The 121,896-nt window shown below is 47.0% G+C and overlaps 1 protein-coding gene across 1 annotated transcript; it reads right to left on the bottom strand.

Annotated features, from left to right (window-relative positions):
- Positions 1-35,717: 35,717 nt before the first annotated feature.
- RHCG (Rh family C glycoprotein) lies at positions 35,718-114,493 on the bottom strand. The gene is made up of 11 exons (XM_060260219.1): positions 114,259-114,493; positions 97,983-98,169; positions 96,874-97,024; positions 81,541-81,688; positions 80,232-80,398; positions 59,102-59,239; positions 57,845-57,981; positions 55,639-55,763; positions 48,744-48,817; positions 37,878-37,978; positions 35,718-35,805 (listed from the first exon to the last, which is right to left on the bottom strand). The coding sequence occupies exons 1-10, from the start codon at positions 114,464-114,466 to the stop codon at positions 37,907-37,909; spliced, it is 1,407 nt and encodes a 468-aa protein (XP_060116202.1). The 5' UTR covers positions 114,467-114,493; the 3' UTR covers positions 35,718-35,805; positions 37,878-37,906.
- Positions 114,494-121,896: the final 7,403 nt, after the last annotated feature.

The following is a 121,896-nucleotide window of genomic DNA, read 5'->3' on the forward strand; positions in this document are numbered from 1 at the left end:
AACTGTGAGAAATGTCTTGCTGCATCAATTGTACTAGGACCAGAAAAAAACACTTGTTGAAGAGCATGAATGGTTTTTTATGCCATCATTGAAAATATACGGTCCAGTACAAATAGTTGTCCATGGGAGGGATGATTCCTATTGAAAGAACTGTTAAATGTGTTGTGAAGATTTTTTTTTGAAAGTTTACTATTAAAACTTTATTAATAAAAGTGACCGTGGAGATGTTTGTTGCTAGCATGTAGCCTTGCAGCTTGTATTTTTGCACCACCTGGAGGATAGCAACTCTACTCTTGCCATTTGCACACACCCTGGCAAATTTACATGGCACTCCTGGGCATCATGTCAGGCACCCCTGAACTAAACAACAAAAAACATTGCCTATAACTTTGGAATCAGTCAGAATTTTTTCTCCAGGACAATTTGCCAAGGGATCATGGAAGTTTTTGCCATCTTCTGGGCATGGATCAAGGGTCACTGGCAATGTTTCCTCTAAACTGCAGAGTCTTGTGAGCAAAAATTCTACTTTGTGAGCTACTGGTATTAAAGTTGTAAGCTACTGTCATTAGAATTGTTAGCTACTGCATAGATTAGTGTGCTCTGGGGTCATCCTTCCTGAGCAAAGACAAAAATGTGTGAGCTGGAGGCTAAAAATCTGTGCACTAGCTCACACTAACTCAGCTTAGAAGGAACACTGGTCACTGGGGATGTATGTGTGTGTGTGGGAAGTATTATTTGTGAAGTGAAGGGGATTGGCCTAGATGACCCTGGAGGTCCTTTCCAACTCTATGAGTCTATGACTCTGTACAAAAGTAAATGAAACTATACTGTACTCATTTACACAGACATCTTGGACAATTAGCAGTACAATCCTATGCAGAGTTACTCCACTGTAAATCCATTTAAACTAATGGGGTGTCTGTAGTCACTCTGCATACGATTGCAAGGAAGTCTTCTAGGAAAGCTTCCTCTCTTTGCAAACATTGAGGGAAAACACGTACCCAAGATACATGGTCATTTTCAGATACTTTGTGAATAGATTAGTATAGCTGCTTCCTGATGGAAATGATTTCCCTTTAATAACTGCACAGCAGGCAGAAATCCACCAGGGAAGTTTTTTGTTTTGTTTTTTTCCACTTGAGTAGAGATACTGCTCCTGAAGAATTGTTCTGAATTAGGAAAAAGACGGGGCAACTACATAGGACATTGGTGATTCATGACTGGAACTGATTTCCCACTAGCCTTATGGGGCTGCAACTCGTTCCACCTCTTTCATGCAGCAAACAAGATCCTCTAAAAACAGTTTCTGTTTGCTATGCAAAAAAGGTGAAGCTAGTTGCAGCCCCAGGGCAGATAGTGTGAAATCCTACAGAAGCCCCGCTGAGAAGAGGAGCGTGAGAATGGCATAAGGCTTGTGGGAAATTGGTCTGAGTCTTCTGTCTCTATTATGGCTGTCAGCTCCTGGTTGGGAAATACCTGAAGATTTTGGGGGTGGAGCCTGAGGAGGGGAGGGGCTACAGCGGCATATAATGCCATAAAGCCCACCTTCCAAAGTGGCCATTTTCTCCAGTTAACCTGATTAGTCACCTGGAGATCAGTTGTAAGTGGGACATCTCCAGTCACCACCTGGAGGTTGGCAATGCACTATAAGTAGCAGCTAGATGCTTTCCCTGTTGGGGCAAATAGCATCTTGAGGAACAGAGGGAAGGGGAATTGTACAAGGCAATTGTACTTCACAGAGGGTAGTTCTCCCTGCAGAACCTTTCTTGGTACATCTTGTGGTTAGCTAAGCTTAGGTGGAGGGGAGGAGTTATTTTACAATAAAGGTGCTTTTGCAATCACCAAGATAGGGGAAAGGACAAACCTATCAAATAAATCAAAAACAAATTAGGACATAAGGTTGTAATAATCTGCATGTGCACTAGACATTCATAGGACAGTGGAATAAGGAAATTTGCCAATCAGTTTGTACCAAAGAGATTATGTATACATGGAGACCTATCAATGGTCAATGTAAAAGTAATATCCTTATATGGGATATAAAGGGGAAATATGGAAACATATAAATGGATTGTTGAAACCTCCCCGTGTAGGACTGTGTGCTATTTTTGCTTGCCTCCCACTTTCTTTGCCAATAAAGCTTATCTTTTCTTTATTAACACCAACCTGTGTGAGTCATTGGACATGCCACAAAAGGACCCCCTTTACAGCATAACAAACATGCGGACAGTCAAAACATCAGGCAGTCCCTTATTAGTGTATACAGCAGGGCTTCCCAGCACTATGGCACTTGACATCTTTCTTGATGCCCACCAAGTGTTTTTAGAAAGCGGGTGGGGCTTTTGCTCAGTAAGACTTCTGACTGGCCACTGGAGATTTGATTGTCTTTCAGATTTTTAAAACTTTTTTTGGCAGCAGCTGCCACCACTGTATAACAGAGGATAAGCTGGGGCAGCCAATTTGTGGCTACATCCATCACAGTGTTAGAATTTCAAAGATGTCTGCAGGCTGGAAAAGGTTGAAAATCCATGGTTTAGAGTGTTGGGAAAGGACCTGGGAGACCCAAGTTCAAATCACTGCTCTACCATGGAAGCTCACTGGAGCAACTATACACTCTCAGCCTAACCTAACTCCCTATCAATGTTGTTGTGAGAATAAAATGGAGGATGAAAAAAACACTGCTTGTACAACAAAGGGGAAAGACATATATAAATATATTAAAAAATCATCATGATGCTTGTATTTAGAACAGAATAATCTGTGTTAAATTCGGAGCTATTATGCCTGGTGATTTTTTTAAAAAAAGTACTGCCTTTAGCAAGTAACATTTCCATGCAGAAAGGACGCTAGAGCCCCAAACGCTAATGGGACATTGGATGGTTTCACTCAGATGCATTTTCTGTCTGCTTTGCAGAATCTTGTGTACAAACTAGTCTGTTGTTGTTCCCTTGCTTTTTCCTTTATGTCAAAAGAAAGCTGTCTTATTCCAACATTTCACTCAGTCTACAAACAGAAGACATCCAAACTAGCAATTCTATGTGCCCCCCATCTATCAAGCATTGTATACCCCTTCTATATTACAGAAGTCAGACCTTAGAATTGTTATTTTTCTGTTAGAGAATTCAGATTGTAGAAATGTTACTAACCCAAAGTTAAAATGTGAGCACATCAAAGTAGCAGCCCCCACCTTTCTTCTTTCGCTTTTACTAACAGATGCAGGAATGTCCTCTTTGAAGATAAGACCTCCTGGGACTTGTTCCCAGGCCTGGCAAGGCTTGAACCCAGGATGTGCTAGCCGCAATATAGATAAGGAACCCAGAGTGTGAATTTCACATGTGAATGTAGAATTGTTTATAGAACCTTTGATGTGCCATTTTAAAGCTTGTATTTTAGTGTTACAAAGTATCAGTCCCAATCTTCAGCTCGAATGAGCCACATGGATTATCAATAAACCTAACTTTGTTTCAAAATCCAAGGACTGGTTATTTTGAAATCTCATGCTTGACACCATCCCCCACACTCATGCTAGCATTAATCTCAGCATCAAACTCAGCTGCATGTATCTCCTCTGATGTGTATGAGGTTATCTTGAGGGGACTGCATTTAGCTTTTTGTAGGTGGTAGAAAATAGACTCCATAGAGGGGGGTGGGGCTCCCAACCACAGAGAAAGCATACAAGGAACTCTGGAATCAAATAGTGTATAATGATTTCCTTTCATTTCTTCTGCTATGGGTAGCTTGTCTGCTCCTCTGTGGGAGTTCCCATCTAGTGGTGGAATGGGATCCTCTTGTTTTCTCTAGCCATTCTGTTCCTTTCAACTCTATTGCAACTTGACCAAAAGTGGGCGAAATTTTGTTTTTAAAAAGCCTTAATGTAATCAGAATGGCTTGATTCCTATGTGGCTGGTCGAGGCCGTGTGAGGGATGGGGTGGGAGACACTTTGCTTTTCATGCCAGTGCTAGCAAACAACACAGATGCCCTTTCCTACTTGGCTCTTCATGGGCCAAGCACCAGACAACAGGCCAAGTTGAGACTGAAGCAATGTCAAATCAGTATGCAGAAGTAGTAGCTGCTTGCCAATGGACTTGCATAAAACACTCTAGGAGGTAAATAGACATACACAAGCAGACACTGTGTGCTGTGAGGGGATGCCTCTTTGTTCTAGGATCTCTATTGTCACAGCTCCCGTAGAACACTGACGGAAAGGGCCCTCTGTGTTGATTTCTTACACTTTTGACTGCTGGATAAAAGGAGAGGGAAACATAAAGAAATAGGGGAGAACTTTTTTATTGAAAAAAAGTCCAGACAAAGTTTCAGCCATCTGTTAAACATCAGTTATGGCTGAATAGAGATGTCTATTTGAAGTTTAGTTATGGGTGCCTTTCTCCCAGAGTTTTTTTCCTTGGGTTTCCTTCAAGCCTTTGGCAACCTAATTGGGAGATAGTAACTCTATAAACAAACTTGGGCATTAATGGAGGCTGGCAAAGATGCAAATGAATGAGTGGAGGGACTCTGGAATAGGCTACAACCTTGGGATTCTGAGGGCAGAGAATAGGAATGAGAAAATGTAAGAGTGGTAAGAAGAGAATAAAGGGGGAAGAATGATGCTTGGAGTTACAGATGTTAGTATCCTATATAATGCTTATTTCAATGCTCATTCTCTGAGAATCTTGGTTCCCTCTGAAAATATGAAAGTCATGATGCTTGGTTTGAAGAGGTCAGGTCCAGATGGACTGTGGAGGTATTGGAATCCAAAATGAGGATAGGCGGCTCGAAAGTAATAGGCTCCAACTCAGGATCCCTGCGAGAGGCAGCATCCGACAGAACCATAGGCTGAAGGTCTGGAGGCACCGCCGTACTGGCAGCAGCGGTCGGCGTCAAACAGATGCTCAGAGTCGCTGTAGCTAACCCCACCTCTGTCAGTGGTTGAACGGTCTTAGTTGGGGGGGGCAGATGCAAAGAAGTAGAATCTAAAGACTTCTTTGGCTTCTTCTGGTGCGGAGGGACGGTGGCTCAGTGGTAGAGCATCTGCTTGGGAAACAGAAGGTCCCAGGTTCAATCCCTGGCATCTCCAAAAAAGGGTCCAGGCAAATAGGTGTGAAAAGCCTCAGCATGAGACCCTGGAGAGCCGCTGCCAGTCTGAGAAGACAATACTGACTTTGATGGACCAAGGGTCTGATTCAGTATAAGGCAGCTTCATATGTTCATATGGATGTGGACTTAGCTGATGAACGACATTTTTTAGCAGTGTGTCCACCCAACTTCTTCGAGATATGCTTTGAGGTGGATGAAGTCGAGTTGGTTCACGAAGCCAAAGTGGATGATAAAATCCCCTTTTGGTTGCTGAGAGAAAGATGGAGCTGACTGAATGCCCTGCACTTGCACCATAGCAGGTGTGAGGGTGAATTCAAGGAGATATGTTAAGCAGGCAGCATGATTTTTCTGCATCTGATACCCAAAGCTAGCACAATGAGGACAAGTGTCTGTATGATGATGTTCTCCCAAACAAAACAGGCAATGATTATGGCCATCAGTTGGGAGGATCTTTGCATTGCAATGAATACAGCGCTTGAAAAACGGGCCTGCTTTCATATGATATGATCCCTCAAAGAGTAAATTTATGAGGGGGAGGGAAGGGCGGCAGGGAGGGAAGGGGACTGGGAGGAAAATAAAAAACAGGAGAAAACTTTTTTTTAGGTGAACAGTCTGAAAGAAGGGCCCCCTGGAAGAGGAAAAAAGGAAAAAGAAAGCTTATCTATGGAAGACCGTCAACAAAGTGAGGAGAGGAGAGAAATTCTGTCCAGCCAGGCAGGTGGTAAGGAAGGAACTGAGGTGGGGTGGGGTTTCCCTCAGCTCCAGGCATGCACAGTTGGTGCCTGCTCCCCAGACCTGAGAGAAAACCCGCAAAAAGTCTACGCTCTAGAATGTTCCCGGTGAGGCTACAGAGCAGGTATAGTACCCAGTGTGTGGCCTGAAGGAGGTCTCCCCCACTTCTCTACATACAACTGCTGGAGTGACCTTGGATCAGTCATAATTTTGTCAGAAGTTGTTCTGGAGAGAGCAGTCTCTGTCAGCACTCTCAGTCCCACCTATCTTACAGGGTATCTGTTGTGGGGAGAGGAAGGGAAAGAAAATTGTAAGCCACTCTGAGACTCCTTTGGGTAAGGGTGGGGTATAAATCCAATCTCTTTTTTCCTTCTTCTCTAAATGCAGAACTTGACATTTATCCCTGTTAAAATTCATTTTATTTGTTTCAGCCCAGTTTTCCAGCCTGTCAAGATCATTCTGTATTCTGACTCTGTCTTTTACTGCATTTGTTATGCCTCCCAGTTTAGTATCAGCAGCAAATTTAATAAGCATTACCTCTAATCCATTAACAAGCATTTTTGGGGTGCAATCTGTCAACTCATCAAATGTAATCAGCAGCTTTCATGAAAACTGTCCTTCAGTCTTTGCCCATCCATGAGAAAGCCATAAAGCCTCTCCCAGCACAGTTTTACCCCTAAAGGATCCAATTATGGTATTGTTTTGGGACACCCACATCTCCCTGTCCCAGGAAGAATTTCCTTTAAAACTGGGCTCTTCAGCCCTCAATTGTGTGTATGTCCTCTTGAATCCAACCTCACACCCATGATAGTCTTTGCTCTTCTCCAGACTGTTCTTCTAGATAGGTAAATATGACCCATTCCCAATCTGTATCCCTGCTACTCTCTTTTATCTTTATTGGCCTTGTATGTGTATTTCCCTGCGTGTTCTTATGTATTTTTGCTCTTTTATTCCTATTAAATAAAATACTTTATATTCAATTTGGACTGGTTTATTTTGAAAGTTCTCAAGAGAAAAATTCCCATAAATGCTAGTGGAGATCTTGCTAGTTACCCTCCTCTCGCAAGCTCAGTGTCCTTCGCTAATTTCCCCAATTAAATAGGAGACAGCCCCTTTGGGTAACTGCATTGCTCTCTGTAAGCATTCATGTTAGTTCAATGCATGATTTGATTAGCCTGTGCTTTCGACCTCTGCAAGCCCTGATGGGGAGAGTGAAGCAGGGCCAGCATGTGAGACCATGCACCTTGTGAAATTAATATTTTAGGGCCAATCACGAGTAAGTAAATTTCAATCCTGATGTAATCCCTAAGAGACCTATAAAGTCTAAGATCCAGTTTAGCGTGCTTTTGCCAATGTGGCCATCCATAAAGATGTAGGGCAGGGGTGTTGAACTCATGTTATGAGGGCTGGATTTGACATAAATGAGACCTTGTCGAGCCGGGCCATTTGTGTCATAAAATGTAATGCCAAGTAGCGGACATATAGTTTATAAATGGCACAAACACAATTAAAGATTTTTTTTACTTAAAATAAAACATGATTAAAACATTAGCACACTTGCAATATTTTGTTTTTCGGTCTCTGATAAATGCTGTGAATGATTTCATCAAAAACTGCAGACAATGTCTGTGCTATACCAATCTTGAATATACTGTTCAGGTATTGTTCAGGTGTGCACAAAATCAAAACCTACTTTTGATTTATTGACATTCATTACAGAGATCTCATGGTCAATGCTTTGAGCCATGAGACCCAGAGGAAATCATGAAGCAGCTGGGCATTGTGAGCTTTTGTTACAGAAGTTATTTCATGTGCTAGTCAAGAACATGTGAAGGCACCATGGCACAGACTGAGGGCTATGTGCTTGTCTACGAAACTATAGTCTTCCCCAGAAAAATAACTACAACTCCTATGTGGCAGTGCAAGAACAGAGAGACAGTCACGTACAGTGGTCAGTATCAGCCTACTTACTATCCGGGAAGTCTAAGTTCAAGATCACCAATCAAAGGAAAATGTGAAAGAAAAAATCAAGGGAAATTTGTTGAGTAAACCTGGGCTGGACACACACTCTCAGCCTAATCCTGGCTTGTTATTGCTCTTTTAAATAGTTCACATGCTTTCCTATCGAGAAAGACTGGAGAGCATGAATATGGTGAAAAAGAGGAGGGAAACCCAGTTGCACCCATAACAAGTCCTATGAACCTATTAAGCTGCCTTATACTGAATCAGATCCTTGGTCCATTAAAGTCAGTATTGTCTACTCAGATGACTGGTAGTGGCTCTCTAGGGTCTCAAGTTGAGGTTTTTCATACCTACTTGCCTGGACCCTTATTAGTTGGAGATGCCGGGGATTGACCAAAGGACCTTTTGCTTACCAAGGAGATGCTCTACTATTGAGCCACCATCCCATCCCAACAAAGCTCTCTCTCTTGCTCTGTGTAGCAAGGCAAAAAGCTTATACCTTCAATAAAATGTCACTAGTCTTAAAAGTGTTTTCTTTCTATCTCTCCTGGTGGGAATTGGGCAAAGGAAGCTTGAGTGCTTTCGTTCCTTCCCCAAGGGACGAGAGCGAGGAGCTTCAGGAAGAGAGGCTTGGCTCAGTAGCTCTGCAGTATGATTGACTGAGCCTGGCAAACTTAACCAACACAGCAGAGCTATAGAGCCAAGCTCCTTCATTGGCTGAGGCTCCTCCTCCCTTTGTGAAAAGGGAAAGGAAAGAGGGAAAGAGCAGGGTTAGGCTACTTTGCTGGCTGGCTTATGAGAGGGGGAGAGAAACACAAAATGGTGACCAAAAAAAGCAGGCAAGGGAGAATGAAGCAGACAGTTGCTGGAGGGCCTCATTGGAGCCCTCTGGGGGCTGTATGTTTGACATCCCTGTCTTAGAGTGATCAAGAGTAGACTCCAAGCTCATGAATAGCATTTTCATGTCCTTTTCTAGCTCTGCATGTTCTTCCTTTATTTTGCACTTGTGCAGAATGATTTTTCCTTGAGCATTTGTAAGAAGTAACTCCAAATACTGAGCACTGTTTAGGCTTGTGTGAGTTTTCACATTTATTGCAAATCTGTAATTTAGCTGGGGAAGGCATTTGTGGTGAGAGGTCTGCTGGAGGCTTGCACACTTGTTGCAAGGAGGTGGAAGAGTTTAGCTTTTTGCTCCACAGTTTGCAGTGTTGCTTCTGCAGTCATTGCTCTCCTTGAGTAACAGCCTTTGTTTTGCATATATCAATCACCTCCTGGAATATGAGATTTGATGAGTACAATAAGCAAAGATCAAACGAGATTTTTACCAAGGAGGGAGATGAGAAATAATGTGAAAACAGTACTAAATGCATTGGAGTATTACCAGCAGCATTCAGATAAGCAAGCAGCCTTTGTTTTTGTGAATGCAGAAAAAGCCTTTGATAGTGTGAACTGGACATTTATACTGAAACATTTGGGGGGGATAGATTGCGGAAAACAATTTAAACAATGGGTGTAATACAGAACAGAAGGCCCGAATCATCGTGAACAGAGCACTCATGGATCAAATTAAGATTGAGAAGGGAACAAGACAGGGCTGCCCGCTATCACCCTTACTTTTCATTTTGATGCTGGAGTATTTAAATGAACAAATACGGTCTGATAAAGATATAAAAGGAATTAAAATAAGAGGAGAATCCTACAAACTTCAAGCATTTGTTGATGACCTGGTTTTTATATTGGAAAACCCATTAACATAGATAGAAAGACTTAAGGAAAAATTGGAGGAATTCGGAGTGGTCGCAAGCTTTAAGGTGAATTATAAGAAAACTAAATTTTTAGCGAAAACATGACACAAACTCAGATTAAAGAACTAGAGGAAAAATCGAGTTATGGATTTGAGAGAAAAATTAAATATTTGGGACTATACATAACAGCCAGAGTCAAAACATTGAAAGCAGACAACTATGACAGACTGTTGAAAGAATTAAAGAGTGACCTGGAGAAATGGCAAACTCTGCAAATTTCACTAATGGAAAGAATTGCAATGGTTAAAAATGAATATAATACCAAGAATATTGTTTTTATTTCAAATGATACCTATTTCCCTACCAAAAATATTTTTCAACAATTAAACAAAATGATTTCTATATTTATATGGCAGAACAAGAAACCTAGAATTAAACTAAAAGCACTATAGGACACCAAGCAACAAGGTGGTTTTGCTTTCCTGGATTGGTAGACTTATTACAAAGCATGTATATTGTTGTGGGCAAAAGAATGGATTACTTTTTTTAAAAAAAAAAGATTATTAATTTTGGAAGATTTTGATTTAACAAGTGGTTGGCACTCATCTCTTTGGTATCAAAATGAATCGATGAAGAATGTATTCAATACATGAAATTAGAAGATCAATATATTTAACATGGAAATGGATAAAACCTCAAGTATACAGGCATATCCCAAAATGGATATCACCTTTAGAAGCACTGAGTCAATCAAATTTTGAAGAAATCCTTACATATGAGAACTTGCTGGATGAGATTGATACTTTAAAGATAGATGAAAATAAAATGCTAGATTGGTGGACGAAAATGCAATTAAAATCTAGATATATGAAAGATAAAGAAACTGGTTTCACAAAACAGAAAAATGAATTCGACCAACTTATAACAGGACCAGAAGAAAACCTGATTAAAAATTTTTATAACTACTTACTGAATATGAAAACGCAAGATGAAATAGTAAAAGACAATATGGTGAAATGGGCGCAAAATATTGGCTATAATATTGACTTAGTTATCTGGGAAAGGTTATGGAAAGAAAATATTAAGATTACAAGATCAGTCACTTTCAAAGAAAATTTTTATAAGATGTTTTATACGTGGCACATTACACCAGACAAACTGGCAAAGATGTTCTCAAATAAATGTTGGAAGTGTCAGAAATCGAAAGGATTTTTTATCACATGTGGTGGCACTGCAATTTAACAAAAATTTATTGGAAACAAATTCACAGTTGTCTTCAGAAAACTTTAAAGATTAATCTACAGCATAAACCTGAGATATATTTACTGAATATCTGCCAAGATTCACTACCTAAACCAATAATTAAATTTCTGATTCACGCAGTAACAGCGGCAAGTATGGTATATGCAAAATGGTGGAAAATGCAAAAAATACCTAAACAAGAGGACTTTGTTCAGAAGCTCTTAGAGATGGCAGAAATGGACTTACTGTCTATAAAACTAAGAGAAGGAAATATACAAGTTAATAAGAATATCTGGCAGCCACTGTATGATTGGTTGGATGTAGTATGAGTTTGGAATTTGAGAAATTAAGTGGCAACATATTTGTATAGAAGAATACAGGATAAGGAGTTAGTACTGCATAAGGTGGTGCAATTATAAGAAATGTGTATTTGCAAGCCAAAAGAAAGAGTTACAAAGCAATAGAATGATATAAGGGACAAAATGGAAGATATAAATTGTAAATGATATATCTATTGTGAATTAATAGAATTAGATATTTTGTAATAAGAAAGAAAATGTAAACAAAAGAGACATTTGCTCTCCCCCTCCAACCCCAATTTCCCCATATTCCCCTGTATTATCCTTTTCTTCCCCCCTTCCTTTATATGAAACTTAATAAAAATTTTAAAACTGGAATGTGAGATTGGGCTTTTCTTGGAATTTCTCCAGAAGTTTGCTATCAGTTGTACTAAATACAATCTCCTCCCTTAGCATGAGATCCTGAGATTAACCAAACTCACAAAGGCCGAGACGCACATAAACTGACGAGATAGGCATGGATGAAAGCCAGATGCATGTCGGATTTTATGTGGTTGTCCAAACATCAGCATCTGGCAATGGTCGTTGGCTCGTTCATGTCCCGAACTGCCACGACTGAGACGCGGACTTTTTTGATAGTACATTAAATCCGGAATAAGAATGCTTCTGACAACTCCCGCGCGTACTTTCTATGTTTGAACGCTCCATTGTAGCCAACTCGTCACAAGTGCACATCCGCTTCCCTGCAAGAGCCCACTCCAAATGATATCATTGCGCCAGCAATTGTTGACTCAGCCTTCCATCCTTCCAAGGTCGGTAAAATGAGTACCCAGCTTGCTGGGGGGGAGGGAAATGTAATGACCGGGGAATGCAATGGCAAACCACACTGTAAAAGGTCTGCCGTGAAAACTTTGTGAAAGTAGGGTCACCCCAGAGTTGAAAATGACTGGTGCTTGCACAGGGGACCTTTCCTAAATGGGGGGGGGCAGATCACCCACATTTGCTGTCTCCTTGCCAGGGGAGGAGGATGACCCACCTTTGCCGTCTCCCCGCCAGGCTGAGAGACAGTAAAGAGAGTTGCCGTGCGCCCCCCTCCCATTTAAACACCACGGTGGGGTGTTTAAGTGGGGGGGGGAGAGGAAGATCCCGCACCTTTGCTATCTCCCTGCCAGGCTGAGAGACAGCAAAGAGAGTTGCCGTGCGCCCCCCCCCATTTAAACACTACGGCGGGGTGTTTAAGTGGGGGAAGGGAGGAAGATCCTGCACCTTTTGCTATCTCCCTGCCAGGCTGAGAGACAGCAAAGAGAGTTGCTGTGCGCCCCCCCCCCCCCATTTAAACACCATAATAATAATAAAATTTTATTTATATCCCGCCCTCCCCGCCTAAGCAGGCTCAGGGCGGCTAACAACATCCATAAAATATACAATGCAATAAATATACAAGACTTTAAAATCAACATTGTCCAAAAACAATTCTAAATACACATTTGACATAATTTGACAGTAACAGTGATGTTCCTGGCGCTATTTCTGTCAGTTTACATGATAGCGAGGGTCCCTGGGCAAAGTCATTTTGGCGGATCTATTTGTTTAGTGATCATAAATCAGCAGTCTGTAAAAGTCGACCTAAAAAGGATGGTCTTGCAGGCCCTGCGGAATTGGTCAAGACTCCGCAGGGCCCGCACCTCTTCCGGGAGCTGGTTCCATAGGCATGGAGCTGCGATGGAAAAGGCCCGTGCGCGGGTGTTCTGCAGTTTGGCCTCTTTTGGCCCAGGGATAGTCAGCTTGTTCTTCCCTGCTGACCTCAGTGCTCTCTGGGGCTCGTATGGGGAAAGACGGTCCCTCAGGTAGGCAGGTCCTCGGCCATATAGGGCTTTAAAGGTAATAACCAGCACTTTGTAGCGAACCCGGTATGTAACTGGCAGCCAGTGCAGTTCACGCAGCCCTGGCTGTATGTGTTCCCACTTCGGGAGTCCTAGCAACAGCCTAGCCGCCACGTTCTGCACTAGCTGCAGCTTCTGGGTTCGGCACAAAGGCAGCCCCATGTAGAGGGCATTACAGTAGTCCGGTCTTGAGGTGACCGTCGCATGAATCACTGTTTCTAGGTCCCGTCACTCTAGGAAAGGGGCCAACTGCCTTGCCCACTTCAGATGAAAAAACGCTGACTTGGCAGTGGCTGCTATCTGGGCCTCCATTGACAATGAAGGCTCCAGTAGAATTCCCAGGCTCTTGACTTGGTGCGCCGCTTTCAGTGGCACACCGTTGAAAACCGGGAGAGGTATTTCCCTCCCCAGAGCGCCGCGGCCAACGCAAAGGACCTCTGTCTTTGTCGGGTTCGGCTTCAGCCCACTCAGCCTAAGCCACGTTGCCACAGCCTGCAAGGCCTTATCCAGATTCCCTGGGGCGCATTAGCAGATAGAACTGGGTGTCATCTGCATATTGATGACAACCCAGCCCAAACCTCCGGGCAATCTGGGCAAGGGGGCGCATATAGATGTTAAATAACATCGGGGAGAGAACTGCTCCCTGGGGCACCCCACAGTCTAGTGTGCGCCTCTGGGACCGCTCGCTCCCGATCGCCACTCTTTGTCCCCGACCCTTGAGGAAGACGGAAAGCCATTGTAGGGCCAACCCCTTAACCCCTATGTCGGCGTGGCAGCGGGTCAGTAGCTGATGGTCGACTGTGTCAAACGCTGCCGACAGGTCTAATAACATCAGCACTGCGACGCCACCTCGATCCAGTTGCCGCTGGAGATCATCTACCAAGGCGACCAGCACTGTCTCCGTCCCATGGCCTGGCCAGAAGCCAGACTGGCAAGGATCTAGGATGGAAGCGTCATCCAGAAACCTCTGCAGCTGCGACGCCACAGCCCTCTCAATAATTTTACCTAAAAACGGTAAATTAGACACCGGTCGGTAATTTGCCAATTCGGCTGGGTCTGCTGTACCTTTTTTCAGGAGGGGGCGGACCAAGGCCTCTTTCAGAGGTGTTGGAAAGCACCCCTCTAGGAGGGATCTATTTATGATGTCCCTTAAAGGACATCTAAGCTCCCTCTGGCAAGATTTAATCAGCCAGGAGGGGCAAGGGTCCAAATCACAGGTTGTTGGGCGAGCAGCAGAGAGAATTCCGTCAACTTCCTCCAGGCTGAGTGGGTCGAAGTGACCCAGCACTAAACCAGAAGACAGGCATGGAGCCTCAATTTTCTGTACTGTGTCCAATGTGATAGGCAGGTCTTGGCGGAGCGACGTGATTTTATCTGCAAAATGTTTCGCAAATGCCTCACAGCCTATCTCTAATTCTCTAACATTTGGCTTGCCTTGTGGCAATGTAGTAAGGTTTCCAATTATTCTAAACAATTGTGCCGGGCGCGAATTTGCAGATGTAATCTTGGCTGCAAAGTAATCTTTCTTTGCAGCCTTGACTGCCATCTCATAAGACTTCACAAACGTTTTATAGGATGTTCTCGTCGCTTCGTCCCGAGTATGCCGCCACTGCCTCTCTAGTCGTCTGAGCCCTTGTTTCAGCTGGCGTAACTCCAAGGTGTACCATGGGGCCAGCCTCACACGAGGGCGCAGAGGGCGTCGAGGTGCAATTTCATTAATAGCCCTGGATAGCTGGCCTTGCCAGGTCTCCACCAGGTCATCAAGGGAATTGCCAAGGGGCCAGGGATCCCTCAGAGCCGTTTGGAACCGTTCCGGGTCCATCAGGCTCCGGGGGCGAACCAAAATAGGCTCTCCGCCCATACAGGGTTGGGGTGGTGTCTCCATAAGGGCCTTGAGGGCTAGGTGATCCGACCATGGAACCGCTTCTACCGCAATATCGTTCACCAAAATCCCGGATGCAAAGATCAGGTCTAATATGTGCCCAGCCTGGTGCGTGGGGGTTGTAACAAATTGAGAGAGTCCCAGTGTCGCCATGGAAGACACTAGACCCATCGCCTGAGTGGAGGCCATGTCATCGGCATGGACGTTGAAATCATCCAGGACCATAAGCCCTGGGTACGCCAACACCCAGCCTGCCACTGCCTCCATTAGGGATGGTAAGGAACTAGCTGGTGCGTTAGGCAGACGGTACACCAGCCAGATCGCCAACCCCTCTCCGACATCCCACGCCAGACCAACACATTCAATACCGTCAATTGTTGGGGCCGGGAGAGCCCGGAAGGAGTAATCCTCCTGTATGAACAACGCCACCCCTCCCCCCGCCCGCTATTCCGCGATTGGTGAAAGACCGAGTAACCCGGGGGGGTCATCTGAGAGAGAGCCACCGTCTCCCCGTCCCGTACCCAGGTCTCGGTCACGCAAGCCAGGTCCACGTCCTGCCGAAGCAGGAACTCCCTAAGGGTCGAGGTCTTATTATTTATGGACCTGGCGTTGCATAACACCAATGACAGAGACGGGCATTTCCTCTTGACCCCACTACCTGTCACCGTTGGGATAGGAAGTAGACTGGAAGGTGGCCGAGCACCATTTTGTCTCCGTCTCCTTCCTTTATACTTCTGTCTATTCCAACCGTCATACCTTCCCCTCCCCAGGAGCACTGGAATCCCTTGGCCGAGCATCCACACCTATGCCCGGAATGATCTCACCAGTATTAGGGTGGTTTCACCCCCCTCCTAGATTATCTCAACCTGCAATTTAGGTTCACACCCCACCGACCACTCCAGTCCCCAACTGTTAGACTCACTACTTATATTTCAGATTAATTAATTTAAAAGCCCATCCCAATACTCCCTCCAATTAATTAGTTAAAAATTTAATAAATTCATTCTTAGCACCATGGCGGGGTGTTTAAGTGGGGGGGGGGGGAGGAAGATCCCTCACCTTTGCTATCTCCCCGTCAGGCTGAGAGACAGCAAAGAGAGTTGCCGTGCGACCCCAATTTAAATACCACAGCGGGGTGTTTAAATGGGGGGAGGGGGAGGAAGATCCCGCACCTTTGCTATCTCCCTGCCAGGCAGAGAGACAGCAAAGGGAACTCCTGGGCTTCCCTTTCCTTTCCGGGTGTTTAAATGGGAGGGGAGGGGCGATCGCCCACCTTTTCTGGCACCTTTAAAAAAAAAAAAGCCAAACACGATATCCCATGGTACTGTGCTTGCGCGAGTGTGGAATGCCATCTCAAAAAATGAGGTCCGGTTGAGCACTCTGATCAACCAGCGACGGGACCCACATGGGATAGAACGGTAGCCTGGCTGTTGTCTGATCGGGAAATTGGTTGTGTGGATTATAATAGAGGCGCGTTGCAGATGGATTTAATGGTGAGTGTGACCACACCCAAATTTGTGCTTTTTGTTTTAGCTCAATGACAAAATCATCTACTCCAGCAGCCCCATTATGCTGTAATTACTAGAACTTTTGTTCCCATCTCCTCCGGTTCTTCCCTAAATTTCTCACAAAGGATAAGTCTAATGGAGGCTTGGAAAGCTCCAGTGCTTTACAAAGGATGCAGTCTGGAACCTTCCTATTAAACGCTAGAGACCCAAAGGAGATATAGGCCAACTTTCTGACACCATGTAATGTCCCCCATTGGCTGTGAGTTCCCAGGCTAGGGTACTCACTCAGGCACCCATTCTCAAGTCCATTCAACAGGCAACAATAGGACTAAACTAAATCACCTGGATATTAGAGGAGAAGAAATTCATTTTTTCTTTGGAGGTATGAAATGAGCAAAACCCTCACTCTGAATTTTAAAAAGTTTTTCCCTATGTGTTCCCCCCCTCCCCCCTAATTCCTATGTGCTGGATGACCTGCATGTAGATTCTTTACTGTGTATGTAACTTGTAAATTTCTTATAACACGTTTGTTTGGATTTGCTGCAGTGCACCCTTTTGTAAAAGGATGCTCTTACACATGGAATTTTGGGAGGGGGAGGTGTGAAGAAATGCATTTTCTCTGGAGGTTTAAAAAGAACAAAATCCTTACTGAGTTTTCAAAGGTTTCTTTTCCTCTGGGCAGAGAACAGGCAAGAAGAGGGGATGTCTGTTCAGTTGCTTACCAGATTTACCTAAGTCCTCAGCCCATCTTCATACAAATGCTATATGGCTAGACCAGGGGATGTCAAACAAGTGACCCGTGGGCTGCATCTGGCCCCCATAGGGCCCAGACTGGCCCCTGGGCAATTTCTTCTCCTGCTTCCTTCTCCAGGGCTGCTCCTGAAGTTGCACCATAGCTTGCTTTTTCCCCAGCTCCCTCACCGGCTCTTTGCTTCCTGATTCCCCCCCCCCCCTCTCTCACACACACTCTCTCACACAGAGAGAAGCATATAGAGAGCTCCATAGTTGCTTCCTGCTTTGTGCATTATTAATGTACATTATTATACGTTATTATGTATGATTATGAGCTCTATTATCAATTGCAATTCAGCAGTCTCTCTTTCTAATCTCCCCTTGAAATTCCTTTGTAAGAGCACTGCTACTCTTAGGTTAGCAACTGAATGTTGTGGTTTCTAATGTCAGACTTATGTCTATTTATTCTTTACATTCTCCTGGATGGAATTGATACCTAGGTTTCCTGTCTCATTACCAATGCTGGTATCTCCATGCCCACCACCCCTCTGCATAACACCCAAACCCATAGTCAGGATTGTTTGTCTAGTGGGGCACATGGGCAGAAATTAGACTTAAATTTACTTTAAAATCATAATAAATAAATAAATCATCTATCACTCATAGAATTATAGAGTTGGAAGGGACCTCCAAGGTAACCTAGTCCAATCCCCTGCACAATGCAGGAAATTCACAAGTTCCTCCCCCTGATGCACACACCCAGTGACCCCTGCCCAGACATAGATGAAAAGAAAAACTTAGCAAGACAACCAATTACATCCTTTTTGTTTTGATAAAATCAGACATAGAATGCCAACTTCGCACTTACAAAAATAGTCAAAAACTTTACAAGAAAACATCAATAATCAGAATAGTCTGAGTAGGATAAAATTAAGAACTCATGTTATTCATCAAACATCTCAAATGTTAACCATTACTTTGCAGCCTCACTTGCATTGCTCTCCACAGTACACATTCGGAGCCCACTCCTAGAAGATCAACACTGGATTACAAAGGACTCCCACTAGGCAGGGCAGTCACTGGTGCCCACCTCACCCCCCAGCCCCATGAAAAAGTCCAGCTCCTGCAAGCAACTCCCCTGTTCCTCAGCAGCTTCAGGAGGCAGAGGAGATGAGCCCAGTGGCAAGTTCTCCACCCACATTCAGTCCCACTTGGGCTTCAGCCACAGGCAGCAAATTCAAACCTGCCCAACCAGGAGGGCACCGGGAGATGGATTCCTGTTCCCTGCCAACACCTAGCAGAGGTTTCTCCCTGGAGCATCTCTCCAGCCAGGATGCCTGCTCCTGCTTCAGCCACTTACATGCCTGCCTCCCTCCCGGGCATGCCCACCAACTGCCCCACCTGTAGTGGGGGACAGGTGCCAGCTCAGCACACTGCCAAAGAAGAAAGGCACTCTGGGCCTCTGCTTGCAACCTACCAGGCAGCCACTGCTGCCTCCACACACCACTCCTGCCCCACTTGCCCACCAGCCTGCTCATGTACCATTGAGGATATCGTGCGGTTGGCAGAAGTCCTGGCTGAAGCCAGTGCAGAAGACCTGCATGGCCTGGTGGCAGTAGAAGAGAATGACCCCGCAAGCTCAATGTCTTGTCCAGTGCCCACTCCTATGCTCCACCATGGCCACTGCAGCCCACTGTCTGATAGTGGGGAGAGCTTGTAAGACAGGGCATGCATAGGTGGTGGCAAGGAGCATGAGAGGAAGCCAAGAACATGTAATCCAGGATGGCAGGGTTGTAAGTGGTGGGGCAGGGTCCTTTGCACTCATGTTAGAGCGGAAAGGCCAGGACCCTGGGGGCCCACCATAGCTACGGACCTTATATCACACCTAATCCAATCAAACCTGCTATTGTCATTCACCTGCTATTGCCATTCAACATCTGAAATCACCTTTATAAAATTTATATCTTCAGAACTTCATGTTACATTTTATGGCATACATGGCCCAGTCCAACAAAGTGACATTTATGTCAGATCTGACTCTGGATATAACTATAAACAATTTATGTGGAGTAGAAAAGAGTCAAGAGTAAGGTTTAAAATAATGCAAGGTGAGAAAAAAGAGAGGAGGTTTGGCAGGACTGAATATCAGGTTATAGCGTCAAGCAGCAGCACTAGTTTGGATATCAGAATGGATTATAAACCCAGATGAGTGGAATATTAAATTGGAAATAGCAGGTACAAAGGAAGGAATGCACAACTACTTTTGGATCAAGAAGTAATTAAAAGCTGCTCAAAAACAAGATGGCAGTCATTCAAGTGAGAGATGGACTGCTGAGAATGTAGTTTCAATGCAAAAACAAAATAAGCCCACCAACTTCACCATTGATATTTTCGATCAATGTCTATTGTGATGCAAGTACCGGGGGCAGGGGGGATGATCACTTAACCTATCATTACATCACAAGACATGGAAGAATAAAATCTTGGCAAAATATACAAAGTGAAGGAAAGAATATTCAGTGGTTGACATATCATCAAATGACATCGAAATACAAAGAATAGCAAAAGAAGGAGGCCATCTAAGACAGAAAATGGCTTATGAACAATTGATCACAGGTGACCTAAAACATCTATTAGGAAAAATATAGAAAACCCTTTTTTGGCACTATGTGACAGAGTGTTGGATTGGATGGGCCATTGGCCTGATCCAACATGGCTTCTCTTTTGTTCTTAGGAATAAGACCCGTTGTGAAGAAAGATACAATGGGCTCTAGAAAAAGGGTCTGGGCAAGCCCCCCCCCCAACTCTTGCTGTCTCCCCACCCACTCAAGTGAAGACATTCACTCCTCCCACCCTTGGTGTCTTCCCACCCCCAACTCACTCCTCAAGAACTACCACCCCCAACCACCTCCTCCTCATAACTACCCCCACATCCTTGGCACTCCATTAATCCCCCCACCCATGACATTCATTCACCCTTCACCCTTGTTGTCTTCCACCCCCCACCCCTTGGTCTTTACTCACCTCCCCACCTTTGTTGTCTTCCCTCTCCCCAACACTTGGACTTCACACACTTCTCCTGTCTTCCCACCCACCCCGCAGTTGAAACAGATCCTGGCTTCCCACTCCCCCATATTTGTGGTGGCTCAAAGCCCTGAAACAGGCCCAGAATGGAGAAAAGGAAGAATAATTATTGGTTTCACGAGCCAAATGTTAATGAAGTGCACCCCAACCAATGGGAGGGCTCCGTTTTGCCAAGACGAAATGGCTTTTATATCTATAGGATGGCTTTTCTCTGATTTGTATGCTTTTGTCAACCAAAATATGACTGTTTATATATAAATGAAACTCTGTATTTTTGCCTTATCTTACCTTTCTCAATGTTTGTATTGTATTATTTATATAAAATAAAAACATACTCTCACAAACCAGCAAATGTGACATTTTTAAAAGGTAAAATGCAGAAACATTATAAAAATGCCTAATGGAAAAATGTGGTCACCTCAAGAAAAGACTACTGTAACACCATCTACGTGGGGCTGCCCTTGACTCAACTCCCGAGACTGCAAGTGGTGCAAAACACAACAGCCAGGTTGTTATTGGAGCTACCTGTATAGGAGCACATCCAACCTGTGCTGGTTGCCTGTGGCATTCCAGATTCATTTCAAGGTGCTGGTCATAACCTTTAAAACCCTATATGGCCTGGGACCTGTCTACCTTCGGGACTGCCTCTCCCCCAGAGAGCACTATGTTCAGCGTCCCAAAATAGCCCCCGCTCTGTGGAATGCCCTCCCCAAAAACATCAGGGCCCTGTGGGACCTGCCACAGTTCCACTGGGCCTGTAAGACTGAACTATTTAAGCTTGCCTTCAATAGTTAAGGGGAGGTAGCAAATGTCCCACAGCACTGACAATCCCACTGGACAAATATAGATATTCAGAAACATTGATGTGCATCTTGAATTTTATGGTTAAAACGTGTGGACTGATTTTATTGTATATTGTTTTTAATATTCGATGTGGTTTTAAACTGTTGTTAGTCACCCTGAGCCTGCTAGGGGAAGGCAGGATATAAATTTGATAAAATAGACGGTAGATAGATAGATAGATAGATAGATAGATAGATAGATAGATAGATAGATAGATAGATAGATAGATAGATAGATAGATAGATAGATAGAGAGATAGAGAGATAGATAGATAGACAGACAGACAGACAGACAGACAGACAGACAGACAGACAGACAGATACTAACTACCTGCTGCCAGTCATATTGCCAAGCAGGTCTGAAAGTTCATAGTTATTTGTTCTCAAACAATGGTATAATTTAAGCCAGGGGTGTCGAACTCATTTGTTATGAGGGCCGGATGTGACATAAATGAGACCTTGTCGGGCCAGGCCATGTTGGGCTGGGCCATGTGTATACCTATTTAAGATTAGGTAGCAGAGATGTAAACTTTGTAATGGACACAGACAAACATAATTAAAGTTTTTAAAAAAAAAAAACCCTTAAAATATGTTTAAAACATTAGCACTTGTTGGTCTTAAAGGTGCTTTCGTTGTTCTTCTCCCATGGGATCCAGGGAACTGGGCAAAAGAAGCTCTGGCTCTTTCCTTCCTTCCCCAAGAGGCAGAGAAGCCTCAACCAATGGAGAAAATAGAGGTTTTGCTCTGTAGCTCCTGTGCAATTCAGCAAGCCTTGCAAAGCAAGCTGTGATGCAGAAGGAAGCAAGAGAGAGGGAGAAGAAAACAGCCAGTTGCTCCGGGACCTGATAGGAGCCCTCTAGGGGCCTGATTCAGCCCCTGGGCCACATGTTTGACACCCCTGATCTAAGCCATATAGTTGTTTCTTATTGATGTAGGTACAGAATTTCATGCTGGCTTTCCTTAAGTTCTCCAAGGCACGTCCAATGTAACAAAATACTAACTCCCAACTGTGTTCTCTCTGACTCACAAGAGGGACAGAATTTCCATTTCAGATATAATGAATGTGACAGTTTGAATTGGCTGGTAAAACACCCTTTTTTGCCAACAAGAGGACATTAAGAGAGCTAATAAGAGTTAAACCACCACTCACAGAGAATACAGTCCGGGAGGTAACTGTGAATGAGAATGGATGGATCAAGGCAATGAGTCATTCATACCTATCAAGGACAAAAGAAGCATCTCAACAATCAGCAAATCTCTTACCTAGCAAGAACCAGAAACCAGGAAGTTCCAGACATGCTTTGGGGCTTTTGTTCCCAAAGTGCTCTAGGGAAAAGGTGACCAGTTCCTGGGCAGGAAGGAGAGTTGGGGAGATATTCCCCACTGAGGAAGAAGGGTGTGGAGAGTGCTCAGCCCTCAAAGAGAGCAGATCTCTGGCTAGGCTGTACTATATAGCAACCATTTTGAGAGACCAGGCAACCTGCAGATCTCTCTGGTGATGTAAAGGGCTACAGACCAAACTTGCAACTTTCTAAGACTTATTATGCCTGCTCCTCTTAAAACAACTAGCTGGAGCATGTGTTAGAGGAGGGAAAGGAGGAATGTGTTTATCTCAAATTTCTTGTTTCTGTTTTGCTGATCCAGTGTGTCAAGCATGGTAAAACCTAATGGTGATCTATAGTATTAGGGCCCTCCATAAAGATGGTCTGTAAAACATCATAGAGGGCCAATGTAACATGGCTCTGTTATTCTCCCCCCCCCCCCCCCCGCTTTATGGCTTTGTGTAGTGGAATAGGAAACAAAATTAGTAGTAAGATGAGAAGAACCTTCCCATACATTCCTGCATGGGAGTGTAGACCATCTGGGAAAGCAAGGACGAGATACTGATAATGTAGTGAGAATGTAGACTTTTATGACAGTTTATGTGCTGGCTGGCATTCCTCACCCCTTCCCGTGAGAACTCTTTGAAGTGTGTCTTAAAAGAAGTGTATCAATGTATTGCTGGTATCACTCTCAAGGTCCTGTACCAAGAAAGCATCTCGATTTAGCAATAAACGTAGTTTTGTATCCACTTGACTTGTTCTTTTGAAAATCGCATGCTTGACACAGTGCTGGGTTAAGGGTGTACATGTAGACTGTTTCTTTTCAAAAAATATTATTACCTTTTGAATCTGACAATGTTCTCGGTGCCACATAGTTCTCCAACTGCTTGGACATGCTATTCATTTGCCAGAGGGGGCCCCAGATTGGGAGGTAAGTGGTCAAGGCACCTGTTGTCAACCCTCCAGGGGGAAGCCCCAAAGAAGGAATTTGGTTCCTTGTCAGGGCTTTTTTTGTAGAAAAAGCCCAGCATTTAAAGAATAAATTTATTTTAAAAAGAAAAAGCCCAGCAGTAACTCATTTGTATATTAGGCCACACTCCTTGACATCACCATTATTTCACACAGGGCTTTTTTTGCAGGAAAAGCCCCACAAAAACTCATTTGCATATGAGGCCACACCCCTTGACATCAAGCCCGTTGGAAATGTGTTCCTGTGCATTCCTGCTCAAAAAAAGCTCTGGTCCCTGTATTAACCAAATGCTGGATAACAGGAGACCAGAGGAGGAGCCTCAGGTTGAGAAGAGAGTCAGAAGTCTGTTCCTCCTGGCAGGAAGACCCCAAAGGGAAAGTGGTGGCAGTGATACCCTGACAAGAAATGGAATAGCTCCCTCCAGGAGCTGGCAACCCTACTAGCTCTACAAGGAAAAGCAAGCAAGTTCCACCCTTAAAGAAGGGTGTTTATGTCTCTCTCTAACCGCTAAATTGCCCCTATGTGAGAGGAGTTAACAGAGCAGCTATCCCACAGCACCACACTCTGAAACCTACCCTAAACCTACACACCACTTGGTCAAAATGAATATTTGGTCATGCCGTTCAGTCTCAAGGGGGCCCCAGGAGTATTCATGAACTTAATCAACAAAGTATTGCACAAGTACCTGTATAAGAGCGTAGTCTGTTATCTGGATGATGTTTTGATATATTCCCAAGACCTACCCACACATGTCCGCTTGGTGAGGGAGGTGCTACAGACCCTGTATGAACACAAATTGTTTGCCAAGTTATCCAAGTGTGAATTCCATAAAACCAAACTCGACTTCTTGGGGTACCACATTTCCATGGGGGGGGGGCTGGGGATAGACCCAAATACAGTACAAGCCGTGGTGGACTGGGAGCCTCCTCGAACCCGCAAACAGCTCCAGAGTTTCCTAGGGTTCACAAACTTTTATAGGGGGTTCATCAATAACGTTGCTGAGGTCACCCTGCCCCTCACAGAACTGTTGAAAACCAAGGTAAAGGGGCCAAAAGCCTTAAAGTGCAGCTCCGGCCTTCAGTGGATGGGAGAGTGTCAAAAAGTGTTTGATGAAGTGAAGGCACGGTTTATGTCCAAGCCCTGCCTAATACACCCCGATGAGAACAAAAGGTTTGTGGTTCAATGTGATGCAAGCGACATCGCCCACGCAGCCGTATTACTCCAAGAGGGGCCAGATGGCCAGCTGCACCCGTGCGCATATCTGTCCCAGAAATTCAGCCCCACCGAGCGCAATTGGTCAGTATGGGACAAGGAAGCCTCCACTATAAAACTTGCCCTAGAAAAATGGAGGCAACACCTAGAGGGAGCAAGGGAGCCATTTCAACTATGGTGAGACCATAAAAATCTCATGCAACCTCAACAACAAGCAAGTGCGGTGGGCGGGGTTATTCCCGCAGTTCAATTTCAAACTGGGTCATATTCCCGGGAAACTAAACTTTCTGGCGGATGCGTTGTCCCGCCTCCCCCAACACAACAGCAAGAGGGAGGAGGCCATTGACTCATTGTTTACGCCCTCCCAACTAAGCGCACTAGTAACCACACGTGCGCAAAGCCAGAAGGAAGCAGAGCCCCCTGATGGGTTTCTAGGGGAACTGAAAAAAGCCTTCTCGATGACCCACCAGGAGAGGATTTACAATTAACCAAGACAGACGACAGACTCTGGCGAAAGGGGGAGAAACTCTATGTACCCCCTCCCTTATGCAAACAAGTGATCCAGAAGTCACATGATTCCAAACTGGGGGGCCATTTTGGTTTTGTTAAAACGGTGCATCTGATTCAAAGACAATTTTGGTGTCTGAGGCTCAGGAAAGATGTAGGGGAATATACGACGGGATGCCCCAATTGCATCATGGCAAAAAAGAGGGGGGGCCTTCCGCCTGGACATTTGCAACCCCTTCCCCCCGCTTCATGCCCCTGGCAGTGTATATCCATGGATTCTATAACCGATCTGCCCCCCTCAATGGGGAAAACCATGGTTTAGGCAGCTGTAGACACTTTTTCTAAGCAGGCTCATTTCATACCCTGTAAACAACTCCCCACAGCCAAGCAGCTAGCCCAATTGTTTATCCAACACATCTTTTGGCTACACGCTTTTCCCAATAAGGTGATTTTCGACTGTGGACCACAATTCGTTGCCAAGTTCTGGTCGCATTCTGTGCTAATTGGCAGGGATAGAACAGGGGCTCAGTGCTGCCTACCACCCACAAACAGACGGACAGACAGAACGCACCAACGTGGTGCTCGAACAATTCTTACGCTGTTATACGTCCTTCCAGCAGGACAACTGGGTGGATCTACTACCCTTTGTCGAGTATGCTTATAACAACAGTGTGCATAGCGCCACTAAAGTAAGCCCTTTCCAAGCGGTATATGGGTATGAGAGCAAGCCATTTCTGGAGCTCGCCCCCCGCTCCCCACCCGTCAGCTCCTGCAGATTTTGCAGAGTGGTGAGGAGGAATGGGGGGGCTGGGTGGCCATCACCCAACTACTGAAGAGGGCGCAGGATGCCTATAAGACTCAATATGACTCAATACGAACTTTGGGATTTAGCAGTGGGAGACAAGGTCTATATTTCAACCAAGCACTTACCCAATGTGCAGAATTGCAAAAAACTGGGGGTGAAATATTTGGGGCCTTTCCCAATAAAACAGATTATAAATAAGCTGACTGTTGAACTGGAACTGCCAAAAAACCTTAAACATGTGCACCCTTGTTTCCATGCCAGCTATCTGAAGAAAGACCCTGGGCCTTCGTCAAGGCACCCTCAGACGGAACCACCACCCCCAACTCTGATTCGTGGTCAGATTCATCATGAGGTGCAAGAAATTCTTGATGCCAAGATCGAACGTGGTGAACTCTTTTACCTTATCAAATGGACTCACTTCCCCCTAAGTCAAGTTGAATGGGTCAATGTCAAAGACATGAACTGTAGAGCCCTGGTTAAAGACTTTTATAACAAACATTCTGATAAGCCTGGGGGAAGGGGGCCTTGGGGGGGGCAGAATGTCAAGAGTCACTCCATTTTGTTCCTCTTGCCATATGTATCCATTCATTTAATGCTGTGCTTGCCATGCTGGCTTTGAAGCATCCTGCTGCTTGTTGCTTATCTAGAGGGAGGGTGGCATGTCTGGGAACTGGCTAGTTACTATGCAACCAAGGTCGGGGAGCTGGAGGAGATGTAACCAAAGAAACGATAACACCACCTAGGGTGATGAAAGTTTAATAGGGAACCCGCGCAAACCTCCACTTTAGCTTGGCACGCTTGGCTTGAATTATAATGGTCAGGGCAACGGTTTATAAGCACTGGGAAATGGCGGGAGAGCCAGTTCCGACAACACCTGTATATGTCCATGATGATGGAATAAAGATCTTGAACTTTACTTGTCTTTTCCTTGCCTCTTGGTCTGACACAATCCACTTCATATAGGAATCTTTGAACTGGCCAGCAACCACTTATTCAGTCACCTTGCTCAGCCACAGTACATTTGAGACTGGAGAGTAGTTATTCAGCTCTCTTGGGTCTAGAATGGATGCACCACCCCTTGCTTCAAGGCAGGAGTGAACATGCTGTCTCCAAGGGAGACATTATAGTCCTCCAGGCCCACCCCCCGCAGATTTAAGCAATTAGGAGGGACAAGGGTTGTACAAACAGGTGGTTGATCTCAAACTTCCGAGAATCCTATCAATTTCCTCAGATTGCACAAGCTGAAAGGTATTCCACACAACCGGATGAATCAGGACCATCTTGCTGAAAATACCAAGTCCAAGTCAGAACAGATGCTTTGCAAAATGACTACAGCAGGCTGCAGAGCAGTCTACCTCCTTCTGGTGGACAGAGCTGAAGAGGCCCCTGACCACACACAAGAGTTCTGCAGGTCTACACTGTGCAGAGCCAGTGGTGGTGGGAAAACAGTGCTTCTTTGCTACAATCACCCTCACAGCACAGGCCTTGTCAGATTCATCCCAAGCCTTTCTCCACCATTATTCTAAATGCCTCCCATTTTTTCATAATTTACAGCCCCTCTGTAAACTAAGAGGCTGCCCAGGCTCTTTGACCTGCTAGAGGGTGCCTATGCACAATTGTGTCTATTGCCCAAGTCATTTCCCTATTCCAGAGGTCAACCAGGGCATCAACAGGAACACCAACCATATCAGCAGGAAAAACCCCTAATTGCATCCATCAGACTATGGGGGTGGATCATCAGTCCCCTCACTTTTTGTAACCATGTAAATCTAAACCCCAGGAGTAATCCTTCATCTACATCCAGATCCCCTTCTTCCTGCCCAGCAAAAACACCATCTCATAAGTGTGACTTGCACAGTATGGAGGGCCTACTATACCTGAGACAGGCCCATGGTTGTCAAGGATACCATGAAATCCTGAGTTGATCCCAACAAGGAAGCCTCAGCATGAATATAGAAATTCCCAGAGACAACCAGCCTAGGAGTCCTCAACACCATATCTGAGACCACCTGTACAAGCTCATCTGTAATAAAATGATTCAGAAAGATACTTGGGTAATGGGTCAGGGACTGTGGTATGCATCACTGTATATAGTTCCTAATGCCTCTTACTGTAAGTAGGATGCTACTATGTAATTTTTGTATTTAGGGTGGCCAGACTGTCCCGGTCTCCCAGGACTTTCCCGGTTCTGGCCACCAATTCCCGGCTCCCGGGCTGCCTATACCGGGACCATTACAAAGTCCCGGTATAGCCAGCGGGGAGCCGGCGGGCCGCGCGCGCGGGCCGGGAAGGCGGGGAGTGAGGCAGCCAGTGTCCCTGCGCGTGCGCACAGCGGTGTGCGCATGCGCAGGGACGCTGGCTGCCTCATTCCCCACCTTCCCCGCCCGAGCGCGGGGTCCGGAGAGGCCGGCGCTGGTCCCTGGAGGGGTCCGGAGAGGCCAGCACCGGCAGCGTGGAGAGGCCGGCGCTGGTCCCTGGAGGGGTCCGGAGAGGCCAGCGCCGGCAGCGTGGAGAGGCCGGCGCTGGTCCCTGGAGGCCTCCAGAGGCCAGCGGAGGCTTCGTGGAGAGGCCGGCGCTGGTCCCTGGAGGCCTCCAGAGGCCAGCGGAGGCGTCGTGGAGAGGCCTGCGCTGGTCCCTGGAGGCCTCCAGAGGCCAGCGGAGGCAGCGTGGAGAGGCCAGCGCTGGTCCCTGGAAGCCTCCAGAGACCAGCGCCGGCCTCTCCGGCCTCCGCAGCCGCCGCCAGCCCCGCCAGCAGCCCGGAGGAGAGGCCGCCACCGCCCTGGATCCAGGTAAGCCAAAAGCGGGGGGGGGGCGGCTGGCCTTCCTTCTTTCCTTCCCTCCCTCCCTCCTTCCTCCCTCCTTCCTTTCTTCCTTCCCTCCTTCCTTCCCTCCTCCCTTCCTTCCTTCCCTCCCTCCTTCCTTCCCTCCCTTCCCTCCTCCCTTCCTTCCTCCCTTCCCTCCTCCCTTCCTTCCTTTCTTCCTTCCTTCCCTCCCTCCTCCCTTCCTGACTGAATGGGCCACTGGCCTGATCCAACAGGGCTTCTCTTATGTTCTTATGTGACACAGTGTGTTGGACTGGATGGGCCACTGGCCTGATCCAACAGGGCTTCTCTTATGTTCTTATGTGACACAGTGTGTTGGACTGGATGGGCCACTGGCCTGATCCAACAGGGCTTCTCTTATGTTCTTATGTGACACAGTGTGTTGGACTGGATGGGCCACTGGCCTGATCCAACAGGGCTTCTCTTATGTTCTTATGTGACGCAGAGTGTTGGACTGGATGGGCCACTGGCCTGATCCAACAGGGCTTCTCTTATGTTCTTATGTGACAATACTGACTTTGGTGGACCCAAGCACTGATTCAGTGTAAGGGAGCTTTGTGTTTGTGACTGGAGTGGACAATACTGACTTTGGTGGACCCAAGCACTGATTCAGTGTAAGGGAGCTTTGTGTTTGTGACTGGAGTAGACAATACTGACTTTGGTGGACCCAAGCACTGATTCAGTGTAAGGGAGCTTTGTGTTTGTGACTGGAGTAGACAATACTGACTTTGGTGGACCCAAGCACTGATTCAGTGTAAGGGAGCTTTGTGTTTGTGACTGGAGTAGACAATACTGACTTTGGTGGACCCAAGCACTGATTCAGTGTAAGGGAGCTTTGTGTTTGTGACTGGAGTAGACAATACTGACTTTGGTGGACCCAAGCACTGATTCAGTGTAAGGGAGCTTTGTGTTTGTGACTGGAGTAGACAATACTGACTTTGGTGGACCCAAGCACTGATTCAGTGTAAGGGAGCTTTGTGTTTGTGACTGGAGTAGACAATACTGACTTTGGTGGACCCAAGCACTGATTCAGTGTAAGGGAGCTTTGTGTTTGTGACTGGAGTGGACAATACTGACTTTGGTGGACCCAAGCACTGATTCAGTGTAAGGGAGCTTTGTGTTTGTGACTGGAGTAGACAATACTGACTTTGGTGGACCCAAGCACTGATTCAGTGTAAGGGAGCTTTGTGTTTGTGTCTTCTGGTGCAATTTTGTTCTCAGATCCTGTATTTACTTCATCAGTATATGGGATAAGGCACTTTCTCAACTGTGCTGCATAATGCAGCCTATTTATTTTGTCCTGTTTGCTCTGTTGGCTCTATCTGCGCCACCTTCATCACTTTCGGGGTGTGGATCCCCCAGTGGGGTGGTCTCGCGACTCCCTCCGCCGGCTGTTTCTGATAGCCCTGCGCCCCCTCTTTCATTTGATATGTGTCCCGTGCGGATGTCACCCTCCCGCCGGGAGATGCCGCAAAATGAGCCCCCTTGAGGCTTATGGCGGCAGGGCTCGGGGGAAGCGAGCTAGACTGCTGTTCTTTTGAGGGGTCATAGAGTGTTTCGAGCCCGTCCCTGTGGCATCGGTCCCATCGTTGTGGGGCCCAGGGGGCCGGCGCAGCGGCACGCTGAAGCAGCCTGTCGGTCACTTCCGGGTTCCTGTCCTGCATCTCGACCTGTGACAGGCTGCACCCCTACCTTCCACCCCCCCCCCCCCAAGGTGTCCCTGGCTGGCCTTCAGACATTATGGTCACCCTAATTGTTTCACATATCATGTTAGTACTTATGCTTTATTTCAGCTCTGTTTTAAATTTCTGGTTGGTTCGACATTTCTACAATCCAAATCCTATTGTTTATTGGATGACCCATGCTGTTAATTGTATTTACCATTCTGTGTAATCTGTCTTGAGTCCTGTTGTGTATGTGGGCTCATGCTAACGTTCCTTTACCAGTATTCCTGCCTGGCTCATTGGAGCCTTGAGGACTGAGCTTGGGGACTCTAGAACAATGGGCAGTAAGAGCCAAATCCAATGGCGTTCTAGCGCAGGAACCAGAACTGTATATAATTGGCCCCGTTGGCCCAGTATAGCAGTCTTCTTTAGCTACTAGTACCATGCTGTGGGGTGGGTGGGGGGTGGGCTCCCTCTGGGAATCCTACCCCCCCAGGGAAAGTGCATGCGCAATACATAGCCTCTCCTCTCCCGGTGTAGTGAACGCCGCGTGGTCACTGTCTGGCTATGCCTGGCAGATGGTCACTGCAATGGCCTCTCCTGCATTACTGCATCCGTAGCAACACCTTCTCGCTGGTCCCCCCCGTTTTCACAGAGTTTGCTACGTCATGGTGCGACCGAATTGTCCGGCGGTATAACCGGATGGGCAGGCTGGGCCCACCAACTTCGTCAGCCTAAGAGAAGGAAAACTCTAACATCAAACCCGGGCAGATAGAGCTCGTTAATGTAACACCTACCACCTGGAGGACTCACTGCCGGCGTCCCGGCTTACTGGGCCATGGCAGATGACCCCCAGGTGAAAGGGTGGAGCCAGTACCGCGCACACTGCGCTTCACCTAAAAAATTCCTCTGCGCAGGCCTGAAGGGCATATCCACACACACAACCCACAACGCATCAAGTCCTGCAGCGATAGGCAAGGGGCGAAACGGCAGGTGGAAGGTGCCACTGGAAGCCGCAGTCCCAATCCTGCATGTAGGCGGTTCAGGATATTGGTCGCCTGATGCTAACCCGGAGACGAAAGCATCTTTCGGCAGCACCCTGAACGACCAAGCAGCCTTATCTAGGGACAGCACTGCTTGCTCCACACGGAGAGGGGCCTAGAAAAGGTGGCCTAAACAAAGCTCGTCTCCCCCACCCCAGTTGGCTAGCCGCGGTCAACGGGCATCCTTACTTGCGGTCGAAAAATAACAACAAAGAAAAGGCATGCACCTGCCTCACAAAGTGTGCAAAGAGTAAAGCTTGCATGTTGGAACATCAGAACCATGCTTGACACAGTAGGCAGTGGTCGCCCTGAACGACGCTCTGCTCTAGTTGCCCACGAACTTCTCAGGTTGAATATCGACATAGCAGCTCTCAGTGAGGTCCGTTTCCCTGAGGAAGGTAGTCTTCAAGAACACGGTGCTGGCTATACCCTCTACTGGTCGGGTAAGTCAAAGGCTGAGAGCCGCCTTTCTGGTGTTGGCTTCATGGTCAGGAACTCCATTGCCTCCAAACTCGAAAACCTTCCAACAGGTCACTCAGATCGCATCATGTCCATGCGCCTCCCACTTCAAAACAAGCAGCATGCAACACTCTACAGTGTGTATGCCCCAACCCTTCAAGCAGATCCTGCAGAAAAGAACAAGTTCTATGCTGATCTACGCAACCTCGTACGGAAGACCCCTACAGAGGACAAGGTGATCATCCTTGGCGACTTCAATGCCAGAGTAGGTAAAGACTCGGAAGCCTGGAAAGGAGTACTTGGCAAACACGGCATTGGCAACTGCAATGACAATGGGCGCCTCCTGCTAGAATTCTGCATGGAGCACCAGCTCACCATCACCAACACTATCTTCCAGCAGAAGAACAGTCTGAAGACAACCTGGATGCACCCACGGTCCAAGCATTGGCACCTTATCGACTACATTCTGGTGCGCCAGAGAGACCTTCGAGATGTCTTACACACCCGAGTAATGCCCAGCGCAGAATGTCATACGGATCATCGTCTTGTACGCTGCAATCTCCGTCTTCACTTTAAACCCACACCCAGGAGAGGAGGTATCCCTCGGAGGAAGTTTCAGGTTGGCAGCCTCCAGTCAGCCGAAGTTAAAGCTGCCTTCCAGGCAAAACTCCAGTCAAGAATTGAGGACCTCAGTTGCCCCACAGACCCTTCTCCAGAAGCACTCTGGGAACACCTAAAAACTAGCGTCCTGCAGATCTCTGAAGAAGTCCTCGGGTTCTCCACAAGGAAGAACAAGGACTGGTTTGATGAGAACAATCAAGAGATCCAAGAATTACTGGCAAAAAAGAGATCTGCCTACCAAGCACATCTTGCTCAGCCCTCCTGTCCTGGGAAAAAAGCAACCTTTCGCGCTGCATGTAGCAACTTCCAGCGCAAGCTTCGAGACATTCAGAACGAGTGGTGGACCAAGCTTGCAGAGAGAACCCAGCTGTGTGCAGACACTGGTGATTTAAGAGGGTTCTACGAAGCCCTGAAGGCAGTATATGGTCCATCATATCAGGCTCAGAGTCCCTTGCATAGTGCAGACGGCCAAGTGCTCCTCACAGACAAGGCATCCATACTGAACCGGTGGTCGGAGTATTTTCAGGTTCTCTTCAGTGCCAACCGCGTAGTTCAAGATTCAGCAATCCACCTCACCCCACTTCAACCGGTGAAAACAGAGTTGGATGAGATCCCCACCCTAGAAGAGACTGTTAAAGCCATCAAGCAACTGAAAAGTGGCAAGGCAGCAGGAGTTGATGGAATTCCACCAGAGATCTGGAAGCATGGGGGCACAGTACTACATAGCTCACTTCACAAAGTACTTGTCACCTGCTGGGAACAAGGCAAATTACCACAGGACTTTCGCGATGCAATCATCATCACCCTATACAAGAACAAAGGGGAAAAGTCAGACTGCTCCAACTACCGGGGGATAACCCTGCTCTCCATCGCAGGCAAAATCCTTGCCAGAATACTCCTGAACAGACTGGTGCCCACCATTGCAGAAGAACTCCTCCCAGAGAGCCAGTGCGGCTTCAGAGCTAACAGGAGCACCACCGACATGGTATTTGTTCTCAGGCAGCTCCAAGAGAAATGCAGGGAACAGAACAAGGCTCTGTATGTGACTTTTGTCGACCTTACCAAAGCTTTCGATACCGTTAGCAGGAAAGGCCTGTGGCAAATCTTGGAACGTTTAGGATGTCCCCCAAGGTTCCTCAGCATGATCATCCAGCTACACGAAGACCAGCGAGGCCAAGTCAGACACTGCAACGACCTCTCGGAGCCCTTCCCAATAGGCACAGGTGTAAAGCAAGGCTGCGTTCTTGCGCCAACTCTCTTTACGATCTTCTTTAGCATGATGCTTCAAAGAGCTGCAGTAGATCTAGATGAGGACGATGGTGTCTACATCCGCTATCGCACTGATGGCAGCCTGTTCAACCTGAGGCGACTAAAGGCACACTCCAAGACAATGGAAAAACTCATCCGAGAGCTACTGTTTGCTGATGATGCTGCACTCGTCTCCCACTCGGTATCAGCTCTGCAGCATATGACGTCCTGCTTTGCAGAGGCTGCCAAGCTATTCGGCCTACAAGTTAGTCTGAAGAAGACAGAAGTTCTCCACCAGCCTGCACCCCAGGAAGATTATCACCCTCCCTGCATCACTGTGGGTGAATCAGTTCTGAAGACAGTCCAGCAGTTCAGCTACCTGGGGTGCATCATCTCCTCAGATGCCAAGATCGACAAGGAGATTGACAACAGGCTGGCAAAGGCAAACCGTGCATTTGGCCGACTGCACAAAAGAGTGTGGAGCAACAAGCATCTGAAAAAAGGCACAAAGATCAATGTTTACAAAGCGGTTGTGATGACAACCCTCATCTATGGCTCCGAATCGTGGGTTTTATACCGTCATCACCTGCGACTCCTTGAGCGCTTTCATCAGCGCTGCCTTCGCACCATCCTCAACATCCACTGGAGTGACTTTGTGACCAACACTGAAGTCCTCAAGCGGGCAGAGGTTACCAGCATCGAGGCACTGCTGTTGAAGACGCAGCTGCGCTGGGCAGGGCATATTTCTAGGATGGAAAACCACCGCCTTCCCAAGATTGCCCTGTATGGCGAACTCTCCACCGGCCATCGAAATAGAGGGGCACCAAAGAAGAGGTACAAGGACTCCTTGAAGAAATCCCTTAGCACCTGTCACATCAACCATCACCAGTGGTCTGACCTAGCCTCAGATCGCAAAGCATGGAGGCACACCATCCACCAGGCTGTCTCTTCCTTTGAGAACGCACGCATAGCTGGTCTTGAGGACAAAAGGAGATTGAGGAAGAATCGCACTGCTACAGCACCAACCCCAAATCAGACTTTTCCCTGCAGCCACTGTGGCCGGACCTGCCTGTCCCGCATTGGTCTTGTCAGCCACCAGCGAGCCTGCAGCAAACGTGGACTATTGCACCCTTCTTAAATCTTCGTTCGCGAAGCCAAGCCGAGAGACCATGCTGTAATTCAATAAAGCGCTATGATCACTGCAACCACATCTCCTCTATGCATTGAACCCACTATATTATAAGTCCCATTGAGAAAGATGGACTATAAATAACACAAATAAATACAAATCTCAGCCAACTTGGTTTCATGGGAAAGTAATCTCTGCTTCTTTGAATGTCCTGGCATTTTTACTGTGATGGCTCAATGAAGGGTATTAGAAAAAGAAACAGAAGAACTAAATACAATGTCCATAGATCCAAGTGGGCAGCCATGTTGGTCTGAAGTAATAGAACAAAGTAGTAGTCAATTTGCACCTTTAAGAATATAATATAGTGGGTTCCATACAATGATGAGGCGAGGTGGTAGTGATCATAGCTCTTTTAGTAGATACATCATAGTATAGCGCTGTACTCAAAGACTGAAGGTTGGGCCAATGGGGCCAACTATATATACACTCAAGGTTCCCACGCTAGTATACTGTTGGACCATTCAAACCAGCAGGGGGCTTGTGATTGGAGCAGGGCAGCAGGGATTTGGGTCCTGCTGCCTATTGTTCCTGAGTCCCGAAGCTCGGTCATACAGGCACACATAACCTGGTGGCAGCAATCAATGATGTTGGTGAGGGTTTGACTGTAACAGTTCACCAGTTGTGACTGTTTATAGTGACACAGTTAAGTCCTGCTATCCAAACACATTCCTAGAGCTGCCACATGGAGCTATTTGGCCTTTGCATGGCAACTTCCAGGAAAGCTTAGAGAAATTTGGGTATGTTATGTCCCACACATAGCTGTGAGTAATCTCTCTCTCTCCCCCTCTCTCTCTCTGAGGCTGAACTCACAAAGAAGCACAATGTTGGAAGAAAAATAAGGCAATGGGATTATCTGTAAAGAAGAATCTTTATATCCAGGTGAATGGGTGGGTGGGTGGAGTGTTGCCAGATGCCTTCTTTTCTTCCAAGGGGGAACCTGAGAATGTAGGAAGAGACCAAAATCACATACAGAGAAACACAGAAGGAGAATCTGTTCATTCATGATGTACTAAAAGGGGAGGAGGAGGAGACATCAATGCCTCTTCCTTATTGGCTCAGAGTGTGGTCTGGGTGTAGGCAAACCAGGCAAATGCCTAAGGCACCAGCTCCCAGCAGGGGCCGGGGTGGACGCCCCCTCCCCACTCATGACATCCCCGAGGCTCTGCAGCACCTAACGAACTTCGTGAATGCTGCAGAGGGAAACCGACCAGGGTTTTTTCTTAGCTTTAAGGGGTTGGAGGAGCTCCCTCCACCCCTTAAAGCCAAGGAAAAAAGGGCTTTTCTTCTGCAGCACCTGCCGAAATCAGCAAACAGTGCAGAGGGAAACCGACTGGGGTTTTTTTTTGTTTGTTTTAAGGGGTCAGAGGAGCTCCATCGACCCCTTAAAGCCAAGAAAAAATGGGGCCTTTTCTCTCCAGCGCCTGCTGAACTCAGCGAGCGCTGCAGAAGGAAAATGACCGAGGGGTTTTCTAGGCTCACCAACCCCTTAAAGCCAAGAAAAAACAAGGCTTTTCCTTCCTTTCCAGTACCCACCGAACTTCACGAGCGCTGCAGAGGGAAACTGACCAGGGTTTTTTCTTGCTTTAAGGGGTCGAAGGAGCTCCCCCCACCCCTTAAAGCCAAGAAAAAAAATGGGGCTTTTCTGCTGCAGTGCCTGCCGAACTTGGCAAGCACTGCAGAGGAAAACCGACTGGGTTTTTTTCTTGGTTTTAAGGGGTTAGAGGAGCTCCTTAAAGCCAAGAAAAAAAGAGACTTTTCCTCTCCAGCACCTGCTGAACTCGGAGAGTGCTGAAGAGGGAAACTGACCAGGGTTTTTTCTTGGCTTTAAGGGTTCGGAGGAGCTTCCCCCAACCTCTTAAAATCAAGGGGAAAATGGGGTTTTTCTTCTGCAGCGCCTGCCAAACTCACCAAGCGCTGCAGAGAGAAACTGACTGGTTTTTTGGGGAGAGTTTCCCCGACCCCTTAAAGCCAAAAAAACAGGGCTTCCCCTCTCCAGCATCTGCCAAGCACTGCAGAGGGGATGTGCTGAGCACCGGTATAATGACGTCACCTCTTGCTTTGTGCGTGAAAAATCTACTTGGAGGGCACACGTTGGAGTTCTGCCTTGAGTCACAGAACCCCACGCGCCAGGCCTGCCCATTTTGCAATTCTAATGAAGAAGAAAAGCAAGGTTGGCCTCAGAATTGCCCTGGATGGAAGCCTAGCTCTGAGCAGGACGGAAGAAAAGCCAAGCAAATATGTAAAATAAATAAAATAAGGTCTTGACCTCCAGGAATCATACAGTTCTCTTTAGCTGCCCCAAATGAGGTGTATATGGGATTCTCTTCTCTCTTTTTGGTCCTCACAACAATCCTGGGGTAGAGTTTATGTTGAAAGGGAGTATCTAGCCACAAAGTCAGATCCAAGCTAGGTTTGGAATTTAAACCCAGTCCCCGTTCCAACCACTGTGCCACAATGGGGGTGTAAGAGTTCCTGTGTTCAATTCAAGCATTGTAAATTTAGGCCACATCATAATTGAAACACAAATAGACCACACAGAACTGAAGAGAGGCAGCCCACACCTGACTTGGACCAACTCCATGTTTAGCTTATTTGAAACAAACATTACTCTCCAATAATATATCAAGAGTATTCATTCTGCCCCGGACGGTTTGGATGTCTAAAGTCTAGGAGGATTTTAATTCTTTTTTCTAAATGCAACCTTTAGGAGCTGGTGAAGGAATCAGGAAATCCACTCAGCAAAGGAAAAGCAGAGAGATACTAGCTGCCCCATAATTGTGGAACTCCCTTCTTTTGGTGGTTCACCAAAACCCAAGGCCAAGTAAAGGCTATAAAACATTATTGTTTAAACTGGCTGTTAATCTTCAGACACAACCAGGTACAGGGCCATTGGTTCTAAAATACAGATGTTTGCTTCCATTTTGAGGATTTTATGTATTTTATGTAACCTGACAAATTAAAAAAACAAAACCAGAAGCCAGCAGATACATGAATAAAAACTAACTGTACCTGCTCTAAAACTTGGCCACAAAGATGGATTAGGAGTTAGTCACAGACTTGCCACTGGAATCCTGCAGAGAATACAGGCTGTTCTCCTCATCCTCAAGCACCTTCACAAAGGCAGGAAAACATCCATGAGGTAAATAGCATCTCCTTCAGAGTGATTGTTTTAGCCACAGTCTCCTTGCCCCTGCAGGCAGAGAAGACCGGCGGAGAAGACTAGCAGGAAAGCTATAGGAAGACTTCATTTCATACGACAGGCAACATCACCACCTAGTGACAAGCAATGGCTATACTCTTTTAAACAAAGGTTTCTTAAGTCTGGGCTAAGAGTTCTGCGAACAATTTACTGTTCCATTTCAAAAATCAGCCACAGGTGATCAGGAATACAATCTGAATGGAAAGTGGGGTGGAATTATATTTTATTGTCTCTCCTCTGCACTGAAACAGCCCCACAGCTCTGTTATTTGCCCCACTGGAAGAAAATATGGTTCTACCCAGTTTATGGTTTTGTCCAGTAGGGCAAACAGTTATTCCCTGGGGCCAACAGAAAAAAAACAGGTTGCTTACCTGTAACTGATGATCTTCGAGTGGTTATCTGTGCAGTCACACACGTGGGTTTTCCTGCTGGAACGAACCCGACCTCGGAGAACTTAAAGCTAGTCTAGGCGTTTATTTTGGCATGCATTCCCTCCTGCTCTGGGGAGCAAGCATCCACTGCGCATGCCTGGAGCGAGGGGAAGGCGCTCCACCCACCCAGTTTCTTCTAGCCACTGCATAGAGGAATCTTAAATGTAAAACGTAGCAGAAAAACCAGCAATGGAGAAGGCTGGGCGGGCGTGTGTGACTGCACAGATGACCACTCAAAGATCATCAGTTACAGGTAAGCAACCTGTTTATCTTCATCATGGTCTCTGTGTAGTCCCACACATGGGTGACTGGTAAGCTGAAGTGCATGGAGGTGGGTGCTGGTTCTGTAAAGGAACGGCATAGATTAAATATGCATATAGACACCCCCAAAATTATTGTACTTATTGTACAATATTGTACAAAAATTATTGTACAGAAAAAGAGACTGCAGGTTTCAATCAAAGATAGAGCGAAGTACAGCTTGTCCGAAGGACACGTCTCGCCATGCACGAACATCTAAGGCGTAGTGCGTGGCGAATGTCGATGTAGAAGACCAGACTGCAGCAGCACAGATGTCTTCAATCGGTATGCCCCTGGAGAAAGCCGAGGACATAGAGAGAGCTCTAGTGGAATGGGCTCGCAAATGTTCAGGTATAGGCTGTTTAGCTAGTTGATAGCATAACTTAATAGCAGCCACAAGCTATTTCGAGATTCTCTGTGTAGAAATTCTTTGCCCTTGTTTATGAGTCCCGTAGGCTACGAAAAGTCTCGAGCCCTTACGAAAAGGGCTTGTTCTGTCAATATAGTAAGCAAGGGCCCAACGTACGTCAAGATTGTGTAAAGTTCGTTGGCCCATGTCACTAGGATTCTGGAAAAAGGAAGGTAAAGTGGTCAGTTTTCCTATATGGTAAGGTGAAACGACCTTTGAGAGAAAGGTTGGATCAGGACGCAGAACCACTCTGTCATGGTGAAAGGTGTAAGATGGGTCTGTCCGGAAAGCACAAACATCGCTTGCTCTTTTGACAGATGTAAGTGCCACCAACAGTGCTGTTTTCCATGACAAAAGATGCAGTGGTATAGATGCCATTGGCTCGAAGGGAGGTTTCATTAGTTGACTTAAGACAAGAGATAAACTCCATGTCGATTGAAGTTGTTGAATTGGGGGTCTTAGGTGCAGAATGCCCTTGAGGAATGATTTTGCAGCAGGATGAGAAAGCACCGTGCGTCCTTTGATATGTGGATGGAAGGCTGAAATGGTGGCCAAATGAACTTTCAAAGAGGAGTAAGCGAGGCCAGAGTTGGAGAGAGATAAGGAGTATGACAGAATTTGACCTATAGAAGATGATGTAGGTAAGAAATTGTGCTGGGCAGCATATTGAGTAAACCGTTTCCATTTCAGAGAATAAGACTTTCCGGTGGATGGTTTTCTGGCATTTAATAGAACGTGTCGGACTTCCACAGGAAAATCTAAAAACTGATCCTCCAAGCAGTTAGTCGCAGGAGTCCTGGATTGTGATGTAGGACCTTGCCATTCTGCTGAGAAAGAAGGTCCCGAGTTTGAGGGAAGCAATGAAATACCCTGTTGGAGAGAAGGAGAAGTGTGGTGAACCATGATTGACGGGGCCACCAGGATGTTATTAGTATGCAATTGGTCTGATCTAATTGAATCTTTTGGAGCTTTCTCGTTATTAAGAAGAAGAAGAAGAAGATATTGGATTTATATCCAATATATCCCGCCCTCCACTCCGAAGAGTCTCAGAGCGGCTCACAATCTCCTTTACCTTCCTCCCCCACAACAGACACCCTGTGAGGTGGGTGGGGCTGGAGAGGGCTCTCACAGCTGCTGCCCTTTCAAGGACAACCTCTGCCAGAGCTATGGCTGACCCAAGGCCATGCTAGCAGGTGCAAGTGGAGGAGTGGGGAATCAAACCCGGTTCTCCCAGATAAGAGTCCGCACACTTAACCACTACACCAAACTGGCTCTATTAGTGGAATGGGTGGAAAGAGGTAATGAAGCGGACCTTTCCATTGGTGGAGAAAAGCATCTCTCGCAGACTGAGTGGAAGGAGGACCTTGCATATAAAAATGTGTGCATAGGGCATTGTCCGGTGAAGCAAATGCATCTATGACTGGAACTCCGAACATTTTGAAGACTGGTTGGAGATAAGATTGTTTGAGTGTCCATTTGTGATCATTCACGAGTTGGTGACTTAGAGTATCCGCTTGCTTATTTTGGATCCCAGGTAGATGTACAACTGTCAGATGTATGTAATGCTCCAATGCCAAAGAGCTAGAGCTCTCTTGCACAGATGGGTAGATGCAGTACCTCCTTGTCGGTTGATACAGAACACAGTCACAACATTGTCTGATGTGACTTGAATGTGTAGACCGTAAAGAGATGGCAGGAAAGATTTGAGTGCTTTGTGGACCGCCAGGAGTTCCAGACAGTTGATATAGAGGGATTTCTCGTAGGCTGTCCACTGTCCCTGCACTGTTAGGGTGTCGAAATGGGCTCCCCAACCCCATCTCGAAGCATCTGTCGTGACAATGGCTGATGGAGGTGATCTCAGGAATGGCATTCCTGCCAGAAGGTGATCCACCATTGTCCACCATTCCATTGATGGAAGAATGTGATGTGGAGCTGTTAGTAGGGTTCGCTGACGGTGTGGATGGAACGACCGAACGAACCACAATTGTAGGGGTCTCATGCAAAGCCTTGCATGACAGAGGACAGAAGTCGTAGCCGCCATAAGACCCAGCATGCGTTGGAAGGTGAGAGCTGTCTGGGTTGGGTGAGATATGATGGCATTGGCTAAGGTCTGAATATTGTGAACTCTGTCTGCCAGCAGATAGGCTTTGTGCATTATCGTTGATAGGCGTGCGCCTATAAATTGGATGTCCTGTGTCAGGACAAGATTGGATTTTTGGAGGTTGACTTGTAGGCCTAGAGAAGACAGGAGTGTAAGCGTGGTTGAAAGCTGCTCTTGGGATTGAGCCACAATGAGCCAGTCGTCTATGTACGGGTATATGGAAATTTTCCGTTGACGTAGTGACGCCGCCACCACCGCCATGCACTTGGTGAAGACCCTCGGTGCTGTTGATAGGCCAAAGGGAAGAGCCCAGAACTGATAGTGATTGTTCCCAACAGCGAACCTTAGAAATCTTCTGTGGCGATGGGTGATGGTAAGATGGAAATAGGCGTCTTGGAGGTCTATGAGTGCCATCCAAGTGTTTCGGGGAATTAGAGGGAGAATAGACTACATGGTGATCATGCGGAATTTTTTGTATCGGATGTGATGGTTGAGTTCGTGAAGGTTCAGTATTGGACGTTGCCCTCCATCCTTCTTTGGGACCAGAAAATATCAGGAGTAAAACCCTGTGCGATGGTATTGAGGTGGTACTGGTTCTATGGCTTCCTTGGCCAGCAAGGTAGCGATCTCTTCCTGAAGAGGTAGAGAAGGAGGGGTAGGTATGAAGCGATGGTGCTTCGGGGGCAAAGCGAACTCTACAGTGTAACCCCTGTGGATGATCACCAGGACCCATGAATCCGTTGTTATGGATTCCCACATGGGGTAAAAGGGAAGCAGCCTTGTTGTACGGGAATGAAGATGATATATCGGTGGTGGTGGTGGCATCAGCAAGTCAAAGAGACTGTTTTGTGGCCGTAGCCGCTTTTTTGGTCGACTGTGGTCATGGACGCTGATGGAATAGTTGCTTGGCCAGAGGAGCTTTTCGTTTCCAATAATCAGCTTGCATGGGGGAACGGCGACGCTTGTAGAAGGATGTTTTCCATCCTCTTTGCCTGTTAGTTTGAGGTTGTTGCTGGGTAACCCCTAATCTCTTGGCTCTCTTTCTGCTGTCATCTACTGTGGTTAAGATGTCATCAGCGGTTGCGTTAAATAAACCTTGGCCATCAAAAGGCAAAAATTCTATCTTAAACTTTATATCAGGTTGAAGTGATGATGAACGAAGCCAAGCATGTCTGCATAAGGCAATGGAAGTAGCCATGGTTCTTGAAGAACAAGCCACCTCATGTCGTACTGAGTTGATTTGTTGCTTACTCACACGGTTAAGTTCTTGCAGTATCTTTGAAGCCTGCTTTTGTGAGGTTTCAGGTAAGGATGGAACTAGTGCATTCAATTGGGATGATAAATTGAAAGAATAGGCAGCAAAATACGCTAAATAATTATGAATTTTGGATGTAGTGGTGGAAAGGGAGTAGAGCTTTCTGCCCAATGTATCCAACTTCTTTCCTTCTTTCTCTGGCGGAACAGGGTGACATGTCTGCTTTGACTTTGAAGAGGAATGGACAATCATTGAATTTGGAGCAGGGTGACTAAACAAAAATTTCAAATCTGATGCATGTATTTTGTATAAGGACTCAATATGTTTGGACGTTGATGGAACTGATGCCGGCTTATCCCAAGCTTCCTTCAATGCTTCTAAATGGACAGGTAGCATTGGTAAGAAGGATCCTGCAGGCAAGTCAGAATGGACCAGGTCATGGACCACATCCGATACCCTTGGCAAGTCTGTGGTTAGTTTTATGTTGAGTGTGTTTGCCATGTTCGTGAGTAGATCCAGATAAGCCTTGGATCCCTCAGATGGAGGTTTTGTAATGTCAGATGCAGGTGATGTTGGAGACGAGACTGAATGTGATGACTCAGAGTTTTTGGCTTCCGAGTCCTCTTGGACTTCTACTGGAGTCGAGGGTCTGTCAAGCACCTGTGTTGTCACAGAGGTTTTGTCACCATGGTAGCTTGGTCTGAATGCATGGTACGTTTGGGTGTCAAGGGAGCCGGCGATGTCTGCTTCAGTTCCTGTCGGTGTCAATAGTAGGCTTCATCCTGGTACCGGTGATGAGGGTCTCCAACGTGTTTGTAACAATGAGCTTCTTCTCAATGGCGAGGTTGATAAGATTCCTCACGGTATTGAGGTTGGTCTTGGCACCGAGCTTGGTCGGCTCATGGCACCGAGCTTGGTCACGATCACCCTCACGGTACCGAGGTTGGTCATGGTACCTATGTCGGTATTCAATGGATGGAGATCTAGAAGGCCTGTAATAGTGATGCCAGTATGGAGATGGCGACAGAGATTTGGACTGGCTGTAATAGTAGTATCGATCTCTACGTCGACTTGGAGACCTTTCTCGGTATCGACAGGCTGGAGATTCCCAATGGAGTGGGGAGACAGCAGAATCCTTAAATGCTCTTGGTGCCAACACCTCACGGAATGAATGCACCTCGAGAAGGTTGGCTCTTTTTTGGATTCGAGGTGATGGTTCCATAGACTCCGTGGCTAAGATGTTTTCAGGCAGGGACTCGTGAATGGATGGTGACTGGGATCGAATGCGTATGATCTCATCAGCAATCACATCAGTGGGCATTGAAAGTTCTGGTGGAACAATTGGTGCCATAGATTTCGATACCGAGGTTTTCGGTACCGAGGTTGTAGTCATGGTGTCAGAAGCTCTAGGATCCGGCTGGGTCCTCGAAGTCGACTTCGATGTTTTCAACTCCTGCTGTCACTTTGACGACGGTTCCAAGTGATGCTTTTTCTTGGAGTCGTCCGACTTTTTAGTATACTTACCGGACTTAAGCTTACTGGGAGCCAATGCCACTGAAACTGCCGGTTTCTCCACATCCCTTTGCAGGGTCAGGGAAGGCGGCGAACTTTGGGACCCAGAAGCGTGGGACATCACAGGCTGCAATGAAGATTCTAAAAGGTGACTCTTCAGCCTCACAGCGCGTTTTTTCCTTGCCTGTTTCCCAAACTGGCTGCAATGGATACAGGCATCGTTTCTGTGGGCCTCCCCCAAACAAAACAAGCACTGAGAGTGACCGTCTATCGAGGGGATTTTTGTCCCGCAGCGAGTACACTTTTTTTTTTATTCTTTCTTTCCATATGCCCTGAAGGGGGGGGGGGGGTAGAGGGAAAGAAGGTGAGGCGAAAGTAAAGCGGGTTATATATATATATATATATATATATATATATATATATATATATATATATATATATATATATAACGATACCAATAGAAGAATGAAGAGTAAGACGAAGGTAAGGAACGAGGAAAGACGATGGTAAAAGGTAAGAAGGCTAGCAAAGTTGAGGAGACGCAACGAGGAAGGACTATCCCGGGCGGCAGTTAGAAAGAAACTGGGTGGGTGGAGCGCCTTCCCTTCGCTCCAGGCATGCGCAGTGGATGCCTGTTCCCCAGAGCGGGAGGGAATGCATGCCAAAATAAACGCCTAGGCTAGCTTTAAATTCTCTGAGGTCGGGTTCGTTCCAGCGGGAAAACCCATGTGTGGGACTGCACAGAGACCACGATGAAGATCACAAAAGATCTTAAACCACCTACCCCTTCATGATTTGGATCTGTTTTATATCAGGCAATCTACATGCACCTGATTTTTAGAGATAGAGAAATGCTGTGTTCTCTCTGTTAACTGAACCGATGGCATCATAGGTTGGGGGTTTTTTTTAGCCCTTATATGGGTTTTTAAAAGTGATAAAGATCCATGTATCTGTAAAAGGATTCAGACTCCAGGCACATGTGGAGCAGAGAGAATCCTATACTTCCCCTCTCCCCACTGAGGAACACTAATTGAAAACAAACTTCTCTGTGTTATTACTAGCACTTTAAGGGGGAAGGGACATAAGGATGAATTCTTCATTATGTCTGTTTTGATCCTACAAATTTCTCTTCACTATCAGTTTCTTAACGGCCTCAAGAGGTGCATAATGGATACCTAGGTTCATCATCACCAATTTTTCATTTATATTCTTGTTTGGGTATCTTCCTTTTAATAGGTGGGGAAACCCAATGAAATATGCTGTGACTTGGGTCAAACTAGACAATACACTTGACAGAAGTCGGGTCATGGGTAGGGATGTGCAAAAAAAAAAAATTCGGAATTACACGGATTCGGAAGTACACGGGGAAAAAAAATTTGGATTCCCCATGCACTACTGAATACCGTATTCGGAATAGCCGCATATACGGTAGATGCACGGCTATTACCGAATATACGGCCCTAATATACCCTATGGGCCATTGAAATCAATGGCAAATAGGGTATATTTGAAGCCGCCTGGAGGGGGGCGGTTTGAGAGAGAGCCCCCAAATTTGCAGGGGACCTGCAGGGGACTCTCCCCTCCAACCCCCCCAAGTCCCAAAAAGATTGGGCCAGGGGATCCCATTCCAGGGGCACCCAAAGAGGGTGCCCCTATTCCATCATTATATCCTATGGGCCATTGAAATCAATGGCAAATAGGGTATAATTGAAGCCGCCTGGAGGGGAGGGGGTTTGAGGGAGAGCCCCCATATTTGCAGGGGACCTGCAGGGGACTCTCCCCTCCAACCCCCCCAAGTCCCAAAAAGATTGGGCCAGGGGGTCCCTGTCTTTGGGCTCCCCAAAAGGCCCATTGCCAACAATGATGGGGAAAGCCCAATTAGCCACTTCCTCCACTACAATTGCTGTGGGGAAAGTGGCTCTGGCCAGAGGGGGGTTTGAGGGAGAGGCCCCAAAACTGCAGGGCAGCTTCAGGGGATTCCCCAGCATGCAACCCCCCTGGCCCCAAAAGACAGCACCCATCTGTGGGCACCCCAAAAGGAACACTGCTCCCAATGGTGAGAAAAAAACAATTAGAGCCACTTCCTCACTGCAATTGTCATAGGAAAAGTGGCTCTGGGGAGCAGGAGGTTTTGAGGAGAGCCCCCCAAACTGCTGTGCAGCTTCAGGGCACTGTCCCACACAAAACCCACAAGGCCAAAAAAAAATTGGACCAGGGGGTCCAATTCCTGGGGCACCCAAAGCCAAACCTAACTTCACACCAGAGAATCTCTGTAGGCCCCAAATGCACTACATCCCTCTATCTAATCTATGAACCCAGTTGCCAACATCACTGCCACACAAAACACAATCTGCTCAAGGTCTGCTCTGCAGACCTGGCTGCAGCAAACCCAGATGCCAGCTCACACCCTCACCAACCCCCACACCAACCAGAGGCAATTTAAAAAACCAAAACAAAACCAGCAGAATCACAAAAGGCCAAGTGTTAAAAAAGTGGCCTTTTCACCAACAAGAAAAGGGGGACAAAAGTGGCCTTTTAAACAATGGAAATTAGGCCAAACAGCACCCCCCCAGCACCCAAAGAAAAGAGTAACAGCAGCAGCACAACACAGCACAGCAGCAACAAATCAAACACTGAATACTTTTAAAACAGTAAAAAATTAACTTTTAACAATACAGGAACTTTGCCACCCCCTCCCCTCCCCCCCCAAAAAAAACCCTTCACCCTAACCCCAAGAAATCCAAGCCACCCAAATCAGGAGAAGTAAAAGGACACTGCACTTTTAAAAGTCCTCTCACTAAATTAAGATATGGGCAAATTGGCAAAACCCCCCACCCCAGGCCCCCTCCCCAAGCAGAAACCCCCAAATAAGCTACCCCACCACCACCCAAATCTGGATAAGTAAAGGGACTCTAAGTCTTTAAAAAAAGTCCTTTTACCAACAATAAATAAAAACAAGAACCTAAAGAGTGTCTTACCTTGTCTTCTCTAGTCTAGGGAAGTCTGAGTGAGAGAGCTGCAGCTTAAGCGAAGGGCCAGCCAGCCACTGCCAGCCCTTTGCACAATCTCTCACTCACAGCATGGAGGAGTCAGCCAGGAAGGGAAGACTCCTTAGAAAGCCCTTCAAAGCATGCATTTGCAATGCATTTTGCAAATGCATGCTTTGGATTGGCTGCTGGGGCTCCTCTTCCCCCTCCCTGATCCCAGGGAGGTTAAGGCAGAGGCGGGAAGAGGCCACTGAAGGCGCCAAAGCAGCTCCTTTGAAGCTCCAGAAGCTAATTGCTGCCTTTTGAATTGACAGCTGTGTGCTTACGAATAGCTATTCGTAACTACACAGCGAGCCTATTCGGCTGCCGTATAATGGGTGCTTATGGAAGTCGGCTGCAGGCAATTCCGTATGCGGCCGAATCAGCACTGATTCGGCTGTAAATACGGCTCGGCCGAACCGAATGCACATCCCTAGTCATGGGAACTTGTGTCAGGAGAACTTGTATCTAGTTTGGTCCTCAATGGTTGATGACATTTAAAAGAACCCAGGTTCAAACCTGGCATTTTCATGTTTCCATTTGAAAAGATCTTGGTCTGCCTGAGACTCTGGAGAGCAGCTGTCACTTAGAAAAGGTGACACTAAGCTAGATGGACCAAAGGGCTGACTCATTGGGCCCTGCCAATGGATGAATAGCTGGACTGTCCATAATTTTCCAAGGGAAAAGATGGTGACAGATGATACATAGGCTTTATAGTGTTTGTACCCAGCCAGGGCCAGCCCAATAATAAAAGAAATCTCAGCAACCATCTGGGATTCCACAACATTCCAGAGGCTGCCTGCTTCAGTTCTCCAACACTTCTCTGAAAGACATTACCGTCTAGTGACACAAGGGCTATACTCTCTCATTATCTTAAGTGGGTTTGTTAAGTCCTAAAGGGCTCTTGCCTGCAGAGATTTCTTATTGAAGTCATAACTAATGTGTGAGCAAAGCCTAAGGTTGTTGCTGCCCTGTGCTTGCCGAAGAGACATACCTAAGTTTTTTAGCATCTCATTGGTTGGTTTATGTCCCCTGCATTCTAGAGATATGGTTGAACATCTTTACATTAACTGGGCAGGGCAGAGACCCACATAAACACACTGGAAGCTACCTTCTATTGAGTCAGCCCACAGGTCTATCAAGATCTACTCTGACTGGCAGCAGCTCTCCAAGGTCTCAGGTCTTTCACATCACCTACTGTCTAATTATTTTAACCTGAGACTCTTCTATGCAAAGGTGATGCTCTACCAACTGAGCCATAGCCTCTCCCCCACTACCCAGTTATAAAAGGAAGGAAATAAAGAATCATCAGATACTGCAAATGAAATACAAGAAAAAATAAATTGCATCTTGGTCAACTCTAGATCATTTTGTGACATACTCCCAGACTGCATTTCTCAAGATCTACTGAACAGAATGCTGTCAACTGGAGGAGGGGGGGATAGATTGGGAGCAAACTGAGCCAAGCAGCCCTTACAGAGCCACTTAGTAAATTATATACTAAAGCAACAGAGATAAAGCCCTTGAGCATCTCCAAAGGGCCACTTAAATGTCAATTATTGTTAATGCAGAGGGGATCCTTTGCCCACCAGCTGTTATTATAGTGCCGCAACCCCAAATCCAACAGATCTACAGTGCTCACCTCCCAATAGACATCATCGTCAAAGCAATTTTCATCTGTGGGATCACCAAAGAATGGCAATTTCAAAATGCCACCTGAAGGAAAGGACAATCAAAGCACCAAGACTATTCAGTTACACATTCTCCAGGGTGAAAAAATGCTGGCAGACTTCACTTCTTATATAAGATCTGAGCCACAGCAGAAAAGATCATATGTAAGGAAGAGCCCGTGGGATATTCTAGCTTCCTTTTCTATGTTGTTTCACACAAGGGGAAAAAGACATTTTGTATTCTCCTTGCCATAACAATGCATTTTTAAAATCACTTTCACATTTGACATACCATGTAAAAGATTTTATAATCATGGTTCTGGGTGTATTGTATCACTGCACAACATAGACACAGGAATTATTCCTTCCAGCATATGATGAATTGCAGATGGATGCAATTCATTGCCAGATGAATTCCATCCAAGGGTTCTAAAAGAGCTTGCGGATCTAATTTCTGAGCCTCATTCTCTGCTGTTGCTGGCCCCACCCTCTGCTGTTGCTATGGCTGTTGAATCAGAAGTGGGTGGGGGCTTGAGCCTTTAATTTGCACAGCTCATCCTTCCCAGAGGCAGAAGTGGCTCAGCTGCAGTAGAGGAAGGTGCTTGGAGCTAGAACAGAGCTACTGGTAAGGTGAGTAAAAGTTGATTTGCTTTTCTAAAACTGCTGGGGAGCATTACCTAGGGTTGCTGTGGGAGGGAACTGTGTGAGTGCTTGGTGCCTGCTGGAGAGGGGTTTCTGATTGCTTTTGTGTGTCTTTTGTGTAGCTGTTGCTGAGTGAGGAGAGCTTGTTTGCCTGGGGGTAGTTGCTGGCCCCACCCTCTGTTGTTGCTCTAGCTATTGAGTCAGAGGGGGGTGGGGCTTGAGCCTTTAATTTGCAAGGCTCATCCTTGTCAGAGGCGTGAGCCAAAGGGCTCTTGGCCTGTGGCCCTTAGCCTGGGGATTCTGTAGAAAGGTGGGTAGTTACTCACAAGTAGTTTCAAGTGGTAGTTGGTAGTGGGATTTAAAGAGATGTGAAGATAAAGAAAATTTTGAAATGGATTGCAGCAGTATGGCTGGTGAGGGAGCAGAGGCAGTGACATGTAAAGACTATGGGATGTTTGTATTTCTACCTGAGAGCAGCACAAATTACACTTGCAGCAAGTGTAAGTTAGTGGCCCAGCTGGAGGAGAAGATACAGGGACTGGAGGCACGATTGTCCACAATGAAGTGTATAAAGGAAGGTGAGGATTTTCTTGACAAAACGCATGAGGCGCACTTGAAAGGACAAGAGGAGGGAGAGGAAACAGTATCTCAGCAATTAGAAGAGAACCCAACACAGGAGGAGGGTTCCTGGAAAAATGTAACCCGAAAGAGAAAGAAAACCAGATGTTCTGAGCCTCTGCTGCTCAGCAATAGGTTCCAGGATCTCCTCACAGTAACTGATTCTGAACCACTGGAAAAAAGGCTACTTTCCAGCCTCCATGAAGCTTGAACAAAGTTTCTCAGAATCCTGTGGATAAGAAACCTGGAGCTTCTGCTCCCCAATATAGGAAGAGGAAGGTGGTGGTGATTGGAGACTCCTTGCTCAGAAGGATGGAGCCCAAAGTGTGCCAATTGGACTTGTCATTCTGAGAGGTCTGCTGGGTGCACACATCCAGCATGTGACAGAAAGAATTGGAAGATTTATCAAACCCCAGATTACTATCCTTTCTTGCCGATCCACGTGGGAACGAATAATACTGCCCATCATAGCCCTGAACGTATTAGAAAAGACTATGTGGCTTTGGGTCAGAAGGTGAAGAAGCTGGGCACACAGGTTGTATTCTCATTAGTGCTCCCTGTTGAAGGCCATGGCTTAGGATGAGAAAGAAGAATACTTCAAATAAACGACTGGCTGCATCAATGGTGTCATCAGGAAACATTTGGATTTCTGGACCATGGCTTAAGCATTCGAGATGGTGGTCTTCTATCGGAAGATGGTTTCCACCTTACGGCGGTAGGAAAAAGGGTGTTTGGTAACAGCCTTGCTAACCTAATAAGGAGGGCTTTAAACTAAATTGTATGGGGGAGCGAGACAATAATTTAAAGCCTTGTATGATGCCAGAAACTGGGGATAAGAACATTAAAGATTTGCAGAGAGTGGCGCATATGCTAGGTAATGTTAACTTGCAGGTTTGTACAGAAACTAAACTCTCGGGATGCATAAAATGTGGATTCCGATGTCTCTACACTAATGCACAGAGTATGGGAAACAAACAGGAGGAACTGGAAGTCCTAATACAGGAAGGAGACTATGACATAATAGGCCTTACTGAAACTTGGTGGGATGACACCCACAACCAGAATATTAGGATTCAGGAGTACAACTTATTTAAAAGGGACAGGCAAATGAGAAAGGGCAGAGGCATAGCAGTATATGTGAAAGAGGTATATACTTCTGAGGAAATATGTGAATCTGAGCGTGGCAGCTCAGTTGAGAGTCTCTGGGTAAAAATAAATGGAGTAAGAAATAACAGTGATATTATTGTGGGGGTCTGCTATAGACCACGAAGCCAGGCAGAGGACTTGGATGAGATACTTCTACAGTAGATTGCAAAGTTCTCCAAGAGAAGGGATACAGTGATCATGGGAGATTTCATTTACCTGGACATCTGTTGGAAGTCCAACTCTGCTAAAAATGAAAAGTCAAATAGATTCCTGACTTGTCTTGCTGACAGCTTTCTTTTCCAGAAAGTGAAGGAAACAATGGGATCTGCTATCTTGGATTTGATTCTCACCAACAAGGAAGAATTGATTGAAGAAGTGGAAATAGTGGGCACCCTGGGCAGTAGTGACCATGTGATTTTGGAATTTACAGTCTTAGGGAAGGGAAAAGCTATACGTAGTCAGACTTATAGGTTGTACTTCAGAAAGGCAAACTTCAAGAAACTTAGAATTATGCTGGGTAAAATTTCATGGTCAGAAATACTTAAGAAGAAGGGAGTTCAGGAGGTGTGGGAGTTTCTTAAAAGCAAAATACTGAAAACTCAATCACAGACGATTCCTATGAGAAGAAAAAATGGAAAAAGCCTAAAGAAGCTGAGTTGGCTCCATAAACAGCTCTCTAAAGACTTGAGAAATAAAAAAGACTCCTTTAGGAATTGGAAGGAGGGCTTATAACCAAGGATGAATATAAACAAATCACCAATGTTTGTAGAGAAAAAGTTAGGAAAGCTAAAGCTCAGTATGCAAAAATGCTAAAAACAATGTTCAGAGTAAGAAAAAGAGCAAGGACATGGTAGAACTCCAAAGGGATCTGTTGAGGCTGGGTGAGTGGGCGTCAACGTGGCAGATGCGGTTCAATGTGGCCAAGTGCAAAGTAATGCACATTGGGGCCAAGAATCCCAGCTACAAATACAAGTTGATGGGGTGTGAACTGGCAGAGACTGACCAAGAGAGAGATCTTGGGGTCGTGGTAGATAACTCACTGAAAATGTCAAGACAGTGTGCATCTGCAATAAAAAAGGCCAACGCCATGCTGGGAATTATTAGGAAAGGAATTGAAAACAAATCAGCCAGTATCATAATGCCCCTGTATAAATCGATGGTGCGGTCTCATTTGGAGTACTGTGTGCAGTTCTGGTCGCCGCACCTCAAAAAGGATATTATAGCATTGGAGAAAGTCCAGAGAAGGGCAACTAGAATGATTAAAGGGCTGGAGCACTTTCCCTATGAAGAAAGGTTGAAATGCTTGGGACTCTTTAGCTTGGAGAAACGTCGACTGCGGGGTGACATGATAGAGGTTTACAAGATAATGCATGAGATGGAGAAGGTAGAGAAAGAAGTACTTTTCTCCCTTTCTCACAATACAAGAACTCATGGGCATTCGATGAAATTGCTGAGCAGAAAGGTTAAAACGGATAAAAGGAAGTACTTCTTCACCCAAAGGGTGATTAACATGTGGAATTCACTGCCACAGGAGGTGGTGGCGGCCACAAGTATAGCCACCTTCAAGAGGGGTCTAGATAAAAATATGGAGCACAGGTCCATCAGTGGCTATTAGCCACAGTGTATGTGTGTATATAAAATTTTTTGCCACTGTGTGACACAGAGTGTTGGACTTGATGGGCCGTTGGCCTGATCCAACATGGCTTCTCTTATGTTCTTATGTTCTTATGACCCATTGCGACGGCAGGATAGTGAAATTGTAACAGGTAATGAAGAAAGGGCAGAACTGCTCAATTTCTACATTTCCTCAGTCTTTTCTTCTGAGGGAAACTGTGCTCAACATGGCAAAAACAGAACATATAAGAAGGGTTATGAAGTTCCAACATAGGATCAGCATAAGGGTAGTACATAAACACCTAGTTTCTTTAAATGAAACTAAGTCCTCAGGGCCAAATGAATTGCATCCAAGGGTTCTAAAAAAGCTTGTGGATGTAATTAATGAGTCTCTGACAATTGACAATTCTTGAAGTACAGGAGAGGTGCCAGAAGATTAAAGGCAGGCGAATGTTGTCCCCATCTTCCAGAAGGGGAAAAAAGACGATCCGGGTAACTACTGACCCATCAGCTTGACATCTATACCTGGAAATTTTTTAGAACAAATCATCAAACAGTCAGTCCTGGAACATTTAGAAAGAATGAATATGATTACTAAGAGCCAACATGGTTTTCTCAAGAACAAGTCATGTCAGACTAACCTGATGCCTTTTTTTGAGAAAAAGTGACTACCTTGCTGGATCAGGGGAATGCTGTAGACGTCATTTATCTTGATTTCAGTAAGGCTTTTGATAAGGTTCCACATACTATCCTTGTTGACAAGTTGGTAAAATGTGGTTTGGATCCTGTTACCGTTAGGGTAACTGGTTGACAGATCGCACCCAAGGAGTGCTTGTGAATGGTTCCTCATCCTCTTGGGGAGGAGTGACAAGTGGAGTGCTTCAAGGATCTGTCCTGGGATCTGTTATGTTCAACATCTTTATAAACGATTTGGATGAAGGAATAGCGGGAATGCTTATTAAATTTGCAGATGATACTAAATTGGGAGGGGTTGCAAATACAGAAGAAGACGGAAACAGGATACAAGATGACTTTGACAGGCTGGAAAACTGGACTAAAACCAATAAAATGAATTTTAACAGGGATAAATGTAAAGTTCTGCATTTAGGGAGGAAAAATCCAATTCATGGTTATAGGATGGGGGAGACTTGTCTTAGTAATAGTATGTGCAAAAAGGATCTAGGGGTCTTAGTGGATAATATGCTGAATATGAGTCCAGTGTGATGCGGTGGCTAAAAAGGCAAATGCAATTTTGGGCTGTATCAACAGAAGTATAGTGTCCAGATCACGTGATGTGATGGTATCGCTTTACTCTGCTCTGATAAGACCTTACCTGGAGTATTGTGTTCAGTTTTGGGCACCACATTTTAAGAAGGATATAGAAGAAGAAGAAGATATTGGATTTATATCCCGCCCTCCACTCCGAAGAGTCTCAGAGCGGCTCACAATCTCCTTTACCTTCCTCCCCCACAACAGACACCCTGTGAGGTGGGTGGGACTGGAGAGGGCTCTCACAGCAGCTGTCCTTTCAAGGACAACCTCTGCCAGAGCTATGGCTGACCCAAGGCCATGCTAGCAGGTGCAAGTGGAGGAGTGGGGAATCAAACCCAGTTCTCCCAGATAAGAGTCTGCACACTTAATTACTACACCAAACTGGAACAGGTCCAGAGGAGGGCTATGAAGATGGTGAGGGGTCTGGATGTTTAGCCTGGAGAGGTGATAGGACGGCTGAGAGGTGATAAGATCACCATCTTCAAGTACTTGAAGGGCTGTCATATAGAGGAAGGTGTAGAATTGTTTTCTGTGGCCCCAGAAGGTAGAACCAGAATGAATTGGTTGAAATTAAATCAAAGGAGTTTCTGGTTCAACATTAGGAAGAACTTCCTGACCGTTAGAGCGATTCCTCAGTGGAACAGGCTTCCTTGGGAGGTGGTGGGCTTCCTTGGAGGTTTTTAAACAGAGGTTAGATGGCCATCTGACAGCAACGAAGATCCTGTGAATTTAGGGGGAGGTGTTTGTGAGTTTCCTGCATTGTGCAGGGGGTTGGACAAGATGACCCTGGAGGTCCCTTCCAACTCTATGATTCTATGATTCCTCATCTTCAGAATGTGCCCCTTCAATAGATATATTTTTCTCTTTTGCCAAAAGCAATTTCTTGATTTATTTGAAAACTAAGGGCTGAAAGTCTCAAAAATGCGTGGAGAGTAGCAGCAGCTCTAGGGGAAATGGCTGGGGAGGAAAGTTTCATATCTACCCTTGACCTTGAAAGGATTTCCAAGAGATCAGGAGAAGAGGCACTCATTTCCAAAGGCCATACTAAATGTGATCCAGATAGGTCTTTTGGGCCTAAAAAGTAACTTGGTAGGGGTTATATGGATCAGATCTTTTGGCCAAACCACCCACTATGACCCACCACTGAATGCTTTATCAGCCTACTGTCTTTCATTAACTTAAGAGTCAGAAGAATATAATATCTTCTTATATTAGAGAAACACTCAGAAACCACAACCTTTCTAAACTAGGCAATCAAAATGTACTTCATCAGCCACACCATGTAAACAATTATACAGTGATAGATTAAAAATACGATTATAGCATGTCAACAAGCAGGCTGCACATTGGCTGAAATTATGGTACATCCACACTGCATGCTGAGATTTAATTTTTAGAGATTCTAAACAGAGAGTACAATGTTAAAATAAATAACATCAATAGCATCTCACCCAACAAAATTTTTAATGCAAAACTCAGGACAAAACTCAGGACAGTGATTCAACAGGGACCATGATCAGGAAACAGGGACTGCCCTAGTAGGTAGGTAAACAGTTGCGGAACATATCCACTCACCTACAATGGCCCCTCCAGCCAAGGCCATACCCAAAGACACAGCAATGCCAGCTGCCTGGAACCCCCCTTGGATACTGGGTGTCCTATTCGCATAGGCACCACTGAAGTCAAAAGCATGGATAAGCCTACAAGGAAGGGAAACATGGGGAAAAGCAACAGTAAGACTGTCCTCCAAATTAAGAGAAATTATTTCTGTGGGGAAAAAAAACCAGCATAGTGTGATGTTTAGAGCAGGGGTGTCAAACAGGTTGATGATATTGGATTTATATTCAGTTCATTTATTGTAATTAGCCATTGGCTACAAATCTACAAAAATCTCAAGAGAAAGGAAAGAAACTAGAAGTTAAAACATAACAACAGATGCAATACAATGGCAATAACAATAAAGATGTAGACAGAAATCCAAAAGTTATCCCTTTGCTTTGCCACTATGGCACATATTTTCTTTGCTGCAAGGGCAAAGACTGAAACTTTCTGGAAGATATAAGCATCAATATCAGATAAAAGAAATACTATTTTTTTCCTCAACTGAATAAGCACTTAGACCTGACAGAATTCCATCTAAAAATTTGTCCCTTGGCCTGGAACAGAGAGAACAGAAAAGTAAATAGTAAAGTAAGTCCTCAATTGCATGAGAACTGCAAATGCAAAAACGCTGGGCCACTGGAGTTTGATTAAAACGACCTTCCATGACTGCTGTTGGCACTGACTGGAATCATAAGGAAGTAAAGTTCGCTCTAAGAACATGATTAGAAATGTTAACTAAGTATGGTGATCTTGTGTGTTCCAGTTTAATTAATTTGTACCATGGTGCTGTTTTTGATTTTAATATTAAGGTATGATCTAGGGCATCAGAGTCAAATATCCATTTTCTAAGATGGGATTTGTAAGTTGTGGATCCCAAGAGGTCATCAGGGATAAGGTATCTTGAGCGTATGCTATTAATAAACTCAAGGCGCTGAGGGTCTTTAGAAGAAGAAGAAGATGATGATGATATTGGATTTATATCCCGCCCTCCATTCTGAATCTCAGAGTCTCAGAGTGGCTCACAATCTCCTTTATCTTCCTCCCTCACAACAGACACCCTGTGAGGTAGGTGGGGCTGAGAGGACTCTCACAGCAATTGCCCTTTCAAGGACAACCTCTGCCAGAACTATGGCTGACCCATGGCGATTCCAGGAGGTGCAAGTGGAGGAGTGGGGAATCAAACCCAGTTCTCCCAGATAAGAGTCCGGGGGCTGAATCAGGCCCATGGAGGGTTCCTATCAGGTCCCCAAGCAACCAGCCGTCATCTGCTTCCTTCTCCCTATATCTTGCTTCCTTCTGCATAACAGCTTGCAAGGCTTTTGCAGCCAATTGCACACAGGAACTACAGAGCAAAGCCTCTGTTTTCTCCATTGGCTGAGGCACCTCCCTTGGGGAGGAAGAGAGGCAGAGCTTATTTTTCCAGGTTCTCTCAATTGCACACTTACTGAGCCAAGTTTTTCTTCCTTCTATTTGCTGAAGCTCCTCCCCACCCCCACCCTCAGTCCCCTGGGGAAGGAAGGAAAGAGCCACAGCTTCCTTTGCCCAGTTCCCTGGTTGCCATGGGAAAAATACAAAGAAAGCATCTTTAAGACTGAGTGCTAATGTTTTAACCATGTTTTAAGTTTTTAAATTATATATATATTTGTGTTTGTCTATGTAAAGGACACAATCTGTATAAAGGACATATCTCTGCTACCTAATATTAAATAGGTACACACATGGTGCAGCCTGACATGGCTCGACCTAACCCAACATGGCCTGGCCTGACAAGGTCTCATTTATGTCAGATCCAGCTCTCATAACAAATGAGTTCGACATCCCTGGTTTAGAGTGTCTGGCTAGGACTTGGTGGACCTGGCTTCAAATCTCCAATCTGTCATTAAACACACTGGAGGACCTTAGGCCTCCCAGGCTAACCTGCTTCACATAGTTGTTGTGAGAGTAAAATGGGAGGGGGGTGACACTAAAATGTCTCCTTGAGCACCAAAAGCTGAATTAGCATACAATGTATCCTAAATGTATATGAAAAGAGTGCCTGGCAGCAAAGATGAGCTTCAAAAAATGACAGGCTACCACAAAATGAAATGCAATTTAGTAGCCAGGCTGTATGTGGTTTTAGTTCTAGCAATTTTCCCGTCTCCCCAAACCTTGTCCAATGGTGTAATCAAAATCACCGCACCCTTCAGTTCCATAGCTTCCTTCTGTGGCAGCAGCGGCTGTGACAGCTCCCACGATGCCCCCAATTAGCCCTGGCATGGCATGTAGGTTGTGGATGCCACATGTGTCTTGGATATGCAGCTTGGACTCTAAGAAAGGCTGGCAGGAAGAAGGCATAGTTGTTCAATGCTGGTCTTTTTCTTAAGCCATCCTCATCCATCTAGTCTGGTCCCTTGCATGGATAAAAATATCTATACAATGGAATCAGCCACAGCTATCATTTAGGACTCCAGAAACTTGGGACCTGCTGGGGGGGGGGGGGAATGAGATTCTAAAAAACACCCTAATTTGTGGATTAAACTTCCACTTCAACATTAACATTAACTGGGTGGCATTCTGGACGTGGAACTGTTCTGGCAACATATTGAATTATGTGAGCAACTCCAAAAGGTATTCTCCACAGAAGCCATCCCCACTAGAAGGAGGAGGTGGAGGACGGAGGGGGTAGGAGTTAGAACAGACACATGATTTCCTTTCCCCACAAGCCCCCAAATGTCCCCTTTTTGTTCTAAAGGATTAGCTAAATGCATGGACCATAAACACTTAGTAACAAGTACAGAGCCACAATATGATGTAGTTGTTAGAAATTGTGACTGGGAAGACCTGGGTACCCATGCACCTGTGAAACCTACTGGATGACCTTGGGCTAGTCACTCGCTCTCCGACTAACCTATCTCACAAGGTGTTGTGAGGATACAATGGTATGAGGGAGAACCATGTCCACTACTCTGAGCAACTTGATGAAAAAAGAAGAATTGCAGATTTATACCCCGCCCTTCTCCCTGAATCAGAAACTCAGAGCAGCTTTCAAGGACAACCACTGCCAGAGCTATGGCTAACCCAAGGCAATTCCAGCAGGTGCAAGTGGAGGAGTGGGGAATCAAACCCCGTTCTCCCAGGTAAGAGTCTGCACACAACCACTACACCAAACTGGCTCTCAGAGCAGGATAAAGGTGCGGCAGCTTAATGAACCTTCCATGTATTACAAGCAGCATGCACCTCAATAGCAAGGGCTGGGATAGACAATAGGGGATGGATAGCATCTGTATGGGTGGGCTTCCCAAAGCACTGCTAGAAAAGTGCTGTTTTCAAACACTGAGTGCAGTCTTGCAAAGCTGACACACACAGCTTTTTAAAGACCATTTGCTCCAGGAAAAGACTCGCCTTCTTGTTCTCATCCTATACAGGCAATGTAGCTAAACTCAAGAGATGCTCTTACTGTAACAAAGACAAAACCAACAGTAGACACGATGCCACAGATAAACCCAATAATTAAGGAACCATATGGGGCCAGCATCATCTCTGCAGCAGTCCCGACAGCCACACCCCCTGCCAGGGTAGCATTCTGGATGTGGACCTGTGCAAAACAAACAAAATGTCAAGCATCGATATTTCTCAATAATCAGCCTTTTATTATTGAATCAAAAGTTCCTTTATTGTAAAAACTCCATAGCTTTGCCAAGGACCGAATCCTTGGAAGTAATGACGTATACAGATTCAAATAGTTACTTTATAGGTTAACTTCAAAGAATAACATACAGATGCAATTTGAGTCATGGGTTCAAAGGCTACTACATAGTATCTCTTTTATTGCTAAGGAATGCAGGCTAATAAAAACATCTCCCCTTCTCACACTTTCTCTGAGAGCAGATAAGACCTGGCTGTGTGAATCTAGGGGAGAGGCACATTACACTGTTACTTACAAGGCTAACCTAAACATCCTTGGGCCAGATGGATTTATTATGCACCCTTCGGTTGTAAAGGCGGGGGGAGCAGGCCAGAGTGGTGTTCTGCTCTATGTCTTGTGGGCCATCATGGCACACCGAAATATGCATGCTTGACACAAACAAATAAATAAATGAGAGCCTTTCGATGCTAGCAGTAGCCCCAGAATTTTGTCTCTCTCTCCTCAGAGAGAGGTCAGCTTTGTCTCTTCTGGAATTTGGCAGTTGAAGACAAACGCTTTCCAGAAAGTACTGGACTTATAAATTTCAGATAGAACTGCTCCTCAGGTTTTGATTATGGTGTGTTCGCTCTTGATGTTTTATGATTCCCGGTATCCATTTTTGTTATATTGTTTGGATTTACTATAGTCTTTCTCTATTTCCCAGTTCATTTTTTAGCAAAAAAAATTTCATCATCTGTATTACCTACTCAGACTGGCAGCAGCACTCCAGACTCTCAGGCTAAGGTCTTTCACATCACCTTTGAGTGGGAGATGCTGGGAATTGAACCTGAGATCTTCGGCATGCAAAGCAGATGCTCTACCAGAGTCACAGCTCTTCCCAAATTAAATTCATCTATACATTCAGCCAAAGAGGAGCCATGCACCCTGTAAATGACATTCCTGTGCAGCAAACTAGCAGATGACAATGTGAAGATTGCAAAACCTCTGGCTAACTGTTGTGTCTTGCAATTCGCTCCCTGTAATTACAACACTGCACGAGTGCACAGTGCATGGAGGTGACCAGTGGGAAACCACAGGTTGCCAGACGCAAGGACTAAATGCAACTCGCCTATGTGTCAGAACTCAAGAACGTCAAACGGATCCCATACTTAGTTACAAAGCTAGGATTTTATTGAAGAGAACTAGGTGCTGGAAAAGGCAAGATAACAGTAATGGCGAGAGCCAGCATCAGCTTGATTTTATACACGTAAAGCAAACATCTCACAAAGCCACAATTCACATCTCAGGGCGCAGCTGTCTTCTCACCATCACTATCAGTAGAGAGGATGCCTCCCTACTTCGAAGGCCATGCTGTTCGGCTTCAAAGGGTCCCAGTGTGAGAATGTGCAGAGACAAGACATAATTCATTCTACAGCCCCAAATATTTTGGATACCAGTGGGGCAAGGTTAATTACTATTCAGGCACTCTGGGTTAAGCAGAGGTTACAACATGGAGTCAGTTTGGTTCAGTTACAATACAGCTTTAAGGCACAGTAAAACTACCATACAGCATTGGTCACATTATAGGGGACCAGCAGCAAAGATACAAGTTCTGACATACTGCCCCCCCTAAGCGCCCCCTCCCGCGGGACCGACTTTGGGCTTGTGCGGGTACAGTAGGTGAAACTTTTTCAGCAGTTGCGGAGCCACTACGTTCTGAGATTCGACCCACTCGTCACAGCTCGGGGGGAAGTGTTTCCACCTGATCAAATAATACAGTTTCCCCCGTTTGACTCTGGAGTCCAGGATCTCCTGGACTTCATGGTGACTCTGACCCCTCACTATCGTCGGAGGGGGCGGCGGGGCCCTGGGATGGAAGGACGTAGCACCAGGGTCTTTCCGAAGCAAGCTGCAATGAAAAACAGGATGGATCTTACTTAGAGACTTGGGTAGTTCGAGTTCTACCGTTACTTTATTTATTACCCTTTTGATTTTGAAAGGTCCGAGGAACTTCAGGGCCAGTTTGCGACAGGACTGAGGAAGGGGGAGGTTTTTTGTTGACAGGAAAACTGTATCCCCCACCTTTAGGTCCCACTCCGGAGAGTGTTTTTTGTCAAATTGTTTTTTGTATGCTTTTTTCGCTTCTTCCAGGTTTTCCTGAATTCCCTTCCAGCCTTCACGAAGTCCCTCCCACCACTGTTGGCACGATGTGGGTTGGGATGGGCTAGCTGGGAGGGCGAGCGTGGGGAACGGCTTGCCCTCGTAACCATTGATGATTTGAAAAGGGGAGGTTTTGGTTGAGCTATGGAGGCTATTGTTGTAGCCGTATTCTGCAAAGGGGAGGAGGTCTACCCAGTTGGACTGTTGGAAATTAATGAAGCAGCGGAGGTATTGCTCAAGAAGGCCATTAACCCTCTCCGTCTGTCCGTCCGACTGGGGGTGGTAGGCAGAACTCAATCCCTGCTCAATACCAGCCAGTTTGCAGAACTCCCGCCAGAAGTTGGCAACGAACTGTGTTCCGCGGTCACTAATGACCTTGTCTGGGAATGAGTGTAGGCGTACAATGTGAGTGAAAAAGAGCTGGGCGAGTTTTTTAGCGGTAGGTAATTGTTTGCAAGGAATGAAGTGAGCCTGTTTTGAAAAGGTATCGACTACGACCAAGATGACTGTTTTGCCCTGCGAAGGCGGGAGCTCCACAATGAAGTCCATGGAGACTACCGACCAAGGTCGGGTGGCCGTAGGGAGGGGGACTAGGTGGCCCGGAGGTTTGCCCCCCCTCCGTTTTGCCATGAGGCACGTGGGACATGAGAGTACAAACTCTGAAACATCTTTTTTCATTTTTGGCCACCAAAATTGGCGGGTGAGCAAGTTGAGCGTTTTGACATAGCCAAAGTGGCCGGCCAAGCGACTTGAGTGGCAGCGGTCCAAAACCTCTTTCCTGAGCGGATCGGGCACATAGATTTTTTCATTATGTAACCAGAGCCCGTTCTCGGCTTTGATCAAGTTGGGGGGGCGGTCAGCCTCTTGTTTGTACTCCGAGAGGAATCGAGAAAGTAATTCTAAGTCCGGAGGGTCGGTCTGTTTGCCGGAGCGGGTGGTGACCCCCCCCGCGATGGCTGAGGGGGAAATTAGCGAGTCCACCACCTCCTCCCTAAGACTGTCATGTTGGGGCAGGCGGGAAAGGGCGTCCGCTAAAAAGTTCTTTGAGCCTGGGATGTGTTTCAGCACAAAGTCAAACTTAGCAAAGAAGCCTGCCCACCGGATCTGTTTTGCAGTCATTTTGCGACGCCCAGTGAGGGCTTCCAGGTTTTTGTGATCGGTCCAAATTTCGAAGGGGACTCTTGCTCCTTCAAGCCAGGAGCGCCAGGTCTTTAAGGCAAACATGACTGCAAACGCTTCTTTGTCCCAGACTGACCAGTTTCTTTGTTCATTGGAAAATTTCCTGGAAATATAGGCACATGGTCGGAGCGCCCCATCCTCCCCCCTCTGCATTAATATGGCTCCTACAGCGGCGTCGGAGGCGTCGCATTGGACCACGAAGGGCTTTAGTTCGTCAGGGTGCGCTAGCACGGGTTCGGAGGTGAAGAGGCGTTTTAGCTCAGTGAAAGCTTTTTGACAGTCCGGCGTCCACGTTAGGCGTGCGCCGGGTTTTTTAGCCTCGTCACCTTTCCCTTTGGTTTTGAGGAGTTCTGTAAGGGGGAGCATGACCGTGGCGAACCCCTTTATGAAGTCGCGGTAAAAGTTAGCGAACCCGATAAAACTTTGTAACTGCTTGCGGGTTCGAGGGGGTTCCCAGTCTAACACCGCTTGGACCTTTGCGGGGTCCATGGACAATCCCTCCCCCGACACCCGGAAGCCCAAATAATCAAGTTCGGTCTTGTAAAATTCACATTTCGACAGTTTGGCATACAGTTTGTGTTTACAAAGGGTGCTTAACACTTTTCTGACCAAAGGCACATGAGACTTTAGATCTTGTGAATAGATAATGATGTCATCAAGGTACACCACCACCCCCTTGAACAGGAAGTCCCGCAGCACTTCATTGATAAAGTTCATAAAAACGCCCGGGGCTCCCTGTAGCCCAAACGGCATGACAAGGTACTCAAATTGTCCCAGTGGGGTGTTGAAGGCTGTTTTCCATTCGTCCCCCTCTTTGATGCGGACGCGGAAGTACGCGTCCCGGAGGTCGAGTTTGGTAAATATTTTCCCCTTTGCTACAGTGTTTAACAAGTCCTTTATCAACGGGATCGGGTAGGCGTTGGACATGGAAATCCCGTTTATCGCACGAAAATCTGTGCAAAGTCTAAGCGACCCGTCCTTTTTCTTTCGGAATAGGACGGGGGCGGCATGGGGGGCTGTGGCCGGTCGAATAAAACCACGCTTTAGATTTTTGTCCAAAAACTTTCGGAGTTCCGCCTTTTCCGCCCAACCCATGGAGTACAGTTTCGCTTTGGGAAGCTGCTGCCCGGGGATTAGTTCAATGGCGCAGTCTGTAGGGCGGTGGGGCGGTAGTTCATCCGCTTCCTTCTCGCTAAATGCCAGTTTTAAGTCTCGGTACTCCTTGGGGATGGAGGCGACTTCCTCAAGTGTGAGGCACGCCCGCATGTTTTGGGGGGGGGCGTGCGGCCCCCACTCGGGGCGCCAGTGGTGATGCTCGCACCTCCAATCTGGGAACCGGACGATCTGTTCCTCCCACCTTATGTCGGGTTGGTGGCGGGCGAGCCAGGCTGAGCCAACTACCACGTCGAAAGAGCAGGAGGGGGCAATTACGAAAGTTTCAATTCCCCAATGCTCCTCGGTCCCTACCGGGACCGCCTGAGTTTCTAAAACACATGGTTCCCCCCTCATGGGCCCCCCGTCCATTTGCTGAAACTGCATCGGTTGTGGCAGGGGCGAAGTGGCTAATCCCAGCGCCTCAACTAGGCGGGGGGTGATCAAGTCCCTGTTACACCCTGAGTCGATTAGGGCTCGGGCGTGCATGAATCTCTTTAGGTTCGGGTTTAGGAGGGTAACGGCCATAAAAAGTAAACCCCCAGTTGCTCTCACCGTGAGGAGTGCCGGCTGTTGCTGGACCTGCTTTGCGGCACCCATTAAAGCAGGTCGCTGTCGTTTCCCGCCGACTCGGTGTCATCCGACTCCTCGGTCGACTCCTCGACTGCCGCCAGGCTGGTGGTAAAATCCTCGTCAGTCGCCAAGGAAGTGGCGACGGAGCCCCGACTGGGCTCCTTCGACCGGCTGCTCTTCTTCTTCTTCGGGCCCGGGGTGGTTGGCCGCGCCGTGGGTGGCGTGGATCCCGCTTTCCCAGGGCAGTTAGCAGCAAGATGATTTGGGTCCCCGCATTGGAAGCATTTGCGGGCGGGAGACGGGGTGGAGGTCGTCGGGGCCTTCTTCCCTTCAGATTTAGTTGGGGTGTGTTTGGCTCCCTTTCTCGCTAGTTGCTGTCTCCTCATCCCCACGTGTTGGAGGTTGGTCTCCACCTCCCCGGCCAGTTGGATCCAGCCGACCAGCGTATCGGGCCTTCCCTGACTGTAACAGCGGTCGAGGATGCTCGGATTCAACCCGTTGATGAACGCGGTGTATTTCATGACCTCGTTCCATCCCCTTGCTGCCGCGCAGTACCCCAGGAATTCGGTGGCGTACTCGCGGGTGGAGCGGTTGCCCTGTTCGATGCGTTGGAGGGCAGCGACCGCCTTCTCCTCCCGTAAGGGATCTCCATACTGGCGGAGCATCGCGTGCAGGAACCCTGCCACGGTAGCTAATTCGGGCTTTCTTCCCATGAAGAGCCCCACGTACCACTTGCGGGCCGCCCCTCTCAGTCGAGACGCAATGTGGTACACTCGGCTGGCTTCGGTCGGGTAATCGGCACCCCAGTGGGTGAAGAACGTGTCGCACTGGATAGTAAAGTATTCCACGTCCTCCGGATTCCCATCGAACGTAATCTTCAACTCTCTTCCCCGTCCCTCGGCCCCACCTGGCGCTCGCGGCGCCCCAGGCAGCGGCGCTGGGCCCGGTATGGCCGGCGGGATCGGGACGGGTGGCGCAGGCGGCGCCGGGGCGGCCGGGGCCCCTGGTGCAGGTGGCGCTGGCGGTGCCGGAGCCGGCGGGGCCGGAGGTGCCGGGGCTGCTGGGCCCACCGGGGCCGGCGGCGCCGGGACGGCCGGAGCTTGCGGGGCGGGGGCCGGTGGGGCGGCGGGCGGCTGCCCCAGTGGCAACACTCCATACGGTATCCCCAGGACCGCGGTTTGCAAGGTGCGGAGCTGGTCGTGGATAGCGCCCAGGTTCTGCTGCATCTCCTCGGCCATCGTCACGCGGGAGCGGTGCACGTCGCCGTGGATCTCCCGCACCCAATCGAATAATTCGTTGCGGAGGGTCCGGATCGGGTCCTCCCCCCCTCGGGGCTCCGCGCCCTCCGCCTGGCCCTCGTCGTCGTCTCCTGCCCCTCCTTCGCCCAACATGCTTCGGTACCGCTGCTCCGCGGCGTCGATGGCTGCCGTGGACTTCCGTGGGCTCCAGGTTCGCGGAGCCGGGAAAGTGGCGTCGACCGAGAAGGGCGCTGGAACCTTAATTTTGCGTCGGACCCCCGTCACGTTTGGGTCGAGCGGCGGGTCCTCCGATGGGGTGGTGGGCTCTCCGTCGTCTGGTACTTTTGCCGCCATCGGGCCAAGCCTCCAGTACAGATAAGCCACGAACAATGGGATTACTGTTATAATGTCAGAACTCAAGAACGTCAAACGGATCCCATACTTAGTTACAAAGCTAGGATTTTATTGAAGAGAACTAGGTGCTGGAAAAGGCAAGATAACAGTAATGGCGAGAGCCAGCATCAGCTTGATTTTATACACGTAAAGCAAACATCTCACAAAGCCACAATTCACATCTCAGGGCGCAGCTGTCTTCTCACCATCACTATCAGTAGAGAGGATGCCTCCCTACTTCGAAGGCCATGCTGTTCGGCTTCAAAGGGTCCCAGTGTGAGAATGTGCAGAGACAAGACATAATTCATTCTACAGCCCCAAATATTTTGGATACCAGTGGGGCAAGGTTAATTACTATTCAGGCACTCTGGGTTAAGCAGAGGTTACAACATGGAGTCAGTTTGGTTCAGTTACAATACAGCTTTAAGGCACAGTAAAACTACCATACAGCATTGGTCACATTATAGGGGACCAGCAGCAAAGATACAAGTTCTGACACTATGAAGATCTGTGGCGGGAAGTTAACTGGACAGGATTGGACCTGGTCAGGTAAGGGGGGGGGGGTGTTCCGGGGATTGTATATAATCGGGTACCCGGCCCAGCCATGTTGTCTTTGTGATGTACTAATCAATAAGGCATGTTGCCTTCAGAACATGTGGTAGGGACGTCTCTCCTTTGCCTTTGATGGCTCCGTTCTCTGTTTGGGGGCAGGTTGGGGATGGCTATCAGCCTCTCTGGAGCCGCCTCTCCGCATCCCTGACTGTTATGAAAGAGGAGTGAGGCTGGGCATGCGCGCACGAGAAGCCTGGCTTTGTGGCGAGGCAGGGGTGGGGGCAAGACAGGCTCGCACTGGACCACAGAGAAGCCATCAATCCCCTCACACCCTCCCACTGTCAGAGACTCTGCCAATGGAAGGCAGATAAGCAGTAAGTACCAAGTGCAGGAGTTTGCTGTCATAGACAACGGCCAGCAGCAGACACCCTCCCACCCAGAGACCCCCTGTGTTGCCCTGACGCCCCCTGCCATGTGCACAGAACACCTCCCCCCGGGGGCTGCAGAACTCAGAGTGCAAGTGCATCAGCTGCAGAACTCTGAGTCCACTTCATCAGCCCCCCCTTAGTGCACCGCGCCCAACAGCCCTGTGGGGTCAGGTAGGCTGTCAGCCTGGGCAGGGTGAGGGGCGGCACTCCCCTCCCTGTCCAGCCATGCGGGGGGCAGCATGGCAGCTCATAGACTGTTCTGCCCCCCAAAACCAAGTCTGCCCACCCTCCCAGGCATTCTGTCAGGCTCTGTTCATTTATGATGCTAATCAATACTGTTACTAATCATATGCTATGCTGCTAGAGAGGCCTACTAACATAGAAACGGGGTAACAAGGAGGGAGGGGGGAAGAGTAGGAAACAGCTTCCCAAGAATATCAAAGGTTGCCAAGGTCCCTTTGAAGTAGACAGTGTGCGCCAGATTCTCACCTCCTCCCCGGAGGCCCCAAGGACATTGGCGCTGGGAATTGTAACCACCAACGGAAAGATAAGGGTGGGGGGAGCACTGGGAAAGATCTCACATGCAAAGTAACCTTTTGTTTTGGGAATTAGGGGGGGTAGAAGCCATTGCTTTGATGTAGAAGAATAAATGCCAATAGCTGGAGCTGATCTCCATCAGTTCGAATACCTATCATGCTGAAGTAACTCTGAAGTATCCAATAAATGCAACTTTGTTTTAAATTACTAAGTCTGCTTTCTTGTGAGCTTCAATGAACCCACGCCTGACACATTCCCTCGGAGAGGCCACAGAGGGGGGCGGGGTTGCCCAGGGAATGTGCAGCAGCTGCCAAGCAGGAGAGACAACAGAAGGCACAGCTTAGACTTTATTTTTCCGGAACAGAGTGCAAGTCTCCCTGGCGTGCACTGGGCAGTCTCGCCGTGGGCAGGGCTCCATTCAAAGCGGCAGGCAGAAACAGCTGAGGGAGTGGCGGGGGGCCATGGAGAGATACACACAGAAGCCTCTGTGTTGGAGTCCCACCTGCAAAACGGAGATAGAGATCACCTGCAAGGGCAGTGGCTGGAAGAACAGACTGCGTTTCAGCCAGGCACTCTCTTAAAGGGACAGTCTCTGACCCACCTCCCCGTGATGGGGAAGCTGCCACACACACACAACCTGTGCTCTGCCAGGGGTTGGGAAAGCAGAAGAGGGCAGACCAAGGGAAGGGAGCCAGCAGCAGCACAGGGGAGCGGGGTCAGCAAATGCCCCCTGCCGGAGCCCACTGCCTGGTTCAAGTGCCAGAGACACTCGCACACCAAGCGGTTGAGAGCGAGGGGAGGGGAAGACTGGGAGGGGGACAGTGGAACTTACCCAGCCATGGGCGACAGTTCTCGCATGCAGAGCCTCTGGGAGCCCGGAACCTGTGGAGACCTGGAAACAAGAGCAGTTAGCCCCAGGGGAGAAACCTCTCTCTCCCCTTCACAAGACAAAGATACTGTCAAAGCAACTGCACAGTGCAGTAAGTAAAGTAAGTAAAGTAAAATTTTATTTATATCCCGCCCTCCCCCACCAAGCAGGCTCAGGGCGGCTAACAACAGGAAAAACAACAATACATTAACAAACCATTGCATTAATAAACATTAGATTAGCCTTAAAAACCAGTTAATACATTAATTAAAAACCATTATTAATCTAATTACATTAAATTAAGTTACATTAGTTAAATCTAGTTGTATTATTGTCGCTGATGCTATATCTGTCAGTTGGTATCGATGGCGAATATTTCTTGTTGTGCACTTGTAATTCAGCTATTTGGAAACGCCAGTTTAAAAAGAGTGGTCGTGCAGGCCCTGCGGAATTGATCGAGGTTCCGCAGGGCCCGCACCTCCTCTGGGAGCTGGTTCCAAAGATACGGGGCTGCAGAAGAAAAGGCCCGTGTGCAGGTGTTTTGGAGTCACCAACATGCCTGCCTGTTCCTCACTCTAAGTCTGTATGGCCGGGAGCTCACCAGAACTTCTCGCCACGTGCTCCTCTCCCTAACAACTGAGTTGTGTGAGGCCAGAGCGGAAGTATTTCTAGGAGCAGGGAGACCACGATTGGGTGCCCAAGGCGCGAGGGGATTGGCGAGGCAATCACGTCACGTCACTCCCTAAGGGGTTTATGAGCTTCCACAGCGGTTTATGAGCTTCCACACCTTTGCTTTTGGTTTCAACGAATGCCTATGGGACATGTCGCTATTTTTGCCGGTGTAACGTTGCGCCTCTCAGGGGGGCGGGTCATGGGCCAAACTGCTCAGGAAGTCACCTAAGCCTGGCCACGCCCCCAACTCCACCCCCTCCTCTGCCTGGACGCCGTACTCCGCCTCACTTCCGCCCACGCTCAGGCGCAGCCCTCAAGCGCTGCTGCCCTCAGGCAGAGCGGCGCTCGGGTGGCCCCCCGCCCACGTAACTCCCCTCCGCTGTGGCGGCGCCAGTCGTACGTCGGTGTAAACCCTTCCTGCGCCTATGTAGCAGCTCGTCTGCTCCCAAAAGACTTTCCGCTCCCCCCCCTCTGGATTGTGCTGTAAGTTTCCATATCCTCTCCCATTCTTCTAACATAATACTGTAGCCAACATTCTTAGCCCATTGAATCATGCAATCTTTCACAATCTCATCTTGCATCTTCTTTTGTAGCAAATATGAATATAATTTAGAAATTAGTTTTTCTTGGGGACCCAAAAAGATTTTGTCAAATGGATATTGTTCCATATTAAAATCTGTTATCTTATCTTTGGCATATCTAGATTCCACATGTGTTCTCAACCACCAGTTCATTTTAATCTCCATCTCTTCTACTTCTTCCTTGGTTTTCAATTATCTTTTTTCAACAGTTCCTCATATCTATAGCTCTGACCTGGTCTTATAAGATTTGGAGGTGTGAATGCTTTTACTGGGAACACCCATCTTGGAATTTCCTGGTAGACTCTTGGAATTTTCCGGTAGACTTTCTGGTAGACTCTCATTAACTATGCCTATGTCTGGTACAACTATGCCTATGTCTGGTACAACGATTTCCGGAACAAAGTAAGAGTGGCCTTCTAGTCTTTGATACCATAAATACGCATGCCAGCCCAAGGTGAGATCATGACCCTCTAACAATAATTGTCTCCTGTCATTCAGTAAGACCCAATCTCTTATCCAGGTCAGAACTGAAGCTTTGTAATACAGTTGCCAGTAGGGAAGCCCCAAGCGCGCTCTTAACTTAGAGTCCTGTAAGGTCTTCAGTTTAATTCTTGGTTTTTTCTTTTGACAGATGCAGTCGAAAATCATTTTATTCAATTCTGGGAAAAACACATTAGTTAGAAGCACAGGTATAGTTTGGTATAAAAATAACAATCTTGGTAGAATATTCATTTTCACTGAAGCTATTCTTCCCATTAGTTCAGATTCTGCCATTTACCCAAATCTTTTTTAATCTCTTTAAGCAGTTTATCATAATTATCCATCTTAAGACTGCTACATTTGTTTGTAATATATATGCCCAAATATTTAATTCTTTTCTCATAAGAAAATCCTGATTTTTGTTGGAGTAATTGAATTTGTTCTATCGTAATATTCTTGGTCAAAAACTTTGTTTTATGGTAGTTTATCTTTAGTCCAGCCCAATGGCCAAATGGATTAATCTTATTTATCAAAAGGTCAATTGAGTCAAAATGGTTGTTCTAGTATAAAAACCAAATCATCTGCAAAAGCTCTCAATTTGTATTGTTCACCCTTGATCAAGGCTCCCTTAATGCTTGAGTCTTCTCTTACTTGATTATTCAATATCTCTAAACACAAAAGCAATGGTAACAGGGGGTAACCTTGTCTTGTACCCTTTTTAATAGGAATTGCTTCTGTTAGGTCTCCATTCACCATCACCTTTGCCCTTTGTAAGGAGTATATTGATTGTATCGCTCTCAAAAAATCCTCACCACATTCCATAGCCTTCAGCTGTTGAAACATAAATTGTCAATTCACATTATCGAAGGCCTTCTCTACATCCAAACAAATTAATGCTAATTGTTTCTCAGGGTGATTCTCATAATATTCCATTATATTACATACTGTTCTGACATTATCTTTCAAATATCTCTTGGGGAGAAAACCTGCCTGATCTCAATGTATTGTAGTCGATAAGACCTTCTTTAAGTGTTGTGCCAACATTGAAGCAAAAATTTTGTAATCCACATTTAAAAGGGAGATAGGCCAGAAACTTTTTATGTCTTTCAAGTCTGCATCCTCTTTCAGAATTCAGGATATTGTGGCCTCTTGCCACAAGGCTGGTATTTGAGCTTCTTTTTGAATCTTTTCAATAAGACATTTAAATGGTATCAACAAACAATCTTCAAAAACTTTATAGAACTCTGTAGATAACCCATCTGGGCCCGGTGATTTACCATTCTTTTGAGATGCCATTGCCTCTCCCACTTCTCTTATCGTTATTGGTTCGTTTAAAATTTTCCGTTGTTCTTCTGTAAATTTGTTGAGGTTGTTCTGTTCAATATATTCTAAGTCTTCCTTTTGGACTTGTTTAGCTTCATGAAGTCTTTATGAAATTGTTCCACTATTCTACTTATCTCCTGTTTTTGAAATGCCTCTTTATTATTTTCGTCTTTCAACACTGGTATTATTTTTTTGGCACTCTCTTTTTTCAATCTATAGGCCAACCATCTTCTCAGTTTGTTGGCATATTCAAAATAGTTTTGTCTGGTGAATCTCAATTTTTTTCTGTTTCCTCTATAAGTAATAGATTAAGCTGATGTATTTTTTAAATTTTATTTTGAAATTCCTGTTTTATAGGTTGTGATTTCAATTTTTTCCCAGCTTTTTCTGCTTGCAACATTAGTTTTCGAAAGTTTTCGGTTCTTTCCTTCTTTTTCTTGGCATTGAATCTAATTGCTAGACCCCTGAAATATGCTTTAGCTGTGTCCCATACTACTTGCATCTTCACATCTTGGGTTATATTCTGTTTGAAAAAGGATTTCATTTCTGCCTTAGTATCTTGAAGGAAGACTTTATCTTTTAAGATTTAAGTATTTAACCTCCAGGTTCTTCTCAACTGTATTCCCTTGAGTTTTATCATTACAGGATTATGATCTGATATGACTGCTGGTTGGATTTCCGTCTTGACAAGGTCTTTAACCAAATTTGTAGATTTGCATATGTCAATTCTTGACCACGAGTGATAACACACAGAATAATATGTGAAGTCTCTTGAATTTGGATATCTTGTTCTCCATGCATCAACTAATTCCACTTCTTCTGCAAGCTTCCAAAAACTTGTTGGTAGTTGGAGTCCTTTGACTTTAGTATATTTTTGTGTTTTATTGTCCAGCTGTCTATCACAAACTGCATTAAAATCACCTATTAAACAGTATTCTGCATAGTCCAGGTTTACTAGCTTTAAATGTAAATTTTCAAAGAAATTTTCTTGACACTCATTCGGTGCATAAATATTTACAAGCAGAATGTTTTTACTATCCACCACCATCTCCACTAATAAAATTCTTCCATCTTCTGAAGCATACTGCAGCTGTGGGTTAAATTTGTCCTTTATATAAATTGTCAGGCCCCTTTTCTTTTTGTTTGAATCTGTTGCTGTAAATAAATTACTAAGTTTTTTGTTTCTCAGGAGATGTTGGTCTTTCGTCAAGATATAGGTTTCTTGTAGGCAAATTATATCCGACTCTAATTTTGCTAAATATTTAAAGGTCTTCCTCCTTTTAGTAGGCGAATTGAGTCCATTCACATTAATAGAGACAATTGAAGCCATTATGAATTGTTCTTATCACTATCTTTTTTATCTGTTTTAGTCTGCAGTCTTGTTGGACATTTCCTTGTTCCGCTGGAGTCCTCTTCATCTGAAATATCTTCTTCTTCCTCATCCTCTTCCTTCTTTTTCTTCCTTTCTCTCTTCTCAATTTTCTCCAGGAAATTTTTGGCTTTGAATGTAGTTTATCCTGTACCTAGTCTCCTCATATGTAAAAAGTAGGCCTTCGGGCATTAGCCACATGTAAGGAATTTCTCTTTTTCTCAGAAAGTTTGTCAAATTCAGATATTCTCTTCTTTTTTGCCTAACTTGCCATGGAACTTCTCTCAAGATCTTCACCGTATTTCCTGCTATTGTCACTGGGTTGTCTCTCGTTTGTTTCAGAATATTGTCTCTAGTTTTCTTCTTTGTAAGCTTCAAATGAATCTCACCAGGCAGTTTGTTCTGTCTTGTGAAGCTTGATGGAATCCGCTTAGGTTGATCAAATTCCTCTTCCATCTTATCAGGTGTAAAATCTCTGAGAGGGCTTCAGTTAGTATTTTCAGAAGATCTTTGGATTTTTCTTCTGGTACAAACCGCAGCATGTATGAAGAAATCTACTATCATATGCTTTCTGCTCCTTTTCCAGTTGTTCCACCTTTTGACTATTATCTGCCACCTGTGCATCTAGGACCTTCAAAGCTTTATTAGTCTCTGCTGTTTGTTTTCTGTTCTCTTGAAGTTCTTGTTGTCAGAACTTGTAATTATTGAACTCTATGATTGTAATGCCTGCTTAGCTTAGCTGAATCTATATTGTAACTGTTAGGAAATAGCTAGCCTTGTATCTAGTAGTGTGCACAAATGCTTCGCATTCCAAGCCAACTGGAGGGTGACGGGGAGTCCTTGGGAAACATCTGCCAGTAACCTTTGAAGCTGCCTCCCCCTCTCCTCTCTCATCGATAAGAAGCCTTGGAAACCAAGCAGGGCCTCTTGAGGGGTGGGAACCAGTTTGTTATTGCAACTAGAATAACTTAAAGAATGTAACTGCTGCTGAGCTCGTCATCAGAATCAACTTGCCTTCTACCTGTACTGTTCTCAATAAATGCTTAGACTTTAACCAGAGTCATGGGCCTCGTTTGAAGTTCTTCAAGTTCTGACATTTTGATTCTGATCCTATTTTTGAGCTTATCCGAACTGGGAACCTTGGCTAGATGGCTAAAAGGGCACCAGATAACGGAGAGCCCACCAACAAACCCATGGAGGCAGATCTCTGGGCCCTGATGGAAGAGATCCAGGCCAGCCATGTCCAGATCACCTGAGAAATCCGGGAACAGCTGGACGCGATCCGGAGGCAGACCGGAGCCCGAGAGGGACCACGGGGCGCGCCGGCCCCGCTACCCCCGCCGGCACCGCCACCACCCGCCGGCCCCGCAGCACCGGGGCCCCCCGCGGTGCCGGTTGCCCCAGCAGCCCCAGCCCCCGCGGGACCGCCACCAGTAGTGCCGGTCGCCCCGGCTGGAGGGGATGGGGGAGGACACCGGGAGCTGAAGATTACCTTCAACGGAGACGGGGAAGCGGTGGAATACTTTACGATCCAGTGCAACACGTTTTTCACACACTGGGGAGCGGGCTACCCCACGGAAGCAAGCCGCGTAGCCCACATCGCCTCCCGACTGAGGGGACCGGCTCAGAAATGGTACGTGGGGCTTTACACGGGACGGAAGCCCGAACTGGCCACCGTGGCAGAGTTCCTGCAGGCGATGCTCCGACAGTACGGAGATCCCCTGCGGGAGGAGAAGGCCATCGCGGCTCTACAAAGAATAGAGCAAGGGAACCGTACAACGCGTGAGTACGCTACCGAGTTCATGGACCACTGTGCGGCGGCCAGGGGTTGGAACGAAGTGATGAAGTATACCGCGTTCAAGAACGGCCTGAACGCGGACATTCTAGATCGGTGCTACCACCAAGGGAGGCCCGATACCTTGGTGGGTTGGATTCAGCTGGCGGGGGAGGTGGAAACCGACCTCCAACATGTGGAGATGCGGCGTCGGCAGCAAGGCAAGAAGGGGGGGAAGCAGAGTCCCGCATCCGGCAAGCCCGAAGGGAAGCGGGCCCCCGCGACCTCGACCCCCACCACCGCGGCTCGCAAGTGCTTCAAGTGTGGGGACCCGAATCACCTAGCCGCCAACTGCCCGGCGAGGCAAACGCCGACCCCTACTCAGCCCAAGCCGGCACCCACCGTGCAGAAGAAGAATGGCAGCCGCTCCAAGGAGCCCAGCCGGGGCGCCGTCGCCACATCCTTGGCGATTGACGAGGATGTTACCACCATAGAGGAGTCCTGGGACCAGGAGCCGGCGGGAAACGACAGCGACCTGCTTTAATCGGTGCCGCAAAGCAGGTCCAGAAAACGCCGGCACTACTGACGGTGAGAGTTACCGGGGGGTTATTGTTCATGGCGGTCACCCTCCTGAACCCCAACCTCAAGCGGTTTATGCATGCCCGCGCCCTAATCGATTCCGGGTGCACCCGAGACATTATCACCCCGCGCCTAGTGGAAGCGCTGGGACTAGCCACGTCCCCCCTCCCCCATCCCATCCAATTTGAACAGATGGACGGGTCAACCATGAGAGGGGAACCTTGCACCCTAGAAACCCAAGCTACCCCCGTGGGGACGGAGGAGCACTGGGGAATAGAGACTTTCGTCATAGCCCCGTCCTCCTCTTTTGATGTAGTGGTGGGAGCAGGGTGGCTGGCTAGACACCAACCGGACATTCGGTGGGCCGAACAAATCGTACGATTCCCGAACTGGCGGTGTGAGCACCACCATTGGAACACCGAGTGGGGTCCGAAGGCCCCTCCTCAGAACGAGAGACTCTGCCTCACCCTTGAGGAAATAGGGTCGACCCCCAAAGAATACAGGGACTTAAGGAAAGCCTTCAGTGAGCGGGAGGCTGACGAGCTCCCTCCCCACCGCCCTACGGACTGTGCTATCGAACTAATCCCAGGGCAGACATTACCGAAGGCGAAACTGTATTCCATGGGGTGGGCAGAAAAAGCGGAACTGAGAAAATTCATTGACAAAAATTTGAAGCGGGGTTTCATTCGGCCGGCCACGGCCCCCCATGCAGCCCCTGTTCTATTCCGCAAGAAAAAGGACGGGGGGCTTAGACTTTGCACAGATTTTCGCGGGATAAACGGGATCTCCATGTCCAATGCTTATCCGATCCCGCTGATAAGAGACTTATTGAACACTGTGGCCGAGGGAAAAATCTTCACCAAGCTCGATCTCCGAGACGCGTATTTCCGCGTGCGGATTAAAGAAGGAGACGAGTGGAAAACGGCGTTCAATACACCCATGGGACAATTTGAATATTTGGTGATGCCCTTCGGGCTTCAAGGGGCGCCAGGGGTTTTCATGAACTTTATAAATGAAGTGCTGAGGGAATTCTTGTATAAGGGGGTGGTGGTGTACCTTGATGACCCTCACCGGCCGTCGCAAGCTGACTGCAAAACAAATCCGGTGGGCGGGATTCTTTGCTAAATTTGACTTCGTGCTAAAGCATATCCCCGGCATCAAAAACTTTTTGGCCGACGCGCTCTCGCGTATGCCCCAGCACGACAGTCAAAGAGAGGAGGTGATAGATTCCCTGATCCCCCCAGACCAAGTAGCGGGAGGAGTCACCACTCGATCAGGGAAAACAACCGGAGTCCCGGAACTGAAGGGGAAAGACCGGTTCGTGGCCGAGACGGAAGCAGAGGGAGGGGATCGGCCCAAACGGGTAGAAAAGGGAGAAGGGGGGCTTTGGTATTACAATGGGAAGATCTATGTGCCCAGAACCCTGCGAAAAGAAGTACTGGAAAACTGCCACTCAAGCAGGCTAGCAGGGCACTTTGGTTATGTGAAAACCCTGAACCTAGTCACGAGACAGTTCTGGTGGCCCAAATTGAAAAGAGATGTGTCAGAATTCGTGATTTCATGCCCCACATGCATCATGGCGAAACGGAGGGGGGGGAAACCACCGGGCCACCTTATTCCCCTACCGACCGCCACGCGACCATGGGCGGTGGTCTCGATGGATTTCATAGTCGAGCTACCCCCCTCTCAAGGGAAAACGGTGATACTGGTGGTGGTAGATACTTTTTCCAAACAAGCCCATTTCATCCCATGCAAGCAGCTCCCCACTGCTAAGAAATTGGCGCACCTTTTCTTTAATCACGTGGTCCGCCTCCACTCATTCCCAGATAAGGTAATTAGTGACCGCGGGCCGCAGTTCGTTGCCAACTTCTGGCGGGAGTTTTGCAAACTCACAGGCATAGAGCAGGGGCTAAGCTCTGCCTACCACCCCCAGACAGACGGACAGACGGAGAGGGTGAACGGCCTGCTGGAACAGTACCTTAGGTGCTACATCAACTACCAGCAGACCAATTGGGTGGAGCTATTGCCTTTTGCAGAATACGGGTACAACAACAGCTTACACAGTTCCACCAAAACTTCCCCTTCCAGGTCGTCAATGGCTACGAAGGAAAGCCCGTCCCTCTCCTTTCCCCGACCGAAAACGCCACTGAGCCCACCTCTTGTCAACAATGGTGGGAGGGGATCCAGAAGGGCTGGAAGGTGATACAGGAGAACCTGGAGAGAGCTAAAGAAGATTATAAAAAGCATTTCGACCGGAAGCACTCCCCCCAGTGGGAATTCAAGGAAGGGGACTCAGTATTTCTCTCCACCATGAACCTTCCCCTTTCCCAAAAGTGTCGGAAACTGACTTACAAATACCTTGGTCCCTTCAAAATAAAACGCGTGATCAATAAGGTCACCGTGGAACTAGAGTTGCCCAAAATGTTTAGTAAGATCCACCCGGTGTTTCACTGTAGCCTTCTTCGTAAAGACCCGGGGGCCACGCCCTGGCACCCGCGCCCCCCCGAACCGCCCCCTACTCGCGTGAGGGGCCAGAGCCACCATGAGGTGCAGGAAATCCTAGACTCCAGGGTCCAACGTGGAGTGTTGCACTATCTGATACGGTGGAAACACTTCCCCCCGAGCTGCGATGAGTGGGTCAAAGCCGGTGACGTGTCTGCCCCACAACTGCTTAAGAGATTCCACCAACTGTACCCGCACAAGCCCCGGGCGGGGAGCCTAGGGGGGGCAGTATGTCAGAACTTGTAATTATTGAACTCTATGATTGTAATGCCTGCTTAGCTTAGCTGAATCTATATTGTAACTGTTAGGAAATAGCTAGCCTTGTATCTAGTAGTGTGCACAAATGCTTCGCATTCCAAGCCAACTGGAGGGTGACGGGGAGTCCTTGGGAAACATCTGCCAGTAACCTTTGAAGCTGCCTCCCCCTCTCCTCTCTCATCGATAAGAAGCCTTGGAAACCAAGCAGGGCCTCTTGAGGGGTGGGAACCAGTTTGTTATTGCAACTAGAATAACTTAAAGAATGTAACTGCTGCTGAGCTCATCATCAGAATCAACTTGCCTTCTACCTGTACTGTTCTCAATAAATGCTTAGACTTTAACCAGAGTCATGGGCCTCGTTTGAAGTTCTTCAAGTTCTGACACTTGTTTAATCTCCGCCATCTGCTCTCCTATATTATCTACCTTGCTTGTCAATTGTGCTATTGCAGTTAAAAGAGTATTTTGCATATCTTTCATATCACCCTGCATGGGTACCAGTGTAAACTTCCCAGGACCAGATGTCACGCTAGGCGACGGAATCGTGGGTCTACCTTCTTGGTTCTCTTTTTTCCTTTGGACCTCCTTAAGACCAGTAGTCAAATTATTGTCCATCCTCTCCAGTATACTGGACCTCACAGCCAAAAACTTTAAATGTTTCTACTTAACCAATTTGTTTTGAACACAGTGCTCCTATTTATATCAACACACCCACTGTTCAGCCATAATATCAATATTATGGAAAAGTAGTAACTTGTTTAGGAGCAAAGCCTTCTTACATGTATCTACACTTTAACACGCCCCAACAAATAGTAACCATTAAACAATTTTTTTAACAGCCTCTGGTTATCACCAACCCCAGACAATCAAACTCACAATAACAGTGGCCTGTATTGCGTTCTCACAATAGATAGTTGAGCTCAGTCTAGACCATTTTATCCTTAATTCAGATCTAATAGAATTGTCACTCCTTGTTTTACAGCAGTTCAGTCAAACAATCCAAGACCAGAACTATAAATTGTAATCCAAAACTGTCAGATCCAAATAGTCAGACTCCGTTCTAAAAAAACCACACAAAAATAGCAGATTGAACTTTAAAAATACACAACCCAGCTGCAAAGGGCAGTAGACTCTTGTGTCCAGGAAGCCAAAAAGAGTAGCACAAAATCCAGATTAAATGAAAGAAAAAACAAAACAAAAATCCACCAGAGCATTCAAAACAGTCAAGTTATCATTATAATCCAACCATTAGGCACACAGAAAAATCAAACAAAAAAAGACCCATATATCCCAACAACAGATTTATAATCCACAAAAATAGACAATGTAAACACAAGGGGGGGGGAGGTAGAAAACAAAGCACTTCCCGTCTTCCCACAAGCTCTCTCTTGTAATCCCCTGAGCAAGAAATCTCTCATGCCTATTTGGAGTCAGCAAACTTTATTCCATAAAACTCCCTTCCTCTTCTTCTCCAACAGTGTTATTAACCATTTAAGACCAGCCAAGTTTTATTCAGAACATAGATTTTCCCAGGAAGCTATTGATTTCACTGCCTGGTATATTCACTAGAAGTCTGCTGGTCAGTTACCAGTATACAAGTCAAGTTTTCTGGAAATTCTGATTAGTTTTACACCAACAAATTTTCTTCTTGGAATAAGGTTGGTGTGGACTTGGAAGAAATTAAGATCCTGAGCAAGTCACTTGAAAACAGATGGGAATCAAGGCAAGAAACTTTTAGAAGCCTTTGCTTGGGGAAGAGGGAAACTGGGTAGCCCCCCCCACTTTCCCCCTTTCACGCCGCTCTTCTTGGTTTCTCCAGCCTCCGAAAGGAAAAGAAAATGATATGACTTATAATCAGCAGAGGAATCACCAAGTCCAGTCCAGACCAATCATGCAGAATCCAAAGTTACAGATGAGAAAGAAGATTGAAAGAGTTCGGTATTCAACCCTAGCGCCATTTAAAATGGCGACCAAGGGCAGCGATGCTTGCAGCGAGGAGGGGATCGGGATACAGCCGCTGCTGATCATCCCGTCCCGCTCCTCAAGCTGCCTGCCTGCACGGACCCCTCTGGGATCCGAGACGCGAGTCCCCCCCACTGTGGGAAGGCTCCTCTGCTGCCTGATTAGGGGGCTATCCTTGGGAACTGACCTGGGAAGCTCCTTACCTCGGGGTGCTGAAACCGGAAACCGTGGGAAGTTTAACTGGCCAGGATTGGACCTGGCCAGGTAAGGGGGTTGTTCCGGGGATTGTATATAAGCAGAGACCCGCCATGTTGTCTTTGTGATGTACTACCCAATAAAGCATGTTGCCTTCGGAATGTCTCGGAACTCAGTACATTACACTCACCATATTTATCCTGCCTTTCTTTTCCAGCACACTGGAGAAGGCCACAGTGGTGAGGACACAGGCTGCCAGAGAGCAGTAGGTGTTAATGGCGGCTCGGTGCTGTGCATCCCCATGATTGGAGATGGCTGAGTTGAAGCTAGGCCAATATATCCACAGGAACAGGGTGCCTAGAACAGGATACAAGGAACTGAGAGTGCATCTCATAGTGACCACACAAGCAGTTCACAAAGGAGAGGTTAATATTGGAGATGGGACAGGAAATGGAAGAGAATAGAAAGTTTCAAGATAAAGTGGAGGAACAGGAAACAGCCAATTGTGCAAAAAAAAAATTTTTTTAAGCAACTGGATTAGCTCTAAATACCATGTTTCTTCCACTATCATATTCCCTTGTTTCCTTTAGGGAGAGATTCAAACCTTTCATGTGGTTCAGATATTGCTTGGGTAAAATTGGGTGAAAGAGCCCCATGGCGCAGAGTGGTAAAGCTGCAGTACTGCAGTCAGAGCCCTGTGTTCACGACCTGAGTTTGATTCCAGTGGAAGCTGGTTCAGGTAGCCAGCTCCAGGTTGACTCCGCCTTCCATCCTTCTGAGGTGGGTAAAATGAGTACCCAGCTTGCTGGGGGGAAAGTGTAGATGACTGGGGAAGGCAATAGCAAACCACCCCGTAAAAAGTCTGCCATGAAAATGTTGTGAAAGCAACATCAAAAACGACTGGTGCTTGCACAGGGGATTACCTTTACCTTTTTAAAATTTGAAGACATTTTGGTAAGAGACACATTATTTTCTCTAATTCTGATCATAAAATCTAGGAACTTTTTTAAAAAAGAGAATTTCTTTGGATATCAAATTCTAGATGTCATTCTATCACAACCTGCTTCTGAATGCACATCACACAAGTTGCTTTACACTGAGCCAGGCCATTGCTCTGTCATGGAGCATATTTGTCTATACTGACTGGCAGCAGCTCTTCAGGGTCTCAGGTGGAGATCTTTCAAATCACCTCCTAAATAGAGGCCTTTTAAACTGGATTGTCAGGGACTGAACCCAGGACCTCCTGCAAGCAAAACTGGTATTCTACCACTGAGCCTACACCCCACCCATGACATTGAAGAATATAGCACGTTACAGTTCTCAAGAAGCACAGAGGCCTTTTGTTTCAAGTTGTCTCCTGGGCAAGAGAAAGGGGTCATTTCAGAAAGCTTGAGAATGAAGATAGGGGACAGGATAGCCTGAGCTCATCTTCCCTGAGCTTAACCACCACAAAAGCTGAAAGCAACTTTGGGAACACCCCAGTCTGAAGACCAGCTCACCAATCATGGAGAAGAGGTCAGAGTGGTAGACGGAACCCTGTTTGTCTTTGGTCTGATCCAGGTTTGGTCGATACAAGATGGCAGTTACCGTTAGACCAAAGTAAGCCCCAAAAGTGTGGATGGTCATTGATCCACCAGCATCTTTTACCTGATGTTTTGGAAAAGAAAAAGGTTCAGTCTGGAAAACATTCTCTCCACACCAAGTGGAAGGTTCTTTGAGAGCCTCCTGGATACCAGTAAATTTTCTCAACTGCAGCAAAAGGACATTTAGTACTCAAAACATGGAAGTTGTTGGCCACGTGCAAAATTAAGAGTCACCTTCCTGGGGATGGTTCAAGGCAGGGCTTTTTTTGCAGCAGGAACTCCTTTGCATATTAGGTCACACACCTCTGATGTAGCCAATCCTCTAACAGCTTACAGGGTTCTTAGTACAGGACCTATTGTAAGCTCTTGGAGAATTGGCTACAACAAGGGGTGTGGCCTAATATGCAAAGGAGTTCCTGCTACAAAAAAAGCCCAGGTTCAAGGCATTCTAAGACCGCAACTTCTCAACCCATCACTACTGGCTTTGTTTGCACCTGGGCAGCAGAGGGGCAGGCCCAAGCATCACCTGTGCTGTTGACAGCGATCTGAACTCTTGCAGTACCTCAACACCCTTCACACTGTGCTGGCTTCTTCAGTCACTGAGCTTGAGAATTGGCCCTATGGTTTGTAAAATCAGACAAAAGGCCCACCTAATGCTGCAGTTTGTTTCCTTGCAGGAACCAGCCAAAGATGACGGCTTGGTCCCCTATACCAATGTCAGCTACAATTTCCCTTGGTTGATCAACTGGTCTCTTCTGTACCCTTCCCAGTTTCAGAAAAGCCTCACTTAGATGAGGTCTGCATGAAATATGAGTGCACAAGCAATTCCTTTAGAGCCATGTCTATTTTCAGCCCCTTTTCTAATTGTTCCAAGGTATGAAGGCTAGCGTGGCATAGAGGTTAGAATGTCAGACTAAGACCTGGGATGGCTGGATTTGAGTCCCCTTGCTCTGCCACGGTAGCCCACTGAGTGACCTTGGGCCCATCACAATCTCTCAGCCTAACCTACCTCTATGAAGGAGGGAGAACAGTGAAAAATCACTCTAGATCCCCAATCGGGGAGATTTTTTAAAGTTTGCTTCCCCCCCCCCCTCCGCTGCTGCAATATGTTGAAGGCTTAACAGTACCTTATTTTGGGGATCCATGACAGACTCATCCAATGTATTTTTTAAAGCCGCCATGGAGGGAGAGAACCACAGACTGAACCAGGGTCATGGGGCCGAACTTTCCCCATTGCCCCTTCAAATGTAATTAGGTGGGGGTGGGGGGAGTAGGCATCCACCTGCAGCAGAGAGAGCAAGGATCTTTCCCTTGACCTGCTTACAACCTGTTTCATATCTGTTGTACTTCTGAGTGTACTTGAGTGTTTCTTTAGAAAAAAAGAAACAATATAAATATAAGAAAGAAAGAAATCTATATGAAAGATGTAGAAATAATTAAATTCCTGTTGATTAATACCTGGCCCTATTAATTGATTTCAATACCACTGAAGATGAAACTACGATGATTTTAGTCAAAGAAGAATGTTTTCTAGGGCTTGCAAAAACAGGAACAAGATGCTGTCAAGTTGCAACCCCATCCAACGGGCATTCCAGGCAAGAGACAAAGCAGAGATAAGTTTGTCATTGCTTTCCTCTGCATAGCAACCACAAGTCTTCTGTGGTGGTCTCCCATCCCAGTACTGACCAAGGCCTATTCAGGCTGCTTGCAAAATCAAGGGGGCTTTTAACTGAAAGCAAAAGCTGTCTTATGTTCCGCAAGTCTATATTTTAAGCTTGTCTTCCTATTTCAGGCTTGAAGTTTTAGACCAATCTGATACTCCAATCTGGCAGTCTGAGGAGCTTTTTTTTCTCTCAGGACTTTCCTGCATCATTACACATGTGCACTCCTTGTGTGACTACATTCCATAAAACAGGTTGGGATCCATGCATTAGTGAGCTCTGGGCAAGAGATTCACATGGCAGACCTCATCCCCCTCCTGCCCTGTGCACAAGGGTAACAACTAGTTCCTCAGGTCCCTGATGCAAGCAGCAGTTTATCTTCCTTGAAGATGACAGTTGCCTCTTTTGCTCTTTGTCATGGGTGCTGGGGACCCTTCAGAGGAAGTTGAGTCTGATGAGGAAACTGTGCCCCTGCCACCTGCACCAGTGCCCCTGCCTCCTGCTGGAGAAGATCCCAGCCCCCCTGCCTCGCCCTCTCGGGTGGCTCGTGTGCGTGACCGCCTCCGGCAGGACCTCAGGGATCGGAGGAGGGCGGCACGCTCACAAGCAAGACGCTCCCTGAGCCCTGAGTTCTGAGAGGATTCTGGCCCTTCTAAGAGCAAGGATGCTTGAGTGGTAACAGGATCCTGGCTGCCTCCCTGAGCCAGCAATTAGCCCAAACGGGCAACAGCCAGCAGAGGGCTATATAGCTGTGGGCTTTGGGAGGAAGCTTTGTGGAAGCAACTAGTCATCTGCCTGACATTCTAGCATCCACTCCGGCTTGACTTTGGTTCCTGACTCCCTGACTTTGGCTTTGGACTTCTGGACTCCCTGACCTCGGCTTCTGGACCTCAGACCTGCGATACTTCTACAGTGATTCGGAGTTGGCGCCTCGGACCCTCCTGCTTACTGGCTACAGACCTCGGACTGCCTCTGGACTTTGCCTGACCCGGCCCCAGCCGTGACAGATTGCTTCCACCGACAAACACCCACTCCACAGGATGGATGCTGAAGCAAGTGAAACCACAGAACTACTGGCTGCGCTCCAAGCCCAGGTACAGCAGCTAACACAGGCAGTAGTGCACTTGCAGCAACAACCTGCGGCCAGTGCTCCAGCCAAGTGCCCAGTTCCCCCACCTGACAGATTTGGGGGTGCCGTGGAAGAATTTCCTGCCTTCCTAGCACAGTGTCGGCTGTACTTTGAACTGAGAGCACGGGACTTCCTCAATGACAAAACCAAGGTGTGTTTCGTCATCAGTCTGTTAAAGGGGCAGGCGGCCAAATGGGCCACACCCTTACTGGTCGCGTCCTCTCCCCTACTGACTGATTACCAGGGGTTTGAGGCCCACCTGTCTGCTGCTTTCTCAAACCCAGTCCAAGCAGCCACAGCTAACCGGAAGATCAGGGCACTGAAACAAGGCAACTCCTCGGTGGCTCAATATGCCACTGAATTCAAGCTCCTGACCCAGGACTTGGCGTGGAATGAGGCTGCCCAGATGGACCAGTTTACTGAGGGGTTGGCAGAGGAGGTCCTGGATGAACTGGCCAGGGTGGAGCAGCCACCCACGCTCCAAGAACTTATCACCCTCTGCCTCCGCATCGATGGCCGCCTGGAAAGTCGCCGCCAAGCCAAGACCAGAGGGCGCCAGCTCCCTGCGCCGTGCTACCTGGCTCCTCGCCCGTCCCCAGCTAGTACCAGCACCAAGGACGAGCCTATGCAGCTTGGAGCTGCTCGACCCCGCCTGACCCCAGAGGAAAAGACCAGACGCCGCACGCAGAATCTGTGCCTCTACTGCGGCACGGCAGGCCACTATGCCTCTGGCTGCCCTGCTAAGCATCGGATACCTGGACCTTCGCTGCCACCGCCGCCAAAAGGGCAGCCCCAGGCGTAAATGGACCCCCCAGCCTGGGGCGACTAGCTGGGTCCTCCGAACAGCGGGCTGATACCCCAGGGCCATTCCTGCTACCAGTCAAACTCCGTCTGCCTGACGAACGCTGGCTGTTCGTGTATGCCATGCTGGACTCGGGAGCGGCCCACTGTTTTATAGATGCCGCCTTTGTGAAGCAGCACCAGATCCCTGTGCAGACAAAAGGGATTCCGTCGCTGGTGGAGGCTATTGACGGGCGCCTCCTCCGTTCTGGCCCCGTCACCCAGGAGACCTGTCCCATCACCTTCCACGTCCAGCAGCACCAAGAACAGCTGCGGTTTGATGTCGCCCGCATGCCTCGCTTCCCGCTGATTCTAGGCCTTTCCTGGCTGAAGCTGCACAACCCCATCGTGGACTGGGCCCAGCAGGAACTACGCTTCCGAGACCCATGCCCCCATCTGACTCCTCCCACCACTCTAGCAGCTGGCATCCCGAGTGGTGGTCCTCAGCTCCCTCAGAAGTATGTGGACTTTGCTGATGTCTTTGAAGAGACAGGAGCTGATCAGCTTCCCCCTCACCGGCCCTACGACTGTGCCATTGATTTGGTACCTGGGGCACCACTCCCGGTGGGGCGTCTGTACCCAATGTCGGAGCCGGAGTTGGCAGCTCTGCGAGACTTCCTGGACAAGAACCTGAAACGCGGATTCATCCGACCCTCAACCTCTCCCCTATCTGCTCCAGTGCTCTTCGTGAAGAAGAAAAGTGGGGAGCTCCGGCTGTGCAATGACTACCGGGCCCTGAACAAGATCACCATCCGCGACCGGTACCCTCTACCACTGATCCCTGAACTCTTGGATCGCCTAAAGGGGGCCCAAATCTACACCAAGCTGGACCTCCGTGGAGCGTACAATTTGGTGCGCATACGGCCCGGAGACGAATGGAAGACCGCGTTTGGGACCCGATACGGGCAGTACGAGCACCTGGTAATGCCCTTCGGACTGACCAATGCCCCCGCTGTCTTCCAGAGGTTCATGAATGACATATTCCGGGACCTGCTTGACCGCTTCGCGATCATATACCTGGATGACATCCTAATTTACTCCCGCAATCCTGCCCAGCACGCCGAGCACGTCCGCCAGGTCCTGCAGCGCCTACGAGCCCATGGTCTCTACGCCAAGCTGGAGAAGTGCGACTTCGACCTGCGCTCCGTCGAGTTCCTTGGGCACATCGTGTCACCGCAGGGGATCCTCATGGACCCGAAAAAAGTAGAAGCGGTCCTGACCTGGCAGGCTCCTCAGAATCGCAAAGACCTGCAGCGGTTCCTCGGTTTTGCCAACTACTATCGGCAATTCATCCCGGCCTACGCATCCCTGACCACACCCCTGACTCAACTACTCTGCCCCAAAGAACCCTTCCACTGGTCCCCAGAGGCCGATAACGCCTTCTCCACCCTGAAGACTCGCTTTGCCACCGGGCCACTCCTGAGATACCCCGACCCCCAGCTTCCCTTTACGGTGGAAGCTGATGCCTCCAACGTGGCCCTGGGAGCAGTGCTGTCCCAGCGCGAGGAGCCGTCCCAGCCACTACAGCCCTGCGCCTATTACTCGCGGCAGCTCACTGCTGCAGAGAGGAACTATACCATCTGGGAGAGGGAGTTGCTCGCGATCAAGGCGGCGTTTGAGGTTTGGCGACATTACCTCGAAGGGGCTCGCCACCCTGTTCAAGTGCTCACCGATCACCGGAACTTGGAACACCTCCAGACCACCCGCCGTCTCAACCAGTGCCAGATCCGGTGGTCCCTATTCTTCTCTCGCTTCGACTTCCGGATCTCCTACATCCCCCATACCCAGAACCGGAAAGCAGACGCGCTCTCCCGGAAACCGGAATACGCCCCTGCCTCAACTGAGACTGCGCCCGCTGCTCCAATCCTGCTGCCCTCAGTATTTGCAGCCACCTCCACTTCACCAGCACTCGTGGACGACATTCGGGCTAGCCAGGCCAATGATCCCTGGGTCCAGCAACACCTCCAGGCTCTCCAAGATGACCCAACAGGGGAGTTCACGACTCGAGGCGGCCTCTTGCTACACCGCGAACGCCTCTATGTGCCGCCCGGGCCCTTGCGGGCAGAAGTGCTACGCCTGACCCACGACTCGTTACCCGCCGGGCACTTTGGACAGCATAAGACCACCCACTTGCTGACAAGGGAATTCTGGTGGCCACGAGTTCGCGCTGATGTTGCCCGCTATGTCAGCTCCTGTGACGTCTGCCGACGGGCCAAAGACATCCCAGCCAAACCCTCAGGGTTGCTGCAGCCCTTGCCCACATCTTCAGGACCCTGGGATACCATCTCGATGGACTTCATCACGGAACTTCCACGCTCCAAGGGTCAGACTTGTATCTGGGTGGTCGTCGACCTATTTACCAAGATGGCCCACTTTGTTCCGTGCCCGAAACTCCCCACAGCTCAGGAGACGGCCCAGCTTTACCTGCAACACATCTTTCGTCTGCATGGACTCCCAGCCCATCTGATCTCCGATCGGGGCCCTCAGTTCTCCTCTCAGTTCTGGCAAGCCCTCCATTCCAGCCTGGGTACTCGAGTGCACCTGTCCTCGGCCTACCACCCACAGACAGATGGCCAGACAGAGCGCACCAATGCCACGCTAGAGCAATATCTCCGCTGTTACACCTGTTACCAGCAGGATGACTGGACCACTCTATTGCCCCTAGCGGAGTTTGCATACAACAACGCGGTCCATTCATCCACCCAAATGACCCCGTTTGCTGCAACCTACGGGTACCACCCTCGGTTCTTCCCAGCGATCCTACCACCCACGAATGTCCCCGCCGTCGATGCCTACCTGCAAGAACTCCGTGCCAGCCAAGACTTGCTCCGAGAGCAGCTACAGCAAGCCAAGGAGGCATATAAACGGGCTGCGGACCGAAAGAGGCAAGAAGGCCCTCCAGTGCAGCCGGGGGATCAGGTGTGGCTCTCAACTCGCTACCTGCGCCGGCCTGGTCGGTCTCACAAGCTGGATGCACGGTTCATTGGACCCTACCCCGTCGTTGAACAAATAAACCCCGTCGCCTTCAGGCTCCAGTTGCCACCCCACCTCCGCATTCACCCCGTGTTTCATCGCTCCCTCCTTGTTCCGGCTGCACCCCCTGACCCAGCTCGGACTCCTTCCCCACCGCCGCCACCACCAGTGTTGGTGGATGACGAGGAAGAATATGAGGTGCGCCAGATCCTGGACTCCCGGTACCATCGTGGAGGCCTCCAGTACCTGGTGGACTGGGAGGGATACGGCCCAGAAGACCGGTCTTGGGAGCCCGAGGACAATCTTCATGCCCCGGACTTGGTGCACCAGTTCCACAACGACCACCCCGACCTTCCAGGTCCCTCGACGGAGGGGGGCCCTGGGGGGGGGGATAGTGTCATGGGTGCTGGGGACCCTTCAGAGGAAGTTGAGTCTGATGAGGAAACTGTGCCCCTGCCACCTGCACCAGTGCCCCTGCCTCCTGCTGGAGAAGATCCCAGCCCCCCTGCCTCGCCCTCTCGGGTGGCTCGTGTGCGTGACCGCCTCCGGCAGGACCTCAGGGATCGGAGGAGGGCGGCACGCTCACAAGCAAGACGCTCCCTGAGCCCTGAGTTCTGAGAGGATTCTGGCCCTTCTAAGAGCAAGGATGCTTGAGTGGTAACAGGATCCTGGCTGCCTCCCTGAGCCAGCAATTAGCCCAAACGGGCAACAGCCAGCAGAGGGCTATATAGCTGTGGGCTTTGGGAGGAAGCTTTGTGGAAGCAACTAGTCATCTCCCTGACATTCTAGCATCCACTCCGGCTTGACTTTGGTTCCTGACTCCCTGACTTTGGCTTTGGACTTCTGGACTCCCTGACCTCGGCTTCTGGACCTCAGACCTGCGATACTTCTACAGTGATTCGGAGTTGGCGCCTCGGACCCTCCTGCTTACTGGCTACAGACCTCGGACTGCCTCTGGACTTTGCCTGACCCGGCCCCAGCCGTGACACTCTTCTTCTTTGGACCCAACCCAACAGAGGTGAGGAGTTGAAGGAGTGTGAATACCCTGCAGTAGCAATATCATGCATTCACTCAGTGGCTCACTCTCCCTTCTTAGGATCAATGTGAGAGTGGCAGAATAAAAAAAAATCCCGTTGCCACCATCCCCATCTTGCGAGAAACACCGAGTGAGCAAATGCTGGAAATGCAGGATAAAAACAGGTTTCCTACCTGTAACTGATGATCTTCGAGTGGTCATCTGTGCAGTCACACTGATGGGAGTTAGGCGCCTGCGCCGATCTCGATCGGTAAACTTAAAAGCTGCGGATTTCCGCGCCGACGTCCCAGTGCGCATGCCCAGGAGCCCCCACCGCGCATGCTCACTGCGACGGGCACGGACATCCCGCCAGTTCCTTCTGACCGCCACGTCAGCCCAGAGATGGACCGGTCGCAGCGGGGAAGGAGGGCGGGGAGTGTGACTGCACAGATGACCACTCGAAGATCATCAGTTACAGGTAGGAAACCTGTTTATCTTCTTCGTGGTCTCTGTGCATCACACTGATGGGAGACTAGCAAGCCACAATCATACCTGGAGGCGGGTGCCACGGTCCATCAACGGGAAGCAGACTGCAACACCGCTCGGCCCAGAGCCGAATCGCCCCGACTTCGTAGGTCCAGCGCGTAGTGGCGTACGAAGGTGTGCCCAGAGGACCAGGTCGCAGCTCTACAGATGTCCTGTAGTGGGACGCCCCGCATGAAGGCAGCCGAAGTCGCCATCGCTCGGGTGGAGTGAGCCCTGATGGGCCCAGGCAAGGGCCTCTTGCGTAACAGGTAGCAGAGCTTAATAGTCTCTGTTATCCATTTGGACAACCTCTGGGCCGAAATCCTATGCCCCAGGGAAGGCTGGACATAGGATACGAAGAGCCTGGGGTCTTTCCGAAAGGGCTTGACTCGATGCAGGTAGAAGGCTAATGCCCTTTTTACGTCCAGGGCGTGCAGTCTACGCTCATCCTCATTGGACGGGTTGGGAAAAAGGACTGGAAGGCACGTCTCCAGGTCCAGGTGGAATGCTGACACTACCTTTGAGAGGAAGGTGATGTCAGGTCATAAACACACTCCGTCCTCCGAGAAACACAAGTAGGGGGGATCGCAACGCAGGGCTGCCAGCTCCCCTACCCATCGAGCCGAGGTTATGGCTACCAGGAAGGCCGTCTTCCAAGCTAGCAACTGAAGGGAGCACGTAGCCATGGGCTCGAAAGGTCGCCCCGAGAGGGCTTGTAGAACCAGAGTCAAATCCCAGGCTGGAGCCAACTGTTTCACTGCCGGATACAGCCTAATAGCCCCTCTCAGGAAGCGCTTAGTGTCCGGGTGGGCAAACACAGTATGCCCATCCAACTGCGAATGGTGCGCAGAAATGGCCGTGAGGTACACTCGGACGGAGGAGACCGAGAGCCCCCTGTCCAGTAGGGATAGTAGGAAGTCGAAGATGACCGGCAGACCTGCCGTCACTGGGTCGCTAGACCGAGAAGAAGAGAATTGAACAAACACTCCCCACTTGTAGGAGTACGCTCTACGAGTGGAGGGTTTCCTGCTACTTAGCATCACGAACTGGGTCCTTTCCGACAAGGACTCTACGGGAGGCGCCATGCCGTCAACTTCAGTTGCGGTATGTCGTGGTGCACCACCTGCCCTCCGTGCAGTAGCAGCAAGTCCGGGGCCTGCGGGAAGTGGTGATACACCCCACCGGTCAGGCGAAGGAGCAGGGGAAACCAATGTTGCCTGGGCCACCAGGGAGTCACAAGAATGCCCTCTGGTCGTTCTCTGATGATTTTCTGGATCACCCTGGTGATCAGGGGCAGCAGAGGGAAGAGATAAACCTTGTGCCTTGTCCAAGGCACCAGGAGTCCATCCCTGAGGGACAGCGGGTCCGCCCCGCCCCTGCAGCAGAAGAGAGGGCACCTCCTGTTCGCCCTGGTGGCGAACACGTCGAGCTCCGGAGTCCCCCACGCCAGGAAGACAGGGCGCAGAAAGGTCCAATTGAGCTCCCACTCGTGCCTGGCAGCGCCTCCCCGACTGAGAAAGTCCGCTTGGGTGTTCAAGTTCCCGGGGAGGTGAGTGGCGACCAGTGAGGCTCCTAGGGCAATGCACATGTCCCACAGAGCTAAGGCTAGGCCACAGAGTCGGCGGGAAACTGTGCCGCCCTGTCGGTTCACGTACGCCATAGCCGTGGTATTGTCCGTCAGAACTGCCACCGTCTTGTTCCGCAGGAATTTGTGGAAGGATCTCACCGCGTGAAATATTGCTAGGAGCTCCAGGAAGTTGATGTGGTTGCTTGCCTGGGATTGGGGCCATCGGTCCCCCACACAAAACCCCTTCATATGCGCCCCCCAGCCCCACAGGGATGCGTCCGTGGTAATCGTGAGGGCAGGAGGTTCCTTATGGAAGGGAGCTCCTTCTAGCAAATGAGTCCTCCGCGTCCACCAGTCGAGGGAATGCAGGATCTCTGGTGGGAGAGTCAGGCGGCACTCTGGCGAGTCTCTCCTGGTTTGGAAGTGGGCCAGGAACCAAAGTTGAAGAGGCCTCATGCGAAGCCTCGCAAAAACCAACACCGAGGTTGTAGCGGCCATCAGGCCTAACAGCCGCTGCAGTTGGCGGGCGGAGGCGACCGGACACTCCTGGAGAGTCTTCACCGCCTGAATAATGTCCTCCGCCCAATCTGGCGGCAGGAACGCCCTGCAGACCCGGGAGTCCAGGATGGCACCGATAAACTGGACCTTCTGCGAGGGCTGGAGCCGAGATTTCTTGTGGTTCACCTGTAGGCCCAGGTTCTGCAGCAGTGCGAGGGTAGCGGTGATGTGGCACAACAGAGTCTCTCGAGAAGGTGCGACTAGCAACCAGTCGTCGATATACGGAAACAGGGTGATGCCCTGTAGCCGTAGGAAGGCTGCAATCACCACCATAGTCTTTGTAAAGACCCTGGGGGCTGTAGAGAGGCCAAAGGGGAGGGCCCGATACTGGAAGTGGTCTGAGCCAATTGTAAATCGAAGGAATTTCCGGTGGAAAGGGTGAATAGACACGTGGAAATAGGCGTCTTTCAAGTCTAACGTGGCCATCCAATCCCCGTGGTTTAGGAGGGGAAGGATGCTCGGCAGAGATGTCATCCGGAACTTGTGATAGCTGATGAATAAGTTCAGGGCCCGGAGGTCCATGATGGGCTGTAGGCCACCGTCCCGCTTGGGCACTATAAAATACCGGGAGTAGAACCCGAGCCTGCTCTGGTCTGAGGGCACTCGCTCGATAGCATCCTTCTGGAGAAGGGATACGACTTCTTCCCTCAACGTGTCCGTGGGGTTGGTAGAGACGAAGGTGGGGGTGGTAGGGTGCTGGTAAAACTCTATAACATAACCTCTTCGAACGATGCCGAGGACCCATTTGTCAGTCGTAATGGTCGCCCAGGCCTTCAAATATGGGAAGAGGCGGGTACGGTCCAAGGAAGGGGAAGGGCACGGGAGGAGGGCCGGGAGGCAGTCAAAGGCCCTGCTTGGGTTGCTTGGAACCCTTCTGCCTAGAGGGCTGGCCAGCTGGAGGAGAGTACTTCGGCTTGGGGGTGTACTGTTGCTTGGAGTATGGCGAAGCAGACTTGGGGCGCCATGGCTGGTCCGGCGACTTGGGGAACGGTTTCCTGTTCCAAGGCTTTGGTCCTTGTCGTTTGGACTGAGGCCGTGCGGCGGAGACCCCCAGGTTCCTCGACGTTTTGATGCTCTTATCGATTTCTTGCAACACCGAGTCGGTGGTTGCACTGAACAGACCAGATCCATCGAACGGCAAGTCCTCTATATAGGCCTGGGTATCATGTTGGAGGGCCGTAGATCTGAGCCAGGAGTGGCGGCGCAGCGCGATGGCGGTCGTCAGTGTCTTCGCGCAGGTGTCGCCCGAGTGTTTGGAGGAGTTCAATTGTTGCTTTGCTAGCAGCATACCTTCTTTCTGCAGTCTGCGGAGGGCGACCTTGGTCTGCTCGGGAAGGCTGGGGAGGAGCGTCGAAACCTGGTCCCAAAGGCCATATTGGTAACGGCCCATACAGGCCGCGTAGTTGGCGATTTTAACGCCCAAGGACCCAGCAGAGTACAGCCTCCTGCCCATAGAGTCTAATTTCTTCCCCTCTTTATCGGGAGGAGTGGAGTGCGTCTTTTTGGCTCGCGAAGACGACGAGACAACGATGGAGTTCGGACGAGGATGATTATGTAGGAACTCCGCCCCGGCTTCCTGGATTCGGTACATATGATCCAGGCGTCTAGACGATACTGGCGTCGACATGGGTTTATCCCACGAAGCCTTGGCCGTATGCATCATGACATTGGTCAAAGGCAGGGCCACCGCGGTGGAGGTATCCCTCTGAATGATGTCGAACACCGTGTCGGTGATGACCGGTTCGGGTTGCACCGTGGTGAGAGATAGCGACTGGGCCATGCACTTAACCAAGTCCCCGTATGATTTTAAGTCCTCCGACGGGGAAATTGGTTATTCCTCGGATGTCTTCTGCGAAGGGGAGGGTTCCCCAGGTGAAGAAGTGTCTTGCTCGTCAGCCGACGAGGCCTCATGCGACCTGGACGATCTGGCAGGTGAGTCCGAACGATCCGATAGATGCGGGTCGGGCGGCGACACCGGAAGTTTCGGCTTCGGCTTCTCTACTGGGGCTCTATGCCGAGCCGATGGTCTAGTGTTCTCAACGTCGGGAGCCTTCGACACCGAAGCGGAGGGTGGACGGCGTGGAGGACGGTAAGATGTCCGAGACCGATAGGAGGCGTCGGAGGATTGATCCCAATCAGGCTGATGAGGAGGGAGCCATGGGAAAGACGGCTGCATGGGGTAGGCCCCATACAGATATTGCCATTGCCTCTGGTCCCATGGGATCTGCGCAGGGTCTCGGCTTCGAGGCGAGCGGCTCCTAGGCGATCGGTCCTTGGGTTCTCTCTCTTGGTCCCGAGAGTGTGGACTATGGGAGGGTTGAGGACGGGGTCGAAACGGTGGATCGATGTCGGGACGCTGGCCGGGCTCGATCTCCTGGTCGGAGTCGGAGGAGATGACGAGCTCCGTCGACATCGATGCTAGCGGCCGAATCGGGGAGGCAAGCAGCTTCAGCGGCGGTATGATCGGAGCCGTCGGGTCCGGAGGGGAGACGGGAGCGACGAAGGATGAGGATTTCGGCTTCGGCTTATCCAGCCTTTTCGCCTTCTTCTTCCTCTCGCCCTCCAAGCCCTTATCCTCTTTAGACCGCTTAGCTGGCATAGAGGAGTCCGACAAAGGAGCCGGGGCAGTGCGTTTCACGTGCCGTTCGGCGTCGGAAAGAGGGCGCTCGGTATCGACCATCGAAGACGTCGATGTCGGGTTGGTAGCGACAGGCTGGTCTGTCTTTTCCGCCGAAGAACAAACCGGAGACAAGGTTTGTTCCATGAGGGCCGCCGCAAGCCTCGCCGCTCTGTTCTTTCGGGTCTGTCTAGAGAATTTTGCACAGTGCGTGCAAGAGTCGGGGCGATGTCGTTCTCCAAGGCACAGGAGGCAGAGAGAATGCCCGTCAGGTGGAGCTATTTTGCTCCCGCACTTGGAGCACCGCCGAAAAAATCCCCACCGCCTTTCCATACGCCAGAAAGGCGGGAAGACAGGGGAGGGGGGGGGAGGAACAAAACCCAACGCGTTCCACCCACACGCCCCCAAAAACAAGCAGCTAATACTAACTAACAACTACAACTATAACTACGAAAACTATCTACAGCTAACTATGCTATCCAAAGAAAGGAAAAAAAGTTCACCGACCGAAGCAAGTAGATCGACTGATCAGCGCGGCGGTCAGAAGAGAACTGGCGGGATGTCCGTGCCCGTCGCAGTGAGCATGCGTGGTGGGGGCTCCTGGGCATGCGCACTGGGACATCGGCGCGGAAATCCGCAGCTTTTAAGTTTACCGATCGAGATCGGCGCAGGCGCCTAACTCCCATCAGTGTGATGCACAGAGACCACGAAGAAGATTATATGTTAATAAGTACTGCTACCAATCATCGTTTGAAGGATGATTTTTAATTTTTAACAGTAACAGACCAGAAACAATACAGCTTCCAGCATGAACAAGCATGCCCTTATCTTGTAGCTTCACCAATTAGAAATGGTCCTTCAGTGATTATCTGTTTGACTGATTTATCTGTTCAGGCTGGCATTCCTAAGTGAAAAATCATCCATATACTCAAAATAGAGCTGCTATGGATCAAGGGATAAAATGGTAGATGCACACCAAAGAGTCAGGGTTCAAATTCTCACTCAGCCAAGAAACTCTTTGGGCAATCTTAAACCAGAGGTTCACCTGTGGACACTTAATTTATTGATTGATTTACAAAACTTTTATTCAGCCTTTTTACTCTTACCAGGGCCACCAAGGCAGCTAACAATTTAAAGCATACATAATTTAAAACATATATTAAAATAACTCCCCCAAACATACCTCAATAAAACAACTTTTTAAAGAGTTTAAAAACAGAAATACATATAAAATAGTTAAAATGCATACAAAACATAAAACATTGGTTAGGAAGGAGGAATCATTGCGAGAATGCCAAATGAAATTTAAAAAGTCTTCAGCCGCTGGCAGAAAACAGCAATAGAAAGAATTAATTTTCCAGAGGAGATAGTCCCAGAGCTTTGGTGCCATGACTGAGAAGGCCCTCTCTGGGGTTGCCACTTGCCTATTCTCAGAAGGTAGGGGTACCTGAAGCAAGGTCCCTGAAGATAGCAGTAACTACCAGGCAAGTTCGTAAGGGATTAGATGGTCCTGCAGGTATGCTGGTCCCAAACCATATAGGGCTGTGAAGCACCTTAAACTGTGCCTGAAAACAAACTGGAAACCAGTGTAGGTGGCCAAGACTGGAATGAAAGGGTCTCCAACCCACTCCAGTCAATAACTGGCTGCAATGTTCCATACCAAGTGAAGTTTCTAACACTTTTCAAGGGCAGCCCTTGAATTCTGAGAAGGGCAGTGGGTACCACAATGAAAGATGTTAGGAGATTCCAAGCTGAGTATCCTCCTATGATTGTTGCAGCTATTTCTGAATTACCATTTCAGGCAGACCCAAAGGGGACACTTTCTGGGGTCTTCTGAAGGAACTCCTTCTCCAATGAGGAAGAAGGAGACAAGACTGGCTCAAGAGATGTTTTGGGGGGAAGAAGCAAGTGGGAAGCAAGAAATTCATCAGCAGCACCATGTTGCCCATAAGTATCACACTACTGATCACTAGTGCTGGAAAGTGCCATCAACTTGCAGCTGACCTACATGTGGGTTTCCAAGGCAAGTGATGAACAGAGGAAGTTTGCCATCGCTTGCCTTGACAGAGCAACACTTGACTTCCTTGGCTGTCTCCCATTCAAGTATTGATCAGGGCCAACCCTGCTTAGCTTCTGAGATCTGATGAGTCTGGGCCACTCTGGGCCATCCAGATCAATGTAAAGTGGAAAGATCAGACTAGCCTTGCCCCATACATATTAAAGACAGAGAAAAAGACAGTAGGCTGAGGTTTTTTTTACAGAGTGTTTTTTTTAAAAAAAACAGGGACTTGGCAACGCACAGAGTATCTGAATTTTCTCTGGGTTTGGGTTTTTTTTTTAACAAAGCAAATAGAATAGGCTTACGTGGAGCAGGTCCAGCAGGATGTATTCATTCACAGAGAAGAGAGTAACTTGAAACAAAGTCATGATGAGCACCTGAATGGGGCTGACTTTGCCCAAAAGAGCACCAAATGCAATGCAAACGGAACCCACGCAGAAATCAGCACCAATCAAACTGAGGGGAAGAGGAGAAAGAGTCAGCATAGGGCAGGAAAAGAGCAACATAAATAATGGAAACCACCTTAAATATTGGCGACTCTCTGGAGAAATGGTGCTATTAAGTTGTAATGGACTTATAGTGACATAGTACAATTTTCACGGTAAGAGACGTTGAGAGGTGGTTTGCTCCTGCTGCCTCTGTGTAGTTACCCTGGTCTTCCTTGATGTTCCCCCATCAAAGTATTAACCAGGGCCAACCCTGGTTAGCTTCCAAGTTCTGGAAAGACCAGACTAGCCTGTGGAGGCATAGCAATGACCTGTCAATCTGTTTTTTTTTCTTCTCCCATTCAATTCTTCTCTTGCGCACCTCCCCTTCCCCTATCAAATTTTAAGAGCAGGAGAGGTATGGATTACTTGTGGTTTGTCTTTTGCTCAAATGGTGCTAAGCCACAAAGCTCATTTTCATGAATAGTCCATTCCAGTTCTGCTAATCCAAATGCAAGAATGAGTCTTGGTTTATATCTGCAGAGCAAAGAGAAAATGAGGAAGTGCAATGGACTACAGCAATTCAGAATGCAGAATTTGGGCCTGGAGGTGGGGGAGGATCCTACTTCTGTAAGCTGACTTGACATGTGTACTAAGATTCATTTTGTACAGTCTCTCAACAGGATTATTGTCTCTTTCAGTCAGTGTGCCATACATATGAACGTATGAACATATGAAGCTGCCTTATACTGAATCAGACCCTTGGTCCATCAAAGTCAGTATTGTCTTCTCAGACTGGCAGCGGCTCTCCAGGGTCTCAAGCTGAGGTTTTTCACACCTATTTGCCTGGACCCTTTTTTGGAGATGCCAGGGATTGAACCTGGGACCTTCTGCTTCCCAAGAAGATGCTCTACCACTGAGCCACTGTCCCTCCCCTGAGCTCAATCAAGAAAATTTCCCTACTCCCCTCAGACTAAATTTCCTCTTACCTTTCAACTCCAATGAGTATTTTCCCATTCTCAAAAGTATGGAACCAGCCCTGCATTAGGAGAGCCCATTGAATCCCAAAGGCAGCCAGCAGGAAGTTGAAGCCGATAGCTCCAAACCCATAGCGTTGAAGAAATGTCATGAGGAAGCCAAAGCCCACAAAAATCATCACGTGGACATCTTGGAAAGCTGCATTAAGGAAAAGTAGACATAGAATCATAGAACAATAAAATCAAGGAGCAGGAAGGGACCTCCAGGGCCATCTAGTCCAACCCCTTGCACAATTCACAGATACCTCCCTCCCTACCCCCAGTGACCCCTGCTTCATGCCCAGAAAATGGCAAAAAAATCTCCAGGATCCCTGGCCAAATTGGCCTGGAGAAATTGCTTTCTGACCACAAAAAAATGGAAGTCAGCATTTCCCTGTGCATGTAAGAGGGGACATGGGTACTCAGATGGCTGAATATAACAAACTTAAAAATAAAATATTTATTACACAGTGCAACAATTGACAATTAAAAACAAGGTAGATACACAGAGATACTAAAATCCAACCCATAGAAATTGCACATCAACTGAACATGAATAACATAACAAAATAACAGGCCTAGGGTTGCCAGCCTCCAGATGGGGCATGGAGATCTTCCACTTTTACAACTAATCTCCAGCTGGCAGAGATCGGCTCCCCTGGAGAAAAGGGCTGCTCTGAATGGTGGATTCTATGGCATTGTACCATGCTGAGGCCCCTCCCCTCCCCAAACCCTGCCCTATTCTGGATCCTTCCCCAAAATCTCCAAGTATTTTTAAACATAGACCTAGCAACCGTAATCAGGCCTGTATATAATTCTGAGCCAACCCACAAACAGGACAGTGTCTCTCTCCAATTATTCTGTCTCTGGCCAAGTATCCAACATTTCCATGTGTGCTAATGACATGGTAGAGGAAGCTCAAAGGCTTGAATGATATTCTGCTGACTGTTGTTTCATAGATCTTTGGGGAAATGCTTTGGGAAAGCTTCTGGAAAAAGGCTTTGAGAGCTCCAGGAGAAGTGGCAAAGCAAATAAAAAGGATGAGCTTTCTTTTTTTAATGAGCTGGCAAGGAGCTATACAAATAGAATTTGTTAATAAGTAAAGAAATGCTTATCTTTTAACAATATGTCAAAATAGGAACTGATAAAGATTTACAACAGGAATCTCTGAAAACAGAAAAATAATTGGGCAAACTGCCTTCTTTGTTAAAAGGGTGAATCTTAAAGAAAATTAACAGTGCAATTCTAAGCCCCCACCCCCGAAAGTCCTTTGGAAAAGAACTAAGCCTTATGTCAGTGTACGCCCCAGTTACGCCCATCTAAGTTCACTTATTTTGGGGCGGAGGTGACTTACATGGGCGGGGGCCCACATAAGCAGCCCTGCACCCCAGTATGGCAGCGCCTGAGCACTGCACCCAAGTGGCGGTGGAAGTCTGGAGTAGAGGCCCATGCCAGCGTGAGAAGGGCGTGGCTAGACTTAGTCAGCTTCCTAAAACCTTTGGGCCCTGAAACCGAGGAAAATGCTGGCACATCTCTCAGAGATTTTACAACTGATTGCTAGAACTATTGACCACTTCTGTAAAATGATCCATTTGCTGCACCATAAAATGGATTCTATAAGCAGCATCCTAACAAATATGTCTGATAGGAAGACTGAAGCTCTTAAGGATGGAGTGACAAAGGTGCTTATACAGCAGTCTCCTCTTCTTCCGGAGGACATTTCTACCAGAGATAAGGAGCTAATAGCTACAACTGGTTCACAACGACTAGTGCCATTACCTACCAAGGTTAATTTGACTCTCTGTAAATATAATGGAAGAATTCCCCCCTTGGAACTCAAAAATGCTAGTAAAAAAGCACTTAAAGATCTTATTGGGCAACCAGTTAAAGACATTTGACTTAAAAGACCTAGAACTGTTGCCGAGAGTGCATCAGACACAGAGAGTTATATTATCCTTCTGTACTTCAGAAATCCCCTCAATCCTCTTAGAAACAAAGGGCACTTGATATCCAAGGGGATTTTTCCAACCCGTGTTTACATGAACACTGTTTTGGCTTCTCTCTGCTCGGAAGTGAGATATGAAGAAGAAAGTCACCAGCTCAGATCACGCATAAGCCCTAAGAAGAACATAAGCGCAGCAATGAGTGTGGTCAACCAGAAAGACTCTGGTGTTTGCCAAGTCTTTGCAAACAATAAATCTGTGTCTTACTTATCAGATCTGCTATCAGATGTCACTCCAATGGAAGCGGGTATCCAAGATGCATTTGTGGAACTCCCCGAGAGAGAACAGTAATGGATCATAGACAGATTCGAGCTATAGAAAACCCAGCTGCTCAAGTGCAGATCAGACCAGAATCGATGTGCTAGTTTTGCAGATGTTACGCTGCATGAGAGCATGGAGGCAGACTGTGTTATCCCTACTGCAGCCCTTTCAAACCAGGAGCCAGATGGAGGCCTGCTTAAGGGGTTGGTAATGCAAGCAAGTCTGCACCAGAACTGCAACCCGGCCCTGCAGGACAGTTCTCGGATTGGAGTGAATGACAATTGTACACTGACTACCGAGCCCAGCTCAACTTTGATCTCACTGGTCCCCCGTATGGCAGCACAAGTTAAATCCCCATGTCATGACGTTGGAAACTACCCATCCTCCCACGATACTAATTATACTCCACTATCCTCAATAGAGCCCCAAATCATCTCCAATTCTGATTATTTATTACATCTACCCACAGAGGCTCCTCTTCCAATAATGACAACAACAACAACAACAACAAATTTTATTTGTATCCCGCCCTCCCCGCCGGAGCAGGCTCAGGGCGGCTAACAACATAGTTCAGGGTTAAATTATACAAATGAATAAAATTACATTAAACATTATAAGCATTTAATTAAAATCTGGTTAAGTTTTAAAATTAAATTGATTAATTTTTAAAAGTGCTAATGCTATGTTTACTTTTTCTGATGGCGGTTTCTTTCGCAATTTCCATTTTCATCAGCAAAAGCCAGTCTGAAGAGGAAGGTCTTGCAGGCCCTGCGGAACTGTTCTAGGTCCCGCAGGGCCCGCATTTCCTCTGGAAGTTGGTTCCATAGGCTCGGGGCTATAGAGGAGAAGGCCCGGTTACAGGTGCTTTGCAACTTCACCTCTCTCGGTCCAGGGATAGTCAGCAAGTTTTTCCCGGCTGACCTCAGTGCTCTCTGGGGTTCATATGGGGAGAGACGGTCCCTAAGGTAGACAGGTCCTCGACCATATAGGGCTTTAAAGGTAATGACCAGCACTTTGTAACGAACCCGGTATGTAACTGGCAGCCAGTGCAGTTCGCGCAGCCCAGGCTGTATGTGCTCCCATTTAGGGAGTCCCAGCAACAGTCTAGCCGCTGCGTTCTGCACCAGCTGCAGCTTCCGGGTTCGGTACAGAGGCAGCCCCATGTAGAGGGCATTACAGTAATCCAGTCTCGAGGTGACCGTTGCATGAAGCACCATTGCCAGATCTTGGCGCTCTAGGAAGGGAGCCAACTGCTTTGCCCGCCTTAGATGGAAAAAGGCTGACTTGGCAGTGGCTGCAATCTGGGCCTCCATTGATAATGCAGGCTCCAGTAAAACTCCCAGGCTCTTAACCCGGTGCGCCGCTTTCAACGGCGCCCCGTTGAAGACCGGGCGAGGTATTTCCCCTCCCTGAGCGCCCCGACCCAGACAAAGGACTTCTGTCTTCGCTGGATTCAGTTTCAGCCCGCTCTTCCTCAACCAGGTTGCCAAATCCTGCAGGGCCCGGTCTAAATTCTCGGGGACGCAGTCAGGCCGGCCGTCCATTAACAGATAGAGTTGGGTGTCATCCGCATATTGATGGCACCCAAGTCCATGTCTCCTGGCAATCTGGGCAAGGGGCGCATATAGATATTAAATAGCATTGGTGAGAGAACTGCCCCCTGAGGCACTCCACAGTCCAGTGTGCGCCTCTGGGACAGCTCGCCCCCAATTGCCACCCTTTGTCCCCGATCCTTGAGGAAGGAGGCAAGCCATTGTAAGGCAGACCCCCTCACCCCTACATCGGCGAGGCGGCGGGTCAGTAGCCGATGGTCAACCGTGTCGAACGCAGCCGACAGGTCCAACAACATCAGCACCGCCACACCGCCCCGATCCAGGTGCCGTTGGAGATCATCTACCAGGGCGACCAGTACTGTCTCCGTCCCGTAACCCGGGCGAAAGCCGGACTGGCAAGGGTCTAGGATGGAAGCATCATCCAGAAAGCTCTGCAACTGTGACGCCACTGCCCTCTCTATAATTTTACCTAAAAACGGTAAATTAGAGACCGGTCGGTAGTTTGCCAATTCGGCCGGATCCGCTGTACTTTTTTTCAAGAGGGGACGGACCAAAGCCTCTTTTAGAGATGATGGAAAGCACCCCTCCAAGAGGGATCTATTTATGATGTCCCGTAAAGGCCTCAACAGGATGACCTCGTGGCATGCTGGTGCTTCATCCATCAGGGTTGTGGAGGTACGCGGTGCCCACTTCTTAGGGGTGATGAACAGCTGTTGTACATGCAATGGGGACCCACGCCCCCTGACTCTCCGAGTCCCAACAATGTGCCAGGGGGGAGTCCGTACTTTGATTCCTTCAAGCGGATCAGTAGGTTCTCTGTTATCTGGTACTCTTTCAGCCATCCAGCTTAAAGTTGCCAGATCAGATGAACTCTTAATAAAGGATCAGTTCCAAAATGTCAAGCATGAGATTTCAAAATAACCTGCCCTTGGGGTTTTGAAACAAAGTTTGGTTTATTGATAATCCATGTGGCTCAGTTGAGCTAGGTATTCAAACTGATACTTAGTAACAACAGAATACAAGCTTTAAAATGGCACATCAAAGGTTCTATAAACAATTCACACTCTAACTTCCTTATCTCTATTGCGGTTGGCTCATCCTGGGACCAGGCCTCACTGGGCCTGGGAATGAGTCCCAGGAGGTCTTATCTTCAAAGAGGACATTCCTGCATTTGTTAGTAAAAGCGAAAGAAGCAATGGAGGGGGTTTGCTACTTTGATGTGCCTGAATCTAATTCATGGTTAGTAACAATTCTATGATCTGACAATTATAATAACTAGAAAATTCACGATGCTTGACAGCCTTTTAGTGTAGGCTGAAGACCACCCTCCTCCATCCAAAGAAGTCCATCCTCCCCTTCCTCACAATTTACCGATCAGTAGCTTGTCCAGCAGGATCGTCAGATAGGCAGTAACTCCAAACACGGCCTCAACCTCTCCCCTTGCAGGGCTAAGGGGGTGCGGCCAGATTTCCAAAGAGCCTATACTGCCTTTGAAGAGCTGATACTGTAGCCTTTGAAGCACCAGCTGACTGCAAGAGAAGCAGAGCTGGAGCAGAAACAGGCAGAGAACTTCACCATGTGCTGCTGCCTTATAAGGTATAAAATAAATAAATACTTTGTTTCTTCTCTCCCCAAACATCCTTCCTGTGCATTCCTGCTGGAAATGAGCCCTGTATGTGGTAACACAGAGAAGCAATGTTAAATAGTAGAAAAAAGTTTAAGTTTTGTTTGTAACATGAATTTAAACTTGTGAGTTCATAAGAGATGGAAAGTCTGGGAAAGTAGCCAACTAAGATGATGTGAAGGTCAGTGTCTAGAAAAGGATGCATATAAAGTTGAAAATAAGCCAGAAACATCGTTTGTCAAATGTAAGATTAATGGATGTTAGAGACAAAGAAAATTGAAGTACACATGTGTAGTGATGTTGCAGATGAGATAGAACTGGGAGGAGAAACCAAGAGTATAAAAGTTTGAACACAACTGGAGCTCAGTGAATAACTGAGCTGAACTTTTGGCTACATGTTGTTCCTTATTAAAATAAACCTTTTTGCTGCCTGAATTTTGTCTCACTGTGTGACTGACTTTAATTGGCTAGCCAATCAGTTCCGCAGGGCCTGCAAGACCGCCCTCTTCAAACAGGCGTTCATTAATGATGGTACCAATGTTTACTGCTAAATTAATAATTCTTACCGCCACTGTTAGTCTAGGAATGTTTTAATCACTGATTGGTTTTAATGTGTTCTTAATGTTTTATTATTGTATTGTTCATTTTAAATGTTGTAAGCCGCCCTGAGCCTGCTCTGGCGGGGGAGGGCGGGATATAAATAAAATTTTACATTACATTACATTACATTACAATCAAAGAACCTGAGGGCGTTGCTTTCAACATTTTCATGTGAAACCCACCTTCATATTAAAATGCTACAAACCCGAATTTTCCTGTTCCAGCTTTGGCTCAGCAGGGTGGGGGATTCGCAGCTCTTGTGAACTCCCCAAATTGAGCAGATCGAGGGGTGTCTGGACATTCAGATACCCGAAGGGACCCCTGGAGGGGGAGTCCTGACAGCATGGGATGCGACATTCCCACAGATTTCGTCGGTGGGCGAAACCTGGTTCTTTGTCTATCCTGAAGCCTCACTGCGACAATCGCCATTTTGCATGGCACTAGCTGTGTCCACCAGTAACAAAATATTTCTTTCTAATCGTCTTTCTACTTCAACTAACGAACTATACCTTGCAAGTAAGTTTATTTGGGAATGCAACCTATCAGCTAAAGTCCTATTATAAACCAAATTTGAATGTTCAAAAAAGGGGGAGGAGACTAAAAGACACCCCCAACAAGAAAGGCTTCTAAAATTAAAAGAACAAGCTTATGTCTTTATTTCAAGTAAAAGGAATTGGACTGAGTATATAGTTGTGGACAGATCTGGTTGAAAATTAAATAAGCGATAATTGGACTACCAAAATACTAAAGCTTGATGAAAGGTGAAAGGTGACTTTATATGAGAAGAATTAGATTTCTGGATTTTTAGCCTGGCACTTTGAACCTACTTTCTGATTTCTACTATCGTACTGATTATAACTGTAAGGAAAATGATTCACCATACAGAGATTAATAATTCAAGAGATTTTATGGCTACAATTCTTTCCATAAGGCAAGGAATTGGTCTTTTAGCAGAATTGGTTAAGGAGCAAATGAGAGCCAGTTTGGTGTAATGGATAAGTGCGCGGACTCTTATCTGGGAGAACCGGGTTTGATTTCCCACTCCTCCCACTTGCACCTGCTGAGATGGCCTAGGGTCAGCCATAGCTTTCATAGAAGCTGTCCTTGAAAGGGCAGCTGCTGTAAAAACACTCTCAGCTCCACCTACCTCACAGGGTGTTTGTTGTGGGGGGGGGGGAAGGTAGAGGAGATTGTGGCCGCTCTGAGACTCTGAGATTCAGAGTATAGGGCAGGATATAAATCCAAAAAATCTTCTTCAAATGGGAAAACTCCTGGAAAAATGAAAATATGGAAAACATGCAAGTCCAGTGTTATCAAGGCGCACAAAATCTGCCTCAGAAGTGGGGAAAAGTGGAAAGCCAACGGTTTGAGACGGTGTTGCCTGATCTTAAAATGGATGCAGAAAATGTGCTATGCAAGAGAAAAGGATCCTACAATTCACTGAGACAAAGGAAGGGGGGAGTAACTTCAACCCGGCTCTAAAGTTTTTTGTAAAAATGTTTAGCAATGAAGGGGAAAAATCGGTTGATGCAATCTATAGTCTCATGACAAGCCCAACAAGGATTAGATCTACAATCAGCAGTCTCATGACAAGTCCAACAATGATTAGATCTTGGAAAAATTTTAAGAAGAAATTATAATCTTTTACTATGCAGTGGGTTGAAACTATGGATCTGACGTAATATCTTGGAATGGATATTCTGATTTTTTTAATTAGGGGATTTACATTTTTATATGAATTAAAAGAGAGAGACTATAAGATAATTTTTTAATGGGCATAATATTTTGGAATTCAATTTTGAAACTTTTTTTTTTAGGGATTCTTCAAATCTAAAGCAGGTCTATTTAATATTTTATTTTTTAAATTGAATGGGTAGCTTGTTTTGGCTTGGTGTAATTTTTTGCAAATCTCAAAGCCATAATGAAGTTTAAAAATGTATTGTTAAAAATGAGGGTTTTTTATTACTAATAGCTTGCATAATCTCTTAAAATTTAAATACATGCTAAAATAAGCCTAAAAAATTAAGTTGTTTAATTAGAATTTGAACTATTGTAGTTAGAATTACTTATATACATACATATACAGGTATGCACACACATATAAGAAGGCATATATGAAAGGGAATATAAAGAAATTGTGCACGTACCTTGATTATTTTTACCCTTTTATAGAATGGTAGATGAGGAGGGCCCCTATCGTTTATCCTTATGTATTGAGATGTTTGTTAATGAATAATCCACTGAGAGCTTTTTCTTTCTTTTGTATTCCAGAAAAGTTAGAAGTGCAGCTTGATGGAAGTGAGATGAATTCTCCTTATAGATCAAGGGTTCTTTTCTCAGTTTAGTGTGAAGTTCTGGTAACAATTAGGGAGGGCGAGTTCTTGCCCTGTTCTTTGTTGTAAGAGATTAGTGCGGTAAAAACTCTTCTCCCTTGTTTATTTTTTTTCTTAGGAAATCCACCCCTTTTGCTTGTTAAAGAGAGCTAGCTTTTCAAGTAGGTTGCTAAAGTTATCAACATTTGCTAATAAGACATGCACATCATAACTGTACCCATTTAATTCAAAGGCCTTTCATGGTTAATGAGAAGCTGGTTTAAGTTTTGTTAACCTTGAGACTCCTTTGTAACTTAGATATGAGAAATGTTGCCAATATACAGCTGCTGTTGTTATATACAGAAATGTCTTGCCTAATAAGATAGTATTGAAGACCAGAATTTGAACTTTTCTCCCTTTTCTTTTTTTTCTTCCTTTGTTGTTTGGTGTAGATTAAAAATATATAGATGTGTTTTGTATGAGCACAGATGACAGATAAAAATCCGGAATTTCCCACTAAATAGTAGGATTTTATAGTATATCAAAAAGTTTGTATATCAAAATTTTATAGTATATAGTATATCATAGTACCATATAGTATACCAAAAAGGTAATATGTATTACTTTTGGGTACTTGCAGGTATAATGAATTATACTTTTTTTCTTTCTTGATGTAGTAATAAATGTAATCTACTCTTTTATTTTCTGTACCTTATCCCTGATCCTTCCCTCAATTCCCTAATCTTCCCTGTTAAAACTTAATAAAACTTGTTTATACAAAATAAAATACTACAAACCTGCCTGTCTCTTACATTTGTAATTTGTTTTTAAATGTATGCTACTTGGTTTTAGGCCGCTTATAGCTGAAATGCATCAGACCTAGTGGCTTTTTATGAGACATTCTGTTATGTGATTCATGTTCAGTTGATGTGCAATTTCTATAGGTTGGATTTTAGCATCTCTATCTCTTGTTTTTAATTGTCAATTGCTACACTGTGTAATAAAAACTTTGTTATTTTTAAGTTTGTTATAAGCTTTCTGAGTACCCATATTGCTTCCATGGTTAGGTTTCTTCCCCCTTTGTTTCTTCTTTCATGTAAGAAGGGGCCACGAGAACTAAGCACTGATGCAACACCTCTTGCCCTCCCTCTCATGATCTGCCCAAGTTCACAGAATCAGGATTGCTGTCAGATGGCTGTCTAGCCTCTGTTTAAAAACTTCCAAAGAAGGAGAGCCCACCTCCCAAGGAAGCCTGTTCCACCAAGGAAACACTCTGTCAGGAAGGTCTTCCTAATGTCTAGCTGAAAGCTGTTTTGATTCAATCTCAATCTGTTGGTTCTGGTCTGACATTCTGGGGCAACATAAAACAACTCTGCACCATCCTGTTTATGACAGCCCTACAAATACCTGAAGATGGTAATCATATCACCTTTTAGTTGTCTCCTCTCCAAGCTAAACATACCCAGCTCCTTTCCTCATATGAGATCCCTCACCATCTTTGTTGTCATCCTCTGGGCACGTTTCAGCTTGTCTATACCCTTCTTAAATTGTGCTGCTCAAACTGAACACAATGCTCTAGGTGAGGTCTAACCAGAGCAGAGCAAAGTGATACCTGTCAAGCATGAGATTTCAAAATAACCAGTCCTTGGATTCTGAAACAAAGTTAGGTTTATTGATAATCCATGTGGCTCATTCGAGCTGAAGATTGGAACTGATACTTTGTAACACTAGAATACATGCTTTAAAATGGCACATCAAAGGTTCGATAAACATTTCTACATTCACGTGTGAAATTCACACGTTGGGTTCCTTATCTATATTGCAGCTAGCACATCCTGGGTTCAGGCCTGGCTGAGCCTGAGAACAATTCCCAGGAGGTCTTATCTTCAAAGAGGACATTCCTGCATCTGTTAGTAAAAGCAAAAGAGGAAAGGTGGGGGCTGCTACTTTGATGTGCCCATATTTAATTCTGGGTTAGTAACAACTCTAAAGTCTGGATTCTATAATATAAAAGTAACAATTCTGACATCCAGCTTCTATAGTATAGAATGAGTATACAATGCTTGACAATACCATCGCTTCGCTTGACCTGAACACTATATTCTGTTGATACAGCCCAAAATTGCATTGGCCTTTTTAGCTACTGCATCACACTGCTGACGCATGTTCAATATATGCTCTACTAAGACACCTAGATCCTTTTCGCACATACTACTGCCACGATAAGTCTTCCCTATGATGCACTTGATTTTTCCTACCTAAATGCAGAACTTTATATTTATCACCATGTTTTAGACCAGTTTTAGCCCAGTTTTCCAGCCTATCAAAATCATTCATATCCTCACTCTGTCTTCTACCATATTTGCTACCCCTCCCAATTTAGTATCATCTACAAATTTAATAAGCATTCCCTCTAGTGGTAAAGCAGCAGTACTGCGATCTGAACTCTATGCTCATGACCTGAGTTCAATTCTGGCAGAAGGTGGATTCAGGTAGCTGGCCCAAGGTTGACTCAGCCTTCCATCCTTCCGAGGTCAGTAAAATGAGTACCCAGTTTGCTGGGTGGGGGGAAAGTGTAAAAGACTGGGGAAGGCAATGTCAAACCACCCCGTAAACAGTCTGCTGTGAAAACGTTGTGAAAGCAACGTCATCCCAGAGTTGGAAACAACTGGTGCTTCCACAGGGGACCTTTCCTTTCCTATTCCTTCATTCAAATCATTTATAAAGATGTTGACCAAAGCAGGACAGATTCCCAGGACAGATTCTTGAGACACTCCACTTGTCATTCTTATCCAAGAGGATGAGGAACCATTCCCCAGCAGTCTTTGGGTGTGATCTGTCAACCAGTTACAGTTCAAGTTTGGGCATTCCCATCTTCATCTCAGGCCTTATTTGCATGAGTAGCAACCAAAGCACTGCACAGTGAGGATGCATGATTTTACTTGATGACTTGCTGCAAACTAGCCATCACAGTTATGATGCCACAGACATATTTTGCTGTCTGACACACAGCCCTTTTTCCAGATAATCAGTTCATGCATTCAAGCACTCAGTTACTGAACACAGAGAATGCAAGTAAAGGCCTTACCTGTGTAAATAAATCTTTGGCAATCATTACAATGCAGTGGCTGAACAAACTAGACCAGGGGTGTCAAACTCATTTGTTAGGAGGGCCGGATCTGACACAAATGGGACTTTGTGGGGCCAGGCCAAGAGTATCATAAAATATGTCAGGTAGTGGAGATGTAAACTTTATAATGTACACTGACAAACCCAATTAAAGATATTTTTTAAAACTTAAAATACAAACATGCTTAAAACCCTTCCAATGGTTTAAGTTGGAAAGGTGGGGGACTAGTGAAATTTGGCAATGCAATTTTTAAAATAAAACATCAAGAAAAAGCATAAGGCTCTGTCTCTGTGAAAACAAATGGCATTGTAAACGTCTCCCCACCAGTCTACTCAGATTGGCAAAGCCTTTCCAGTATAATATCTCCCTTTGACTGTGGGTTCCCACATTAGAGTACTCACTAGGTTAGGTCCATTCAGGAGAGAGAAGCTGGCTGAAAGCATCAACCCTTGTTTGCAAGGACACAACTCCAGGAAGCATGAGTTTCAGCTAGCTATAGGAAAGCTGAAAATGTAACCATCTCCACTCCATTTGAAACCATTGCAGAGTACAGACAAAGCTGCAAGGAAAATGTGGAATGGATTTTAAAATCCACCCCACGTTTTCCTTGCAACAGCCAGCAAAGAAAGGCAGGGAGAACCTGGGATTCAGCCTGCAAGCTTCAAAGCTTGAAAGAGTCTCAGCCTGGAAACTTCAAAGAGCCTGGGAGCTTCAAAGGGTAAGGATAGAAGGGGGAGGAGGGGGGAGAAAAGAGCCCTGGGGGCCTGATCAAAGCCTTGGGCGAGCCAGATTTGGCCCACGGGCCAGGTGTTTGACACCCATGAACTAGACTTTATCTGCCTCATAGAACAGTATCCTATGCAGGCACAGGAGAGCTATCTTCATTTTTTTTGCAAATGACTAGCAGCTGCTCTCCAATTTCAGGCAACAAGGGCCTTTACTCAGTGGTGATGGAAAGCATTGTCAAGTTGCAGCTGACTTATGGTGACCCTCCTGAGGGTTTCAAGGCAAGAGTGTTTTGCCATTGCTTGCCTCTGTGTGGCAACCTTGGACTTCTTTGGTGGTTTCCCATTCAAGTAGTGACCAGGACTAGCCCAGCTTAGCTTTCAAGATCCTGTTCAGGGCCCTTACCAAATATCTATGCTGTCTCTCTCTCTCATCAAAGCCACAAGATTGTGACTCCACAGGTCCACAGATATCCTCTGATACAATTCTTAGTGATGTGCAGAAGATTTACCATTAATACTGCTATTCACTGTGACACCACCAGACCCCAGGCCATCTCAGGGTGTGAGATGCTGGGGACCTGGCAAGCTTATACCTAGCACCTCCTAAAATGATGAGCTGTGATCTAACAGTTTTAGGAAAGCCACTACAATTGTCTCTGCCTCATCCATACTGTGGAAATAGGATTATGAACTTGGAGCAGCAGGGATATGTGGGTTCAGATCTGTTTAGCCACAAAACCCAATGGATGACCTGTAGCCAATCTCTCTTAATGCAACCAACTATATACGGTGGTGGTTGCAAAACCAAAAATGGGATAACCACTTATTGCCCTAAACTCAGGAGGAGGATGGAATCCAAATATGATTCACAGAAACTACTGTCCTGATCAATTTTTACAGAGATTATTATAAGGATTTCTGAACTAATGTATATAAAGCACTTAAAATGTACTCTAAAGCTTATTATTTTAAAAATTAAATTGTTCAGAAGCTCTGGCCTTTTTCCCCTTAAAAGAATGTTAAAGGAGTCTAGACAAACTGCACGTTACATGAGAGATCTGTGATCCAATCTCACAATGTACTTTTGAAAAATGGTAAAAAGAACTTGTGAACAGGACTGCAGTGTGGTGGTGGTGGTGGGGATTTCTATTAATGGAATATACAGCTCAGCTGCTCAAAAATCAACAGAACCAGAAGACTCTAGATTTTTTCCTTTTTATATTTTCCTCTGACAAGTATCTTTAAAATTCACTACCATTATATGGAGACGTTTGCACCATATACATGTAGTGGGAGGTGACAGAAAAGTTTTCAAGTTACTATTCAAAATAAGTTTACAAATCTCTTGTTGCCCCTCCATTGTTTTCTGGAGACAGAAATCAGCCTCAGTGATGTAAAATTATATCTGTCACTTTCCAGGGCCTTGGAGCCTCTTAGGCAGGTGAGTAAGAAGGACAAAATTTAATACTTCTTAAAACAAAGCAGGGAATGGAGCATCTAATAAGATACAAACTAGCACCCAGCTATGTCCAAAATTATATATGCTATACACGAGACCTCCCAAATCTGAATTGCTCCCTTTTTAAAAGACTTTTCCAAGCTCATTAGCCCTCTAACGTAAATCAGATATAAGGTTGAGAATTTTGTGGGGTTAAGCCATAGTTGTTGAATCCCAAAGGCTTCAACAAAAACCAAACGTTTTAGAGAAACACAAAGCACAAAAAGATCTGACAAAAGAATGGGTGCATGGTTGTTTAAGAATTACCAGAGATGAATCACCCATGACAAAAAAGCTTTGAAATTGTAATTACTCTCTCCTTGGAATAGGCCAGGTCTTGTTAGGTTGAAATATCATTACATACTCTTAAGATTTACAGCTAATTTTAAAAGTATCAGTTGCGCTTCTATGAAGAACAAAAAAACAAGTTTGTACAGAGGAAGAGAACTGAAACAAGCCCTTGGGTAAACCAGTATCATTATCCCCATATTGCAGATGGGATGGCTGAGGCTTAGGAATAGTGGCTTGCTTGTGATCCCTTAATGGCTTTGTTGCTGAGACAAAACTTGAACCTTTTAGATCACAGCTGAGCCACTGTGCTTCAAAGCAGAATACAAAGGAGTTCTATGCACGCTTCCCTCCAACCATGTAGTGAAAAGAAAACAAGATGGTTCACATACATGGAAACATAGTATTCATGGAGACAAGCTGGTTCATACCAAGCATATTTTATTCTTCCTATAGCATTAGTTGAACACATGAACACACACAGTATTATACTGTGTGACTTTTCTGTAGTGTGACCTGTCCTGCCTATCAAAGTCAGTCATATCTACTCTGACTGACAGACACTCTCCAGGGTCTCAGGCAGGGATCTTTCAGATCACTTGTTGCTTGGTCCTTTTAACTGGAGATGCCAGGGATTGAACCTGAGACTTTCTGCATGGAAAGCAGGTGCCCTGCTATACAGCCATGGCCCTTCCCCAGAAAAAGGAAAGGGTGATATATAGTAACAACATTGTATAAATCTGAAGGTGTTTAATGATTAACCCAAGTCTGGCTTGATCTAGGATTGCTGTGAAATTTGGCAAGAGGATGTTGGGAACCAGTGGGACTAACAAATTCTCATGTTTAATGAAGTGAGTTGTTTAGGAAACCTAAGTGGAGAACATGTGATCCCCCCCCTCCAAGTGCAATGAGTCAGGAGCTTAATACCAAAGTGTTAACGCCTCTGTCAAAGTTGACTGGAAAAACTCAGGTTAGCTTAACAGGAAAACAGAATCTTCCTTTTATTTCCACTGAAGCAATTCACAAACAAGGTAGACCACATTGTAATGTTATGCTCAGGTGAACCGAAGTAAATTCCCGTTCAGGGCTGGGTCCCCAGAATGGCAGTTCTTGTTAGCTGCTTAAACTCTTGACAATGCATTATTATTCCATTCTCCTGGCAGGCTGTAGCCACAATATGTCTAGAAAGTAAGCTGCCTCACCTAGAGCATTGTTTGCAGGAAGTAAAAATGCATGTACTGCCTCTCCCCTGGCTGTTGTTAGCCGTGGAAACAAGAGACGGGCATCCTGGGTTTGAGTCCCCATCTGGAGACCTTGGGCCAGTCACTATCTCAGCCTAACTTATCTCACAAGATAAAGAAGATTTAGCCTCTATGCATAGCCACAGGTAGGGGAAGCCAAAAACTCAGAAGCAGCTTTACAAGCAGGCAGTTCGGACTCAACGATCTCCAGTTATGCACTCAAAGAGCAGTGCTAGGAAACAAACTTGCACCTGAGGCCCAAGCGAGATGTTGGGGTCTGTGCTTGGATCTGAAGAGGTATAGATAAGAGCTCCAAAAAATACATGCATAGGGAGGAACAATGTGAACTGAGGCCTCTCCTCTATCGCGTGCCCTTTCCTGATTAGAAATGCCTGTTCACGCACACTGCTTTAATAGGTCCTATTGAGTCTTGAGGGGAAAAGACAAACTCCCATCTTTGAGCTCAAAGCAGCTTGAGGGAGCGATTTCTGGTTGTGGAAGCGACACGCAGGGATAGAAAGCACAGCACCCCAACCCCAGCTCTGCCAGCTCCAATTCAGCCAGAGAAAGAAAGATGTTGCAGTTTTATACATCTGAGGATGTGTGTTAAGAAGCCCAGCTTCACAAGCCATTTGGCTCTGAGACTTTGGAGTGAGACCTCTAGTCAAGAAGAAACAATATTGGGAGTGGGAGGCAATGACTTCACTGCAAGACTGTTTCCTTTGTTCATAAGCTACAGGGGGAGGGGATGCAGTGGTGAAGCCGATACAGAGGGTACTAGCTTTAATCAGTTCATTTGTTAAAAGGATCTCAGGCAGCAGCTGCCTCAAGAAAAGCCTCTGCCCAAAGTCTGCAGAGGTCCAGAGTAGACAGTCCAGATGAAGATGAACCAGTAGCCAGTGGAATACAGCTTTCATGAACTCATATATGCCACCCAGAAGTCTGGGTAGGGTCTACACGAGGGCAAAAAAAAGAATGGTATTAATAGGTAGTATGTTTAATATGACTCACATGGGTATCTGAAGTAGAAGTCGTTCTCAACGTCACTGGTAATGTTTTTCTCATACTTCTTCTCTGTCCAGCCAGCTGCATCAGCTTCTGGGTCAAAGCGCACAAAGACTCCAAAGAGGATGATCATGGCTATCTCCCAAAGTAAGCACACCAGTGGCAGGCGCCAGCGCATGTCTGTGTTCTTTGCATTCAGGCTGATCCTTGCCATGGCTTCACTGATCTTCTGCTCTTCAGCAAAAACCAACAGCCCAGTTGAGTGGTAGAGAGACGACAGTCCCAGCTGCTGGAGGAAGGTTGTGCATTTTATGTAGCTTTAGGGAGTGTGGGTGTGACTAGGTGACTGTCAGTCATAACAGCTACTTCAGGAAAGCAGCAAGAGCACCCATTCATAGCTAGGTTAATACAGCCATGCACTTTATTGAGCATAGCTACAAGGAAAGGGGTGAAGCCTTTACCTAGAAAGGTAGAGATTTCTTTCTTGGTAAAGTGGATGCTTTTTGTTTTAACAAACAACCAAATGCATCCACCCAGGGCCCTCAGGGATTTGGACTTAACAAGCTTCCAAAACCAGTGCACCAAATACTTGGATTACAGTTTAAACTGGAAATCTAGCTTTGCCATATCAGAAGGATATGTTCCAGTGTGGAGAGGGGCCATGAATCTATGATAGGGCATTTTTTAATGCAGAAGTTCCCGGGTTCAATCCCTGGCATCCCTATAACGGGATTTCAGGCCAATATCTGCTTGTGACCCTGATTTAGTAACATAGTACTTTCTTTGAGTGAGAAAGGTCACCAGCAGGCTTTTTTTGAGCAGGAACACAATTCTGGCTGGCTTGGCATCAGGGGGTGTGGCCTAATATGCAAATGAGCTCCTGCTGAGCTTTTTCTACAAAAAAAGCTCTGCTCACAGGTTAGTTTCCCAGTAGTAGAGATTTGCTTGGAAACCCTGGGATTACTAACAGGGCATCTGTTTTTCAAGTAGAAGATCCCAGAATCAATCCCTGGAAGACCCAATGGACAGGAGCATTGTTCACAGGGGACACAGTTAAGTTAGTTCTAGGATGATAGTGTTAAGTTAGTTATAGAACGATAGTGTACATATATGCATCTTAACATTTTTACAGGGCTTGCATGCCCAAGGTAGCTGCCTTGAGTCTAAGGAAATTAAGCTGGATACAAATATTTTAAATAGAGCAAAGTCGGAGAAAGATGCCAGCTTCACTCCATTTATAAGGTGATTCACCTGACTCACAGATGAAGATTTTCTGGAGTCATTCTTGTGCTCTGCCTTTCCTGCTGGGACCCTCCTGTCATGGGCAGCAACTAGAAAAGCTTGTTAATAGCTGCCACCTCTCAAGTATGGGTCTCCTTGGGAGGGCTCAGAACACCCACTAAACCTCTTTATCCACTTCCTTTCCAGCAGGTTTTATCTTCTCAGTGACCAAATGAGGCATGAGGACCCAGGCAGAGTAACAATTTTATTTAAGAGCTATAATAATAACTGTAAGTTAAGTGCTATGTAGGACAAAGAGAACAGTAAAACAAACAAATAAAAGAATTCTAACACATCTATTTAGACCAGCGGTGTCAAATAAGTAGCCTGTGGGCCAAATAATAATAAAAATAATAATTATATCCCACCGTCCCCGCCGCAGCAGGCTCAGGGCGGCTCACAACATATAATAGATATATAATTACAATATAAAACCTTATATCAATACAATATATAATTCATAATAGTTGCTATTTAAAACCATTGTAATTAAAAGCATCAAAGTTAAAAACTAACGTTTACAGGTGCTATGTTCTAGATGTTCATCCATCCCCTGCAGGGCTGGTAACCAGTCCGAGCAACTGGCTGTCTCTTGCTTCCTTTTTGCTGGCCACTACTGTCACCATGCCTCTCTCCCTCCTATGGTTGCCAAGCTCCTGCTTGGGGTGAGGTTTCCCCATTTGGGGACCTCCAACCTGCCAGCATGGAGCAGGCCGCTGGGGTAATCCCTGCCCCCACTGGGGTAATCCCTGCCCCCAAGTGATGCACAATGGCATCACTTCCAGGTGACATCACTGCAATCCACATGTGAGAAAAATCCCCTGCTGAAGCCAAGGTAGAACTTGGTGACTCTTCTTCCTCCTTTAAGGAGGAAGTGAAGGGGAAAGAAAAAGAGAGCACATGCACATGCAGCAAAGAAAAACTCCCTCCACTGGGGCTGCTCTCTTCCAAGTCTTTTCCCTCCTTTGGGGAGGAAACAAAGGGGAAAGGGAGCACATACATACACCTGAGAAAAGCTCCTCCACCCTCTCCTTCCTCCAGCAGGACTGCTACTGCATTACCAAGCCTGTCTTCCCTCGTTTGGAGGGAGGGAGGGAGGTGGAAGGGAAGACAGGGGAAGCACTCAAGAAAAGGGAGTCCCATGGCAACTTAATACCAACAGTTTTATTCCAGGTATCTCCTGTGAATGAATTTTTTTGGGGGGTGGGGGGGGAGATTGCTCTGCTGTTTACTTTGAGACCTGATCCAGAGCTTTTTTTTTTTTTTTAGCAGGAATGCATAGGAACACAGTTCTGGCTGGCTTGGCATCAGGGAGTGTGGCCTAATATGCAAATAAGTTCCTGCTGGGCTTTTCCTACAAAAAAGTCCTGTGTGAAATAATGGTGATATCAGGGTGTGTGGCCTAATATGCAAATGAGTTCCTGCTGGGCTTTTTTCTATAAACAAATCTTGATCACACACAGAAGGACATTAAAAAAGAAGAGGGACAGGAAAGAGATGCATCTGGGACAAGGGGAATTAAAGGGAAATTATTTTGGCTTACTCTGAAAAGTTTTTTTTTAAAATATTAAATTTCCATGTGCCTATTTGGGATTTTGTTTTCTTTCAAAAAGACCCTGGTTAGGAATTACACTTGGATTGGATTCCATGGCTTAATGACTGGAAGTAGACGGCTAAGTAATTAAAAATACATTTATGGTTCCATATATTTCAGTTCAATGCATAGTCTCTCTTTCTCCCCTCCAACCTCACTGGCTGCCTTTTTTCACATTAATCCCCCTCCTGCTTTTTAAACTTTTTATTATCGTCACTAGCAGTGAGTGGATTTTGTCCAGTTTGAAAGCAGCACATTATATCACTTGGAGGGATCCACCTTTCTAGTTCTAACAGATGAAAAAAATAATAATAAAAGAAACCTAACAGCACAGCTTGCAATCTTTATTAGTCCAGGAGTATCTTAATGACTAACAAAATTAGTGGCAGGGCATGAGCCTTCATGAGTCATTGCTCACTTCTTCAGATACAGCTAGAATGTGAGTCCATCTGTCCTTATATCTTGGAGAGTGAAGTTATTTCAGACACCAAAATGAGTCATAATGAGAGAAGAAACCTGTCTTAGTTCAGTCCAGGGAGATGCATTGTCTTGAGCTTCATTATCAGTTGCAATTCAGCAGTGTCTCTAATCTCCCTCTGAAATTCCTTTGTAAGAGAACTGCTACTCTTAGGTCAGCAACTGAATGTCCTAGAAGGCTAAAATGTCCTCCCACTGGTTTTTTAATGTTGTGGTTTCTAATAGCAGTAGAAAGAGTCCAGCAGCACCTTAAAGACTAACAACATTTGTGGCAGGGTATGGGCTTTTGTGAGTCACTGCTCACTTCTTCAGGCTTATTCTTTGTATCCTCCTGGACTGACTCCTCCTGTACCAAACTGAGACCTTGGCTTCCTGTCTTATTACCAATGCTGATATCCCCCAAATCTACTACACCTCTGCATATCACACCTAATCCAATCATGCCTACTATTGCCATTTGCCATCTGCACTCCTCTTTATAAAGGTTGTCTCTGGTACCTTGTGTTACATTTTATGGCACACGTGGTCCAGCCTGAAAAAGTGACATTTAAGTCAGATCTGGCCCTCGTAACAAATGAGTTTGACACCTCTGATCTAGATGGTCCCCAGATGTCTCAGTGTCTGCCTTTAAACTGACTCACCCCTTCCTAGATGAGGCAGCAGCCTCTCCTCAGCTCTGCTCCCTAAGAGTGAACAACCTGCTACTTTGAGCAAAGCCCCTGCTAACCAATCACAAGGTCCAAACAGGGCCTGGGAAATGTAGGCCCTGTCTCTATTCTAATACAAAAGACCGGCAGAACCACGTTTAACTTTAAAAGGGGTAAATTCTCTGAAATGAGGAGGCATGTGAAGAGGAAACTGAAAGGAAAGGTAAATACAGTCAAAACCCTTGGGGAAGCTTGGAGGCTATTTAAAACTACAATTCTAGAAGCTCAGATAAAACATATACCACAAGTTAAGAAAGGCACAAACAGGTATAAGAGAAGGCCTGAATGGTTAACAAACAAAGTAATGGAAGCTGTAAAAGGTAAGAAGGACTCCTTTAAGCGGTGGAAAGCTAGTCCAAGTGAGATTAATAAAAGGGAACACAGGCTGTGGCAAATCAAATGCAAGACTGTGATCAGGCAGGCAAAAAGGGACTATGAGGAGCATATTGCAAAAAACATAAAGACCAACATTAAAAATTTCTTCAAATATATTAGAAGCAGGAAACCAGCCAGGGAGGCAGTGGGGCCCTTGGATGACCAAGGGGTCAAAGGATTACTGAAGGAGGATAGGGAAATGACTAAGAAGCTGAATGCATTTTTTGCCTCCGTCTTCACTGTCGAAGATGAGAAGTGTTTGCCCGCTCCAGAACCACTAATTTTGGAAGGGGTGTTGAAAGACCTGAGTCAGATTGAGGTGACAAGAGAGGAGGTCCTACAACTGATAGACAAATGAAAAACTAATAAGTCACCAGGTCCGGATGGCATACATCCAAGAGTTCTGAAAGAACTCAAAGTTGAACTTGTGGATCTCCTGACAAAAATATGTAATCTTTCACTGATAGCTGTCGGACATTGGAGAGCATCACTGCGTTTTTATGCTAAATGTATTCTGTAGCCTGCTCCTTGACATGACTAACTCCATTTTGAATTCCTAATACTAACTGTGAAGCAGAAGACCTTGCATATCAAACGGTCTTAGAAATGTTACTAACCCATGCTGTGAATTCCTCTGCATAACACTAACAAAGCAATAGGCCTTTGAAGATAGCAAGTCTCAAGGAGAGCCAGCAGGGCTCCTCCATGAGAAAGGGAGCCGCAAGCGATAAGAAGCAGGAAAAGTGTTACTTCTGACAGTAGAGTGTGAGAATGTAGGATTGTTTATGAATGCTTTGATGTAAGGCCTTAAAACCCATATATGTTTCAATGCTTGCTATCAGTTCCAATGACTGCCTGTCCAGAACTTTGAGATATCAAATAAACGCTACAACTTTTTCAACAAATGATGGTTCGTTTACTTTGAAGCTCCAACGTCTGGCAATAGCTCACTGAAAATGTCAAGATAGTGTGCGATTGCAATAAAAAAGGCCAATGCCATGCTGGGAATTATTAGGAAGGGAATTGAAAACAAATCAGCCAGTATCATAATGCCCCTGTATAAATCGATGGTGCGGTCTCATTTGGAATACTGCGTGCAATTCTGGTCACCGCACCTCAAAAGGATATTATAGCATTGGAAAAAGTGCAGAAAAGGGCAACTAGAATGATTAAAGGGTTGGAACACTTTCCCTATGAAGAAAGGTTAAAACGCTTGGGGCTCTTTAGCTTGGAGAAACGTCGACTGCGGGGTGACATGATAGAGGTTTACAAGATAATGCATGGGATGGAGAAAGTAGAGAAAGAAGTCCTTTTCTCCCTTTCTCACAATACAAGAACTCGTGGGCATTCGATGAAATTGCTGAGCAGTCAGGTTAAAACGGATAAAAGGAAGTACTTCTTCACCCAAAGGGTGATTAACATGTGGAATTCACTGCCACAGGAGGTGGTGGCTACTACAAGCATAGACAACTTCAAGAGGGGGTTCGATAAAAATATGGAGCAGAGGTCCACCAGTGGCTATTAGCCACAGTGTGTGTGTGTGTAATTTTTTTTTTTTGCCACTGTGTGACACAGAGTGTTGGACTGGATGGGCCTGATCCAACATGGCTTCTCTTATGTTCTAATACAGGCTTCCCTACAGCCTGTAGGCCGCACTAGGTCTAGGATCATGACACCCCCTCAAACCAATATCTTGGCACAAAAGGCAAGAGTTGGCTGCACAACTTCGAATGGCTACAGAAAGAGTCAATGTACTTGGATTTTGACAAAGATACCAGGCACAAAAAGATATGGTAGAATGAAGTACAAAGAGATGGCAGAATGATGGCTCCAGAAGACACTGACCAAGGTGCCAGCAGTAAATCATACAGAGAAGCAACAGGCAGCCTCTTTATGGATGATCTGAAGCTCACACAACCTTGTCATTGGTCTCTGATGGCACAGTAGGAACTGTCTTGTAAGACACAAATCGGGCATTACTTTTTAAAAACAGATGACTCCCCTCCAAAGGCTAGGTGTTTGGAAAATGGGTGGCTTGACAAGGGAAAGGCAATATGCACATGCTCAGGGGTACTACATTTTAGCATTCTTTCTCAGATCCCAGAACTGGACCCCCAGACCAGAAATAGACCCACATCAAACCTTGCTCCTTTCTTTTTCCAAAATTTATTTATTTCCTAGGGTTGTCAGCCTCCAGGTGGCACCTGGCAATCTCCCACTTGTACTGTTGCTCTCCAAACAATCAAGATCCATTCCCCTGGAGAAAATGGCTGCTTTGGAGAGTATGGCATTATACACTGCAGACGTCCCACTCCTACCCACTCTATTCTCCCTAGGCTCCACCCCCAATATCTCCAGGTATTCCCCAACCCAGAGCTGGAAACCCTATTACTGCCTGTAACATGTAGCTATTCATCTGCCCCCTTTTGTTTACTACACTGTTTGTTCAACAGCCTGTAGCTGTTCTCGCACACATGGCATGACAACTACCCAGCTCAGAAACTGGACAGCCAGTGGAATCCCTCTTTCTGTTTTTCACTTTGAACTATGTCCTTGCAACCAAAATACTTGATGCAGGCTTCTAAATTTGCCTATCACTCAGGACCATATCTACATGTTTTTTGAGGGGGGAGGGAATTAAAAAATGACGCCCCCTTATGGGCCATTCTATCTTATGGTCCCATAGAATACAATGGACTTCATACCCAATTTGGCGCCACCCCTATGTCGGTGCCCGGGGCAAGCCCCCCCCCTCTGCCCGCCCCCTAGATCCGGTCCTGCTATCACTGGGGATGAGAGACAATTGCTCTCCTCCCTCCACAAGAACCCCTAATTGGCAAATTACAAAATGCTTGTTTGTCTCTCCACATGCTATCTTCTCACTCACCCAGCTGCTAACAGAATGCTGGCCCTTTGTAGGGAGATTCTGAGAGTTACACTCACTAACCAGCACCAGGGTTGCTATGGCTTTGCTGCATATCCTGCAGTTCAGAACCTGAGACACAGGGGCGGAACTTGAGGACTAAGGTACAGTGACTCATAGATCAGAAGGCGGGGCCTAGCGGAACAGGGTGCTGATGAGGCCAGCTGTGTCTAGCAGCCCAGGAGGGAGTCTGTTGAACCTTGGGATGACACTATCAGCAGAAGCATCCTTGGCACTGTTTTCTCTCCAAGATTTTAATTCTTTTCTTGGAGATCCCGAGAAGGTCA

Source organism: Heteronotia binoei, chromosome 19 (assembly GCF_032191835.1).
Source record: "Heteronotia binoei isolate CCM8104 ecotype False Entrance Well chromosome 19, APGP_CSIRO_Hbin_v1, whole genome shotgun sequence".
Classification (NCBI taxonomy): Eukaryota; Metazoa; Chordata; class Lepidosauria; order Squamata; family Gekkonidae; genus Heteronotia; species Heteronotia binoei.

What these genes read in the sequence shown, in the direction of transcription:
- RHCG (XM_060260219.1), bottom strand. Translation starts at nt 114,466, where the DNA reads ATGGCAAGGATCAGCCTGAATGCAAAGAACACAGACATGCGCTGGCGC. An exon ending in GGAAGCTATGGAACTGAAGG is followed by an intron (nt 55,764 to 57,844) that starts GTGCGGTGATTT and finishes CCTTCCTTGTAG; the next exon opens with GCTTATCCATGCTTTTGACT. An exon ending in GGCTGGAGGGGCCATTGTAG is followed by an intron (nt 48,818 to 55,638) that starts GTGAGTGGATAT and finishes CCTTTCCTTCAG; the next exon opens with GTGGCATTTTGAAATTGCCA.